This window comes from Passer domesticus, chromosome Z (genome assembly GCF_036417665.1).
Source record: "Passer domesticus isolate bPasDom1 chromosome Z, bPasDom1.hap1, whole genome shotgun sequence".
NCBI classification, from domain to species: Eukaryota; Metazoa; Chordata; class Aves; order Passeriformes; family Passeridae; genus Passer; species Passer domesticus.
The window spans coordinates 25,950,702-26,094,880 of record NC_087512.1 but is presented as its reverse complement, the minus strand read 5'-3'; the positions used below and the strand labels follow the sequence as shown (position 1 = coordinate 26,094,880).

The following is a 144,179-nucleotide window of genomic DNA, read 5'->3' as shown; positions in this document are numbered from 1 at the left end:
AGGCTTAGGATACAACCCAGTTGATGGGCTTCCCAGCCCACCCTGAATCTCAAGGTTTTTGTGCAATAGACAATAGACTACTAATACATAAATGAGTCAAGAACATAACTATTTAGGGTCAGATTCTGACTTTATTATTCTAGTAACATTGCTCTGCAAACCATCCTATTGACTGCAAAAAGACTGACTAATGTTTTGGGTATAAATTCAGTCACTTGAAACCTAAATCAAAGTGGCCTGATACACTTCAAAGTGATAAGCCTCTGTATCCTGCATACTTCCACATTTTTATGTTCCCCAAAACTTTAAAAAGTTTGTGGACTTGTTTTTAAGCAAACAACCTTTTGTAACTTCTCTTTCACAAAAATCCACATGAACACTCAGTGCAGAGTTTTTTCTACACCTCAGCCAAAACCAACCTGGTTGGAGCAAAGCAGAAGGGAAGCTCAAGGTGTCTTATCCAAATACCTCTGTTCACCTAAACAAATTCTGAATTGAATTTACTCACAACAGAGAGGGACATAGAATTCCCTTACTTAAAATACATCTCTTCTTCATTTAAGCAGAATTCTGTTTAATTTCTTTTTAAACAGCAATATACCATCCACCAAAAAAATCCATCCTAGAGTCCTTTATAAAATCAATTATTCAATGACAGACTCAGCCTTTGGATGCTGAGATTGTGCAGCTTTTTCATTATGAAGTTGTATCAAAATTCCAGCTCCCAAACTATCATCAGTTCATCACAATAATTTCTGACAGCACTGCTAGAATTTTAGAAGGCAAATCCTACTTCATTACAATGCAAATGAGCTCTAGTGCACTCACAGATCCTTTGAACACACCACATCTCTCTCAGGCTGTGATGTCTAAGAACAACAGAGAACATTCACAGGAAACAACCCAGCCTACATAACAGTCCACAGTGTTTTTGCAAGTGTGGGCTATTTTTTTTAATGTCTAAAAAAACGGGTCCACTCAGTGTTGATTAGTCTTTTCTAGGCATTCCTCAGTATAGCATGACACTCTTCCCATCAAAACAGACTAGGAACACTGAAGTCAAAACAGTGTTTCTTGTCATGGGATGAACTTTAAAAAAAGCTATAAATAATTCCAAAACAGGGAAAAAACCCAACCCAAAACTCCCAAGTTTGAGGAACAAGACAAAGCAGACTGAAGTCTTCCTAAAAACTGTCAGATTGGGGCCACACAGCACCATGAAAACAGTGTAATCACAAGTAATTTCCTTTTTGGCCCTCCCACCCACTGACAAAGCAGCAGGAGTCAGTAGGGAAAAAAAACAACCTACTTACTGGATGAGCACACAGCACTGGAGAGATTTCAGACTACAGCTACATTCAGTTATCTTGTGTGCTAGTTAATCCAGATATCTTGTGTGTTAGTGAAGATAAAATAATGGCTTTTAACAAGATACTGCAGAGTAAAGCAAAGCTTTTTGCACCGTTATATTCAGAGAACACTTTTTCAAAATAAAACACTCCCTCATGTACTGTAAACTTCAGAACAATTAAGTGAGACTCAGAAGAGTAAGTCAATATTTTTCTTGGCACAGACCTGAGTCCGGGCATTCAATACTGCTGTTCTGATAACACTGAGAACTGCATAAAGTCAGTAATAATACAAATTAACTGAAGATATCGAGATGTAGTTCCCAGCCAGGGAGGAAGCAGACACACAGAAATGAGGGCTTCCATTTGCTGTTGGGGGGCAATTACAGCCAGTAAACGAGACCTGGTAAGTTTCTAGAGTTTTCTCTGCTTTTCAAAGACAAGTCTGGAAAAACAAAGTGGGGAGAGGGCAGAGAGCAGAATGTTTTCAAGGCAAATAACCACCTGAGAGCAGAGCATCATGGCACAACACTGCCCAATTTCACAGCAGATTTCAAAGCTGAGCTGCTGCTTTGCATGGGCCCAACCTTGTATTCTTTACTCAATCAATACTCCCAGTCAACTGAAAGACAACTACAGGAGTAACTGTCTGCCCTATCTACACTGATATCCTATTTTAGGATCAAGGACATCACTATATTTAACAGTTACAATTAATGGCAGTAACTGATTTTGTACTAAAGGCACAAGGAGGAAATGGGGAATAAAAGCAACACGACACAAATGGGAATCTACCACGTTTGTTGCAAAATACACAGATGAATAGCAAAAATCCTCCCCCCTCCTCCCAAAAATAAGAAATGGACAACAACCCACCAAGCAAGACCAAATTCAGACTTGCTTGTGAGAAGATACAATGTTGAAGTTGCATCTGGTAAGAACCTGGCTGATTATGTATAATTAAATTGTTTTGGAACAGTGTGTGCAATAGACTAGTAATTATTTCAGGCTGCAATATTAATTACATATCTTCCTGACACTACACCTAGTTCAACATATATAAGCATAAGTATTTTGAAAAGTCTGTATTCTAAAGTGTTACAATGGAGAAGACGCAACCACACTGTCTAGTAGAGATTGAAAACTAAACCTGAACTCCCTGTAAAATACCTATCATAACAGCAGCTTTCTCTAAAGGCTGTCTGCATGAAAATTCAAGTGATTTCACTATCAGGCTTCAGATACAAAATGTAATGTATCTTTTTTGGGTACTGCTACTACTAGGTCACAGAGTGACCTATTCTCAGTCATCAGACAAATGGCAGGGGAACCTTTGTTTAGCATGTATTTAGTACTTAAGAGCCAGAGTCAATTTTCAAAATATTATCTGCATTTCCACATAAGTTGAAAATGTTATTTTTGCTCAGTCCCTTACATCTAAATCACACAGGAAAAGGCTTGTAAAGGCGGGTGCATGCTACATAGCGAACTACTTCCAGGATCTGCTGTTGTCACAGACGCAGTGCCTGGCTTACAAGAGCCTGTGAACATGTGTCTCATGTGGTCCAGATCTAAAATTGCATCCGACATCCTCACCCCTCCTCAGAGCTGCTGCTGGTAAGTTTTTTGAAAAGCATTACTACAGTGAAATTCAAAGGTGTTATTTCTTACCTGATAACTTGTAATTGCCAACATATACACAATTAGGAGGGGAGGTGCTTCCATGTGCTGACAAATGCTGTGGGAATTAATGAATAGGGCACAGTTGTTATGCTGTTCCACACATCTAACGTGGGATCATAGCAGTCCAATGTCTTGCACCTCTGAATGCCAAAGTAGCCTCCAACCACATACAATTTGTTTCCAGATGCCACTGCATGGCAGCTCATTCGCTTCGCTGTCACATCTCCCACCTTAGTCCACTGGTATGCCTCACTGTTGAATTTATAAGCAGAGCATGCAGAGAATTCAGTATCTCCACCCATAATGAAAATCTGGTTTCCCAGAACAGCTGCAGCCGTGTAGCGCCAGGGCTGGGGGCAGGTGGCTGGTACAGTCCATCTGTTTTCACACTGATCATAGCACTGGACTTTGGGCAGCTTGTCATGGCTAACACTGGTACCACCAAAAGCAAACAGCTTCAGCTTCGCACTGACTACAGCTGCATTGCTTACTCCCTCTCGCAGTGGGGCAACCATGGTCCATTTGTTGGTCACGGGGTCATACTGTTCTACTTGCTTTAGTGATACTGAAGGGGAAGCTGGAAGGCAACCAGTTGCTGCAGTGTGCCCTCCTACTACATACAGACAGTGCTTAAGTTCGGCAGAGCCATGGCCAAACCTAGCTACCAGCATAGGAGCGGCCTTCGACCACTCCTCATGAAGGGTGTCATACACCCAAACATCTTTGGAGACTCCATTTTCTGATCCTCGTCCCCCAGTGATATACACTTTGCAGCCTATGGCACAAGCACTGAACTCTTTCCGTGGGCTTGGAATGTCAGCCTTTGGAATGATCTCCTTTGCCTTTTGATCCACCAAATACAGCTTGTCACACATAAAGGTCTGGCCACCCAAAAGAAATAGTGAATGGCCAGTTTTTCGGGGTCTGGCACACAAGCTGGTGACCACTCCATCATTCTGTAAGATCTTCAACTTGCATCTTATTGACTCTTCTACAATCTCCTTGCTTTTCCTTTGCTTGGTGATAAGTTCTTCCATGGCCACATTCTCCATAAGGTATATGGCTGGCAGGAGGGCCAGTCTCACTGTCTGCAGTAGCTCTGGCAGGTAACAGTGACGCTTACTCAGGTCATAGCTGACCCAGCTGATAGCGGATTCATATACCAGCCTTTCATCTTCAGTTTCTAATTCTTCACTGGAAAGGAGCTGCACTACCATGTCTTTTGGCAGCTGCAGGAAGTCTTCGCTTTTACTGATACTCTGGAAGTTGCTAAGGCACATCCTCCAAGAGAGCTCATACAGCTTGGTACACTGATGAGCATCTGACAGCAGCAGCATACCAAGACAGTTGGTGGGATGAAGGTTTTTCTCCAGAAACTCTGCACAAGCATCCCGAATGTCCTGGAACTCCAGCATGTCACCAGCCTCCAGCAGTGACTCTGCATTTTCCTCATTGATGATAACTCTGGAGGAATATGCATAGTCCAGAAGAAGCTCCAGGACTTCTGGGTGAATAGAATTGTGAAAGTTGACTTCACTGTCCTGGCTCTCTTTCAGTCCTCCGCTGAACATTGCTTCAAAATAGCGGCTACAAGCAGCTAGAACTGCTCTGTGGCAGGGGAAAGACCTGTTTCCAGCATGGAGAAGTACATCTGTAAAGAGACGCTGCTGACGCAGGAGGTTTAGGTGAGTAAGGACACTATCAGCATAGGATGACTTGTGGAACAAGTATATGTTTATTGAGCCAGTACTGGCCCTGGACTTGCGATTTTCATGCATGCTGACTGACATTTTCTTTCACACCTATAAGCAAAGAAAAAATTTAAAATAAATAAAAGTCAAGATCATTATTAGTTTTACATATCAAAAAGTGTGTATATTATTCACTACAGGATGGGGGAGAAAAAACCTTAATTTGCAGCTGAGTGGACAGAGAATTACATCTCCCTTTGGCATGCATTTATTTTTTTGTAAGCTGAGATTCATAAATGACATAGTCTAAATTTGTTGCCCAAGAGCAGGTTTGTCTTGGGAAACCTGATCTCCAACTTTCATAGCAATACAGTAAGCAAGTAAGTTGGAGAAAGAAAATGAACCTGGACTGATTTTCTCACCCTTCCCCAACCTAGACCAGCTGATTCATTACATACATACACATGCACATGCTTGAAACATTCTCCTGAACTGAATCATAGCAGGAAGAGCTACCAGACAGAATACCTAAGGAATGTCAAAATCTGCATAGAGAACAAAAGCCTACTAATCCCATTAGGAAGCTTCCCTTTGGTATAGTGATTCCATATGCAACAACACAAAATGAAAAAAAAAAAAAGCCAACCCCAAACTTTAAAATAAAATTCTGGTATCATACATTTAGACTTGTATAACTGTAAAAAAAATATGATTAGTAAATTCTACAGATTCCACCCTTATTCCACAGAATTCAGTGTCTGCTTGTTATATATATAACATATACCTGGGCAAGGTCAGCAGAAAAACATGTTTTGACCACCAGCTGAAATCACTGAGACACTGCCTCTGAAGCCACCTGGACAGTGAAGTTCTCAGGGCTTAAGCCATTGTTCGTTCTGAACTTTTGAAGAGGCATAAAACGATCCTATCCTATCCTGCCCTACTCCTAACAAACAAAACCCTACTCAGATCTTGTTTAGAGGTGAACATTACTGTTACCTGCCATAATATGCAGGTCTAAGTTAAATCTGGAAACCTGCTCTAATTATACAAAGAGTCAAGTCAGAATAGTATGGAGTATAGGGTAAGGGAGGAATATTGGCAGTGATATAAAGCTAATGGCCAAAAAGCCACAGTGCAAACAGTAGGAGATGAAACACAAAGAACTCAGTGCAAGCTATGGCTGTGACTGGTACTGAAATAATCTCACTTCTCTCTCTTCAACCTCTTTTCTCTTCACAGAGAAAACAGTGAAAGCCGAGAACCAAACTTGACTAATTACGATGCTATTTGCATGTCCAGAGTACCTTTTGCTGCACTGGCCAAAAGCTCTATCTGGAAAGCATGCAATGTCCTAAGTCAGAGCACCTGGGGCCACTTGTGAAGGTTTTTAATGTGGATTTACTTTGCTCTCACACAGACATTTCTGTATACTTAAGCATCTTTAAGCAATTGTGAATTGTAGAATTTCATTTCCACACTGCAAGCTTCAAGATAATACAAGAGCTTTACAAGCCTCAAAATCAGCATTTTTAATATATGTATTTTTCTAGATTCATATGACCAGGAACATTTCTTGTTCAGAAATGGAGTCTGCTCCATTAAACATGTGGTTTTGATTTACTCAATCTCTGTATATGGAACGTGCAACACCTGCAGTCTAACTGCAGCACAGCCAGTACCATCCTCTACACTCTCTGGGCTAATATAATTGATTCACCATATTGAACAACAGCAAGTCTATGTTTCACCTTTCCCTTCAGTTACAGCAAAAAAAGCCCTTAAACCCAACTTAAAGAATAGAGAAACACCTTACTGTAAGACTACCATAGCCCACTTCCTTTAATATGAAACACAATTTGTCATATGAAACTTAACTGGGATTGAAAACAGCAAGCAACACTGCCCAATATACAGTGCACTATCCAAAGTCCTCCAAAACAGAGAGCAGTCCTGCGCATCAGAGCTACAAAGCAGAGTATCTGTCTCACTCTACCATTTTCTAAGCAAAAACTTAGAAAGGGATCATACCAGTGCTCCGCAGGCCAACCTATTAGCTGTGCTAAGCATAGAACAACTTAAGTCAGCTGGTATGTCTTCAAAACACAAACTCTTTTACCATGAAAATTAAATGACCTTTAATGAAGTTGTATCGCCTGGCAAAAAAACTACCCAGATGGCATTTGAGTCTTGAGCACTAATCTCAGACTAAAATAACCCACTTAACCTATAGCCAAAAATAAGATACTGACCATTTACAGATTGAAATCTCCTGGAACTGAAGGATTACAGAAACGTCATGGCCTGAAATACTAGTATACAAGCAGATTGATGACACAATAAGAAGCTGAACACTTTACTGTCAAATTTTTCAAATTTTTCCAGCCTCTTTACTGCCTTAAATGCTGTTATGATGGAAGGCACAGTATTCAATGGATCTCTACAGATAGGTTTTCCTCATACTGAGGACTTACTCTTTCAAGGTTCCTCACCAGGGAGCAGGATGGGAGCTCAACACGCCAGTGATCAGAGACAACAGAATAACAGTATCTGAATATGCTCACTGCTCCCCACACTCCATTCCAGTTAACTGAATGTGAGTGTAGACATCACAGTCTTGGCATGTCAGGATCTCTATGAAAACACAGGTTCTGTTCTTTGCCCCCGCATATTGGGGGAATTCAGAGTTTACTGAAAACTTTCTTTCATCACACACACAGGGTTCAGGAATAAGGCAGGTAAAGTTCGTATCAGAGGCTGCCGATGCAGGGATTTAGATCTTTCACCAGGCTCTGCACTCCCATGAGCAACGCTTGTTCAGCACCATTCAGAACGAGCCCATAACCACAACAAAACAGAGGCAAACGTAAGAAAACCACCCTGCAGTTATATATACAGTGGAGGCTAGTGAACTACAGACCACATGCAGAGGGGAGGAACAGATCACTGTCTGTTACCCAAAGCCCACCCACAGCCATGGTAACAAATACCACTGTAAAAAAAAAAAATCAAAAATTTGTATAAAAACCCCTCCCAAACAGCTACTGAATACAGCACTCAGTATTTCACCCTACTATAACAGAAGACTTAGTCTCTTGGTGTGAAGTAGATTTCACATATGCTGGTCTTGAACTGTTCCTGTAAGATTGCCTGTATTATCACAATGTCATCTGTTGAGAGGAATTCAAAATATGCCAATTCACATTTAAGATAAGCTAACGTATTTCCCCAAACAGAACAAAGATATATATCTATACGCATCTTTTTCCTCCAGTGTGGTGCTGAGATGAGTTTGCACGTGGACTAGCTGAACAAATATCCTTAGAAGCAAGTATCATCATTCACTAACAGGCAGTGCTTCTCTAAATTGCCTGAGTCTCAGTAAATTAGGTCAATCCAGAATCTTGGAAGAATACTAAAATGCAAAAATGGCATCTCCAATTTCTCTGCTTGGTGTTGGAAATCATGCAAACCTCAAATACTTCAGCAGAGGTAATTTACTGTCAGTGATCAAGTGTTCATCTTGAATAATATTAGCCAATTCCCTTCAGGCATTTCTTTCCTTAGAAATAGTATTTGTATGTAAAGGACAAGAAGCGGTCAGTAAATTACAGATATAGATTTTATCTAGGAACAGAGGTTGAACCAAGACTTTGAGTTATAATTATACTTCAACAGGCTACTTGTCACAGCAGCCCAGTAGTAAACACTACTTTAAACAACAGGCTCCTTCCCCTTAACAGTTCTACAGTATGCAGGTCTCACCGTAAATCAAATGAAAAATTAAGTATTTTCAAATTATTGATACATCCCTGATGCACGCTCATTTTAATATGACTGTGTAATTACCCAGTGATGACTGCGTTTTTCTTTAGGATCAGTGAAACAGCTGAAAGAGAGGAAATCTACTAATCATCCCACCGACGTAACTAACACCGCTTTCAATTGCTAAATCTGCACCGATGCTATCAGTGTGACAGAGGCAAACCCTGACACTGCCTAAAGTCTTCAAACTCAGTGGCTGCCTAGGACCTTCAGCGAGACAGAAAGCAGAACACGCTGCTCCTGCTAGGAATGCACTACAGCTCACCACATGCAAACAAAGAAACGCAACTCTAAATTCCCTTCAGTTCGCCCCATCAAAACGCCTAAATAACTCCATGTCTGAGAAGAAACTTAATGAGCTTCTTCCCAGACTGATATAAAAACCAGTGCGAGAAGCTAAAATGCATTTCGTTTGCTTTATAGATCAAAAACCACGTGCAAAAGTTTCTGTACCGGCGCAGGGAGAGCAGCGCCGCAGCCAGCTCAAGGAGCGGCGAGGCGCTCGCTCATTCCCTGCCCTGCTGAGGGATGCTCCGGGGCCCCAAGCGGGAAGCTGAAGCCCAGCGGGGAGGCTAGCAGCCTCCGTAACAGGAGCCCACGCTTTCCAAGGGCAGCCGAGTACAGGAGACAGCAAACCACCGCGAACGCCTACCCACCAGTGCCCCGCTGGTACCCGGCGTTCCGGACAGGGCGGAGGGGGACCGGCCTCCGTCTGTGCCGGGGACGAACAAGGCAGCCCAGCTCCAGCCGGAGCAGCACAGCCGGCAGCGCGGCGGCAGCTCTGCCACCCCAGCTCTGTCCCCTCCAGCTCTGTCCCCTCCAGCTCTGTCCCCTCCAGCTCTGTCCCCTCCGTGCCGGGCGGGCAGCACCAACTTACAGCAGCGGCTCCGGGGCGAGCGCGGAGGTCCCTGGGCGACGCAGCGCCGCGCATGGGAGAGGAGCTGGGCTGTGCCGGCTCGGCGGTGCCGCGGAGACGCGGAGGGCGAGCAGCAGCGCCGGGCGGAGCCGGTGCCGCTGGCGGGAGGCGGGTCGCGGAAGGAGGGCGGGAGGTAGGGAAGAGGGACGGAAGAAAGGGAAAGAGCGGCTGCTGCTGCTGGCACGGCGGCCGCAGCTCTGCCCCCGCGGCGGAGCGGAGAAGGAGTATATGGGCTGGGGGGGGGGGCGGGGGGAGGCTTTATGCAAAGCCTGTGAGTGACAGGCAGGGGAGGGGCGGCAGGACGAGGGCAGCGCGCTCGCAGTTGCGGTCCCGGCCAGCGGCGGGGAGGCTGTTCTGGGTGTGTGGTGTCGCCCCGGACGGCCTCTGCTTCCTGCCCTGCCTCCCCTGCCTCGCACCCGACCGGGGCGGCGTGGGGGCCGCGCGGAGCGGCGGAGCAGTACGAGCTCCTGCACCGCGCTCCGGGGGAGCAGGGGGTGCGAGACTGCTGCCGGCGTGGGGAGAGCCGTGCGCACGGGAGCGGTGCCGCTCCTCGTGGCGTGTTCCCTGGGGTGGCCAAGACCGAGCAAGGCAGACGGTGGGAAACTCCTGCTGGGCGCCCGGGGAGCGGGCGGCAGGGCGCGGAGGAGGCCGGGCACGGCGGGCCTGAGCTGCCGTTCACAGCTGCCCCGTGGAGCGCTCCCGCGGCACAAAGGGAAGCCTGGCTTTAATTTTTCCCCAGTTAACAAAAGTGTGTGAAAAACGCATTTGTACAAAAGGCCGATTTCAACAATAAACATCTAAACGTAACAGTATTCACATAATGGTGTTGTGTGGCTCTGTACAAGAAAACAATAAGGTACCATGCTAAAGATTGCACATATTGCTAGTTTACTATTTGCTGATATCGCTTAAAGCAATGGTATTAGTCTAAAGAGGCTTTATGGAAGATAAGAACAATTACACCAGCAGGAAGCTTCTTTTTGAATATAATAGTTTGGAGAATTTGATCATTCTTCATAGTAAAATGTCACCCAAACTCCTCCTGTTGAAAAAAAGAATGCCCTGCAAGCAATTTGCTAACATGCAGAGCATTATTTATATTTGTGTTGCTGGACTCCAGAGTCTGCAGATTAGCACACACTTAGTGTACAGCAGGACACATCTGTAATTCTAGACATCCTGTGGACATATGCAAGCCTGGAGAGCGTAGCTGAACGGGGAGCAGATTAAAAAGTAATTTGTTTCATAGATTATTTCTTTTTACAATATTGTTTTGTTACAACATGAAGGTTGCAGGTTGCATGGTCTAAAAATGTTGCACATCTGTATGTAATAAAGAATATTTCAGAGTTGCTTAGGTGTGAGGAGCTGTTGTAAATCGTAAATAACCTTGCACAAGCAGTATTCACAGATACCAATGTTCACTTGAGTCATGTACCTGTAGAGTATTTTGGATTAGACTGAATGTTCAACCTTTGTTGCACATTGTATTGTCCATGTTATGAGTCCAGGTTTTTTCTTTCATCGTAACATAACTATAAAATGCCTTGATCCTATTTTACCATATTTCCCCCCAAGTAAACCTGTAGAGATTCCACCCAAATCCTGTCCATTATGGTGAATCTTCCACAGTCTGGTGTCAGAAAGTGAGATTATCTCAATGTCCTGGGTGACTTCATGATGCTCGTATCCCCATTCATCTGTTTAGCCCCGAAATAAGTTTTGCACTTTTAAGAGTGGTTCCAAGATCCAAGGTGGGGAGAGAAGAAGTGCAGTTTGTTATCAGAACCTGCACTTGCTCCTCCGCATCCTGCTCCCGGCCTGTGTTGTCTGCAGGCAGACAGACAGCAGGACAGAGCTCGCCTCTGCTTTTTAGTTAGGTTTTAGCTAGCTGAGGCAGGAAAGTTCCCTAGAGTGTGGTTTCTCTTTTTCTTGGAACTGTTCAACCCTGCTCTGGACTGAACACCCAGCAGATCACCAGCATCTCCACCTGTGGCAGCCAGGCCAGGCCTGGGCTGCGGCATTTCCAGCACCAGAGGTTCTGATCAGAGACTGGGTGAGCCAAGCTACAGCCCACCAAGGGGACTTTCTGAGTTTGTCATCTCTTCAGATTGGAAGGAGGTTTTATTGGTTAATATTGTTCATTTTTTTGTGCTGGTGAATGCTTTGCCTGTTAAATAAACAGTTTTTTTCCACTTTTCTCCAAGGAAATCTTATCCCAAACTGGTTGGGGGAGGGGCCACTTGGATTTGCTTTCTAGAGGGATCCCAATTAAGAGGTTTCCTCCAAAATTTGCCCTAAACTAGGATACTCATTCTGTGCAACTAAAAACACAGGGACACACTACTTCATACAGTTTTAGGACAAATGTTGAACAGGCATAGTGACCACTATGGGTGATTAACTAACTAACTAACTAACTAACTAACTAACTAACTAACTAACTAACTAACTAACTAAAATGGTAGAATAATGTTACTTATGCATTGCTTAGCAACATCTGAACTACAGCTGTAAGGAATGGTCAGTGAAAAATGAGATTCACATAGAGGACAACATACAGGATTTATGTGGATGCCCACAGCATGCGGATTTGGGCAGTATCCTCCATGAAAAAAAAATGGGGCAATAATCCTATAAGCGAATGACCAGATGAAGTACTGATCTTTCTTTTTTCACAAAAGGAGGAACCTGTTGAAGTTAATCAGGGCAGAATGATTGGATGAAGCTTTAAGTCATCTGTTGGGGAAGCAAGTACGTACACAGCCAAACAGATCCTTGTGTGTGTGTAAAGCAGTGGTACTGGTGAGAGCAGGGAGAGAATGAGGAGAAAAGAAACTCCACAGTCCATGCTTACAAACCACAGCAGTTGTTCTTTTGGAGGTGCTAAAATGAGGTCTTATCTATGTTAAAGTGACAAAACACCTGAAATGTTTCTTCTCCTTTCTGCACAGATTTGTCTGAATACAGCTTATAGCATATTTAGAATAAAAATGCTTGTTTTGCTAGCATGGAAAAAGCACTCAAGAAATTATCTTGGTCCAAGCGAATCTTTGGCCTGGTTTATGTTGGTCTGAGAACTAAGTCAGATCACAGTTAAGCACTATTCTGGTTCAGCCAGTTTTGTAGATGGGCCAATCTGTATTTTGACATTGCCAAAAACAAAGCTGGCCTAGCCTATTCCAGGACGTAGTTTAACATGCCCGCTGAACTAGTTGAAACATGTTTCTCCTAGTATTAGTATGCCAGGATAGATAGGATCTTTTCAGTGTTGCTAAATATCATGATTTTATCACAAATCAAAAGATAATTAGCTCTTTTCTCAAAGCTTCAGATTCTAGAGTCATGTGACATTGATAATCTTTTAGGGTTGGTTTTGTTTTTGTTTGTTTGTTTGCTTGCTTTTAATAAGAACTCTGAAAGAATGAGTGTGTCAATATAAACCCCTATATATTTTCATTTTAATCTCAAGTATTAAGTGCCACATTTGACTCTGAAAACACCGGGGAAGGAAAATCTTCATTCAACTCAAATCCAGCTTGCTTGCTATGCAAAGAACTTCAACTGTTTTAACTAAATTATTTCACCTTGCTCTTCATTTAAATTGGTTTGGCTTCTGTGTTGGGACAAGTTCTTGGAACCTTGAAAGTATAGCAAACTTCATCATATGGCTTTATTGACACTTAAGTGTTTTTCAGGCATAACTATATATCTAAATTATCTAAACAATTACCCTAGTAGCACCAGCAAGAGTTCTAACACTGGCAGAGCCGTACTGGTAAAATAATCCATTTACCAGAGCAGCTTATTTCACTTAGAAGTTGGAAATATGTATTTTGTTTTGTTTTGTTAGTATCAGCTGCATCTAAACTAGCAGGGTTTGCCAGTACAGCTATCTTGGCAAGCCTTTTAAATGCAAGCAGGCAGTATGTGCCTGCAGCACAGTCTGAGATCTCATTTTTAATGCTATTAAACAGCTGTGTCTTGGGCTTTTGCCTTGTTAGATTCTTTTTAACCACATTATTTTGTTCAACTGCTAAATAAACAGCATGGGGTTAAATGTATTAGTGTAATTTATCTTCTTTCCTTACTAATTTACACTTTGAATGAATTAATTAGAATGATTTAATTAACAATGTACAATAGCAGTACCAGTGCCAGAGCTCTCCCAGGGGGATGGAGCCTGGAATACCCCTCAGTGACCCACACCTGCTTTTCTTATCATTTGCCTTTGATGTGATTCTCCAGGCTGGTCTGCAAACAGAGATTTGTGTGCATACGGCACAATGCGTTATAGTGCTTGTTTAGTCCTAGAGACATACTCAAAGTGTTTGGGGAGGTCAACATTCAGTATTTCTTAGCAATTACACCAGTTTGTCCACCAGTTCCAGGGGTGAGAAATCTCTCTTGCCCAGTTCTGCCTTTCTCATCTGTGTGTGCATTTGTTTTCAAAAGGATTACATTCAGTCAGACTGGCCCTTAGATGTCATTCCTTCATGTCATGACAACTCCAACCAAAAAGAAGAGAAAATATCCACTGCTATCTAAACCAGCAGTATGATGGGGCAAATATTGTTGTGTGTAACACATAACTGCTTCTCTCCAAAATATCAGTGTGATAAATTGTTATGAGGTGTGAGTCCCTTGTCACTTTTAAAGTATGTGCGCACTAAACAGTTTGAAATCATTGAGTTATGCCATCATATTATAGGAAAGAGACAGGAAAAGTCAGGCCTTGGTTTTTATTCCATAAACATGTTTTGTACAAAAGATTTTCAGAAGGATCAATTTGGGTGTAAATAACTTAGTAAAAATAAATAATGTCTGGAGTGAGAAAGATTTCCTTTTGAAATGTCTTGATTCTTAGGAGAAATATTTGTAAGGCCTAGTCTATGTATTCTAGTCCAGAAACTATACTTCAGCAATAGGTACTTGCAAAAGATAAGTAGTATTTTATCAAAAAAAGACAAAAAAAGTCTCAAGACTCTTCTAGGGAGAAGCCACTCACTTCTCTTTTGTATGTAATTCCTCTGCCCATCTTATCCTTTGCATTTTGTCTTGCTCTCTAATTGCTGCTCAGAGTCTCTGCCATAAAAACATTTTTACCTAATCCATAATCTGTTCTCCTTCTTAACAAGAAAAGTGATCCTTGTTCATAGAAGACAATGACAATGATGACCCATTTTTGATCAGGTTTGGTTAGTAAGGGGTCCCAATTATTACTGATATGCAAGCCCTTCCCAAAGATATGTGGATCAGCACAGGACTGGGAATACCACTGCAAAAGGTGAGTGGTTGCTGCCACTTCTGCCGTCACTCATGATGACATTTGGCAAAAGTCATACGTTCATTGCCAGGAGATTTCAGTTCCCTGTGCATATCTTTGCTGGCTATTCCCCTCTCTTAAGTGACTCCATACTGGGTCCTTTTCTTGCCTCTCTACAGGAGCTACTTCCACTAGTGCAAACTCCAGGCCACAAGGCAGCTTGCTTTTCCTTCTCTCTTGCTAAGTAGCAGTGGCCCCCAGTGGTGACAGCTGAGCTGGCTCCTTATTTCATGTTTTACTAGGTTGCACTGAAAGGCCTCCGTACTGTAACAACCTTGGCATAAAAAATTAGAGTTTCCCACATCTTTCACTTCTGCAGGGACCACGGGCCAGTTTCTTCTGATTACCCTTTCACCCCCACCCTGAACTGACCAACACTGATGAGGCTTTGAGAAAGGGGTATGTATTGCATTATTCTCTAAGATATTTAGTCTTTAAGAAGGAGCTATATCATTTAAATGGAACAGCATGTCATCTAGAGAGACCTGTAAATGATGGAGGCATTTTTCTTGTGTTCATCTTTTATGTTAGTATTAAAAGCAGGAAGACAAAAATGTATTAATTCAAACAATTGCTTTGGCATTTTAAGGACAGTAATGCACCTCTAAATAGCTATTTTTACATTGCTGACTAGCATTACACTTTGAAATACAAGATATTTAAGGACTTAATAACAAGATACTTAAGGACTATTTAAGGACTCCATTGAATGTATTTAAGAACAAGGATTTCTGACAGGGATTTTAGATGGAAATACATATACTCCTTTGGAGGCGCAACTTTCAGTCACTGAAGTCTGCAAACGCAGACATGTATGTCTCAAAACACAAAAACCCCCAAAATATTTTACCTAGGGGACTTGTTTCACTGTTCTACTCATTAGATGATATTTTACCTTTAAATATCATTACCTCAGAATGGAGCAAGCTTTTTCACTTCTTCAGGCCTGCTGAAGAAGACAAGCCATACACAGAAAAATGCCAGAGAAAAAGAAGGCAATGCATAGGGACTGAAATGCCCTCACTCTGTCTCATACTTAGCTGAGAGAGCTTATCAGATTTATTCAGGTGAGGAAGAGTAAACATGAGAGAAAAACTTTTTTTGCTCCTTCTGTTTTTCAGCACCCAGCAGACTTTGAGTTAATTTGTCCTTATGGATATATATATAGGTAGATCAGGATCTTAGGTATAAGTCCAGATTGTTGCTCACCTCAATAGTCTCAATTGTCTATTCCTCAATGCTATTATCATCCACTGTACCAAACTAAAATGAGAGCAAACAAATCTCCTGCAGTCATGCTTTCCATTATCATATAACTAGGTCTAAGTTTTCAGGCCATGAGGTTATGGGAAGTAGTCCACAGAACCAAAGAAAACTCTAAAGTGTATATAGTTTCCAATTTGATAAGTTTGATGATAAGAACACATAAGAAATTAGGAAGCTTAACATGATTTGTTGGAGACCACTGGCTTAGGGAGAAGGAGAGTACAGAATGTTCTGATTTTAGTGTGTTTAGGACAGATCCAGACAAGTATTTTAAAGCAAGCTTGTTTGTGTAAAAGTATGACTTTATTAATTTTCCTGCTCAGCAATTCACCACAAACATCTGGAGCAGCATTATTAGTAGTTTTGAGGCCACATTAATTCTGGATGTTCTTAAATAGCATTTTTACAGATACTTCACAACGCTTAAGAAAGGAACACTTTAGAAGGCTCTTGGCAGAACATGAGAAGGTTAAAACAGTCTCACTCACCTAGTTTTAATCTGGGAAGTTTGATGGTTGTGAGGACTAAGTAATCTGATTCCAAACTCTTTAACAAAACGAAATATGTGCTATGAAGTTGGTATTTCTGTGGCTTAGATCAAACTTTTGAACATGTTGCTTTCAGCAGAGGTTGTTTCTCAGGCACCAAATGCACAAATAGCCTCAGTATCCTCATCAGGCTGTGCCTGTTTAATGAGAAGGCTTAAAAGGACACATTTGTTTCTTTTAAAAGATTTGTTTATGTACTTTGACACTTTATTGTTCTTGTGTACAAAGGAAACCAGTGAATTTGATTCTGCCATAGAGCCCATATGTTATGAAAAGGTTTAAAATCCTTCATAGTTGTGATTTGAATTATCTTATTTTTTTAAATGATGAAGGCTTTGTAGAAGATTAATACACTGTTGGTGCAGTGTGAAGAATTTAGGTCTGCAGCAAAACCTTTTCCTAAAAATAAAGGGGAGCTTTTCAGTGAAGAAATGTCACATTATAACAGGCAAAGCCTTGCAAGTTACACGTTCAACAGCATGAAAAAAACAGATTTCTTAGGTGAACTGTATTCCAAAAAGGCCCATTACTCCTCTGCTCTAAATGTTATTTTGGACGATTCAGCTATGGCCAAGTTAAATCAGAGGGCTTAAATTTGGAAGAATGTGTAGTGTGGGCAAGGCTTCAAAAGTTTCTTAACACAGTCAGTGTGGCATTTACTCTGGTTATTGATTTGTGTCTTCAAAGCTCTGCCTTATTTTTGGCTAATGGAATTTAATTATACATCTGATTGCTGCTGAAAATAGTAAAAATGAAGCTGATGACGCTTTATTTGAGCTAAACATTTTCTGGCATTTTTCCCAATCTACAAGACATGTCTGAACATGTTTTTACTCTCCTACCTGAAGAGCCACTTGGCACGTCAACATGTGTATATTTTGGCTTAAAGAAAAGACAGTAGTTTGGAAATACAAAAGACAGCTTCTGTCTTCTGTAACAAGTCTTGTGTGTTAAGATGTAAAAGAGGTAATACTTTAAATTAGAAAGAACTTGAAGTGCATAGTTGGAAGATAGCTGACTGATCACTTGTGCTTTCTTAAAGAAAACTATTTAAGGTTTCAGTTAACAAGCAATTTCCTTTTCAGAGTCTGCTTTCATCTATTCGTGAACTTAGAATTTTGCTCAAATAGAATAACAAAGCCTAGTGACTCACCACATCAAAATAATTGATTGGGAGAATCTCGGATTTTCCTCAAAGGCCTAATGTAGATTAAACTACATTAGCTTAATCTGGAAGCAATCTTATCCTGATGGCTAAAATAATAGATTTCCACTCATACATTCTCTAGACATCTCTGAAATTCATTGCTTATTGTGATAAACTGCACGTATCATAAGTATTCTGGATAGAAAAATATGTGGAAGCTTTGTTATATCACAATAAACAGATGGGAGTAGAGGCTGACAAACTTGAAACTGTGGTACACACACAGCAGTGGCCAAATATGTGTAAATTGATTTAGTAGTTCAAAACTAATAGTTAACTAAAATATCTAGGCAGATATCTCTAGTGCTTAGTAGCTATCTCAGTAGCTTGTGTCACATGCCAGTACATTTATGGTACATGTGCACACACACATAAAGCCTATTGTACGCACAAGCCCAGCCAGAACTTGTGTTTGGACATGTGTAGTCACATTTTCTTATTTAGAAACGAACAAACAAAAAGAAAAGGAATCGATGGATTACAAATTATATGAAAATACAAGAGATTTAGAAATCTAACATCAAAATTATCTCAAATTCTACATGATCATTGCTCAAATGAAGATTGAAAATAACTGAAAAACTCAATAAGCATTAATAGAACTACCAGATGTTAATGCAAATAAAAGTTGCATTCATATGCAGACAGAATCCTAAGATTTAGCTAGAGTATCACCTGAGCTCCTATGACTAAGATAGTTCAGAAAAAGCCTCTATTTCTCTTCTGCTCAAGCAGAAGCTTCTGAAGAAGCTTTCTGTTTGCTGGGGGTCTTTGAGGTTCCATTCTGTTAAATGGGGAAAAATTTTAGAGGCACAAAATGTCCGACAAAAATCTGAAATTGTTTCATTAGATGCCTTTGTTCACCCCAGATCATAGGCAGATCAAAAGAAAAAAAATAAATTAAAAAAACCAAAAACCAAACAAAAACAAAAAAAAAAAAAAAAAAAAAAAAAAAAAAAAACAAAAAAAACTTCCAACAACTTAGAAGTCTCCTTTATGATTGACACAGCATTTAGTTTCTAATAAAATTAAAAAATATAATTATTTTATGTTGCTTCTCTGAGCAGTGTAGTGAAGATGTGTTTCTGCAAAAGAGCTGTGTTGCCTGAGAGCAAAACTGTTTTAAATTTTGTAGACTTCCTGCATCTCATTTCCCACCAAACAACATTAACATGTGAACTTCTAGAACATGCAGTAAGTAATGTGACATGGTTTAGCTTTTTCATGCTAATGCACCACAATAAACAGACTTTAGAAATGAAAATACATTTAATACACAGGACTCCCAGCCCATCTAAATACAAAGCATAAAATTTTGTCCATGATCTTTAGAATAAATTTAAACAAGGAGCAATCTTTAGACATCTTGTCAAATTTTTCCTTTCACTACAGTCTAAACATTTTTATATTTCAACCTATCCCAATATATTCCTGTCTGAGAAAATCACTAAAAAAAAAGAATCCATTGTTTAAGGAGCTAAAAGATACTTTAATCATTTATTACTTCAACAAGGCTTATAAGAAGAGGAAATCTCTTTAATCCTTCATTCTTCTTCCACTGTGAGTTACAGCACCTACTACTGTGTAATTAACATCATCCGCAACTGTGTACTTGTTAGGTATAATGATTTTAGGTATAATGATTTAGATGCCACTTTTTAAACTGCGATAGTTGTGAAATCTGGGCTGAGTTCTGCAGCCATCTCTCCCCTCTCTCTCCCTGTGGTGAGATGGGCTGCCCAAGTCAGTACCTCTGCAGGCAGGGCAGGACAGGAACGTCCTCCCTGCCTGATCAGGAGACGACAACCATATGGCACCAGGCAAGGCAAGAGACTGCCCAAAGCTCATGAGAAAGGATGTTAAACTCACTATTTAGTCAATCCATTATCGTGAACAAACTTAGACATCTGAAAAAGGAATGAGTACATCCTGGCTTTGTTGAAGATAGTAGATGGATGATTGGAGATGTCGTTATGTCTCCCTAATTATTATAGAGTTAGGTAATAACACTTAGTGAAACAGACATGCATTTATATTACTTAGGCTCACTAATATAAAACAATCTCCACCCTTCCCTTTTTAAATACATTCCTTTCCCCTTTTTTATTACTTATGGTAGAATTACTTATTCTTTATAGATAAACATATTCCTAAGGAACTCATTACTATGGCATTTTTCTTTCTTTTCTGCATATATTCCTCTTTGCACAGTTCCTGTTTTGCTTCATCTTTGCAGAGTGCAATCATGTGCCTTAGCTGTTAAAAATATACATTTCTGTTAGCTGCCCTCCTAGCTTAGCAATATTTGTCCATAAAGGTAAAAGGAGCTGCCGAGAGAGAAGCCTGCCAATTGCACAGCCAAAATATACTCAGTCACACCCTGGGAATGAACGGATTCTGGAAGGATTGCACAGATTCCACCCTGATAGGTTTTGGTACCACACGCCCTATCTGATCCACTTATTTCAGTAAATACCACAACCATGAAAAGATAGGTCAGACCTGTTAATTCCTGCAGGCATAGTTATCCACTCTACCCTGATCTGAACCAACAGATTTACACAAAGTTTCTGAAGCACATTTTTTCATCATTATTTATTTAAGACTCAAACCCAGCTCCTGTGAAGTCAGAGGGAATTTGCCAGTGAATGTCAACACCTCTGCTATTTTATTCTTTGGCTTCCTAAGCAGGAACTGCCAATCATACCGTATTACTCAGTAATTTTATTAGGCATCCAACCATGCTTTCATGAAGTAGAGACAAGTTACCGTTTGCATTTGTCGGCTACAGAATCGGGCGCCTTCAGCAAACCATCACATTCTCTACGTGTTTCTTTTCTTGGAAGACACAACTCTAAACTTCAGCTGCTCTGCCTTATGAACAGAAAAAACCCCAAAGCATTATACTATCGTGTATATATAATATCAAACTTCTATCTGCAAGCCTATTTTCTGACATTGTCCCTCTCTTTCAGAACCTAAGTGTTTTTCTATTTCTTTCTGAATACTAAAGGCTGTAAAATAGACATTGGAAGATTCAAAGTTATGTAGTTTTACAGAACTAGAACAAAGAGTCAAGGAAACATAATATATAGATCTAAATCTCGTTTTTCATCAGACAATCAACTTGACCTTTATAAAAATGTGTAATTATGACTTCAGATTCTTTGTCTAGAGGATTTTTGACTGAATTATTTTTTGTATGATTATTCTTAAAAACAGTAAGTCTACATATAACAAAATGTATGCCTAATAATATTAGGCAATCTTCTTAAAATATTGGCATGTTAACATAGCAGCTCTTGGCAGAACTGAAAGCAGCAGACAGATATGGCTTAAACTGTCTTCCTTTCTTTGTTTCCTTTTCTCCAGTTCCGGCTACAGCCAAGGCAATAAGCCACCTCCAAGCTTCTTTTAGCATTCAATAGCCCTTGGGGAGGGAAAGCAGAAATATGGCAGTACACATGCACTACTTCAGGAACACAAAATGGGAGTAACACAAGACTTCTCCACCCAGGGGGTTGCTTTGAAGCCATTTTGCACTGTTAGCATCAGTAGCAGCAGCTCTAAGCACCATGTGCCATTTGACTGCACATTCCCCCTATTTACACTGTTGTCTTGAACAAAGCTGGCTTTCTAAGCACTCTTCAGCTGACCAAACAAAGTGCTGAAATAAATAATAAAAGACATTTGAGATTAGTACAGTCCAGTTTTGATACCGCTTATTCATAGCAGTCCTATGAGGAACATTTACACAAAGCATCCAGGTCACACAAATACTAAGGACTAAAAGAAGCAGGAGATAAATAACATGATATGACCACTTCTGACAAATTAAACTGCAAACACAATACGCAAGCCTTAGAGCTCATTGAACAAAAGAGATTACTTACAGATTGCCAAAAAAAAAGCAACATCTGTTACTGGGGTCTATACAAAGAAAATATTACTGTTTAACTGCAATCAAAACCATTCTGTACCTCTTAAAATCCACAGTTCAATTTAAATGTATTGTTTGGGGGTTTTTTTGAAACTTGATACTTTGAAGGTATTTTTATCACTTTAAAAAATGCTTTTCTGCAAAATATTTCCTAATAAATCTTGAAATTCTTTTCAACAGGTCTAAGTATACGGAGCAATACTGCTTACAAAAGCAGTAGTTACATTTTAGTTACATTGTGGTAGCTCTTTGGATTGTGAATCAGTGTTTAGATATATTTTCTTTGAGACTTTCAGGCTCTACACTGTACTTTTAAAATGTTATCATAATAAATTAAATATTCACTGCAAAGATAAGGGGCTTGGGAAGGTGTGCATATAAGTAACTATATTGATCATATATTAAAGGATCAATTATATGTAGAAAGTTTAAAATATTTCAAATCAAAAGTCTTTCTTATAAACAAAGCACTTAAATATAAACTCCATAAATTCCATCAAATTTACTTTGTACTTACCCATTAAGTGCTTAATTAATTTTGAGAGCTGAGATTCCTGTGATGACTAAAGTATCAGTATTATTTTCTCTATTATGGCAAAATCATAAATTATTGGCTGGAAAGGGTCTTCGAGGTCTCTAGTCTAACCTCTTGCTCAAAGGAGGGCTATTTTTGCAGTTAAATCAGGTTGCCTATGGCCCTTTTGAAAATCTCCAAATTTTGAAAAATCTTCAAGAATAGAGATATTTACTTCCCTTCACTCCCTGGTAGTGTTGCTTATACCACCCAGGATGCCATTCACCATCATTGCTGTGAGGTCATGCTGCTGATCAGGTTCAACCTGCTGTTCACCAAGAGGCCATGTCCTTTTCTGCAAAGTTGCTCTTGTGACAGCCAGTGCCCATATTGTACCAGTGCATGGGGGTTTTCTGCCTCAGGTGCAGGCCTTTACACTTGTTGAACTCGTTTCTGCTTATTCCATGATTGCAAAGTTCCACAGGTTCGTATAGCTCCAGCTCATTTAACTATATTCTAATTTGACCCTCCTCTGAGCTATTAAAATAGTATACAACAGAACAATGTAGAATAGCCCAGTTCTGTTGAAAGGCACCTACAATGATCATCCAGTCCAACTGCCTGACGCCAACCAGAAGTGAAACTATATTATTAAGGGCATTGTTCAAATGCATCTTAAACACTGTGACAGGCTCAGGGCATTGACCACCTCTCTAGGAAGCCCATTCTAGTGTTTGATTGCCCTGTCCATTAAGAAATGCTTCCTAATGTCCAATTTGACCCTCGGCTGGCACACTTTTGTACCATCCCCACACATTTCTTCACTGGGTCCCAGGGAGAAGAGATGGACATCTCCTCTCACTCCCTGTGCTCAGGAATCTGTGCAGAGCAATGAGGTCACCCCTCAGCCTCCTTTTCTCCAAACTGGAGAGCACAGTCCTTAGTGACATCTCCCAGAAATCTCACCAGCTTTGTTACCCTCCTCGGGATACATTCAAGAACTGTCACATCCTTCTTCTCTGATTCTATGTTTTTTTAAATCACAGGGCGCAGAACTGCGCCCAACATTCCAGAAGAGGCTGCACCAATGTTGATTACAGTGATAATCACCTCTCTTGCACTCAGTGCAGTGTTTGATATGTACTGGGATGCTGTTAGCCTGCCAGGCTGTCGGGCTCACTGCTGACTCGCACCAAGCTGCTGCTGACCCGCACCCCACATCCCTCTCTGCAGGACTGCGTTCCTGCCGCTCCTTTTCCAATTTGTACTTGTGCCCAGTCTTATCCTGTTCCAGATACAGAAGCCAGCATTTGTTCCTGAATTTCATGCCCTTGATGATTGCTTAATGCTCTATTTGGATCCCTCTGAAAGGCCTCTCATCCCTCAAGAGAGTCAAAAGCACCTCCCAGTTTAGTATCATCAACATAATAATGGTGCATTAATCTCCTGCATCCTGAGGAAAAGATCAAACAGAAATGGCAGAACCTGGAAGGCTTAGCAGGAGATCCTGCCAGTAAAAACTGAAATAAGTAAAACATTAGGTACATCAGCATCTTTCATTCCCTTCACTAGTAGATCACCTACCTGATTCTCCACCAGGTCTGTGATTTCCCTGGTATTCTTTTTGCATCAGTATAACTGCAGAAGCCCTTCTTGTCACATGCGTTGTATGTTTCAATACCAGCCAAACTCTGGTATTGCTAATTTCATCCTTGTATCCCCATATGGTGTTTCTATCCTTCCTAGTATATCCCATCTTCTCCCATCCCACTCCTTACTTGTGTTTGAGCTCAGCCACATGGTCTCTGTTTGACCACACTGTTTTCCTGTGGTGCCCGCTGTATGTCTTGAATATTGGAGTGATATCAGTGGCCAATAGAGATTGAGTCAAAGCAGGTTGTGTCTACAGGCATTTTAAAAAAAATTATTCCGATTTGGACTTTGAAGCATTCTAATATTTTGTCTTAGAATTATTTTTTCCTGGTGAAACCACTTCATGTCCCTCATATCTGAGCTATACATTAAGGCTGAGACATGCTATCCCTCTCTGTAAGGGCTTTAGACTATGAATAAATCTATATGTGACAGTTTATTTGTTACTGTAATGAAAGGGTTGACAACAACACTGGATCTTGAACTTGAATGTCAGGCCTTTTTCTCTACACCATGGTTTTCTTTCGCCTTCATCAATCTTGTTACTGAATGAAGCACGTATACCCATTCTGTTCATCACAGACTCAAAAGTGGAAAATGAGATACAAATCCAGTGAGAATTCTAAAAAGCAGGAGCTTATGAACTTGAATTCAAGGATGCTTGACTGGAGGGATAGATGGAGAGTATACATGAAAAAGGAAACTAAACACAGAATTCTGTGTCTCTTGAAGCCTAAAACTATAGGGATTTAGAAGAACTATAAAAAAAAGAAGAGCTGGAAAAAGTTGAGAGAGGAAATTATTAAAGAATAAATAAGAATTTCAGTAGAGCCAGAGCTGAATCAAGGAAGAAGTCTGGCAGTGCTGTAGGGATTGGGAAAGGTCAGTACACACAAGCAAACTGTAAGGAGGATAGAAGGTTTAGAAATCATGTCAGACTCAAGGATGGCTTAAAGATTTCTTGTCTTCACCGCTGCAGAAGATAATTAAGCAAATTATTTGAATAGTTGCAGTCCTCTGACAAAGATTAAAAAAAACCAAAACATATTTCACAGCTGCCAAACCAGCATCCCTACAGACTTTTGTTCCCTTTCAATAAAAGTTAGTGGAAGTAGGGATGCACTAGTGGGGTTCTGGTACTGACACCTGTCAAAGCTGGCCTTAATGCACTTGCTTTTAAACACCCTATAACATATCTGGAAATACACATGTAGGGGATTTGTTTGAGGAGATTTTGTGGAGTAAAAAGAAAAAAACCAAAACCAAAAAACCTCAAAGAAACTAAAAAAACTGTAAGAGATTGACCTGGACATCTTTTGTACACATAATAAACATAAAAAGTCATGGATCAAAGGATCATAGGAAATGCAGAATGCCACGTAAACAAAGCTCAGTGTGCTCAACAGAAATGGCAATGGTAAATGAAAGAAAGTTCAAAGTAGCATTTTGAAAAAGCAGTGATATTTCAAGGTGCAAATGGTAAAACCTTAGAAAAAGAAAATGTGTAGAGGAGAGAACAGCTCAGTTACCTGCTTTTCAGAGTTGTTTGGCAATTAACAATAGCAAAAGCAAGGCGGGCATGATTCAGTGGAATCCCTTTTCCATTTGATAGGAGTTCAGTTCACCTTACTTGAAAATGTCATGCAAGACTGTAAAAGTGGAAACTTTCCAGCTGGCTTTTATGCAAAGCTGTTGTCCTAATGAGAAAATGTGAAAGTCTGAAGAACAATAATTTCATAGACCTGCAAATCTAACAGAACACAGTTCTAGAGAAGAAATAAACAACTCTTAGATCAAAGGCTTAATAGATCACCTTCACTGGAGGAATAAGTAGAAATTTATTAGTTGCTTTTTTTTCTTTTTTTTTTTTTTAAGCCAGCTCGCAATAAGTATACAGTTTAATGTCAACTTAAATTACATCTACATTTTTCTGACAGATTCATTTGCTTTTGGGGGTTTATGTCTAACACACTGACAGTTTCTAATCAATAGGAGACAATTCCCTTTGAGAGTTATTAAAATATACCTTGCATTTAAATGCAATAAAAAGCATGACTGAACATGCCTCTGTTCCTCATAACACATAAATACCACATCTGGCCCATAAAAAACATGCATTATACAAAGGTTGTATGAATGCCAGATACATATTATTACATGGAACTGTTTTATCCATCTAGCCTAATTTCCAGATGTTTTATTACTTGTAGACAAGAGTATTGTCAAAACTGTTGTTGGAAGTCCATTTATTTCAAGAGGGCAAGGGACAGCGATAGCAAGTTAAGCTACAGGAAATGTTTGTGATACAGTTAATGGCAAATCATGTGACTGAATCATCAGTGCTATCATGTTTAAAGAAATGCACTTAAAAATTCAATTTCAGACTAAGATTTCACTTGACTGCATCTTAAATATGCACTTACTTATTCTTCCAGCAGTAAATGGCACATAATTGTAGGTAATATTTACAAAAAACAGAGCAAGCAACTAATGAAAATTAAATGGAAACCATTAGTACAAAAATTGCTGGTAACTGTAACCATATCCAACAACATATCCAGCAGTTAGATAAAAATACTGAAGACATTGAAAATTAATATCCTTTAATTCCTCCAATTTGGAATTGGACTGTGGGATTCTTCTTGGGTGGGGGGGGTGCTGTTGGTTTGTGGGGGTTTTTTTTAATCTCTAAGGGACAGAAATATATTATCAAATATATTTGAAATTAGAGTGACAGTTCTCAGAGAACCATATGGCATCTGAAAGGCTTGTTTGAGTCCCTCACAAAAGCCAGGTTTCTAGTGCAATAGTTAAAGTATGAGGTAGAGAAGGGGATGAAAAGGCATGTAGGTGAGAACATAAAGGAAAAGCAGCAGACACTATGTCATAAAAATTGTGTTTGACCAAGATGTCTGAAGAGACAGGACACAGAATACTTTAAGCACAGCGAAATAGAAATGAAGAATTGTAAGAATGCCACTAAAACAGCAGTAGTAACATTGGAGTTGTGCAGTAACCACTAGTTTCTTTGTAATGAAAGTACATTTTATTAAATGCAGGGTCTGGTTAAAGGAAATACAAGATATACAGAGATGTGAAGGTTACCAAGTGAAAACACACATTTTTAGAATAATTGATGGATCAGTGTCACACTTCTGATTTTATCCTTGAAAATAAACAAACAAAAAAGCAACAATCTTAGAATGACTACAGCAAGTATAATTCACAATCCTATTCAAAGTGGTATCATAACATGATCTCCTAACTTCTGTTTCTAAAAAGTAACATTAACCCCAGGGTCTTTTATGTTCTGTAATATTTCCTATACTGGCACTGAAAACCTGAAAGTTCCTCTGCTCAATTCATTTTGAGTCCTGTTTCAAATTACGTACTACTACTCACATCATGCCTTCTTTTTTTTAAAAAAAGTCCTAAGCAGGAGCGCAGCCGTTAAAAAAAAATCAAAAACCTCAGGCATTTCAGGTGAAGGGATGCAGACCTAATAGGGTCTCAGAGAAACCTGGAGGCTACAGTCTAGGGTTGACTTCACAGTTAATGATTAATTTGTTTACCTCTCTTCAAATTTATTAAACACCAATATTTAAAACAGGGTTACACCATATCCACTAAAAACATTAAAAATCCCTAGCTTTTTGAAATACATAATGGCTGGAAGGGTATAATTCATTTCAGTCCTATGAATACCCTGACCCTGTAACTTGTATTTTCCTGAAACTACAAAAATATCCCAAGGTTTTAGACAGTACTCAAAAGATGGGAAAACATTCATCATTCTGCCCATTAAAAATAGGATGGTTGATCCACCATCACTGATAATTCCTCACAAGTTGAGCTAAAATGATGATCAATAATTTTCCCCTACTTCTCAAGCTAAGACCTGTCTTGCTGCAGCTCTTTCCTAAAGACAGCTCCAATGACTTTCTGATTGGTTAGCATTTCAGCAGGCCCTCTAAACCAGTCAGAAAACGGGGCTTATTGTACTGCCAACTACAAGACAAGGACATTTGAAGTTACAGTTTGAGTAGCATAGCACATCAGATTATTCTTGATAAACACAAAGCTGGCTATTTACTTGCCTTGCTGTGAATAGCCAGCTGAATGGGTTTTCAAGGTGGTTTCAGACCAAAGCCAGAAGACTCCTTATTCCATGTCTAAAGGTTTGTGTATAATGATTGAGATAGTGGTGACAAAACTAAGAAGGTAATTAATATTTCTCACTGTATGTATTAGCCTAATTGCCATTACATTTCTCTTAGAAACTCTTTGTTCCTTTATTGTAAAGGAACCAAAAGCATACCTGATATTGCTTGTACAGTGGATTGCTGAAGGAAGACAGAGTACACAGAAATATTCTGTGCACGAACACCAGCAAGAAGAGAGAAACCATGCACTTGTGCAATGCTGGAAAGAAAATAACCTGTATATTTCCTGTAATGTTTCTGAGTTGGAAACATAAATGAATTATTCCTTTCTGGATCCTACAAAGAAGTCCTGGTTAAATCAATCTTGAGACTCTGTGTAACTCCCGCTATTGAAAATAAAAACTACTCAGACTATCTGCACAATTAAATATCCTGACAGGGATCAAACCTGTCACTTACAATATGTCTATAATGTATCCAACAGAATGAAATTAAAATTGACTGATTACAGCAGTATAAACACACAAAAAAAATTTAAAACAAATAGCTTGTTACACACATCACAAGACTTATACATTTATGCTCCAATTATTTTTTCTCCAAAGCTAATAGATAATACAAAGATAATAAATACTATTAGTACTATCTATTTTATGAGGTCTCCAAACAATTTGCAAAGGAGACACTGCTTTCTAAATGTACCATGCTAGCCAAAACCACTCTAACCAAGTTAGAGACAGAACAACCACAAGATAAATTAGAACAGATGCAAATTAGATGGCAGGTAGAACTGGCCTCATCCTCCCCCTTTAGAGTAATGCGTTCACCTGTGTTCTACTATCAGTTTTTATTGAAAGCATCTGCAAGCTCTCACTGCAACACTATTGTCCAGGAGAAAAACAAGTGTTGTTAAAAACAAACTAGTATCCTCAAAGTGTTCCTCTCTGGAGATTTTTTAATATAGTGTTACCTATATTACTGTCTAAAACATAGGGTATTCCTTTCACAGTTCTCATGAAGTCCAAGAAAAAAAGGATATACATATATCTTTGATTTTCTGGTCTAGAAAATGTATCTGCCTTGTATGTACTCTGGGTCCTGTTTGCATACATGCTGTAATCCTAACACATGTTCTTGTTTCATTTTATAAGGACCAGTGGAAGAGTTTGTATGCACTGGCTTCTTTACTGCTCCATAAAGCATTACTCTTCTGTAATCAAACTTCATGTTAAAAATTAAATAAGCCTACGGAGGATAATTTATATCTCCTTCCTCCATATTCCCCCAGCCATGCCATCTGCACCAAGAATAGTGTATTTGACGCTGAAAAAAAAAAAAGGATTGGATTATTTTCTTCTTAGCAGACTGCATGCAGCTTGTTGCTCTTGGGGATCATAATGCTGCATGAAAACAGTAAAAAAAAATAAAATTTAAAAATCAGTAACAAGTTGCCAGCAGTGAACAATGCACCAGATGTAGTTTGGCAATACACTAGAACACACTACTGGTCAGCAACACTATCTGACCTTCTGGACATAAAGATCCCAAACCACAGGATCGTAAAATAGTTTGGGCTGGAAGGGGCCTCAAAGACCATCTAGTTCCACCCCCCCTGCCACAGGCAGGGACATCTACAACTAGACCAGGCTGACCCAGAGCTCCATCCAACCTGGCCTTGAACACTTCCAGGGATGGGGCATCCACAACTTGTCCAGGCAACCTGTTCTAGCGTCTCAGCACCCTTATAGTGACTGATTTATCTCTAATGTCTAATCTAAACCTAGCCTCTGTCATCTTACAGCTATTCCCTCATGTTCTATCACTACATGCCCTCATAAAAAGTCCCTCTCTATATCTCTTGTCGGCAGGCTTTCCAATAACCTTTTTTCCAGCCTGAACCACCCCAACTCTCTCCGTTTGTCTGCATAGGAGAGGTGTTGCAGCCTTGTGATCATCTCCATGACCGTCATCTGAAGTAACTCCAACAAGGCCATGCCTTTGTTATGCTGGAGGCCCCAGTGCTCCAGGTGGGGTCTCACCAGAGCACAGCAGAGCAGGGCAGAGGGGCAGAATCCCCTCCCTGGCCCTGCTGCCCACCCTGCTCTGGATGCAGCCCAGCACACGTGTGGCTCTCTGGGCTGGGAGTGCCCATGGCTGGCTCATGTCCAGCCTCTCAGGCACCAGCACCCCCAGGTCTTTTGACTCAAATCTATTATCAATCCATTCTCTACATTGTCTACCATTCTGCACCCCCACCCCCTGCTAACTTGTGTTTGGGATTACGAGATGTAGGACCTTGTATTTGACCCTGTTGAACTTTGTAAGATTTACATGGACCCAGCTCCAAGGTCTAACAAGGTCTTAGACTAACAAGGTCTCTCTGGATAGCATCCCTGCCCTGCAATACATTAACTGAATCACACAGCTTGGTGTTGTTGGCAGCCTTGCTGAGATTGCACTCAATCCCACTCTCTGTGTCACCAACAAATATTTTAAACAGGGAGAGTCACAATAGTAACCCCTGAGGAATTCCACACATCACTGGTCTGCACTTGGACATTGAACCATAGGCTGCAACCCTTTGAGTCTGACCATCCAGCCAATTCTTTATCCACCAAGTGACCTACCCATCCAATCCATGTCTCCCCAGTTTAGAGAAAAAGGTCATGTTGGACAGAGTCCTTTACAACAGAAAGAACTACAGAAGCACCTCATTTTTGGAGCACCTCTTCCTTTTATCTTTTACTAACCCTTTTCTTGTTAGGTGATCTTAGTGCCCTCGAGCAAGAACTTGATGTATGGGACTTATTCTCAATAGAAACACTGGAGCACTGAGTGACACAAACACTCTCTTTTGTTCTTCTCTTTTGCTGTCCTACAAAACTTACTTCTCTTCCAGGAAAACATAAGTGCAGCCATAGCTTCATTCCATGTCCAGATCGGCTTTAATAAATCCTACCTACTTCAGCATACAACACTGAAGATGTAGGGTCCCCCTGTTCAGCTGCAGCAGAGAGAGACACAGCATGGCCAGGTGACACAGAGCAGATGAACCTCACTTAGGGTATCCAAGGTGAACAGAAGACAATATCTAGATTACCGTTCCCAGAAATGTTTATGTCATACAATTTCCCACATTAAACAGTGAATATTCTTAATTTACGTATTGTGTGTAACATTGATCTGCAGCTGGCACTAAGCCAAAGTAACACAGTTGAAGCGGTACTAGCAGGAAAGGACTTCTGCACAAAATGGATTAACAGTGACACCAGATGAGGTCAGTTTCAGCCTTACCTGGCCAAGCTCAAACGTCCTATGGATGAAACTCCACAGCCTCTCCAGAGAGCTTGTTTCAGTGCTGCACTGAAGAAGTTACCAACCAGCCTGTTCTGATGCGCAGGGCACTGAAGTTAATGAGTTTTCTGTTAATCCAATCCTTAAGTTTCTCAAAGTCTCTGAAGTTGTTCCTGTGGGCATGTTGCCCTTTCTGTCTAAATTGTACTGTCCATAAGTTGGATATTTCATCACAGCAGACCAATGGGTCTCCATTTGAAAACACTGTCTATGTTTGTTTAGTGGGGACTTAGTTTTCCAAGTAAAATTAGGAGAAAAAGATGAAAACCTTCCAAGGCCACAGCAATTTAATTCATCCTAAGTTTAACATTTTCAATGACAGCAAATAAGGAGGCAGAAACAAAACAAGATCTGCTCAGGTCCTGAGAAATAATAATTTTATTGCTTGTCTCTCTAAACATAGCCAATTTCACCTTTTTTTGCCACTGGAAAGTTCTTCTAGTGTCCCTAAAGAGGGGACACACTTACCCCTGTACACTGGGGTTCCTATTTTCCTGTAATCTGTAATCACTATATTTGAATGTTAAATACACAGAATACAAATAGTCATTAATTAGGCATCTGATTTGCATGGATTTCTTCAGTGACAAAATGCAGTAATATTTATTTTGCTGTATAAGCACAGCGTGAAGAAACTCAGCAAAAAACTATGCGCATGGAATCCTGGGATGGTTTGTAATCAGCCAACAAGATACACGGACGACAGTAATAGTTGTTGCCATCACTTTCAGGGTGCAGGCCCCAGGAATGAGAGACGCTGGTGCAGTGAGAGCATTGCACCACCTGCTGGTGAACACGTGGCTTCAGAAGGGAGGAAAAGATTTCGTCATTTTTCCCCATAATAGTTAGATACAAATTAATCAATCAAACCTCTCTGTATAGACTTTGTCCTCTTTGATTATTAAAGAAATCTCCAACATATAAAACTTGCAAGGGCCCTGCACCTCAGATATTTTGTGGACACTCCTAGTGTTCCGTTATTAAAAAAAAAAAATTTTAAAAAAAATCATAGTCTATATTAGAGAGGGGAATAAAGTAGATTTCAGGTAGTCTGTATCTTCCAAGTACCTCAGCCAATGGGGAAAGAGAGTGATGTGACCAGGAAGTCAGCATAAATAGGGGGCTATTCCCCTGGGATCTCTCATGGGACATTCCCCTGAGAGATCCCAGGGGAATGTCCCATGGCCTCTCCCTTTACATGAATTTCTACAAAGTGAATTTCATCTCCCTCCAATATCTCATTGCAATTGATGCAGACCAAAGAACCAGTGCTGATGAAACCAAAGACTCCAGAGCAACCTATTTGCAAGCAGCATATCTCTATCAGAAGAGGAGGCTCCATGAGTCTGAAGTCCCCAAGTCCAGAGGCAGCACTGCTCTAGACCTTATTTTCACAGAATTCCCACACAGCTGCGAAACAAAAAAGAAAAATCAACAAAAGACCGTGAGGAGTTTTATAGCCACCCAGTAGCCTAGAACTTTCTGTATCTGGCATATGTTAGCACTCTCTCAGCATGTTTTTCATACTTTCTAGGCACTTAGGCATTGAAGCCACAGACCTGACCCAGTACTAGAATCATTCAGATTTCTTTCTGTCCAAACAATGTAACAAAGACTACAAGTAGTCAGACAGTAGCATACGATGAGGCTGGCAGCTTAAACCACAATTCCCTTTACAAAAAAATGTGTGTGTATTGTATATATGTGTCCACAGTTTGCTTTCTAGATGGTTCACCTACTTACACTAATCATGCATCTGCAATGTGCATACATTCACAAACTGTCCTTGCTATTGTTTGAAATATTTTCAGCCTGTGAGTTTCCTTGAAGTTACATCATTTAAACATCCTGTTTTCATTAGTTCTTATCCCTAATTATGTATGTCAACATCAATACCAACATTCCCAGCATGTAGCTCACAGACAGCCCATGTATTATCTTCCATTTGGAAATTCTCTTCAGCCAACACACATACTTAAAGTCAGACAGATCTAAACCCATCTTTCAAGGACTCATTGGTCACACACATGATCTCTAGGCTGTCAGCGTTTCTAGCCTTCTAGATGTAATTATTGCCTGGATACTCCTAATATTATAAAAGACATCCATGAAAAGATATCTATACAAAGTGGCCAGGATGAAAAAGAACATATATTTGGGAAAACGTGGACATACAATAACCATACAGAAAACTGTGTGCAAGCTAGATTAGGAACTTACAGTGCTGCAAGTGACTCCCTTCTAGAAGTTTATTACATTTCCAAACTGCAGCCCCCGACAGAAGTTTCTTTCATTTCCAAACTGCAGAATCTTTACAATCTTCCCCTATACAAAATTATTGTCAGCAGCTATATGTAATATGAAATTATCATCCTGCTTTATTCAGTCACAACACCCACTTGTAGGTAAGACCTTCATCTGAGGTACCCTATGTTATGTACCTAGCAAGTAATCAACTGCATGGAAAGATTCAGTCCCATCTGTGAAAGATATGTACTACTCATATGTTCCACTATTCAGACAGTGGAACAGCAGAACTTACTACAACCATGGTAAAAAACACTTACTTGTGATCTGTCAGTTTCAGGTAACTTAAGAATTTAGCTTAGCTTGGCAATGCAGCAAATAAAATACCACCTGATTTCCAAAAAATGGGTAAGTCATAATTTTCACTATCGGTGTGAATGTATTTTAAAATTTAATAGATGAACCTTTAACATACTCCAAAAATGTCTTCATGAGACACTGTTGTGCAATTCCCAGTCAGGTCTCAATTCACACCCTAGTCTATTGGCAGTAACATTCCCATATGTTGACCAGACTACAGTGGCCACAAAATATTACTCAGTGGTGGTAAGTCACTGTTTCCTCTATGCTGCCTTGTTATTTCTCAAATAAGAAATCAACAGCAGAGACTATATGGTACATTTCTTTAGCAGAGTCAACAGCAGAAAATATATGGAACATTTCTTGGAATTTCTTGATGCAACAGGAAACACTGCTGAGAGATCTCCTACCACTTTGAAGTGATTGCTATAGCCACAGAATAACTGCAAGAACTGAGCTACATAAATGGAAGACCTTCATCCTGTAAAAGTTACTGGTGTGCAGCCCAATTCCACCATTTTGGTTAGCAAGGTGAACTTTTGAAGTCCAAAACTGCCTTTTTTTTTTTTTTTTTTTTTTTTTTTTTTTTTTTTTTTTAAATTTCTATTTAACACAGGAATGTGTGTGAAGGAATCTGTACAATTCTGTTGCAGGAGTCAAGCTCAGCTACATTTACCATGTTTTTTTTACTGTAGCAATTTTCTTCCCCTTTTCAGAAAGGATTAGTCTGCAACTAAATGACACATAACTTTTACCTTGGGGAATGGAAAACACATCTCTGGTAGAATTATGGGGTTAAAGCTCATGATCGGAATAACTCAGGACTGCACTTTTCAATTTTTCCACAAAAATGCAAAATAGTACTCATTCAATGGGTATATATAACCTGTAAAACCATGTAAGTCTTTACAAGCCTAGATAAGAGTACATTTCCATTCTAACACAGTTTACAATATAGGCAAACATCAACACTAAAGAAAGATCAAAATTTATTCCTCTCAAAAGCACATCTAACTTACAGAACAGGCTAAGAATAAACTATGGTGGATTTTCAACTTCAGGATTTTGAGTTGGTACTGGAGCTCTTTTTTTTAAGAGCATGAAGCACACTGATGTCTTCTTTGATTGTGCGCACTGCTGGAAACAATTACAGTCCTAGCTCTGCAGTTTCATCATTCTGCTGTGTTCAGTGGAAATCACTCTGAAATCACCTGGTCCCTGAAGAGAACAACTATAGCCTGAAGTTCAATACTCTTCAATTCCTTGCATCCTGCTTATCCTCTACTGTGAGCTTAGAACCAGTCCTAAGATGCAACATAAAACTGGGTTACATCATAACACTTCAAACCTAAGTGTCTGAAAATGCCAATGCAGACTTAGCTTGTTTGTGGTAACCAAAGACTCTACAGCAAGGTTTCCTCAGAAAATGAGAATAGCATGTTTATGTCTGAGTATTCCACAATTGTTAAATCCCAGAGGCCAAGTTTTTAAAATTTTGTGCAGTATACTAGTGGGTAAAAGAAAGAAACTATATTAATGGACTTACTCAATGAAAGACTACCAGATCTCTTTATTCATCATCAGAATATCTACCCAGAGCAGACAAAAAAGCAAACTTCATTTAATTATTATTTTGTGCGCAGAATAAGTATTTTAAAGTGTGATTATAATAAATTCTTAGGTGAATATTTATCAGATGACTAATGAATAGGCGCACTTCATTGGTATAAAACAGACTTGCTCCACAGCAGATACAGCCACTGAAAACAACTGAAAGAGAAAATTCTCAGTGTGTCTGAGAATTACCTTAGCAGTGGCCAAGGTGGTTAACACTTTCCAGTAAACAGAAGATTTAGTTCAGTATCTTACAGGCCCCCTTCACTGCAGCTAATTATCGTTAACCCTTCCTTCCCTGAAAGCTTACTGATCAAGATATGTCAAAGGAAACTATGAAATAACCCATAATTTCTAAGTATGTCTAAAAAGATGAACAGAGGTAGACAGCTGTAACAGATGAATCAACACAGTTGAGGAGACAATCACACCAGGCAAAGGAAAGATATATAGGGTATATTTAACAGGCAGCTGGAAACTCCTGCCACTACTCGAAGAGTACAGTGTTACAATTGCCTTTGAGAGCAGCAGAAAAGACAGCACTGTCATTTCCATTTCCATCTCCTGACATGCAGGAGCAGGAGGGTAGGCTTGCAGGTATCATGTCCTGTTGTGCCTCTTTGAAATCACCAAATAAAGAATTCCTTTTATTCATAGCATTACATGATTAAATAACATTCTGCTATGGATAGCCTGCATCAAACACTTTCCACTAAGCCTTCCCACTCCATTTGCATGGTTGGGGCAGCAAATGGCAAAACTAGCATGTTTTGTGATCCAACCCCTTGAGGATGGTTGACCAACTCCTCAGTTCCTCTGCAATAGCAGACTACAGGTGTCAGCTCCCCCCATCATTGCTGTGGGTTTAACTGGTGCCTCAGCCAAAGCAACAATGATGGCATTTCAGTTCAATTAGAAGTGGTGTGAAGCCTGAATTCCTCCCCACTGTGACTTCAAGTCTTGAAATGCTTGAATTGCCATCTTCACAAACTTCAGAACAACTTCCCCACTGAGATCGGTCAAAACACTGGGTTTGTTTGTTTAAAGGCTAAAACACTTCATAGCAACTCAATCTCTTGCTTGTTCACCATATAGCTTGTAATACATTCTGTAGAAAGCCTGTGAAAAAGTAGTTTCTGCTGAGACTGAAATTGTTGTGTAGCAGTACGAGAGATGCAGAATCTTTGCTTTGTAAAAGTGTGGCCTGTATCACACCCTTTCCATACAGAAATTAAGCTGGCCCTGCCACGCTCTCTTATTCTGTAGAGCAGTGTCATGTGCAGCATCTCATGGTGCTGGCTGATGGAAAGTCATGGAATATACTGAGCTGGAAGGGACCCATCCGGATCATTGAAGTCCAACTCATAGCTCTGAACAGGATAGTCCCATGAATCACACCATCTGCCTGAAAGCATTGTTCAAATGCCTCTTGAACTCTGTCATGCTGGTGCTGTGACCACTTCCTTGGGGAGCCAGCCTTCCAGTGCCCAGCCACCCTCTGTGTGAAAAACCTTTTCCTGATAATAACGTGAACGTCTTGTAATTCAGCTGCATACTGTTACCTCAAATCCTGTCACCTGCCCCTCTGTTTCCCCTCTCGAGAGTGTTGAAAACTACAATGAGTTCTTCCCTCAGTCTCCTCCAGATGGAACCAAGCGACCTCAGCCGGTCTTCATACCTCTCACCCAGACCCTTCACCACCCTCGTGGCTCTCCTTTGGACGCTAATAGTTAATGGTTTTTTAAGTGAGAAGGCCCCTCAGAGGACCATGAACGACGCACCAGGCCCAGCGAAGCGGCCCTCGGGCCCCTGGCCGGCGGCGCTCCCGCCGAGGGGCCGCCGGGCGGGCGGGCGGTGCCGCGGGCGGGCACTGAGGCTCCCGAGCCCGCCCCGACCGCCCCGTGGCGCCGGAGGCGGAGTCGGGCTGCCCTGCCAGTGGAACAGGCGGGCTGAGGCAGCTGCCTCAGTATGGGCAGAGCCATGGGGCTGGCTGGGCTCCTGCTGGGGCTCGTCGTGGTCCCCGCCGTGCTGGTGAGCACCAACCTCCGCCACGGCGCCCCGCGGACCGGGGCCGAGCCGGAGCCGTCCGGCTGGGAGCTGGCGGCAGACGCCGTCCCCGAGGACTCGCTGTGGCCGCTGCCGCAGTGGGTCCGCACGTATCCTCGCCAGCTGCAGCTAGCGCCCAGCCGCTTCCAGCTGGTGCATGGCGCCGGCTCCTCGGCGGGGCCGGGCTGCGGGCTGCTGCAGGACGCCTTCCGCAGGTGAGCAGCGGCGGGGCCGGGGTGCTGCAGCGGCGGCCCGGGACGGGAGCAGCCGCCTCAGGGCCCGCCGGCTCCTCTGCTTCCCCGGCAGGTACTATGAGTACATGTTCGGGCATTCCTGGCGGCGGACGTGGGGCCGCAGGCCGCTGGCTGCCCGAGCGGAGCCCGAGCTGTTCCAGCTGCAGGTGGTGATCGAGGCGGGGGACCCGGGCTGTGACAGGCACCCGCAGCCCGCCTCCAGCGAGGCCTGTGAGTACCGCTCACCGCGCCCCTCCTTCCCCGGCCCGGGCAGCACCGTTACGCGCCTTGTTCCTATCACGTGCCCGGTGCAGAAGTCAGCAGGTTTTGGGGTGGTTTCTTTGGGGAACTGGAAAGCACGGGCTCTCGGAAGCCCACAAAAACATTTCATGACAGTGGCGACCAGAAGATAATGCTTGCTCTTGTTACTGTGAGAAATCTCAGCTCACCGTGAATCATGAAGCTTATCACGTGTCGCCTATGATTTTTGTAGTTGGGCTATCGTACAGCTCACTTATCTGCTACCAACGTTTCCAGCAGCTGGCATTGGGAATCAGAGATACCATAGTGTGCAGTAGCAAGTTATCTTTGCCCAGAGATCTGTGCATAGTCAGGAGGTGATCCCTTTCAGTACAGAGTATTTATTGAGTGAAGTCTGTTGCTGCTTACCGTCTCCTAAGAAGTGACTGCATTTAAATTGATCTACTTACACTGAGATATGTACATGGTATTTCCTGTTTTTCCAGGAAAACCAGAAAGTGTTAGTTGAACTTGTTATTTGTCTTGCAGTCCTATAAATCTAGTTCCTTTCTCTCTGCAGAAACAAAAAAGTATTTAAAAACATGATTTGTATTGGACTTATTTTTCTATGTTTCTTTAGTTCTGTGACTAAAGTCCAGAGTGGAGAAGTACTCTTAAGTATTGTAGTACTAATCGCCAGAGAATTTCCTTAACAGAAATAAGACTGTGCAATTATATTGCTTTTTGTCTGGGCAGGATAACACAAAAATCTACATATTCAGTTAGTGTAGACCTGTTTTGAGATAATCTTCTGTTGTTTGGTATCCAGGATACAGATCCTTAGAAAAAAGATCCCTTTAATCTCAAGTCACACATCTGCAGCAGGATTAATTCCACCTGACTTGTGACAGAATGTACTGATATTAAATTCACTCAATCCTTTTGGGACTTATAGCCATTTGATTTTTATGCACAAGCTTATAATACATTTCAATGCAAATGAAATATTACAGTAAAAATGCTAATGCTCTTGACATTGTTCTGCCAGTCAGGTTTTTGTGTTGCTTTATTACTATTTGAACTTTGAGCTTATTTGTGAACTTAAGATTTTAACAAAAGCTGGTTCTTGTCTTATGTCATGGAATCTTTCAGACCATGTGATTTTTAGGTTGCATTCTTTAGAGCAGGAAGTTTTTTCCTTCTGCTTTAAGAAATAAGTTTTCTGTTACAAATAACATGTTTTCTTAATGTAATCAGCTGAGCATTCCCGGCTTCAGCAGTTTTAATTTTCTGGTTTTTAATGAGCTGTGGTTTTAAGGGTTCAGATTCTGAAAAATGCTGTTAGTGGTGACTTGCGGTTTGGGTGGTCTGGCTTGTTGATAAAGATAGTATGGACCAGTCATGACTGTCTTGTGGCAAGAGTATTGGATATGTAATCAAAGTACAAGTTATCTGCCCTCCTGCCTGCTGACTTGTTACCTGTTTGTGTAAAGTGTTTCAAGCAGCTTATTATAAAACTTTCCAAGTTCATTTAAGGTATCAGAAAAAAAAAAACCAAACCAAAACCCAAATAAACCTGCTGTGTTGGAAATAAATCCTTGACAATTTATCACCTTTTCCCTACAGTTTACCTGTGGAGATTGCAGTAATCTTCTAAATTTTCTTTCTTACTCCAAACACCCAGTATGTGTCATCAGTTCTTAGGTTAACATGGACGCTTGAGGTACTTTCTCCATGTCACTAAATGGCTTTTCTCTGGTAGTTTAGATAAATGTTTGAACTGTGTAAATTGTAGCCAACCATTCTTTCATACTGACACAGATCACATAAGTCATTATATGGCAATTCAACCTTTTGATTTTTTTCTCTGCTCTTTCAGATGTGCAATTATTGCTTTGATGTTTGAAAAATAATATAAATCTAGAGGTGTTGTATATTTTTATGCATATATATGTATGTGATTTTAAAAAAAATACTTAAAATATATTTGTTTGTTCTCTAAAATTTACTGAATCACCTTAAATTCAAAATTATTTTAGCTTTTTTTTTTTTTGCTACTACTGTACTGTACTCCAGTACTTAAGGGAGCATTGTTACAGATTCCTTCAGGTACCATCCTTCATTTTACTTACCATACTTCATCTTACTGCCCCCATAGTGGTGCTCAGGTCAGGAGGGTGACCTGGCATCCTGTAGGTGCATCAGGGACAGCATCACCAGCTGGGCAAGGGAGGGGATTGTCCTGCTCTGCTCTGCACTGGGGTGACCTCACCTCGAGTGCTGGGGGCAGTTCTGGGAGCCACAGTGTAAGATACACAACTATTGGAGAGTGTCCAAAGGACTGCCATGAGGATGGTGAAGGGCCTTGAGGGGAAGCTGTGTGAGGAGCAGCTGAGGTCACCTGGTCTGTTCAGCCTGGAGGACACTGAGGGACCACTCCCTGTGGTCCTCACAAGGGGAAGCTGAGAGGCAGGTTGTCATCTCTTCACTTTCATGACCAGTGACAGGACTTGAGGTAGCAGCACAAAGCTGAGTAGGGGAGGTTTAGGCTAGTTACCAGGAAAAAGTTTCTTCACCTAGGCTGTGGCTGGAGATTGGAACAGGCTCCCCAGAGAAGTGATCACAGCACCAAGCCTGAGAGATTTTAGGAGATATTTGAACAATGCTTTTAGGCACATGGTGTGGTTCCTGAGGGTGTCCTGTGGACAGCCAGAAGTTGGACTTAATGATCCTTATGTATCCCTTCCAACTTAGCATATTCTGTGATTCTGTATTTTGATTAGTAATTTTTTTAATAAGACTTTAATAGTAAGCACCTGACAATATTATATGACAACTTACATCTTTACAAAAAATATGTAACCATAAACTGTATAAAAAGAAGGTAAAAGAAAAAGTAAACTTTTCATAATCATGAAAAGTTTGGCTTAGCCACCCAACCTTTATCACTTATGTCTTAAATGCAAAAATATAGTTTGTTATGTTTTCAGTCAGTTGGGTTAAACTTTGCTGGAATTTTGGCTCATGTACAATATTTTAGCATTGCCCTTACTAAGCACCTTACTTCTTTTATCTTCTTTCTGATGAGGTGTTCACTCTCTGAACAGTTGTTTGCTTTATATGGGAAAACACAGATGGAAAATAATTGCATGCTATCATCACTAAAATCAGCATTGGTTGGAACTTAATACACAAAGGGAGATGTGACACTTGAAGAATCTTTATAATGCCTTTTGGCATGTTCTTGGAATTAATTCTTTTTTAAAGAGTAAGCATTTTCTTTTTTTTTTTTCTTTAGACCATTTAACTATAACTGAACCTGTGGCTATACTGAAAGCTTCTGAGGTATGGGGTGCTTTAAGAGGTAAGCTGATGCTTTTCACATTTTTTTAGGGTTTAACAAACTTCATGGCAGACCAAGAACCAGCTGACCACAGAGCCTTGTCCTCATTCAGTACTCCATTGGAAGTAAGCTTAGTCAGACCAGAAGGATATGCAGATGTTTATCAGTTAGATCCTTGGTCCAGATACTCAGCATCTCAGATCCAGTGGTGGTACTCCAGATCCACTGTGAGTACATGCTTGCTGTGCCTGAAATGAGCCAGGCCAAGCAAAAAGCTTTCTAAACTACAGTGTGAACTGATTATTTTCTGACTGCACCTAGGAAGTGGACATGCTGAACACATCACAAAGAATAATAATCCTGACATTTCAGTCTGCCATTCTTACTGAATGTTAAGCCTATATATTAGTTACCTATAAATCAACAGATTTTTCATGCTGAATTAGAAATTTCACAGTTCCAGATGTTACAGGAATAGATGTACAACAAGACCAGAAATTTCCAACTTGCTCTCAGTGACTTTCTTACTGTTTGGGGATTAATCTGCTACATCTGACCAGCAGTACAGGTATTCAGTATCTGTGCATAATAGAGAATTTGAATGGTTCTCTCCAGAATTTTTTAAATGGTGATGCTTGAGCAATTAGGGGAACTGTGCTGATGAGAAAGAAATTCAGCTACAAAGCATTCTTCCTAGCTACACAAATGTCTGTAAATAGTTGTGGTGCTGTTCATAACTAAAATTTTAAGGGCAAGTACTGGGCTATAATTGAGATCCCTTTCTTGGATATTTTTCCAGGTTTGGAAACCTTCAGCCAGTTGGTTCATGAAGATGACTATGGAAGTGTAAGTATGGCTATTAATTAAATCCACTGTCCTGGTACTGGGTGCCTCTCTAGACAGAGCAGATCTACCAGTTTCATTCAGCAACATTTCAGTTTGTTACATATTTCCAGGAATCATTTTCTGAAAAAGAAAAAGTACTTTCTGTTTGAAATTATGAATATGAAATTAATATGAAATTCTAATTTTTAAATTTTGTTCTTATAGTTTCTTGTCAATGAATCTGAAATCAGTGACTTCCCAAGATTTGCTCATAGAGGAGTCTTATTAGATACTTCAAGGCATTATTTACCATTGAAATCTATTCTTACAAACCTGGTAAGTAGGCAGTTTAATATCATTGATAATGAAGGCTTTTTGTTGTGTTTTGGCTCCTGAAGCAGGTAGCAACTGGAGATGGTATGAAAGAAGAACCCATCTCCTTTATCTGACTTTAAAAGGTCAGAGTGAACTTTGCTAAGCAAAAGTCTGAACATAGACTGGAGAGGAGTCAAGTGGGCAGACACAGTGATTATTGAATCTCCAAAGGGGACTGGTGTTTGTGGTACCTCGGATTCTCTGTTTTTTCTGAAGCCTAAATCAGTTTATGCACTATTTCTTGGAGGCATGTTTTGAGACATCTGACTGTCATCAAGCAATACAAGGGATACCTTGTAAATTCTAGCTTCAGTGCCAGTGATTTCAGGAGAACGCCAGTCTTTTGGAGCAGACTTTGGTAGTCCAGCAGCAGGCTTAGGTTCTTCCTTAGGCTGCCAAGTGCAAGCCAGTAATTAAGTATTACAGAGCAAGGGAGGAAATTCAAAATGTTAATGGGAAGCTACTGAATAATAAGCCCAGACTAACCAATAAAACCAATCAAAACTTCCTCCAAAAAGCGCAAGCAAGCACATTAAAAATTAATGTGCTCCATTCCTGATGGAAAGGTGATGTATTTGTATAAGCTTAGCAGCCAAAGATGGGGTTTTTACTGTTTTGCACTCCCTGTTTTTTTGGTTTTTTTGTTTAAGTCCTTGTAGGAGGGATTATTTAGTTGGTTGAAGTGGAGGAACAGGCTGTTTCCTGTCTTGTCTCTGACTTGCTTCTTCAAGGTGAAATAATATCTGAAATTGCCCCTCCAAGTTGCAAAACTTTGACAAATAGGTATAGGATAGGCAGAAAGAGTGCAGGTAAGCAGTCTTTAATTTCTGAGGTCATCCCTGAACTATGTTCAGAACTTGTCCTTTAGGTATTTACCACTTGTTTGAACATTCAAGGTCAATGCTTGTTCAGCAAGTAATGCTTGTGTAGTGTTACATTTGCGACAGAGTGCTTCAAAGCCTCAAATATTTGTGTCAATATTTTTTGTCTTGTCTAAAAGATATCCAAAGAGACTTGCATTTCTAACTATTTTTGTGTTTCTGTAACTGCTGCTTTTCTGCTTTCTTTCCTTAAATTGCATGTCCGTCTCTTATACATTATCAGAGCTACATTTAATGATGTTTTCTGGTTTAAGAACAAGTATGCTTTTCTTCCCACCTCTGTGCCTTCTTGAATCCCAACTAATAAAAAGGATCTGTAATCTCTGACATGTGGCGATTAGGGCAGCAGTTCAGGTAGATTTCTTGTTTGTGTTCAACTACTGTCTGTATTTCCAGCATTGTTCTTGAGGAAGGAGTAGGTGAAATGAAGGTCGAGATGTAGTTTTCTGTGTTGAAGGATGGCATTGGTTAGAAGTGCATGAAGACATGGCAATTAAAACTTCTGCAGTGTAATGAAAGAGATTAAATAAATCTAGGAAATGGACAAGATATAAACCTTCCTTTGTATTTGGTGGGAGTTCCTGAAGAGATTTTGTCACCTCTTTAAATACACCTAGGTGAAAAAATAATGGGAGGAATGGGTGGGAAAAACAATTGTATTGTGGCAAGGGATTGGGAGCAGCTGTGTGGCTGTCAATCTTGAACGATGTAAACACTTACTTGGTCTGCTCACAGCACACCCTTCTAGTGACTAACAAACCAGCATAACTCAAGGTATGTGTGTAACTGTCCAACTGGAGTCATAATTCTAAAATAAGTGTGTTAATACTGATCTTGATCATCTTCAAGATGAAAAAAGGGAAGTACTGACACTGTTAAGAATGAAAACATAAAAGAAACACTGTCTTTTGCAGGGGAAACAGTTTATTTTGCATGCATTTTAAATGGATTCTGCAGAAGTCACTAGTGAGGAGGGATGTACTATGTAGTAGGAAACTCTCATGCTGTTCTGTTTTCAAGTCCAAGGTATTTAGTTGTAAAAGTATAAGCTTTTCTGTAAGCTGAAAATAGTTGATGGTACATAGAGAATTACCCACAGAACCATCTGTGTTGGAAGGGACCCAGAAGGATCATCAAGTCCAACTTCTGAATGAATGGTCCATATGGGGATCAAGCCTGCAACCTTGGTGTTAGTAGTGCTTGAGCTAATCTCAGCATACGTATTCTGAAGTGGAATAAATTCATAAGTGTTCATAACAGTTCATATTACATTGGCTGGTAGAGTGGGGGTCAAATGAAGAGTTTGTTAACAGCAGTGGTGAAAATAGATTGCAGAGGGGTGGAGCAGTAGGTGCATGTGCTTCTAGGATTTAGTGAAACAATGCTTTTTTGGTTTGTTGTGGGAGGTTGTTGGGTTTTGGTTGGTTTTTTGGGTGGTTTGGTTTGGTTGAGGTTTTTTTCTTTTTTAGTTGTTGCTCTAGGCATCTGGGATATGCTGGGACAAGACCACTTTTTTGCATAGATTTTTAATGAGAATGAAGTGTTTAACTAGACTCTATTGCATTATTTGTTACAGGATGCCATGGCTTTTAATAAGTTCAATGTTCTCCACTGGCATATAGTAGATGATCAGTCCTTCCCTTACCAGAGCATTTATTTCCCTGAATTAAGTGATAAGGTGAGTGAATATCATTGTAGCAGGGTAGAAGGGCAGAAATCTGGCACATATATAATGAAAATAACATGCAGAGTTAACCAGTGCTTGAGGACATCTGCTTTGGCTGATTGTGAAACAGTACCATGGGACCAGTAACCAGCAAGTCCATATTTAGGATCCTGCGTGAGTTCCTATGTAGACCATTTTTAAGTCTTCTTTTGGATACATGGTAAATGACCACCTTTACTCTTCTGTGCAACCTTTCTGAATAATCCTTAGTGTTTACAGGCCTTCAAACACTAATGGTATGCAGATAAGTAGTGAACACTGCTTGGATTTCTGTTGATGGGTTTCTTTAACTGGTTAACTTCTGCCACTCAAACAAATGTAAGAGATTTTCCTGCCAGCTCTAAGCACCTCTGCAATAGTAATATTATCCTTATAAAACACATCTGTAAGAGATCCAAAAGTGCAACGTTGTTTACTGAAGCAAGTACAGTGGAATGTGTCTCTTTATTTCAGACACATGGTAGGCTTTGTTATGTTACTGAGAGCCACTATGAGGTTCTTGCTCACTCACGGTACAGTAGGAGCCAAATCAAATGTAGTAAAGAATAATTAAGTAACTAAGCCTAAGTACAAGATTTGTGATTCTGTTTTAAAATGCTTGCTAGAATCTGATCCTCATGAAAATTCTGTTGGCCGTGATAGAGCAGATGCTGTGAAAAATTTTATAATTCAAAAATTGTAGATGTTACATAGTGCAATCAGATTATTTTTTGTGGTAAAAGCAAACTCTAGTAGAGTTCTGTCATATATCCCACTGACAACTAGAGAGGGGGAGATGGTCTTTGTCTCAACAAGCTTCTCTTTGAAAGGCTTCTTGTCTGCTGTTTCCTTTTTTGAGTAACTTAGCTGTGGAAACCATTTTAGGATAAGCAGAAGCTTAAGGTGCTATTTATCATGAAGAACATCTTTGGCAAGCATCTGTTTCACCAAACTTTAGTAACCTGGGTCATTGTCACATTTGTTGGCTGTGTGGGAGTGGAATTACACTCAAATTTAGTGTCACAAAAGAAGCACGTCCTGATACTAGCTAAATTAGTCACACACAAAACTGAGAAGCTGAGATGCTGGAAGTTCTTTCTGACTTGGCAGAATTTTTCCATTAGTCTTGTGTGTTATGCAGTGAGTGCCCTATATTTCAGAGCTAATGGGCAAAAATAACTTGCCTCTGTACAGAAGGATTGAAAACCATGTCTTTCAAAATTCTGAAGGAAAAGAAACTAGCTTTTCTGGTTCTTCAGTAACTGCAAGCTAAGGAGGAAAGGAAGGTCTCCTTAAGCTGATCAGTCTCAGTATTGTGAGTTTGTTGTTTTGGTGGGGTTTTTTCCTTCTCCACAAGTTAAGTGAAAAGTTATGTCTGTGCAGTTGCTAAACCACAGCCAACTTGTAAAACTGCTCTCCAATCTAAGTTAAAATACTTCCATCTGAATTTAGTGCTGGTATAGTGTGTTGTCTCTAAATGTGAATATTTTACAGGGGGCATATTCCTCTAATCTCATCTACACTCCTGCTGATGTCCGTCTGGTGATTGAGTATGCCCGGTTAAGAGGCATCAGAGTTATCCCAGAGTTTGATACACCAGGACACACACAGTCTTGGGGAAAAGGTATGTCCAAGAAAGTATTAATTGTTAAGAAATTGTGGTAAGTAGTAGCAAACAAATTAATTTTTAAAGAACTAACCAATAAAGTACTTTGGAAGGCCCTTGATAAGAGGTAAGGAAGAGGCATTAAGTGATGTAATGACCTTTACAGATTACAGGAAATAAAATGAAGAAACATGTTCTGTTGACATGTTCCATGCTAGGTGTGTGTGCAAGGGTACAGATACATTCTGCTTTAGACATCATTTTACCTTGAGCTATGTACCCCACACACACACGGAGTAATAAAAAGAAAAAGATAACCATCTGAAGCATACTCGTTACGTTTGGCTTTCTTCTAACTGGCTTCCTTCTGATATTCATTAAAGCTTTTTCTTTTGTTCAAGTAGTTATCCAAATGCTGTTTTCCAAGTATTGTGACATGTTACATATGTTAAGTTGTATTAAATCATAGATGTGAAAGTCAGAGTCCTGATTGCCAGTTAGAGGGTTCTTCAACCTTTTACAAGTTGTGTTATTTCATCCTGCCTCTATTTGATTATATTTAAAATAGGTGAACACTTAGGTCATGAATATTTACCTTTTTAATATAGCTAACTGCTTCTTCCTGCTAGCAAAGTTAGCATAGCAACATGAAACTGAGTATCATCTATTAATTGTTTTTATTAGGTCAAAAAGATCTTCTCACTCCTTGTTACAATGGAGGACAGCCAACTGGGTCCTTTGGACCTGTAAATCCTGTTTGGAATACAACTTACGACTTCATGACTAAGTTCTTTAAGGAGATCAGCAGTGTATTTCCAGATGAATTCATTCATTTGGGAGGAGATGAAGTGGACTTCAGTTGTTGGTATGGTGACAATTCCAGGAACAAATGCCTAGTGCTTCATAAACCTGCCCACCTGCATCAGTTATGGAACTCAGTTGCATAAAATAGTTTTCACTGCGTAACCAAAAGATCTCCACTCCTACCTCTGTAACAATTTACAGGCAGATCATTTGTGATCCTCAAAAAGCAACTGATATGCAGAATTTTGCTTTGACTTGTAGTTTCATAAATATTCAGATATTCTAAAGGATTTCTTTATGAAAATTACCCTGGCAGGACAGAAGACTAGTATGTTAGAAAAGTACTAGATAAGAAAATTAACATTTAAATGGTTTGTGTTAAAGTAGATATTTACAGCCCACCAGAAAACCAGGTAACAGTAAGAATTACCAAACAGATTAATTAAGAACACTATTAATACATACTGTATTAGAAGTACAGTATGTATTAATAGTGTTCTTAATTCAGTTGTGGATGTTAAATATTTTGGAGTCTTTCTTCTGAAGAGACTAATTAATAATAGAGGATTTGGAACATTTTGATGAGTATTCAAATTGATCTAGTTAGTATTTCTACATTCTCTTTAAAGATCAAATCCAAACACTCAGGACATGATTTAATTTTTATAGAGGGAAAAACTTCTGACAAATGCTATAGCACAGAAATGTTGGTTTGCTTTTTGTGGTAGAAACCAAAATTGTTGAGGTCTCAGACTGTTGATGACCTTGGCACAAAGTGGCTGAGATGCTAAGGAACCCCAAAGCTCTTAGGAGGCAGCCTGCCAGAGACTTGTTTCAGAACAGGGACTCCATCAGATTTACCACAGATTAGGTCTGTTGGCTTTATTTCAAATCAGGATGAAACTCTTTCAAAATATCTAAGTCATGTTAACCTGCTGCTTCTGCTCTGCAATGTGTTCCAGGCTGTGGCATGCTAAGGCATCAGTTACTTTGCTGTGCATAGGTAGAAATTATTGAGAAATCTGGTTTAAAACATAACTGAAATAATCTTTTTTTAAACTTGTTCTCTTGTTATTATTTAAGGAAATCTAACCCTGAGGTGAAAGAGTTCATGAAGAAGCAAGGTTTTGGTACTGACTATGCTAAACTGGAATCTTACTACGTTCAGAAGTATGTTGATTTTTTTTAATTCTTGCTGTTTTTCACCATTATTTGAAAGTGGCATTGAGGTGCTGATATGGAAGCTGACTTAGTATATACATTATTTTGAAAAATTGCCACATATTTGGAACTATCCACTTTATTTTAAAATATCAGGTCTGAAGTCCGTGGCTTTAAAATGTTGGACGCAGCACGGATGTGTAAGCTAGTTCTACACACGCTGTGAATGTATTGGGTATCTTAAACTAACATCTGCAGTAGTGTCAGCACAAGCGTGGGGAGGAAATTTTTGCAGACATTTCTTTCTCTCCTGAGAAACATGGACTTAGTCACGCTGTATGAGTTGCTGGGTTGTATTAATGCACGTGCCCATTATTCTACGTGGTTGAACATGCTCTGCAAGCATGGTTCTGAAACCAGAACAACCTGCTTTTTCTTGGTGCCCTCTACAGTGGTGGGAAAGGTCTGATATGCCTAGGGGTAGAAAATGTTGCTGCTTTGGGTGCTTGTACTTATCTCATTGAAGTTCACAAACCTGATCTTATTTCTAAATTCTAGCATTTTAGACATTGTTTCCTCCTACAACAAAGGACAAATGGTCTGGCAAGAAGTGTTTGATCACAAAGCGCAAGTAAGACGGGAAAATTAGTAAGGTACTCTTGCATAACACCACAATATTGTGTGAGGCTTCCAGAGCAGACTATTAAGTAAATCTGGCTTTGTCTCTTAAGAGTTAAAGCAAAGTCTGCTGATGTTAGTAAATCTCTCCAGCTGTGGGTAATTTCAATGCCTTGAAATTATCATTTGTTGAATATGTAATAGGTGAAACAGGAACACCAGCATTGAAATGCTTTTTATAGGTGAACAGAGTTAATATAATAACTTCAAAACATAAGATTAAAGGGTAGAGAATTTTCTGTGAGTTTTCTGAGGGTTTTTTTGTCTTACTTAACTATGTGTCCAGTAACACCAAATGATCAGCATTTAAGAGCTGGTAAGATACGGGGTGCATGTAGGAATCCTCTTAAAGCATTAACTGTCTATAGCATAACCTAGGCTTCACTGTAGCTGAGTGTTTAAAACCCGCAAAAAGCTAATCAGCTTTAGACTGTGGAGGGGGGAGGGGAGAGATGACAAAAGGTAGTTTCCTAAATATTCCTTTTCAAAACAAAATAGAGAGTTTTGAAATTCATGATCCTTTTCCTTGATAACAGCAACTAGGACTGCCATTAGTAATTTTGGGTTAAGTTGGTTAGTTTGTTTGTCTTTTCCTCTTTTAGCTGAAACCGGACACCATAGTTCAAGTGTGGATGGCAAATAACTATGCTCGTGAACTGAGCAGAGTCACAGGAGCTGGGTTCACTGCTGTCTTGTCAGCACCTTGGTACCTAGACTACATTAGTTATGGGCAAGACTGGAAGAAATACTACAGTGTTGAACCACTTAACTTCCCTGGTTTGTTACCTTTTTTTATATATGTGTTCTGTGCATGAAACTCCTTGGTTTGTAGTACAGTGTAAATGGAAAGAATAGGGCTGTTTAGAGTGGCCATACCATCATTGTGATTATAGTATCATCAAAGGAATTATGGTCAGCTAGAACTCTGAAAAGCTCTTTAAAAAAAAGGAACTTTTCACTTCCCACAGGGAAAGGTGTTACCTTCCTCAAGAGTCTGATACTGGTGTTTGTGTTGAGATAGAATGCTGGACTAGGTGGGCAGATGCTTTAGGAGCAGAGCTGTGCAAAATGGCTGTTTCTGGAAAGACACTGTTACCAAGCTCCTTGATTGTTAAACTAGCCTAGAAAAATACATGTTCTCTCCCTATATCTAAAGTTGATACAAACATCTTATGCTTTCCATGGGGCTTTCATTTTCTGTGAGGAACCTCTCAGAGCTCATTAAGAATACCTGACTAAGTAATTTTTTCAAGGAATGTTCTGCATGTGATAGAATGAAAGTTTCCATGAGGTTTTAAATCTCTGAGGAATGTCAAAAAGCTGAGGAATCTCTTCAGAGTATAAAAGGCAAAATGCTTTCTGACAGAGCAGAGGAATAACTTCCCTGGGCAAATGCCTTGGTGGCTCTCCCATTCAGTAACAAGACTACCAAAATGTAATTTAATACTCAGGATAGGTCAGGTATTTTATATGAAAATAACTGAACATCAGTCTTATATAATTGTTGATATATGCCCATCTTCTGGACAGAGAAGAATGCTGACTTTCTGGTTTGAATTCAGGATCTGACAAACAGAAGAAACTTTTAATAGGTGGAGAAGCTTGCTTGTGGGGGGAATTCGTGGATGCAACTAACCTGACACCAAGATTATGGTATGGACTGCTTTATAATTAGATTTTAAAAAGCCAGCTATAAGAAGCATTAATTATTCCCACAGGAATATGCTATTGCTAACAGTGCTTTGTGCTGAACCTAAGCAGCTATGAAATTAATGCTTCTGGGTATTGAAGTGTTGTATTAGACCTGGTATTAAAAAAAAAATAAAAATCCATTCTTGGTTATAGACCATACCTACTCTAAAACTTAGTATACCTTTATAGGCCTCGAGCAAGTGCTGTTGGAGAAAGACTCTGGAGCAGCAGCAATGTGACCAACTTGCAGGACGCCTACAAAAGGCTGACTAATCATCGATGCCGCATGCTCCGGTAAGATTTCGTAGCTACAGTGTATCTTGGTCCTCAGTTTTAAAATTAATGGAATAAAGGTGCAGGCATAAACTGCTGGCCTGGAGATGAAAGGAAGAGAGATAGTAGTTTAACCTGACTGTAAATACAATCCCATTTGATTTCATATCCACAGAAGAGGAAGACAGACACATTAAGACAGAAGCTCTGGACAGTTTTGCAACCAAAATTTTCAGAACTCACTTTTTTCAGTGAAATACTAGGACTCTGCTGTGTTTCTGTTTCCTGTAAAGGAAAAATGAACACCATGATTGACTTATTTCAGACAAAATTTATATTAAAGGGTACGTGAGAAGAGTACACTGACAGAAGGAAGAGCAGGCTTCTAAAAAAAAAAGGTGGTGTTATTTGTTTATTATGAGTAATAATTAAAGACCTGCAGCAGGTAATCAGTTGGAGCTGTTTGCATGAGAGTTGAGCTTGGGCAAGCTATTCTTTATTGCCTTACTTTAGGGGCTGAAAGGGGTGGATAAGCAGTCTGTGACAAATTTTAATTCATTTATGTACTGACTAAGTTTACAGTAGTCAGAACACATTCTTCTCCCTGTTCTTTCCTAAAAAGTACCTAGACAAATTACTGGTTGTTTAATGCTAATGTTATCTTTTGTACATTCACAGTTGCTGATATGAGTGATTTCTAGGTTTTAAGTCCAAGTTTGACTTCACTTTTGAAGTATACAGTCAGAGAGCTGAATAGTTGAACTACAGCAAGCATGAAACATAACATTTTATTCCTCTACAGAAGTTTATGACAACTCATTGAAAACTTCAACTCTGTGGTAGTAGTTCAAGGCAGATACAAATCAAATTTTTAAAGAACAGGATACAACAGCAGTTATAGTCAGCACTTGAAACTGAAGCTCTCTGCTCATGTTCATGAAGATGTCTTAGCATGATTATCTGTTGGAATTGCTTTAGTTTCGAGTGTATGTTTAGCTTACTGTTACTCTTTAATCAAGAGTGACTGAAGGACTGAAAAGTTTTGACTTGGCTGAGTTACTTTAAGCTGGCTTCAAATAATAATGTAGGAAAATAGCTGTATGTAAGTTGTGCTATCTCCCTTTGTCATGAGAAAAACATTAAGATACATTAAGAGTAAGTTGATAAACACATGTTAAAAACAATATTAAAGTGATTTTAAAACGTGTCCTGTTACTTAGCAGGGTGGTGCATCTCTTGGTGGGGCTTAGGAAAAAACTGCTACAACTGAGCAGTTAAGTGTACAGTGGCAGTACCACTAGGATTAGGGTTTTGCAGTGAACTAAGCTATGCTGTTCCTGGACCTTGTTGACTCCACTGCATCTGCATCTTCTCACATAACACTGGTAGTTGTATTGCTGTACAGGGAGCTGGTCCAGATAACAGCAGCTGCTCTGGTAATGCTGGCATGAGAGATGCAGAATGCAGGGGCAGACTAAGGACTATTCCCTGTACTTGTTGCACATATTTAGCAACAGAGTAGTCTAAGGACAAACTGTTTTGCTGACTTATGATGAACAGTTCCTGTTAGAAAGTAACTACCTTAGTAAAATGATATGTTGTCCTGAAAATTACTCTTTTTTATACTGAACCAGAAAAAACACTAGAGAAACCATTTCCTTTCCACTGATGAAATGAAAATTCCCTGGGGCTGCAGCTGTTGTGTTTCGTGTATATGAAATACACAATAGCCTTCCTCAAAGAGCATTGTATCAGGCTGTTGTAGTCTTAGCATGTACACAAGGACTATGTCCCTACTAATGTTTTTATTGATTGCATATGCACAGACTGTGGCAGTTGTAGGAGGACAGGGGCCTTTTCCAAGAGAACAAAGATCTCTGGCTTGCTCTGCCGCTGGGTACCAGTGAGCAAGGGGAATGGGTAGGTAGCACATTGTAACAGCTAGATCCTGGTCACTGGAAGAACTCTGCCTACTGAAGATCAAGGCCACTGCTCTTGAAATAGTACTGTGAATGCAGTAGGTACTAGGCAGCTCCAAACTCAGCTTCTTCTAGGATACAAGAACCCAGATTGCAGAGAAATGGTGATGGGAGGAAACAAACAAGAAGACAGGCATATATTCCAGAGACCCAGACACCAAGCCTTGTCTTTGCTAAGAGTGTGTCTTGCTTAGGGGCAGCAGTCCTTAAGCTGAGCTGTTACTCAGTTTCTTCCACTGCACCACTAAACATTAGTAGCAGCAGTAGCTATATTTTAAACATTTGAGAAATAGGATATTGTTTACAACTCTTTTAATTCTGAAACATGTCTTTTGTACTATCTTACTGCACCATCATAAGCCACAGGGGTTGGTTTGTTTTTAATGCCACATGAGAACAAAATTATGATTGTGTAAGCTGAAAGAAATTGACTCCTTCCCCCAAAATAATGAAAATCATGGAAATAGAGCTGCATATGAAGGAAACATTGAGGTTGGGAGAGGGAAGAATGTGTAAATGTCAGTTGACTTATATTTGCCTTTCTTAGGACTTCCTTTCAATAAAAGCAATAGATTTTGCGGAACATCAAAAGAACTAGCCCCTGAATTTAAGCTTTTCAACGTGTCTGCTAATAGCCTGGTACCTCTGATTGAAACAGAGGTTCAATCAAAAGTACAATCAAAGTAAAATAGGGCCCTTTTTCACTCCCTAAATAGGCCATCTGTTGTTTCTTGGGAGTAGTTTTGTTTATATAGTTATTAAAATAGATTGCCAGTATCTCTCTTCCTGCCTACACAAGCAGCCAGTTGTTTGATTATAGTCATACCCATTCCACTTTATTTTAACAGCCGTGGCATAGCGGCCGAACCGGTGTTTGTTGGATACTGTGCGCATGAAGCAAGAGGGCCATAACTACTGCAAAGACTTCTTGTCAACAGCCTGAAGTGCCTCTGGGATATGAATACGTATGTGTGGTTTCGTATCTGAATCAAGACTTGAAATTTTTACTTTTAAAATAAAATTATTTGACAGCCTTGTTGGAGTAAAAATTATCATTTTTAACCTTTCAAAAGTAGGGATTCTTCACTGTGAAATCATGAAACTTGATACCACAGAGTTACAAGTTCCATACACACTAAGGTTGAAGAAAATAAAGCTAAGACATTATTTAAATTCAGAGCAAACTACCTTTTTTATTTCCAAGTATCACTTGCCCCTTTTCTAGGTAACCAGATAATTGCAACCCATAGCAAATCAGAACCATTACAGCTTAATGCACTAATTCCAAAAGGTAAACAAACAAATCCGTTTTCAACATACTGCAGGGTGGTAGGTAGGAATTAGTCCTGGAAAAACTACCTTTCTTGTATTTTGTTTGCACAAATCTTACTTGATTTGCAAAAGTATCCATGTCACTTACTTGCTAAACTCCGGTAGAAATTACACCCAGTCCTGAACTCTGCTTCATAACTGTTTTTTACCAGTAGAAGTAATACTTGTAAGTTGTACAATGTAAAGTGCTTATTAACCATATCCTTTTGTACAGCTGAAAATAAATCAAGATACAGAGTGCCAAAACTGTAAAGTTATTTCAGTGATAAATAAAACTTCCACAAACTTTATTTATTAGATTAGTAAATACAGTCCCAGTGGCACATTAAGGTGGACTTAGTACTCATTTCTGTGAAGATGATTTGCATCACTTCTCATTACAAATGTCCGCAAGATAAGGATTTGCAAAGCACAATTTGTGATTGCATTCCTGCTTTGCAATGAGGTTGTGCCAGCAGAGCAGAGTCTCTTGAACCTTCCTCGCTGGACAGTTAAAAGCATTCTGTTTAGCACAACTGCTAACTCATTATTTGCCATCACCAGCTGGTCCCAGACGAACACACTGGCGTACATACAAAAATATTTAACAGGAGGATAGAAAACACTGTTCCTAGAGAGTAAAGATCACACCAACCCCATCCTCCTCTGAAGAAGTGCACTTTGCTCTTGACTGCTCAGGGCTTGATAACTGGCAAGCTCCAATGTGAAGGTTGCTGAGCCCGATGTTAGAGAACGCAAAACTGTTGAGTAGCCCTGGACAAAATGGAGAATACACATAATTCAAGTTAGGCTTACACATCATTCAAGTTAGGATAAGAGAAAGGTAAGTTAGCATAGGAAGCTGCTTAGACCACAGAGAGAGAAAAAAAGTGTCAGAAGTATACTGCAGAGTACTAGTAAGTTAACTTTCCAATATTACTGTATCAGAATTGTGACACATGCATGAGTCAACAATAATCTTTTTTAAAAACTGTTCTCCACAAAACCTATTTTAGTAGAATTTACTAGTTCTCTACCTTACAGCTCAATACATATTTGTTTAGCAATCTTGGCATGAAAAAGCTACTCAATTTGTGGACACTTCTTCTGACCTTCAATAATTAAAATACAATTTTAAAAATCCATTCTAAATTTACTTTTCCTTAGTTATGGATAAGTAAACTGAAGCCCAATATATTAAAGCATATAAAAAAGACCCATTTTATCATTGGTAAGGTAATCACATACCATCATTTCTGCTAGTGGAACAGCAGCGACCACAACTCTGTTATCTTGACGAGACTGGATTTCCTGAATATTACCTCTCCGCTGTGCAAGATCAGCAAGTGCTGCACTAAGATGATCTTCACTTACTGTGATTTCTAGGTTCATCAGGGGCTCCAGTATTTGTATACCAGCTTTTTTCAAAGCCTACGTGGAAAGGAAGAAGGTTACACTGATGTACTCTTCTATGGGCTTTTTAAAATAAAATTGACATAAGTACTTGTATCACTGAAGCTGACTCAAACTCTCTACTTGCAAATACTGTAAATTCCCCAGCAAGGGCATTATGAGGGCATGCAAAGAGAAACAATGATGAGATATTGATACACATGTATTTCCCAGCAGCAGATCATGCTACTGTGTTTACAGCAGCTTACAGTTTCAGTGTACCTTTTGCAAGCAACGGGAGACACAGGCTGATACCATTGTGTGCGAGGTGTCTGGGTGCACTGTCAGTGATTGCACTGTCACATCTATGTCTTGAACTGGGAATCCAAGCAGAGGTCCTGGGTAGGCCCATGAAGAAGAGATGAAAGGAAAAAAAAAAACCAAGCTCATTTGTTTTCGGAATATTAAGACACATGCAAAACTTTTTCAGAATTAGCTTTAAGTTTCTCATTTCCCTCGTTGCTCTTTCCTTTCCTGTCCTCTCCCCACGACAGGAGTAATGTTACTGCGGCTACTAGTAATGTTCCTCATTGAAAGGTTTTGTCATTACCTAACTTTACCAAAAGAGACAAAGGAATGCAGACTCCTACTTTCTTACTCTCTTTATCAAAAGCACAAACAATTTGTAGAATCAGAAGCTCTTGAATATACTAATCCAGACAAACATTATAAAAAAGTTATTTTAAATACATTATATTATCTAAAATGGGTCACTTGAACAAGACATCATTTGGAAAAAGTAGAGAAAATTTTTGTTTAACCAGAAGACAGAATATTTTCTGTATTTTCCTTTTGAACACAATATAATCACAGCAATGCCTGATACTAACACATAACCAAAACTCTAGGGGTAATTCAGTTCCATAAAGGATAGTGTCCCAGGCAGATTACCTCTAACCCAGGACTGTCAACTAGACCAAACTGTATTAGACTAGATATGAGGCCTGAACCACATCTAAGAAAAGAAACGTAACTTTTTCTTAACAGAGAACATGGCCAGATATTTTTATTTTTTTTTAAAGCACATAATGGCATCAATTTGAGGCTCGAGACAGCACGGTTCTGAAGCTTCTTCATGAAGCATAAAGAAAGCACATGGTTACGACATTCCACAGCCAAAGATGGGAGATGCTTTCAAATTCCACAGAACATTTGAAAAATCATTTCATGCTGGTTCTTAAATTCACCTTTGTTAATCCACAACCTACTGATTTTATTGTAAGGCAGTTTTTGCCCACAAGTTACTAAAAACTTCTATTTTTAATTAAAAGTCAAGGACACTTTTAATTTATTCAAGGGCACTTTAATCCTTTAGAAAACACAGACTTTCCAATTAGGTAAAGCTTTTTACTGAAAACTCATGGATTTAGCATACTGGAAAATCAAAAAAATGCATTAGTAACAGTAATAGAAGTGTAATACATGGTGGCCTATGAAACCATTTCTGTTGTATCACTATGGTTTACATGATGTCATGAAGTAAATGCCTTATCTCTTATACCACATAAAAAAATAAACCAAAAGGACTCTAAGCTTATTGTTGAGTAACTGAGAAGACAACAACCTTAAAAGCAAACCAAAGGCATGCTGACTTCCTTTCCAGGCATGGAGAAAAAGATGCTTGGCAATTTTTGTAGTAGAATTTTTTGTAGTTTTTGTAATTTTCTTTTGTACCTTACATTAGTCATACATAAAGGTACTATCTTTTTTTCAAGCTAACAAGCAGTTTTTCCTTCCAGAAAATTGCTTCTTACAAAAATATTAGACCAGTACAGCTGACATAATGTTTTCTTTACCTTGAATGCATGAATTTGTGATTCCGTTTTCTATAGCTCCTTGGAGTTCTTTGGGCAGTACTTCACTGACATTCTCAGCATAGCTGATGATGGGTTTTGTTGTTGCTCCTTCTCCTGAGGCGGGCCTCACCTCTATCTCTGCAGTTACACAGTGTCGTTTATCACCTACTGTTTTGTCCAATATATCTGCAGGGGGAGGGAAAAAATAGTACATAAAATTCATCTGAAAGCTAGTCATGTATTGTTTAAAGTAAATCAAGCTACAAAACCAGAAACAAGATGTTCCTTGCATTCACTCATTTTACCTGTAGCTTGGGCAGCATTTAAGATGGTTTCTCGGTATGCTATTTGAAGAGGTCCTAAGTAAGTCTCAATTCCATATTCACGTTTGATTCGGTCATGAATAATTTCTATGTGTAGCTCTCCCATGCCACAGAGGATAGTCTGGTGAGAAGATAATTAAGAGAGAAGTGGAAAAACATGCAAAACTCAGGTTTTAATACAAAATCTTTAAGCAATGACTTGCATGCTTCAAACTGTCTCTTAAAAATGCTTCTAATTATAACGGCCACAATACTTCAAATTCTAAGGACCCTAGACATTGCTCTAAGTCATCTAACATAAACACCATTTAAGTGAGAGTGTTGTTACCAGTACTGTGCTCATTGCAAAAAAGATAATCTTACCTAACCTTAAAGACTATGTTATTCAAACCTTTTTAAATACAGAATTGTCAAAAACATGCAGAGCATGGGGTGACTTCCTCTGTTCTGTAAAGCATAAGTACCCAAGACTCCATTTTAGTTTCATACATGTATCACAGGAACATTCAGAGAGTCCTTTTTAATCAAGAAAAACTCAATATGCAAATGAACTAACTAAAGTGTGGTCTTAATGTTCTAAAATAATGTTATGAGTAATAGATGGTTCCTCTTACTTGTCCTGTGTCAGGATCTGGCTTCACTTTTAAACTTGGATCTTCACGCTGAAGGCAGCTCAATGCATTATCCAAGTCTGTACAGAAATATCAAACATTTTATCTGAAGTGAATTCAGTAATCTGAAGATCAGAGTAAATGACTAAATATCACTTTCCTCAAAACAAGCAATAGAATCCTAGAGGAGCATAGATTTTGGAAAAAAAAAGTCAGGTCAAATTCCAAGTAACCAGCAACTTCTGATTTTATCCCGCAATTAACTGTGCTACAAGAGTGCTTGAATTTAATTATTATACATACTATTTTCAAAGTGATATTTTGTGTTTCTATTAAGACAGACTGGAACCTACAAATTATTCATGAAGCCAGTAAATAACTGATAACAAAAATGTCAACTTTTACATGATTTACTTAAGTACTTCAAGATGAGTTTGACACTAAATGGTCCAAACAAAAATGTACATCTTTTTTTTACAGGGTTTTGGAGTTTTTTTCTGATTCCCCATTATCTTAACTGCTGAGGAAAGCAGCACAATAATGAACCAAGAGCCAAGATTGCGTTCATCATACCTTACAGTCTTTGGGGGGAAAAAGCAACAAAAGCAAACAAACAAAAGCAAACTAAAACATCCAAACACCACAAAATCAGTAACACTTTATAACCCAGTGGCTCAGCCTGCAGACTTGTTGCTCCAGATCTGTTTTCTACCTTACTCCATTCTGTCACAGTACACTGGTACTTATCCTCCTCTTCTTCACCCCAAAACAAGCTCAGCTTTGTTAGAACAAAAATACAGAATTTAAAGGACATTTCCAAAAAGAGTCATATTACCATGCTGTCTGGTACAGGTACTGTTGGGAAAGACAGTAAGATTACAGGACTGTAAGGATACAAGGATCAATCCTAACTAGACACAGAGAATTCTTGGTATATAAGAGTAAAACTGAGAATGCCAGCTGAAAAAAACCCCACATTTCAAGGTTATTTGCACTTGGGACACTATGTACAGCCCACGACTGTAACTGCAGCAAAACTCAGAATAAGTACCTCTACCCTTCTATTTCTAACTGAAGAACTACCACTTTTCTAGACACAAAAACTAGAAAAGTAGTAGTACCACTACTGCTTGACACAGTAATAGCAAAGAATATGGACAATCATGATCTGAAGTATACCCTCAATATAAAAAACCAACCAGAAATAAGATCACTGGCTGTTAAGTTTGTTCAACTCACTCATCCAATTAGGTGGCTGCATTGTACCTTGTTGTCTGGCCATTGAAGGTGGTTCAATGGTACAGAAGAAAACAGGCTCAGGGATCTCAACACCTGCCAGCAGAAGACTGTCTACACCACTCACAGACCTCTTCTTTTCCCCAGCATCCCTTCCAGCTCGGCGTGCTGCAGCAACAGCTGAAGCCTTTGATGACACTATGGTGTCTCCAGTGCCACTCTACAGATCAACACAGGAAGTGATGTGAAAAAAAACAAACCCCAAACTCAAAGTGTATGCCAAAGCTGGTTACATTTTAGAAAATCTGTGTAAATGAGATTCATGCAGCCTATTCAGACAGTAAGAAATTATTAAACAGAAGCAAGCACAAAACACACTTATTTGAATTTGAAACTGTTGCTTTTGGGTAACTGATTGGACCATCATTCCCCTTCCCCACAGGAGGTCTCTTCATGACATTACACTGTATTTTAAGAATTATAGTATTAATATGCACCCAACCGTAACAAAATACACCCTCAGCTTTCAGTCCTTTCCAATGAGCACTCCAGTTTCCAGGTCAGTTACTGATATTTGTAGACTGGTATTTAATTTTAGGAGGAAGTATATCTAAATGTACTTCAAATAAAGAAAGTTTACATATGTCAACATAATCAAGAATATCAGAGATACAGTATCATAGAAATAGAAAGCACACTAGTGAAACAAGCTCCTTTACAGTATCCATATTTTTCATTACCTGTTTTAACCCAACAGTCAGAGCAATGTTGCCAGGCATTAGTGATGGTATTTCAATCTGCTGATCAGCAAAAGGCAGGAGCAGCCGGCTCATTCTCTCCCTGAAAATTAAATTCTCTGTTACTCAGGAGTTTAACAGGCATTCCATTACTAGGTGAACCACACCTCCATCTTACTCACGTGCAACTTTTGTTAATATTATATACAGCTGACTGAGGTTTCAATGAACCTGAATAAACACGAACAAAAACTAGTGGTCCACGACATTTATCATGAAGAACTTTGAATGCCAGGGCACACAGGTCATCCTTGTACCACTGTCTGCAAAATAAAAAGCACAACAAAAAGCATACTTGTAGGATTAATCCACTCATACTCACATTTACCTAAATTTTCACTCATTTAAGAGGTGGTATGCTTCTTACTGCAATGTTAATGGAGGCAGATTTTCAAAAACCGTAATTTGTACTGAAAAACAATAATCTAAGCATTACACCTCCAATAGGACATGCTATGTAAGAGGTTATATGATTCAGACGATGCTAAACAGGATTCCTAGATCACATTTTTGTAAAATGAAAATGTCCTCAGATTAAAAAAAGACTTAAGAACTCCAAAGTGCAAGTTTGACAGTTGGAGATAAATGCATCTAATTCCAGTAGAACTGACCAAAGCAAGTTCAGTACTCAAGTGTATTTTTCTGTCCACACATCTGTACTATTATTTTATACCTAAAGAGGGTAAATATTTTTTTAAATATGAATGCTTTGTTAATATGTTTAATTTTCTCCTTTTGTGTTTTCCTACTGTCGTGGTTTGGCCCAGAAGTGTGTTTCTGGAAGAGTCTAAGTCAGACCAATCAGTGGCCAAATTCGAAAATGGCATCTAATGCTGGCCACTGAGGTTTGGATATGCCTCTGAGAACACACAGGGTTAAAAGCAGGAGATTCCCAGAGAACTTCCTCTTTGGGAATCCCGTTGGTGAGTCTGGGTGGGGGAGGTGGAGGCCATGCGGCCTGTGGGGAGGGAGGCTGGAGCCCTGCAAGATGCAGGGGTGGAGGAGAACATGCAGGGGTTGATGAGACTTGAGATGTCTGGGCAGCCCCTCCCCGGAGAGAGAGACAGAGACTGTGCTGGCAGCTCAGCCAGCCAGAAGCGGGGGATGCGTGCCCGGCAGCTGTGGGAGTCCTGGACAGGCAAAAGCGAAGATTTTAACCCCTTTGTAGACTAATGGAAACCTTACAAATACTGAATCCTCCTGAATCAGAATGAGGAGAGAGAGATGAGAGATGAAATGGGTAAGCTGGAAGGAAAGCTGGAGGAGAAGAATCCTAGGTGGAAGAGATGATGGAGTGGCCTTGGGCTGGACTCTTTCTTGTATAGCCATGGACAGACCCGTGTTTTTTCCCTGTGACCCAGAGACTGTATTTAGGGGGAGGCAACACCTGGGAGTCAAGAGTGAAGCAGCGGTGTGAACAGAAACGGCTGAGGAGGGTGTGGGATGCCCTGTCTCCACGGAGAGAAAGATCTCTGTTCATGAGGCCCCTCGGCCCCAGGGGGTGAAATTTGGGGGGGACTGGTGTCCCAAAGTTGAGAGACTGCTGTTTCTGGAAGTGAGTGGAGCATCTTTAAACGGGGAGCCCTAAAAGCAGTCCTGGTCCATGTCCAGTGGTGAGAGCACTGGACGTGGAGGGAGAGAAGTCACGAGGGTCGATGTTCTCTGGGTGGGGCCATGGGTGACACAGAAGCACAGGAGGTTTTAATTGTGCTTCCAGGGGAAGCCCATGAGGCAAGGGAGGACTTCTCTCTCTCCGTGATGGATTTGAGAGTTGATTTGAGGGGTGGTGAATCTGTGGAGAAAAGGGAGGGGGGAGGAGGAATGTATTTGGAAGGTTTACATTCTTAGCTTTGTATATGTTCCTTTCTAGATTTGTAATGAATAAAGTGTTGTGTTTTTCCCTCCATCCCCGAATGGGAGCCTGCTTTGTTCTGTTCCCAGGTCACATCTCACAGCAACCATTTTGGAAATATAACCTTCATGGGGGCCCTGGCATTGTGCCAGGGTCAATCCATGACACCTACTTAGTTTTCCTTCATTTTTTCTGAATCTCTTTTTATACCTGTACTTACAGAAACTCATATGAACGCTCATTAGGTGCAGGCAAGTACAGAGTAATAGCATCCAGTAATGGCTGCACCCCTTTGTTCTTCAGTGCACTGCCACAGAGCACAGGGACAGCCTTCTGAGCTAGCGTGATTCTGCGGATAGCAGACTGCAACTGCAAAAGAATTATTTTCTGTTAATACATGATCTACAATTTAGTTGTACTTCAGCTATTAGATACTGCTAACTAATCTCCAAAAAGCTAAAAAGTATGTTGGTAAATACAACATCACTCATCCAAAATCCTTTCACTGCATTTAGCAAGCTCCAAAACATAAACCCAAACATTTAGATGCTACAAGAGACAGAAGACACTGGTTTTAAGATTTCTAAACTTTTCACACAAATCTGCTGCTCTTCTTGTTATAACGGTCCTTTGAATTCAGTATGTTGTAACTCACTGCTTTCAACATGCAGTGTCTAAATATCCAACTATTTCAAAGTAGCTAAGATGCTGTTTTTGTTAGTGAGAATCAGCAGCTCAGTCACAAACTGCACTGAATCTACCTGAAACTTCCATTCACCTGTCCCTAAACTCTTTTGTAGCAGTCTTCCAAAAAAAATGAAAGCCCCACCTTCCTGAATAAAGGTACCTGACTTTTAAAATAATGCCTATCATGAGTAAGAATCATAGCATATCTTTATAAAATTTCTACCTCTGAATATATTGTTCTAAATTCCCACTACCGTTAATTTACTGCGTAAGATGATGTGATCTCATTTTATTGAAAAGTCTGCAAAATAATTATTTGCATGTGTCAAAGGAAGAATAACCCAAACCCTTGCAATAAGAGCTAGTAAACACTTGTAAATGTAAAAAATACCTTGTCAGCCGGTATTAAGTCAAAATTGTCACTATTTTCTCCTAGAATCAGTTCAGCAAATTCATCATCCAGATCTGCAACCTTCAAAAGAATAGTTCCTTATTATTTGGCATACAGCAGTTTCACAGAAAAGCACATACCTTACTTAGAATATATAGCTAAACAGAGCAGAAACAAAGCCTTTAAAGACATCAGCAATTATAAATTCAGATCATATAAAATTATGGAAATGAAGGCTTCAAGAAAGGATGGAGGGGAAACCCACTTATAAAGCTGCTGTTGAGCAAAACATCAATGGGACAGAAAATGCTTGTACTTCTCCATGAAATGGAGAAAAACCTTCAGCCATACAGCGACAGCCATGAAGGGTTTAACTGATGTACTTCAGTCCTGCAAACACAGGGAAGCCTGAAGTAAGCAGCAAGCAACCTTTACAATCCAACAGTTACTACGCTGGGAAAGACAGACAAGCATGGCATTTTGGCCTTCTTCATGTCAAGGGTTTGTAGGTCAAAGAGCATGTCTCTGTTTTCAAATTGTACCAGTTAGCTTGACATATAACTTAACTCCTTAAACGTCTAACATACATCCCTGCACTATCACAGACTCAGGACACCCAAGCACAAGAAAGCTCTTTGCCCTCTTTATTGGCTACACCACCAATTGGCCAAATTCTGAAATAAATCCTTGATAAGCAATTAGAAGTCTTATCAAGTTAATAGTTAAAACATGAGACATAAAGGAAGTAGTTCATTTAATTAAATAAAAGTAATATATGCAAAATGGCCAGTATTCAAAATGCTACATTTTACAGGGTTTTGATAAGGAATATTAACAGCACAGAAAGCATTTAAAAAAATATTTTACAAACACAAGGTTACCTCAATTATCACACTACTGGTCCACCCCTTCCTCCTTCAGGAAGGGCCCAGAAAACAAAGGGGAAAAAACCAACACTGTTCTTGCAAACCTTTCTATCTGACAACATAGTTCTTAAGAAAAAAGGCTGGGTATTAACACTGCCATTTTAAAACCTACTAAGTTTGAAAACCAGATTGTGTGTATATTCTACTGAACACAGAGCATTATAAAATAGATCTCTCCAATTTCAAAGGAACTGAGAGCTACCATCATCTGTTTATACCCTTGCACAACATTATTCAAAGCTGTGTGGAAGGCAGCCTTTCCAACAAAAAGGATCAGTTTATTATTGATTGAGCTGCTTCTGACATAGCATTTTGACCAGGCTGCATACATCCCATTCAGCTTTTAGCTGTCACTTCAGAAGAGTATGGATACCCTGCAGGTTTCAAGTCATATCTGTCATGTTTCATGTGAATGTACCAAATATATTTTGGCATCTAAGACAGTATAAACACTGTCTGCTTTTAGCTTCCCCAGCACAAAAGAGACTGACAAATTGTAGGCACTCCACTGGAAAATCACTAATGGGGCTGCAGCGTGGCTGGAGACCCAGAGAGATGGGTTTGCCTGGCTTGGAGAAGCTTATGTAGGATGCAAATACTGTCTCTTACTATTTGAACTAGTGGTAGTGTTCAAATAGTACTGCTTCAGGGGAAACAGAACCAGATTCTCCTCAGAGGTACACAAGGAAAGCACCAGCATGGCAATCTCAGCTTGCACCACAGTAAAATCCCACTGGACACAAGGATATTATGGTCAAGCACTGGGACAGGCTGCCTACACAGAATCACCATCCTTTGACTTGAAAACTCAACCGAACAAGCCTGAACAATTCAACCTAATGCTTTAAGCAGATCACTTAACCAGACACCTCCAGAGGTCCCTTTCAGCCTATTTTTCCTGCTGCTCTGAGTAATGGTTTTAAATATATTACATATTTACTTTAGAACTTTACTTGTTCTATTAAGGTATTTCTTGCATCCTGGACTTCTTGGAACAGGTTTGGATCATCAGTCTCTAGCAGCAGCTTTCTCTCAAAATTTTTTCCATCATCCATATCAGAAGTAGGTTTCCAAATTATTTGCTCCTTAGTCACAACATCAACCAGTCCCCTGAAGGTCTTGGCTTCCCCAATAGGCAACTGCAAATCAAACAGAGACTTTAGACAGATGCAAAAAAAATTAAGAAAGCAGTTCCATTCAAAAGAAATGAAACAAGCATATAATTTCTAAGCTTACCTGTAACAGTAACGGTTTTGTCTTCAACTTTTGTTTGATGCTCTCGACAGCATATGTAAAACTACAGAAAAAGAATAGATACTAAGTTAAACAAGACGTTATGATATTAGTATGACAGGCTCACAATTCCCTATTTACTGCAAAAATTACTCCTAGAATTACACAAAAATATGCATTTCCATAACCAAAGAAGTGTATAGTATTATATAAGTATTAACATAATTGTGTTGCTCTATGCTTAACAGAAAATGCTAGGCATTTTCTTGTAAGCTTCTTAACAAGGATTAAAATAATTGCCTGAATACCTTGCCCTGTTTTTGTCCATCTTGTTTAAAAAGCAAATTCGTGGTATTTGATGTTTGTCCGCTTGTCTCCAGACTGTCAGAGTTTGTGCCTAAAGCAAAACACAAAATGGAAAGATTAGTGTCAACAGCTGAGCTTCTCCCCAACACCACTGAAGGTCTGAGTTCAGAGTACAGAAGGGAACTGTGCTGTGTATTGTGACAATCCCGTATCTAACATCACAGATGAACTCCACAAGCAGCTTTGTCTTATCTTGTCTCTCAGCTGTTGTCATTTCCTTTCTTGCACTAAGGGCATGCAGGCATAGTGGCAAGGGAATGTGAAGAGAAACTAAGCATTATGGGAGTCATATATGGGGAAAACTGCAATGTAGTGACTTTATGCTTTATTGCCAAATTACTTAGGCACACACAGACAAGCATTTCTGTGGCTACACATACAACACTAAAAACTACTGTGGTTTTAACAGTAATGTGTGCACTGCTGAGCCATTTATCATATGTATTTTTATTTGAAAATTAAAGCAAGTATATAGAAAAATCAGTTCAGATTCAGTAATAGTCTCTTACCACTACATGAAATAATGCAAGAATTTGCTACAGAGTTTTAGAAAAAAACACACAGATCTAATTGTTTTGTTTTTGAGGGTGGAGGCTATTACTCAGTTCAGGTTCATATTTAATAGCACCTAAATATTTTCCAGTAAGTTTCCAGCAAGTTAAATAATGTGACTGACAGTGATTAAGAGTTCGCTCATCCCTCATTCAGGAAAAACGTATGTCTCATGCAAGAGGGATTTCACACATAACTTTTCTACAGGACTGAACTACTGAAACATCTCATGCTATAAAAAGTCCAATTCTAGCTTGCCTCCACCTTTTCTGCACTCTGTTAAAAAGGCCACTGGAAAAGGAGAAAACCTGCCTGAAAATTACCTATTTTTTACATGAAAATAAGAAATTGACCTATATTAATTTCGTTCAATTTGTGGAACTAGTCAGAAGCGTTCACCTCAATCAACATTTGTAAAAGACAGCAACAAAACAACAAAACCACCCCAAACTTATAATGGTAATCACACTTACTTGGTGCTTATTACCATGAAAATTCCTGTGCACTACAGGACTTAAAATTAAATGTTCAGCTTCCTGAAGCTGAATTTTTATAAAAGCGTTGAGATAATACAGAGAAAAATCTCTGTACATTATTTCAGCCTGATTAAAGTCATTAAACACTGGGAAAAATAACTGAGTGACTGGAGGAAAAATCAGAGAAAACTGGGAAGGCGCAATCAACCTCTAACAGAATTTTTAACTGTGGAAATTACAAGGTGAGATGCAGTTGCTATTCTCCAAATAGGATGTGGTCAGCATGCCCGAGTTCCCACACACAATATGTGCTGAGCAGAGTGAAGACACTGCAGAGTGTCCAGGTTTAAACCTTGCAAGAGGGGGAACTAAGTCGTACCATGTAGCTCGTAAGCCACATAGCAGCTGTCAACCAACCGAGAAAAAATAAGATTTTTTGCTGTTGAACCAGGAAGCATGGCAAGATCACAGACATATACCTCCATCTTAAAGGTGACGTTAGATGTAAAACTGGTATTACCCACTAGAAGATACAACCACCCTCACTGAACATGATGCATGACTACAGTCACTGAAGCTCCACCTAAACACAAAAATAGCGCTGAAGTAAATTAAAAATGGGGAGAAGTTAGTCCCCTGAGAAGTTCTGGGATCGGACAACAGGCTGAACTTGTCTTCACGCCCACAGCGACATCTATTGGGTAAGAACTGTACTCTATCCATGCTGAATGACTACCTCAAGCTAGCTTTGGTTAGGGATTAGAGCTGGTTAGCATATTGCTTTGAAGACATTTTTGCAGCCAAATGCTATCACCAGAAGTCTTTAAACCTTAATCTGTCATAGTTTTCAATTACATTAATGAGAAGTGGTATTCCATAAACTGTTAAGTCTGAGTCTTTAAGGGTGTAATAGTTGCTAGCAGCAGGTAACATACTGCACTGTGAAGGCCCAGGGTCTCTCTTAACCTGTTGGCATGTCTCTCTGCATCTTTCCTGAGGCACCAACAGATGAATTAAGGACCCCTTAGGAGGGTGTCTTTCTGTTTGCATATGACCCTAAACAAGGTAGTTGAACCACGCTCCGATCCAGGGGACTGTTAGTGAAGGGTCCCTGGGTCCCCATAATGGAACACTGACAGAGTGAATTGGGCACAAGGATTTCATCTTTCCTGGGGAACTGAAGGATTAATCAAACACAAAGGGTTTGAGAAAATCTCTCCCCTTTACCATGACAGATTGCACACACCCACACACAAAAAAAAATCTAAGTTGATTTTACCTCAACACCAGCTGAAGCATCAAATACTGCTACTGCTCCATCCAGGACCCTCAAACAACGCTCAACTTCCACTGTAAAGTCCACATGGCCTAAAAAACAATCTTCCTTTTATACCATCATAATTCAAACAGGCACCATCAATAGGTCATTCCACATTTAAACAATTTTTTTTCTTTCAAATAAAGTCAAAACAACTTTTTCTTTACTTGCAGGGAAATATACCTACCAGTCTTTGAAATAAACAAGATTATTATAATGCAATTCTAGAACTGAGAACAATTTAATGTGGAAACATCTGAGCTCACTTTATATAAGCTTAGATTTGGAATCAGCATGCAATAATTATCCAAAGCTGAACAGAGCTTAGTATAGGCGTTTTTATGATGCAATTAAACCAATTAAATTTTGCACCATATTTAAGACAAAGACATTCTGTGACACTCCACCTCACCCTCTCTCCCTTAATAATATGAGTGCAACTAAAGAACAGTACCTGGGGTGTCAATCAGATTGATTCTGTAGTCTTTCCAGTCAAATGTAACAGCAGCAGACTGAATGGTAATACCACGTTCTCGCTCTTGTGCCATAAAATCTGTCACCGTGTCTCCATCATCAACATCTGCAAAGAGAAACCAGGATTGGGTAGGTAATCAATTCAAAATCTGAAATTGTCTTTGAATACAGATGTCAAGAGAGAGCTGGAAATAGCCCCTTTTACATATATATATATATATGTATGTGTAAGCTATGAAAATTAGCCTTTTTGAAAACATTACAATGCCAGGTTATTTCCTAGGAATAAATGTCCTACAAGTGAAAGACAAGCAATTCCAACAAGATTTTTGTTGTTCTTAATCCCATGAGCATCTTAAAAACTAAACAAAGTCCAAAATCATGAACAAACTACAACTTCAAAAAACCTGCCTACGCTCATTGTATGGAATGTGACTGACATTTTGAAATTTGGTAATCAAAAAGTAATTAAATCAAAAGTAAAGTACAAACAAACGACCAAGTAAGAGGTTGGACTTTGCTTACTTTTTAATAACAAGAGAAGCAGTTCACATTTTTAAATTAGCAGGATTCCAAGTTCAACTGCTTCACAAGCTGAACATCTTTCTATCAGTCACATACAGTTGAGAACAAGGTATAAAACTTAAAATGTCAAAACGAAACACAAACAGAGGCTGCTGTGACCATTTCAATCTTGAAGAATTCAATTAAACTTGCTGTAGCAAAGAAGTCTTTCTGTGTCATGGCTTTCAAAAGAAAGGGATATTTTTTCTTACTCTGCCCTCCTCACAGGTCAAAAGAGAACTCAATAAACTGCTTTACCAGAATGGCCAATTAGCAACCATCAAAATAAGGACATTCTCTAATTAAATGCTGAATAGAACATAACATGCTGAAAGTAAAAGAAAAATATCAACCTATGATATCTGAAAGCAAAACTACCTTAGTGCAAAAATGATCATGCATTAAAATTCAATTAAACTGCAGCACAACTTTGGAACAACTACCCCCTACATGAGGTATTCCACCAGCAACTGTATTGCATGTAATTGTACACTATTAAATCTCTTAAACCTACTGAAATACAAAAAGCATTTCTAACCTCCAAGTGTTCTTATATATCCAGAATAATACAGCATTCTCTCTGTTGTTGTAGTTTTGCCTGCATCAATGTGGGCCATAATGCCAATGTTTCGGATTCTGCATAAAGTGAAAACATTGCGGTTAGTGCAGCAATTTTTTAAGCTTGTAATAATTCTTATTTGCATAGTTAATATTCCCCAAGAACAGCACACCAGATTAATAGCATTGTTTCTCTGCTGCATATCTGGTACAGTGCACACTCTAACACTGAAAAATGTCAGTATTGACATGATTTTCTTCAAATCAATGGTTTCCAAAAGGTTTCCAAGCTCCACTTCATGGAAAGCCCCTTCTTAGGCTCATGCTCACCCATCTGTCCTCCCAACAAACAGAAAGAGCCCCTCCCCTCTCTTGCCCATCCCAATCCCTGACACCTGGTGCTCTAAACAACCTACTGCATATACACCCTTTATACCCCAAATACAGCACACCCAAGTTCCTGTGAAGCTATCCTTGATTCAGTTCAGCCTCTTCCTTCCTGAAGTACCTCACCAGTAGCTTCCAGAACTGCTTCGCTGGCTTTGCCCAGCACAGGCTTGTGATCAGCCCCCACGTTCACCAATAATGCTGGCTTGACCTCGCCCCCAGGTACACACTACCCTTCCAAGGGAATCTCAGCCCTAAGGCACTGCTTTGGCAGCTTAGCCCCTCATTGCCTTGCCCTCATCAAACCATGCCATGAAAACAAAGCATACGGCTCTGCCCACCACAGCAGCTTTGTTGCCAAGACATCCTTCCCACTTCTTCACCTCCCTACAATACCATGGATTCAGAGTTTCCCTAACAGCCTGGGTTTGGTTACGATGGTGCAAGCACAGGACCTCTGTGCCACCAGCAAGCATTCTCTATTGAAATGTCACAAAGGTAAAGGTAAGCACACACTAACTTTATATTAAACATGCACATCAGACAGGCATGGCAACAACCGACAATTTCTTTATCACATCAACTGCTCTGACTGAAGTTACATTCCAACAATAAACTAGCTTGACATACCTGGATATATGAGGATTAATGACAGAATGCAGAGACTTAACATCTCCTGGAAACAAACAAAAAAAAACAAAACAAAACAAAAAAAAAACCAAACAACTTTTCAGACAGAACCCAATGCAGAAATATATTTAAGAAGACTTATAAAAACCTTATTTTAAAGAAAGATTCAGAGCCACAAGTAATGACAATCTGTAATCTCTACTACCTCAAATTTTTAAAGATATGAACTTAGTAATAAATAAACCTCTCCCCACCTCAAAAAAAGAGAAATGCTTGAGAAAACAGCTGTAATTCAGAAAGAACAGAAAAAAGGCAACACAGGAAAGTATCATCATCTTACTCTGCAGAAGCATGTCTCAGTTCAAGACAACTGTAATACTGACATTCATCTAAACTGGTGATTAGATAATCAATTTGAGAATTTATTTCTTCTTTAAGCCTTAAAGCTGTACAGCATAATTCTCAGGGATAAAAGGCAAGCTGACCTGTGTTGAGAAAATATGGGACTGGGAAGTTTTAAAAGCTATTTTCTTGCAAGATACATTCTTTCTCACACAGCTCAGCTAGAAAATAAGTTGTCAAGGTAATTTTTTATGAAACTAACCCAAATTCAGTTATTCAGCTATTGAAGTTGTGTTTCAGGAAAAAAGTAGTATAGTTCATCTTTGATAGGCCACAAAGAATTAAAAAATACTTATGCTAACATTCCTTCACCACCTACAGACCATCTGTCTCATCAGAGACACATTACAGTAGCATCTCACAGGAACCCTTAATGAGGGGTTCCAGCACACTTCACAACTGACCTGACTTCTTATAACATGTACCTTTGCTTATTATTTTCTAAAGGCTTTATACTGTGAATCTACTGAGAAAAGAGCAGCAACACCAAACTCTTCAAACTCCTTGAGCCATCTAAGTGCTCTATTTATGTTTCAGGCATTAAATTCTACAAAGAATGACCAAAAGAATACAATAAAACAGAAAGTGTACAGAAATAGAAAGAACTTTTTATTTTCATTTGCTTTTAAATTAATCTTTACTATAAAGAAAACATAAATTTATACCTGGTGGAGAACTGTAGTTTCTCAGACTGCAGTTTTGCTGTGTCAGACCCGTGACTCTCATTTTTGTATTTCTGAGATACATGTACTTGGAAAAAAAAAAGAATCATGTAGAATGTTTATTGTTACCACTACCTACTTTGCAGCCACATTTTTGGCAGCTGCAGAGAAATAAACAAAAAAAAATCTACAGGAACAGATACTGTTGCTACATATTCATATAAGGTCAAAACACCAACTATTTAAAAGCAGATGCTTGAAGTTGATGTTCACATTGAGGTTTAAACCAAATTGATCCAAATAATATTTGGAATATTCAGTAAAAATTTATGGCAGGATCAAAATATTTTTCAATAGCCAAAAATTTTTAAATACATCTAATTACTTGTGTAAATAATTTAACAATGACAAGAGTTAAGCAGTCAAAAAATTTACATAAAATTTACAAACTCAATTCCCCGTTCTGAAGTCCCATTCTAGAATGAAAGTATGCATTGTCCAGAGGCCAACGCTAAAAACCCAAACAAAAACCAACACACCAATTAAAACAAGCTTACTCAGAATAACACAAGTGCTTCCCTTGCTCACAGAGGAAGTATCAGAACTGGGGGAAAGCTTACCTTATTGCACAAACTTGATGACTTCAGTGCATTCACTGAAAATCTCCCCATAATTCTCAACATTCTGCCTCTCGTCTCTAAAGCTGTTCCCTGACAAAGTAAGTAAACATTGCACAAAATGTTTATGACAGGAAATAGGCTAACCATGTTCCTCTGACATAACTCAATCACAAAACTTCATTCTTTTTCATGGGAAATCAGGTTAATATTTTTCAGGTTATTGCTTTGCAAATTAAATCACTGTCAGACCTGTAATAACATTATGAAGCCTTAACAATGCAGCATAAATGCATGCCCACAAACATTAAATATATTTCTCATGGAAATAATATATTTCTCCACAAAACATTAAAGCAGAATAATGATAATTAGAGTTTACACTCACTCTCAGAGAAGCTCCAGAGCACCGATTACTGGTGAGCAAAGTGCAAATAGCTTTTCTAGTCCTGAAGAACGAAGGATGGCAGAGCAGAGTACCTATTTAGGTCAGACACAATAGCAAATATTAAGTACTATAACCTTTTAAGCATAGCTATAAACCATTGCAACAAATAGCCCAAGTGCAGCAGCGCCAAAGGCATTCCTAGATGGCTACCGGTTATTTGAGGAGACAGTGTCCAGCTCACTGCTTCGCAGTAGTTTCACAATGAAGAGTAAGCGGCTCAGGACACACGCTCACCTCCACTCCCTCATCTTGCGAGCCGCAGTCTCCCGGCGGGGCGGCGCAGTGTGCTGACGGGCGGAGCGGGAAGGGCGCGCTGCCTTCACGCCGCCCGCGACGAGCCCCCAAGCCGAGCCCCGCCAGAAGCCGATCCCCGGAGGCTCTCCGCAAAGCGACACCCTTGCTCGCCGCGCTGCGAAGCGCCGGGGCGTTCCGTGCGCCGGCTCCGGGTCACCTTCTGCTCCGGGACCTCGCCCTCGGCCAGCGCGGACCGCGCGGCACCGGCCCCGCCCGGCACAGCCGCCGGAAGGCAGCCTGCTTCTCCCTTCCCCCGCCACCTCACCTCCCTCCCGCGTTCCGCTCTCCCGCCACAACCTGACGGACCAGGCAGCAAAAAGCGCCTCTTGGGCCGCTTCCGCTCCGTTTCTCCCCCTCTCTCCGGCCTCGTCAAGCCCGACGCGAAGCCCTCGGGGAGCGCGGACCGCCGCCTGTCCGCCGGGAGGAACCAAAGCGGCGTGCGGAAGAGTTTCCATTCGGGCCACTCCCCAAGGGCCGTCCTTTCCGCCGCGGAGGAGGCCGCGGGGTTGCCGACATGGTGGGAGCCGGGGCTGTGGGATACGGCAGCCGGGGGCACGGGACGCGGGGTCGGGGCGGCGGGATGCCAGCGGCGGTGCAGGGGAGGGGCGGGGAGGCTGCGGGAGGCCGGGTGGGCCCCGCAGTGAAGGCACCGCCGTCGGGCCGCCGCCTCCCCGCGTGTGGCGGAGGAGCCGGCCCCGGCCCGTGGGCGCCCGGGCCCGCTGACCGCGCTGCCTTTGTGCCCACAGCCGCAGAACGAGCACATCGAGCTCCACCGCAAGCGCTATGGCTACCGGCTGGACTACCACGAGAAGCGGAGGAAGAAGGAGGGCCGGGAGGCCCACGAGCGGTCCCGCAAGGCCAAGAAGATGATCGGGCTGAAGGCGAAGCTGTACCATAAGCAGCGGCATGCCGAGAAGATACAGATGAAAAAGACGTGAGTGTCCGCCTCCTCTCTGATACCATCCCGTCATCTTGACGCTTGAAGGATGAGATGGCGTTGGTATTGTTTCAAAAAGCTCACTGTTACTTGAGTCACATGTTGTGGTCTTAAATAGCGGTCAGGCTGTAGAAGGAAGGGGGGCTTTGCCCCAGCAAACACATTTCAGAGTCCCTCTCTTTTAAATTAATGTTAACAGTTCCGCTGCTAGAAGTACTTCCTTAGACAAGTGTTGATGAGCAGTAACCGTGACTAATGTAATAGTGACAAAAAAAGTGAATGCATTTCTTTGGAACTTATGTATTAGCTGCTCTGTTAGTGTAGCAAGAGGCAGTATTTTCTAATGGTTAATAGCAAATATACAGTAGCATAGGAAGTATTTAAGCAGAAGGTGAGGCTGTCTTCAAGGATAAACAGCAGTGTCAAGCATATACAATGAAATCGTTTTTCTGTAAATTTTATCTGTTATCCGGAACTTGAAATCAAAGCTGTTAATGATGCCTGAAAACTGGGAAAGAAAACTACTCCATAGCATAAGACCTGTAGAGCAGGTATTTGTTTATTCAACGCTGGGAGTGAGTGGGATAGCTGCACCACAAACTCATTTGTCCGTTCTTTTCACAGCACTAGCGTTTTTACTTTTCTTACTTAATGTGCACATTACATTTTCCTAGCCTTAATGTTGCAACATATTTTTTAATTCCATGACTGTGTAAGCCCTTGTAGCACGTGCATGGTTTCCACATGAGGTGGTCGTGATCCTCCTGGTGGTTGTTTTTGGTGAAGGCTCTTAAGTCTTCCTCAGGCCTGAACTTTTCATCCCTTGTTCCTGTACGTGCTCTGCAAGATTGTCTGCTCAAGTAGCCAGTGGTTAGCTTTCTGCAATTAGCTTGTTCTGCTAAATTTGTGGGTTATTAAAATGTGCATCATTCACATACCCTGTTACAAAGTTACTACTTTTTTCTGCATAGCTTCAGCTTTTTGCATAGCTCAAGCATTATCATATTGTTGCCTAGGCATTATTAACAATCTCATTAATTGCTGATGAACTTCATACCTATCCACCATGTAGTTTTTGCTGGTTTCAAAGTGTAGACAGCTGTTTTCCTCTGCTACTTTTAAAGATAATGGGTTTATTAACCCATTATTAGTTTCTGGGTCTTTTCTTCCCCCCAGTAAACAACCTCAAAATTAACAAAACTTGGTTCCTCTTTCAAACACACATTCCTCATATATATAAGCATTGCCATCAAATCTCAGAAGAGGAATAGAATGGGTTTTTTTTTTTGTTCAGCAGAGAGGAAGGCTACCTTCTCTCAGAGTTCTTGGCTGTTTGCTTTAGGTCACACAGAAATTCCTTAATGAGGTGCATGTCTTTCTTGTGTTCCTGTCCTGGTAGAAAGTAACAGGATTAAGTGAAATTAGTAGTTTACCTTGAAAATTATTTAGTATTATTCCTTAAATATAAATACATAGTACTGTACAAATACATCTTAAAGAACAATTTGTGCAGGCGCCGGCTAAGTTAAAATTCTATATCTAAAAATAAGTTCTTTTCTTGTGCTGTTAATATCGGTTTTCTTTCTTTGCAGCATTAAAATGCATGAGAAGAGAAATACAAAACAGAAGAATGATGAAAAAACACCCAAAGGAGCTGTACCAGCATACCTGCTGGACAGAGAGGGCCAGTCCCGGGCCAAGGTCCTCTCTAACATGATCAAACAAAAAAGAAAAGAAAAAGCTGTAAGTAAATGTATCAAAGTTCAGATACCTAAAATTATAACAACAACCACTTTATATTGCTGATGCTAAGGTTATGTAACAGCCTTCAAGCAAAGACTAATTAAAACATGAAACCTTGAGTAACTTAGGACAGTGTGAACATATGCAGAATCTTGATTTTTGGAACTTTCAAGTGCTAATTAAAACAAGTGTCTATGAGTTGCATAACAACTATGGTCTACCCCTTTGCATTCCAGAAATATGATTTTATGCTTTGGTTTTTCCCCTTCCATTTCAATATGTGACAGGTAAGAATATTGACTTTTTTTTTTTTTTTTTGTTTTACCCTCCTTCCAGGGAAAGTGGGAGGTTCCTGTGCCAAAGGTTCGTGCACAAGGAGAAACAGAAGTTTTAAAGGTGATTCGTACAGGAAAGAGAAAGAAGAAGGCATGGAAGAGGATGGTTACAAAAGTTTGTTTTGTTGGAGATGGCTTTACTAGGAAGCCTCCTAAGTACGAGCGATTCATTCGACCAATGGTAATGTTTTAGAGCCTTAAAGAACATTTAAGTAATAATAATTTTGATTTACTGCTTTGATTTTCTGTGTTAAAGAAACTTTCTTGTATGATTATGCGCGTGATCATTACTCATGTAGAACATTGCTGTTAGTTTCCTTGTCAAAATATAATAGCACAGGGTTGGGGAGATGCCTCTACAGTCCCAGTCTATGTTGAAATTCCTGCTTTTATTTCTGTAACTCAGATTATGCCAGTAAGTTAAAGCTATGAGCTTTTAAATTAGCATGGGGAAATCTTTATCAAAAGCACCTCTATAAAGTACAGGTCACTAGATAAAAAGTGCTATAGGAGATGGATATTTCATACTTTGCCATACTTCTTCATGGAACAGAAATTGTCCAAGGTAACAAGTATTATTGTTGGGCTACTACTAAAAATTGACATTGTGAAGACGTACATGGAAAGCTTTATCTTTTCATTAACAGATTTTAAAATAAGTCTGTCAAGGCAGATGGCATTCTGTATTCCAAGTTGTTTAATTCTTCCTAGTCTCTCTAAACATATAAAGATGAGGACATAATTTCCCAAGTGTTTAACTAGATCAGTTGTGAGAGTTTAAAGCAAATATTAACTCATTCTAACGCTTTTTGTGCAACAGGGCTTACGTTTCAAGAAGGCCCATGTGACACACCCTGAACTTAAGGCTACTTTTTGCCTACCTATCCTTGGTGTAAAAAAGAATCCGTCATCTCCTCTGTATACGCAGCTGGGAGTAATTACTAAGGGTACCGTCATTGAGGTGAACGTGAGTGAGCTTGGCCTTGTGACACAAGGGGGCAAAGTTATCTGGGGTAAGTAAATTTAACTAGTTATACTGCAGAACTACTTTTTAAAGATTTTCATCTTCATTGCATCAAGACCTCATTATCTAGTTATAATCAATTCATTGTTAAAAGTTAGGTTTGGGCTGTAGCAGAAGCAACTTATAGCAACTCTAAAAATACAAGTTTTAAGTGTTAATCTTATACTTTCCATTCACACTTGCAAAATCAAATTAGATAAAGTTCAGAACAAAGACTAAGCTTGCTTGCTTGCGTATCATATTGAGCAATGCCACAAATCTGTAACCATGTGAACCATGACAAATGAATTAAATTTGCAGTGGAAGTTCTTTGTAGGATCCTCATTAGCAGATTCTGCACTGGGGATGGGGCAGCCGTGGTTGTATGTATGGACTGGGGAACAGTAGGCTGGAAAGCAGTGCCATGGAAAGGAACCTGGAGGCCCTGGTCGATGGCAAGTTGAATGTGGTCAGCAGTGCCCTGGCAGTCAGCAGGGCCAACTGTGTTCTGTGGGGCATCAGGGACAGCATCACCAGCCACACAAGAGAGGGGATTGTCCTGCTCTGCTCTGCTCTGGGGCAGCCTCACCTCGAGTGCTGGGGGCAGTTCTGGGTGCCACAGTGTAAGATACACAACTATCGGAGAGTGTCCAAAGGCGGGCCACAAAGATGTCAGGGTCTGGAGGGGAAGCTGTTTGAGGAGAGGCTGAGATCATTTGGTTTGTTCAGCCTGAAGCAGAAGAGACTGAGGGAAGATGTCACGCACAAGAGGAAGTTGAGGGGCAGGTCCTGATCTCTTCACTCTCATGACCAGTGACAGGACTTGAGGTAACAGCACTAAACTGAATCAAGGGACCTTTAAGTTGGTATCAGGGAAAAGTTTCTTCACCTTGGCTGTGGCTGAGCAGTGGAACAGGCTCCCAAGGGAAGTGATCACAGCACCAAGCCTGAGAGATTTCAGGAGGCATTTGAGCAATGCTTTCAGGCACATGGTGTAATTCTTGGGGGTGTCCTGGTCACAGCCAGAAGTTGGACTCAATGATCCTTATGTATCCCTTCCAGCTTAGCATATTCTGTGATTCTGTGATCTTCATAGGATCAGACTGACTTCATTTAACAGAGGAGTTCACTTGGACAGTAGGAAACCTAAGATTTTTTTTTCATCTTCTCGCAACTCTTAAGTGATCCATTTGTTAAAAAAAAGCCTTAATATAATGCTTTGAGAACATAAGTTTACAGCTCTGTGGAAGGTAGTTTTAGACTTCGAAATGTGTTTGGGTCCCTGTGCTTTAGACAGTTGTTGTTTGAATTTGCAAACATAGAAAGATCTAATCTATATGAACTGCTTCCAGATTTTATACATATGTAATTCCCTTTTCTCTCTAGGGAAATACGCCCAAGTAACTAACAATCCAGAAAATGATGGCTGTATTAATGCTATTCTACTTGTTTGAATTGGATACCAAGCATTGAATGTGGGCACCTACAAAATAAGTGGACTTTACCCAAATTTACAAAATCTTTGGAACCTTCAGCCATTCCAGAAGAGTGACCCCACAAGCCGATGAGGAACTTCAGCCAGAAACAACTGCTCACATTTTTATATTTATGTTTGCTCAGCTGAACATTGTCCAAATAAAGAGATTTAATTTTTATTTGCTGATGTGGTATGGATTTCATCTAAACCTTCTTGGTGTTTTTACAACAGCAGTTTCCTTGCTTAGGTATGTTGTACTAATTCAGGTCATACTCCTATAGGGGAAGTTTCCCGTATGGGAAATACAGCCACTGTCTCACACAATGTCCTGCAGTAACAACTAAAGGTACAGAAGAGCGTGCTAATTTGTATTTGACTTCCAGGAAAGCAGAAGACCTGGGAGACTGCAGCTGGAATCTTACTGCGGACTGACATTAGAAACTAAGCACCAAGTTTGATACTTGCCCTTGCAGAATCATGGGCCTGGGAACATGTGAGCAGCAATGGGGGTGTGTGTTACGAATGAGTGTTTGAGATTGCTTAAAAAATCACTGGCAAGGGCACCAGAAGGAAACAGATTTAATATTCAGCAATAGCACAACCAAGTTCATTGGCAAGATTGGCTCCACTTCTATGAGGCAGTTAAGGCACACTAAGGAGAAAGCGATGCAACAAACCAAAAAACCAAAATCCAGTAAATCAAAACAGAAATGAACCAAGAACTATCAAGGGCGTGTGTGTCTGTGTGTGTGTGTGTAAGTGTGTGTTACAAAAGAATAGAAAGGGCAAGGATAAAAAAGCCCAACAGGACTCAAACGTAACCATGCTTAACTTATATCTTATCTTCACTCATAACTTAACTTATAACTTAGCTGTAACAATTTAACAGAGGAATAACATTTAACAGGACTTAACTTGTAACTTAACTTAGCAAAAGAGCAACACTTGCCAACATTTAATTTGGCTTATGTTTTTACCTTACAGGCCTAACTTAGTTAGACACCTAAGATACTTAAACGTGTAAGAAAGCAGAATTTCTCCTAGATTTTCTGTAGCATATCTGCGCATGCATGCACACAGAATTAGTGCAAGGTACCTGTGAAACATTCCCCTCAAAGGTAGTGAAATGCTCACTCCGGATGCTTTTGTCCTCAGCAGCAGGAGGGTTGGGCCTCAAGGAGCAAGGATATAGTTGTTCAGCAGTCCTTTGTGTACAGCAAACAAGGGTTAGCTGGCTCTGAGAGGCTCCCGCTCAGAAATTTCTAGTTGCAGCCTGCTGCAGCTCAGGAGAGCTCAGGTGGTGTTATTTTTTACCTCGGTTTATGGGCCCGAGAGTGTGGGCTTCAGTCATAACAATGTTTCATCCTGCCCATAGTTTGGGTCAACCACTTTATTTGACAGTGTTGGATCAACGATGTCAGACAAGAGAAACAGTTTCCAGATATGAAAACAGGAGCTTGTAATCAGCTGTGTCTGGGAGCAGGCAGTGTTTCTCATGAGCCCCAGAGGAGCTGAGGCCCAGCAAGCATTTGTCAGATCACAGCGCTGCCTGGAAAAGGAGCAGGGTATTCCACAGAGCAGGGTGAAAGATAACCAGAAGGGCAGCTAGTCTCCACCTGCCCCCTTACCACATGCCTTTCTCCTCTTGTTTCCACGACTGGAATGAATTAATCTAGGAGAGTGTAGCACCTTAGTTTCAAGCAAGAGAACAATTTCACAAGTTAAAATGTATGAATTTAAAAGGGCTTAAAGCTGTGAACTTTGAAAATGGTATGACAGTCTTGATACTACAACTATTTGTAACAATTTCAGTGACTTTAAGAAATACTGAAGAGAAGCTAGAGGTCACAAGCTTTAGCTGATCAATATATATTTAGCTTGCATTCTTGAAATAAAAGAATCAAAGGCTACTTCTAAATTGGAAACTTTCAGCAATGTTGCAACTGAATGGGTAATCTGCCAGTCATGGATTTAGTGGTGAACAGAAATATTTCATCACTATAAATATCCACACTCACCACTTTATATTCTTCCTCTTAATTAGTACTTCACTTCTAGCCAAAGAGTTTTTCGCACAAATTGCAAGTCAAACCCTAATACATTTCCTCCAGTTTATGCAGACAATAGTCACCTAGAGCAGATATGAGTATATCCAGATGGGGAGATTCCACCACCTCTTTGAGCAACCTGATCCAGCATTTGACCACTTCTAATTTAAACTGGTTTTTGTTTAAATAGAATTTCCTATATTCCAGTTTTTCCCCATTTGGGCACCACTGAGTCTTAATCCATCTTTATATCCTGCAGTGATACATAGCTTCTGCCTTCTCTCCAGATCTCTTAGGTTTTTGCCTTGATTAATGATTCCTGCACAGTTAAATTCCCCATGAGCTTACCAGAAACACTGAATAAACAGGAACTTCTGATGCCTAAGCAAGGGGGGGCACACCATTTTCGATGATCACCCATTTTCGAACATTACTTACCTGAACCATAGCCAGGGGAACAGTATTCTTATTATTGCACTTTTGAAGAATTCCAGTAGTTATTTACAACCAGGATGATGATTAATTGATGTCTTAAGTCAATCAACTTGCAATCCTATAAACAATGATCCTGAGGCCCTTTTAACCCTCCTGGGTCACAGGGGGCTCCTCTGAGTGGAGCACTTCCCACAGCTCACCAAACTTAAGAGTTTGCAATACTCAGAGGACCCGTGCCAAAAGCTAATGATGAACTGATAGCACCCCTTACTGCTTAAGGCTCAACCCTCACTCCTTCAGAAATGCAAAGGCATTCAATATGAGTATTTCACTGAACTTAAGGGGAACTTTAGTAGGTATCTTTATCTTTGTACATATGCACATACATCTGTGAGTTAAACACACTGTAGCAAGTACAGTATAAGTATTGCCATTTCATATCTATAATTATGTTATATTGTTGAGTAAATCCTATTGAATCTCTTCATAAATAATAAACTAGTCAATGATTGAGTGTTGCCAAGTCCTTTACAGATAAACCACTGATGAAGTCCAGAACTAAGATTGTACTCAATCATGCTCTATCATTAGTTTGGAAACCTGTGGCATCCTATCTGCAGGAAGAAGGAAGCATCCAAAATTCATGTGCCTGTGGCTGAACAGGATGATAAAAGTCAGAGGGTCTTCAAAATTCCATACTTAGGGTAGAAGTTGGTATGTTAGTCGCTGATCTCCTAGACTCACCAGTGGAGTTTGGATAAAGGGTGAAAAGGAAGAGAGCTAAGGGAGGGGGGAAAGGAAAAGAAGAAAATCCAGCTGATGAGAAGTTCAGGTCCTGGGGCACATGAACCTCATGGAGTCATAGGGATACCTCAATCCCATTCCTGTGCCTGCTCTGTACTGTGTTATGCTTTACGTCCAGAAGACAGAACAAGGATGTTTCTGGAAAAATGCTGCCCTAGCTTTGTATGTCTGCATCTCAATCCATGTCCTACTCTTGCTCACTGAGTAATTACCAACAAAAAGTAAGGGCATCCTCTTTGAACCTCATGACTTAGCAGGTCTCCCTAACTTTTCTGCATTCTCTGTCTCTGTGAATAAATTCAGATTGATTCTAATTTAATTTTCCTTTGTATGCTTCATTTCTCTAGTGAGTAATAGAGTGACTCTTGCCATCAAACTTTTCAAAGTCATGATTTGCAAATTTATATTAAACCTGCTTTTGCTATTACCTTTGAAAGTGATTAATTAAGCAACCTAAACTACTTGTGACATACACATTCCTTCCACCAGGTATGTGTACACAAGGTTAAGACCCTCCCAAGCTTCCTCTTCTCCAGCAAGAACAATTGCAGATCCAGCTCTTCTATCACAGATGCTTCTCCAATCAGGTTTCAGATCTAGAATTCAGGTAGGAAGTCAAACTAGTTGCTTTTGTACAATCTTTATAATTTCTCTTATAGGATCATACAGACACAGTAACTGTAACCTGTGTCATAATCTGTTACAACTATTTTATTAGTTCACCACACTGGCCCACTCTAGACTTAGTAACTTACAAGTATTTGAAAGTAAGAGAGGGTAACAAACCAGAAAGTTATTTGCTTGGAGAGAGGGTATTATGTCACAATAGATAAACCTCCATTTATTTTTATAAAGCAAAGGACTTGTTGCTTTAGTCTTTGCTGGACATTAACATGAAGAGAGTACTTTAATTTCCTATAGCTGTCTTGAAAAGCTTTACTATATTTAGTGTTATAAATACATAACTTGTTGGCTGAATATCACAACTGCACTTAAGACATTTTAATGTACCACACTGTGGGGAGAGTGTTACAGCATTTCTAGTTGACTTGTCTATAGCAAACTGCGTTAACAACTCCTAAATTTACATCATGTTGCACAACTGATACAAACAGCAGAATGCATGCCGTAATGCTCAGAAGTGCCTATTTTGCTGCTTTTAAAAAATAAAATCTGATTCATACACTAAAGAGAATTATTTTAACTGATACAAGGCTTTTTAATATTTTTTTATAATTTTAATAATTTTAAAAATAATTTTTAATTTCTTAAAGACTCCTTTGTAGAAGACAGGTTGTAAAATTATTGTTCCAGTGCATTGAACTACTTTATAATGTGCTTCCTATATAGCAGAAAAGGACTCAAATATTAAAAACCAAGCAAAAAATAATCACAAAATAAAAGTTTATTACTACTTCAAAACATTTCAAAAGCAGCTAAGACAGTACTAAAAAAAGGAAAAATTAACACAGTAACAAGACTAAGGTACAATACTATGCAATAGCAATACATCTTTCATAAGATTTATAAACAGGGTATCACTAGTTTAGAAAACATCTAACACCACATTTGTGGAAATAAATTTAAAGTGTATCCCCATAGTAATATTTTAGAACAGTCACTTAGAAGCAAGGAAGCTGAAACGTAGGCCAATTTGTTGCTAATAGTGTCAATGACATTGTAAATGGTCAATTTGATTATTGACATTTACAAAAGAAATGGTACAAAAAAGCAGCAAGGTCAGACATAATTTGAAATCAGTTAAAGCGCTTTTGAAATAAGATGTATACATTTTCATGCAAAGGACTGTGAAACAGGAAAATAGCAAACAAGAATTCTGCATTAAATTAAAATGGACTAAGCGAGAATATGGGAGAAGCAGTACAAGACAGACATTTGAACAAATATTGGATTCAAGTACAAAACCATTTACCATTTAAGTGCAAGGCTGAAGTCACAAATTAATGTTCTTTAAACTCTATTCCTAGACTAAATAAAGCTCAAAAATAATACTGCCTGCTTTTCACTGTACACACATAGTTCCACAGCATGTTGTAGTAACATTTGGTACAAACTTGTATAAAGTTGATCTTTTAATCTTTCGTTGCTGGTGCAATAGGACCTTTAAAATTGTTTAAGAGTTTGATGTTGATAAGACAGTTAATAGTCCCCAAGGTAAAGCACTCCAGTCAATATAGCTGTCAAACACATTCCCTTACATAAGTGCAACACAATTAATAAGGTATTGAACTACTCTTCTTGTGCGACAATCAGTACAGCAATAAAAACTATTACTTAAAGTCTGTATTTTGATTTTGCTACTTTGCATTTCCTGGAGAGATTGATGCCAAAGAAGTTGTTGTAGAAATAAAATGTGTCCTTTGGTGCAAAGTACTGCTGTGATCACTGTTGGAACAGTGTCCATCTTTCATGACTGTACTGGTTATTGGAATTACTAATTCCTCCACAACTGCACACATTGTGTTTGTAAAAGTCTACTCATCAGCTATTATCCCAAGCACCCCAGGTTTATAAAGATAACTATTCAAGGCTACACTTTTAACGTGTGAATTTAAGTTCAGTATTTAAAACTGACTCACTGAAAGGAGATCAGAGATTTTGTTGTTCTCAATAGAAACCAAAACTATCCTAATATCATAGTGTCATAATATTTATGTATTTACTCACAAATGTCTCAAAAGAAAAGTACTAAGTGAAATCATTCCAATTTAGCCATTAAAAGTAAAAAGTGAGTGAGTGAAATTAACTTCTCATGAACAGTTTTCCAACCTCACCAGGAATATAAGTGATAAACATACATATCAAAAATCCACCTAGAAGTAATTGAAATTACTGGGGCTCATAAGTAAAAGAATCCTTAACTTTTTCAAATACATTTGAAATACATTTGTATCAACTGAAGGACTCAGAAGATGAATCTTCAGTAAAGCTTGCTGTAAAAATGGAAGATGAGTTGCAGTATACTGTGTACAACCAACTCTATTTTAGGCCACCAGTCCTCAAAAATCCCCAATTCTTAGCAATGCAATAGATGTGTTTTCTAGACACTTCTTTTTTAAAAGCAATTATCTCAGCAGTAAAAGAGAAACCATATAGAAAATATCAAAAGTTTTGTCTTATATGCTTTATATAAAAAGCTTTATGAGTTTTAGAAATGCTTAAGGTTCACTTGAATAAGTTTACAAACAATCAGGAAATATCTTGAATATTTATCAATCATGGGGTTCATAATGAGTATCTGCATGTGAACATACAGATATGATACTGTACATTGATATGATACTATAGTTACATGCATTAGTTCAAGAAACCTATATTTTATATCCGTAATCTCACACACCCTGAATCTAAATTTAAGGTAACACACATTTTTTTAAAACTGCCTTTTTTTTCCTGTAAGTTGCTTTTAACAAATTAAAAAGGAACATAGTACTTCATCACCTGAAAAAAAAAATGTATGAACGTATCTTAAATAGTTAAAACAGCTTATAAATAGATTTAAATTTTATAAGCATAAAAATCCAAAACCAGATTCTTACATTAACTTCATAAAGGGATAAAAGTTAAGACAGCATTTGCAACTATTCAAGTGAACCTTGTACCTCTCTTTTTGAGACACTGCAAAAGACTAGTTCACAGATCTGGAAAAGGCATATGCAGGACAAAAGGTAATGTAATCTTCTGTTCTCAGAATCATTGTTCTTTTATTTCTGAGTTTTTAGCCCATTACAAAAGGATCTGTATTTATTTGAAAGAAACACACAGCAAACTAAGGCCAATGTAGGTATGTGTGACAAGTTAAATACACAGTTTGCCAAGAGAACCTCAGAAGGGAAATGAGCATGACAAGTCTGGGTTTATTCCTGTTGGCATACAGTGAATTTTGGTTGCTGCTTTTAAGAAAAGTCATCAACTAGGAAGCTATCATCCCAGAAATTACACTCAAGTTAGAAAACAAAAGTGGGAATCAGAAGTATTCGCAAAGTATCACCCACTAACTCCTAAAGGCATAGAAGTTTGGCAAGCAAGCATTTGCTGAAATATCCACTAATACCCTAAAGAATATCACAACCACCTGAAATGTCAGTGCCCACTGGAGTCACACACCTGGAAGACACAACATTTCAGTAGTTACTCCACAAGACCAGCCAAGTATTTGGAAAACACAAAGAACTGCTTCCATTCAGACCAAAACAAGATCAAGATTTGTCATATCCTTTTCCTGTAATGCAACAAGGAAGCAGCTATCCACACATGCAAGTAGTTAGGAAGGCCGTTCAAATGATTCCATATAGAGGCTCCATTCTGTATACTCTGGAAAAACTTGGGCTTACCAAAATGCTTGCTTTGGAAACTACAAATAGTTTACTGTGTAGGCATCTCTTGATCTTTGCTCAAGAAATCCATTAGGAAGTGCTGTGGCAGACACTGCACTGCATTCTATTGACTCAGCTGTTTCAAGTGATTCTCATGAAAGACAAGTGCTGCTCATGTTGCATTGATCTAATGAGCTACACCTTCTTGTACATTTTGAGACCTAGAAATGAAGAATTTTACATTCTCTTAAGCCTGTGGGAAGGGAACAAGAAACAATGAGGGAATTTTTCTTGTTCTGCTTTTCTTCACAGTAGAGAACACAAAGTTATTTAAAAAAATTATCTTGAGTCATGTCCAGTGACAAGGAAGTCTATAGCAATTTAAGGGACCTTGACAGGGCCAGGAATTCTCACTGCATTTTTCTTCCATGACTACCACCTCAAATATACAAACTATTCCCTTTGATAGCACAACTGTATTTATTCATCATGTATCCTTTCTGAAGGGAGAAGTCTGGCTACTTACTTTCATATTACATAGAAGTTCAATTTCTAGTGGTTAAATTTAAAAAATAAACAAATCAAAACTTAAGGAAAGGGGATGAACCCAAGAGGAAATCCAACCCAGAATTTTAAGCATGTGTGTCCTCTGCCAGATAAGGTGCAGTTACACCTTAATGTTTTACACAAAATAGCCTTATTATAAATAGATAAATTATCACTATTTGATTTTTAAGCTGGCTTTCCTTTTTTCTTGGGTGGACCTTTGTAGCCTTTAGCCTTTCTTCGCAAGTTTCTTCGATCTACAACAGGTACCTCAACTTCTGCTTCCTCAGAGCTGCTGTCAGCAGCCCGCTCTGCCACTGTCTGCGTGTAGTGATCTGGCTGCTCTGTAGACTCTTCTGAGGGCTCTTCCAACTGGTTCTTCTGTGCTTCCTGTCCAGAAGGCTGCTGAAAAGAAACACCCTCAAGTTCAACCATTACCAAGGAGCTCTGACTCAAGGCAGATGGGGCCTCCTGCGAGGGGTGCCCTGCTTCCTCATTTTGATCTTCTAAAGAGGAAGGTAGGTTTTCAGAAACAGATTCTTCTGCTGCTTCAGTTACCACAGAATTGGGCAGGCCATTGTCAGATGGCTCTTCCTTTGATGCCAAAGCAGCTGCATTTTCAGTGCTGGCCTTTTCGGACTCTTGGTGTTCTTCAGTGCTCTCCTTCTCTACTGATGTAACTTCTTCAGTCAGCATTTCTGAATCATTTTCATTTAAAACCTATGGGTGGAAGAAAACAATCGAAAGCAACAATTAGTTGAAGGTAAAAGACACTGAACAACTACTGCCTCTAGCTATTTTAACATCAGAGGATAGTTTGGCATTCAGCATGTACACGTAACTTGACAAAACAGTCCTCCTTTTTGCACAAGACACTTTTGTGACCTGCATTTCATATCCAGAGTTCCTCTCTGATTTTTAAATTGTTCAAAAGAATTGAATAATTTGAGGTACAGAAAAGGCATTCTGACATTAATCCTAAGGGAGAAAAAATAATTTAGACAAATACAATTAGTGTTTTGCTAGCATATAATAATCTGCTTTTGCACTATAAACAAGAAAACAGTAAAACCTGTGTTCTGAAAACAAAGACATTTTAGCAATAGTTAATTATTTGTACATTGCATCAGGCAAAAATTGCTAGACAGAACAAGTATGTGGCTTTTTCCTGTTACTGAACCAGTATTTTAGTGAGAAACAGCAGTTTCATAACTGTCAAGGCAAACTGCTGCAAACATATCTTTCTTTTGGGTATCACATGCATATAGGTCCCACTTCTGCACATTGAAACAAATGTTAGTGTATTCTCCTTATGGATTTACATAATCTGGCGTAATAATTTCTTGTCCCAATAATTTCATAAAATGTTAGGGGTTATTTTCTGTTACTTAACAAAAGAAAAAGCTCTGTGTAAGATAAATAGACTTTGAAGTAAAAATTACTTAACATTTTGTTTCAATTCTCTCACCTTCTCTGATTCAGTGTCTTCTGGGGGTTTTGCTGGAGCATCAAGGGTTAATGGAACAAACGGTGTTACAAGTTCTTTTCCTTGATTCTCAGACAGCAATTTTGATTCGACACTTGGAACCTCATTTACCATCTCCCCTTCAGCCATGAGTGAGATCTTAGCAGTTTCTTCTGCTACCTCACCATTAAAAGGTTCTGATGCCATTTCCTAAAAAAAAAAAAAACAAAACCCACATATTTGTAAGTCAAAATTATGCCTAGCTATTGTTCCCCAGCAGATTAGCTAATTTAGCCAGAGTATTAGTTTGTTATTGTCACCTAGACTAAATATATGACCACAGCTTACAGTTAGGAGCCAAGACAAGGAGTTTTTAATGCTTCTCTCATGCCTCGTGCAATCATTCTTTTAACCCAACATTTTCATCCATCAGTAAGAACATAAAACCCTGAGGGCATTGTTAGGCACAAAGAATATTCAGAAATTTAAATTGTAGTTGTTACTAAGGTGAAGCTAAAAGCTGGATTTAAAGTTGATGTTTAAATCCAACAGGCAAGTTTCAAGTAGAGAAGTAAAAAGAACCAACAGAAGTCACTGAAGCAGACCATAGTGATGTCTCCAAAAAACTCTTTTTTAAAATTAGAGATACTGGATCAGATCTTGACCTTATCCCAGTTCTCTGGAATTTCTTATTAGGAGAAATCAATGAAGAAAACAAGCTAGAAATTCATCTTACTGAAGATCCTATAAACTCTACTGTTCAAAATATGTACATTTAAATATTTCCTGAAACTAATTCTGTACTAGTCTTAACTTCTCAGATACACTTCTTAATGAAGCACTGGTGCAAAAAATCAAAGAGGTGAAAATCACATGGAGCAAGGAAACAAGGACCATATTTAACACAAACTGCAGCTGTATTCCAAAATTATCTGCTACTGTTATCCCATCCAGCTCACCTCCATCTCACTTTGTTTCTCAGAGGGTGATACGTGCATTTCTGCTTCTAATACGGACTGATCATCATTTTCAACAATTATTTCCTCATCCTTCTCAACAGTATCCACCTTAGGCACTTCTACTAAGTCTTCAGAGCTTTCAGATGTGTGGGCAAGAAGTTCCGGCCTGTAGCAGGTATTGAGATATATCTTTTAGATTAATGCATAATTTTGGTGATCTCAGCAGGGAAATTCTTTCATGACCAATTATGTAGTGCATGTTTACCACAGGAAATACAAATCAAGAAAACTGAATGCATCTAAAAATGGCTAACTCTTCATTAGGAAAAAAAACCCAACAACTAGGAAAACTACTTTGGCAATTATAAAATTATATCTGTCTCACTGCCATTTTATGGGAAAGAAATCTGAAATTTTTCCAAGTTTGTTATTTTAGATTTAGAAAGTAGTGATGCATGACATATTTGAAAGCTACAAAGGGTTAAGAAAAGCAGCAACTTTTTTTTCCCTCCATCTCCACTGTAAAAAACATTTTCAAATAATGGAATTATGAAAACAGCTGTATTCGTATAATCACTGAAAATACAGGTATCACAAAGACCATGACTGGAAAATAACTCAAGGCAATAAACACATCAAGAGTGAATAAGCTGCCATCAGCTAGAGGTTACATTAGCAAATATCTAAAGGTGAAGTGCTGATGCACTGCCACTACTTCAGGGTAGTAACAGTAAATCAAATATTCAGTTCTCATTTTTGAGATGATAAAGTTTAGATGAACTGAAACTATTACATATGAGCAAAGAAAAATGTGCATGCAATAGATTCACAGGAGTCTACTTTGTGATCTCATAGTAAAGGCAGTACTGGAGGGTTTTATCCTATATGCCAGTCTTGAGATGAAAGCAGGACTCAATAGGAAAGTGCACAGCAGAAGACCCTGTTTTATTTGTTGTGTGCATGAACGGAACATACCAAGCTTATATGCTGTTCTGATGCCTCCATTTCAGCACTCCTCTTAGCTCTGCTTAAAAACACCATGTAACGCATCTTGTGAAACAGCAACACCTCATTGCCTTAATTTTGCAAGGCCCAAAATTTGACATTCAAATTAGGTTAGTTTAGTAACCAATCATATCAGGTTAGTCCTCTCACATACAAACTAGCCAATTATTAGAAGTAACAGCACTTCTTAAGCTGTGGCAGCATTAAGTGTACCACTTGACCTGTTGAACCAGCTTAGAGCAGTGCACTGACAGTGCAGCACAGCAATACATATCTGTAATTCCACAGAGCAATTTAAACACAAAAAATAGCCACTAGCTAGTGTAAGGTCTCAACTGCACAAAGAGAATCCCAACTAATTCTGTTTAAAGAAGCCTCATGTCGCAAGTTTGAGTGACTTCCTAGAAAATAATCAGGTTATCTTCAGTTTGTTGAAAGAGGCTTTAGGGGTTGAAGTGGGTTTCTTTGGAAGAGAATGAGAGGGAGACATACACATGGAGCAGGGTGGGGTGGGCATAGTGTGTCTGTGAGGAAGGAAGGGGCTATTTATTGACTAAAAATAGAAATTCTGAATGGAAAGCAGTACAAATTATTACTCCAAGCCCTGTCCTGTAAGAACTGTTATGGCACAAAAGTCACACTACTCTTCACATCCATATCTATGATGTTACACAGGTTAACATTAAACTGGAAATGGTTTTGGGTTCTTTTCAGGATGTTAGATCAGATATGATGGTTTGAAATATTGTCTGAGCAAAGGGCTTTCCTTTGAAGACATGGCTCCCTATAACACTTATTAGCTGACAAGCAGTGACCAGCTCCCCAGCTGAACAGTCAGACCATATTTTATTGCAATACATCAACTGTAACAAGAAGTGGGGAAGGGATACCTCCTCAAAGACCACACAGAGTGTTATGGATGTAAGTCCAGATATATTATCTCAAGAAACTGTGCTGTGAATACAAATATTTTTACCATTGTACAGATTCAGTTACAACAGGACACACTCAACCTTCGCTATTTTCCTATTATTTCTATTATCTACTGAGCTTTCACAGGTACAACATTGTGGTGCAATCACTCTTCAAATGATGTCTCATTGTTCTCTCTTCCTATCTTGCATTAGACTTTACTTTTAGTAATTTTAAAATTAAGCAAGTGAAGTGGGGAGAAAGGAGAAGAAATACCAGTTGCACACCCTGAGACACTAATGTAGTTTATGGCTGCCTAAGCAACAAAATAAGAAATCAGTAAAAATGGGCTCCTGGTACCTGCTTTTGGACATTTGAAGAGCATTTTCCTCATCTTGTTGGGAAGTTTCAAGTCCAGGTTCCTGTCTATTTTTATTTAGCCTCTGACGTTTTAAATGACTGCTTCGTGTCCAGATGGAAACAGGAGTTGCATTAGGATCTTAGGAGAATAACACAAAAAAAAATTCCAGTGAACAAATTTAGACTAAGATCTGCATATGACTTCCCCATCCAAAATAGTTCATGAAAGAAACTGAGTGCCACTAAAAAGCATTTCATTGTGTTACTTTCTTTTGTACTTTCTTTCTGAATAGGGTCTTTACCAAGACTCATAACAATTTTATCTGAATTCCTCTAAAAGATATAAGAGTTGAATCTCAGCACCTTACAGGAAAGCATGTTTTCATATCCATTTTACAGATGAATGAAGCAAAATGGAAAGCTATAAAACAGCCTGCAAAACTATCTATCTAGAGTATCCACCTAGATAATATACTAGATAATCAAGGTTATTTTTACCTTCAGATGTGCTTGCATCTGTTGATTCTTTACCTTTTTGAGAGTCAGCCTGTGGAGCAAAAGCAAAGCTAGTGTTATTCTAAAATTTTCTGAATTTACTAAAATAGCTTCATCATCCTACCTATGGTTGCACCTTTCTAAAGCACTATTTCATAGTAATGATCCTATAAAACAGCAGTTAAAATAATTCTTAATTTATAACTAAGTCTTCTGTCTCATCTCAACAAATTTAACATTTTTTAAAAGTTGTCTTTATGTAATGGATTACTAGTTTTTCTTTGTTTTACTTCTGGCTTCAATATAGAGATAAGATTTCAAGCTGACCTGTCACTATTAACTAATACTATCAAGATTTTTTCCTAACAGTTCTGCTTATAGTAAGTGTCCACACAAGTCAATTATAGGACTCTCTTTCTGTTTTTCTCCCTTCTGTATAAATCCAAGGGACTACACTGCAGATGTTGGCAAAATTTATTTGTAAAGTCTTATTTTTATACTTGTATACTATTCTATAGCTTTATTTTTGTCATGACAGCCAACAGAATAGGGCAACTCATGTAAAAAATAAAAAAAGCCAGAACTTGGTGATTCATCAGTAAGGCAGCTTACATGCACAGTCAGCACAAGAGGCTGCTTAGCTTCCTCTCCCTAGAGCTTTTTTTGTCCCCTGTTTCTCCACACCATCCCAATACCTTAATTTTTTTTGCAAATTAGCTGAGGATTCGGCACTTGACACAGTGAGTACAAGCTGTACACATTAAAATAAAATTATGTACATTGTTTGTTCTTAGCTGCTAGTAATAATCTGAAACAGCAATTGCCAGCATCCTGGTCCACCTTTTCAGTCTCACTTCCAGTATTGTGGAAGAAGACTGGCAAAAAGTGGTCATATCTACATTCTGCTACTTGAAGTAGTGTCCTAGATTGCAAGGCAATGTGTATTCTATTTACCACCTGTTAGAGGTGTGGCAGTTATCTTCTGTTAACTGGGCAGTTTTCTTTATCTCTTCCATAATCAATCCTCCCTCCAGGGAAACATCTGCTATGAATGGGATATTGAGTGTCACTGCATGACTGATAAAAATTACAGCATCCCACTGTGAGATGCTCCAGCCAGAGGGAGGAGCCAAGCATCCTAACTGGATATAATCTGAGATTTTGGGCCACCAGAACAGCCTTTTCCCACTGGATTCCCAGAGGAACAGCTGCCTTTTCCACTGGATCTTCAGAGGAAGACTACCACTTCTACAGGATCACTGCTCCAACAGAGCCACACCTGACACTCCAGGAGGACTGCAGCCACCATTTAATGGGACTGCTACCAACACCCTGACCAGACTGTGTTCTGACTCTGTTGGTGTTGTTTTGTATTACTGCATTGTTTATTTATTTTTTTTTCCCTAATAAAGAACTGTTATTCCTGCTCCTATATCTTCGCCTGAGAGCCCCACTTAATTTCAAATTTGTAACAATTTGAAGGGAGGGGGTTTACACTTTCCAGTTCAGGGGAGGCTCCTGGCTTCCTTAGCAGACGCCTGTATTTTCAAACCAAGACAAGTAGTTTCAAGTGAGTACTAAGTACATAAGAATTTGCAAACTTACAACAAATTATTCTAGAATCAAAATGCACAAAATGGGGAGTGCTAACAGAAAGGTAAAAATTAAAGTTGGGAAATGTTTTTTCATGGTTTGGGGGCAGGTAGGATATTTTACTTTCTTAGGTGGTGCAACAATTTTCAAACCATTGCAGAACTGCTTATAGATACTGCAGAAGCCAATTTTAGAGCTGCCAGCAGTTTTACCAAGTTATGAGGATTTGGAGCACTTTGGTATCTACTGTCTTTTCCTCTACAAAAGGGAAAGAGACAGGGCTTCTTAACTCACAGCAACAAAAATCAAAACAATTGCTATCACTCTCCTGTTTTCTACGGGTATATCCATATAGCTCCATAACCAAAATGTGTAAGTTTTTAGATCATTTTGCTGATGTGATCATTTTTGGAATCTACCTAAAACTCAGAGATGAGGCTAGAGACACTGCTGCAAATGAAAGACAACTAAGAGTTATTGCTTCCAGTCACTGAGAGATTTAAAAAATCACTATTTTTCTGTCAATTTTGCTTTGGGAAATAATTTTTCTCAACTGGGAAAACTTTACTTAAAGTTTAAATATTAACATCTGAGAGTATTGATTTAGCCATTATTTCCCATTTTTAATTAAAGCACTGACTTCTATGAAAGCATGGTCATGTCAATAACACAGACATTCCTTAAAGCATGCGAATCTATGCTCATGGTATTTGGAGCTATGAATGATTGTCAAGCACATTCTGTGTGGCTTCAGAACACAAATGAAATAAAAGAAGAGATTCATAATATTTAATGACCCAAATATATTCATAACCACATGTCCATGAGCAGCTGCAATCTGGCTGCTGTATCAAATACATGCAAAGAAAGCTGCGGTCTTTTTGTACAGACAATGTCTATCTCTCCACGCAAACTTAACATCAGCCATTGTACTGAACTGTTACATGGATATTTACCTCTAAAAACTCTCTAAACAGTTTAATCTCAGAGACAGTTGAAATACTCTCCTTTATGCAATCTGGTGGTAAAAGACCCAAATTGCAGACCCTGATATCTGCAGCACACACTCTCTACATGCATAGGGAAACCCCACCTGTCCACAAAGAAAAAAAAAACAACAAAAAAGCCAAAACCAAGAGCCAAAGCAAAATCAAACACAGCAAAAAACAAACAAAACAAAACCAAAACAAAAAACCACCAACCCATCTCCAACATTAGCATTACATCAATGGGAAGCATTACATCCATACAGAAAGTAACAAGTAAGCAAAAATAATTTCTCATAACTGTTTTTCCAGTAACAATACATTCAAAAAAAAAAAAAAAGAAGTAATAAACTGTGTACCTACACTTAGTTGTGTTTCTGCCTCAGTCCTTGGTCCACCTCCTTCAGATACTGCAGACTGACAAAAACTGTCCTCTGCTTCCAAACTCTTATTCTCCTTCTTTGAGGTCTCTCCTGTGAAGATTTAAAGGAGTAAACAGAGCAAGAGAAAATGAGTACCTTTATATAACAACCATTTGTCCTGCTTGCAGCTGGGATAGAGTTACTTTTCTTTCTTATAGCTCATACAATGCTCTGTCTTGAATTTAGTGTGAGATAACACATTGATGTTTTAGTTGTGCTAAATAGGGGGTGACCCTTATTCAAGGACTTTTCACTTTGTTATGCTGAGTGAGCAGGTGCAAAAGAAGCTGGGGACAAGACACAGCCAGGACCAAAGAAATATTCCATACCACATTGTTAATCCCAGTAAATAAACTGGGAGGGGCTAGTCACTGCAACTGCATTGTGTATCAGTTCTCTCTCTTGCGTGTCCTTTTTCTGGTTTTGTTGTCTCCCTTCTCATTATGGTTATTGTCACATTATGCTTCTGTTAAATTTTATTTCAGTTATTAAAATGTTCTTGCCTCAATCCAGAGGTTTTGCATTTTTTTCAGATTCTCCTCCCCACCCCACTAAGGGGGGAACAAGCAGATGTGTTGCAGTTAGTTGCTTGTCAAGTGTGAAGGAAAGACCTTCAAGGAAGACATTCCATGTCACCCAGGCAAGTGGACCACCATGGAGAGGGAGGTGTCTAGGACCTGAGGGAGGTAGCTGTGATAGAGATGATTTATTACGAGCCAAAGAAGGTGCAGTCACCTACTGATCTTGACAAAGCCCAATGCACATAACCCACGTGGTAGATATTTGTATATGTAGCACACCATCATCTGAACTCATTGGCATAAATGACCTAGAGAGATAAAGAAGCACCCACAGTGGTTTAAGTGGTTTGCTAACTCTGGGAATACAAAGAAAATCTCTCTCCCTACCTATGGACTTGCCTCTCAGTTGTGAAAAAATCTGTTCAAAAAGTATGAAAAACAGCTCCAGGAGTTAGAGCAACAAAAAGAAGTTCTACTCCCCACCTGTACAGACAAGTATCTCAGCTATTAAGAGATTCTTTTGCTCAAAAAAGAGGGTAAAGGCTACACACCATGGTTTTTAAAATCCTGTGGGACCACAGAAAGGATATGAAAAAATTATATGGAAATCCACCTCCACCCTAGAGGCATGAACTGCAAGGAAAAACAATCACAAATGTGGATTCTTCCAGGAAAATTGGTGCTCCAGTCTCCAGCAGGCAATTCCCCAGACAGAATGGAATGGCTAATCTTACTCCTGATTCTATGGTAAAGAATTCTAATCCTTTTTCACAAGAAGTGGGTGGAGAATGCTATATCTTGTACTAAGAGGGCCCTGCCTCCCACCAATGGGAGACGACAATCAGTTAAGTTCACTGGAATGTGAGGATCCAGTAGCCTAGAATGTCAAACCCACAAGAGTATAAGGGTCTAATAGACATTAGTGCACAGTGTCCCATAATGCCATCATGCTATAGAAGGCAATAACCCATTTGTAGCTCTGGAGTGACAGGGAGGTCCCAACAGTGGACTGTAAGGGAGGCTGAGACTCGCCTGAGTGGGAATGAGTGGCAAAAGCATGTCACCATGACTGCCCAGAGACTCTGTGCGTCTTTGTCACAGACCATTTCAGAAGAGAATATTTCAGGGACCCAAAAGGCTTTCATTGGGCTTTCATTACAGATGCCTTGGAGACAGGGGAAATTAAGCATCAGTCTGCCTGGCATTTTCTCTCAGAGCATCCTTCTGTTGTGGGGCTGTTGAAGAAAAACAGGTGCCAGTCACTAACACAATGGTGAACCACCAGAAATACTGCACCAACTAGACCGTCCAGGAATCTTGAAAGTGATCAAGGACTGGCCTGAAAAGATTTTGGAATATCACTAGAAGAAGTGACCCATACTCAAGAGAACTCACTGTGTAATAAATTACCAGAAAAAGAGAAGAAATATGCCTTATTTACTTATTGTTCTGATACATTGTAGGAAAGAGAGATTGAGTGTCCTACAACAAGCTGCTGAAGGAGAAGGTGAATCAAGTGAATTTGCAGAGGTGAAGGCCATCCAGCTGGCTTTAGACACTGCTGAATGAGCAAAACTACCAATATTTTAGTTCTACACTGACTTGTGTAGTGACAAATACTCTGTGGGGTGGTTGCAATGATAGAAGCAGAGTAACTGGCAGCAAAAATGTAAGGCCATCTGAGCTGCCATATTGCAGTATCTTGCATATGCCATATGTTGTAGGTTAAGAAGAAAGTGAGTTTTTTGGCAGGTTGTGGTCAAACCAATCAGTGCTTGGATTTGAATATTGGCACCTGGTTTGGCCACTGAAGGTATGGACCGCCTCTGAGGGGGCTAAAATCTGAGAACTCCTGGGAACTCTCTCCCTTGGTCCAGGTCAGTGAAGGAGGTCAGAGCTCCCCTGCCCAGCCGGGGCTGGCTGGGAGAGGGAAGCCATGCGGCCGGGTGAGGTAGGCCGGAGCCTCGGGCAGAGGAGAGGGGTGAAGGCCTTGCAAGATGGAAGGGTGGAGGAGTCCTGAGAAGCATTGGGCCCCCCAAGAATGAGATAGAGAGAGCCAGTGCCTGTGCTGCCTTGGAATGTGATATCATGGACTGGCAGCACAGCCGGCCAGAAGGAGAGGTGGGGGATGCAGCACAGAGAACCAGCCTCTGTGGGAGTTCCAGGCAGACAGAGGTGAAAATTTTAACCCTTTTCTTGAACAGTGGAAACCTTACAAATACTGATCCTCCTGAATCTGAATGAGGAGAGAGAGAAAGATGAAGCAGGAGGAAATGGGCAAGTGTGAGGAAAGTTGGTGCAAGTGAGAGATGTCCAGAGAGGTGGGAAGAATCCTAGCTGGGAAGAGATGATGGAGTGGCCTTGGGCTGGACTCTTTCTTGTATAGCCATGGACAGACCCATGTATTTCCTGTGAGCCAGAGACTGCATTTAGGGGGAGGCAATGCCTTGAAGCCAAGAGAGTGGAGTGAAGCAGTGGCGTGAACAGAGACAACTGAGGAGGGTGTGGGATGCCCTCTGTCTTCAGAGAAGAGGAAGATCTCTGTTCACGAGGCCCCTCGGCCCCAGTGGGTGAAATCTGGGGGGGACTGGTGTCCCGAAGCTGAGAGACTGCTGCTTTTGTTAGAACTGGGCAGGGCATCCTTAAATGGGGAACCCTAAAGGCAGCCCCTGGTCCATGTGCAGTGATGAGAGCACTGGACATGGAGGGAAGAAGTCACAAGGGCCGATGTTCTCTGGGCGGTGCCACGAGTGACATGGAAACACAAGAGGTTTCAATTGTGTTTCTAGGGGAAGCCTATGGTGCAAGGGAGGACTCCTCTCCCTGATGGACTTGAGAGTCGATTATCTAAGGGGTGGTGATGAACTGAAAGTTGATTTTCTGAGAGATGGTGACGTGGTGGAAATCTGTGGTGTCATTTCATGCTGTGGAGGAGATGGGGGGAGGAGAAGGAATGTGTTTGGAGGGTTTTCATTCTTAGTTCTGTGTCTGTTCCTTTTTAGATGTTGTAGTTAATAAAGTTTGTTTCCTTTACTCCTAAGTTAGAACCTGCTTTGCTCTGTTCCTGATCACATCTCACAGAAGCCACTAAGAAAAGTATATTTTCATGGGGGCACTGGCATTGCATCAGCCTCAAACCATGACACCATATCATATGCCATAGACAAGATACTGCTGTCTAGGTGGAGAACCTGGTTGTGAAAGTACCTGATGCAGAGACTGATGCACCCACTAAATGGGCCACAGAGGAACATCAGTACAAACAGAAAGTGCATCAGGCTGCTAAGATTGAAGCGACTCAGGTGGATCAGAATTGTCAATAAAAGAGAAAATTATTGCAAAATGAGATAGTGCGACTAATTTTCCAAACAACATCCTAGACAATTGGGCCAAAGACCATGGCATTGAGTGGGAATATCACATTCTCTGTCATGTACCAGCCTCCCCAAAATTGAAATTATACAACAGGCTGTTATCCATTATCCTGGAGCAGTGGGTGGAAATCTTCAAACATTGGGCAGAAGCCACCTGTTAAATAAACACTAGGGAATCTGACAGTCAGTCTGACACAGCATAGTCCAAACTTCTACACATTGTAGAAAGGAAAATAAATTTCCTGTAGTGTGCATAAACATGCAGAAAGAAACAGTCTGGGTTATTCCTGCTTCAGGAAAAAGCAAAATAATTTGTGGAACTGAGTTTGCACAAGCACGTGGCTCCACTTAGCAGGTAAATACAGGAAGATAGGGGAAGTCCATTGCATTGCTTATGGGGATTTGATTTTGGGTGCAAGTAGCCAATAAATTAAATTGCATTATATTAATTGCCATATAACACTTTATACTGTCTCTTTCATGGTTATATGCCTACCACTCAACTGGGGACCTCACAGCACCTGTTTTCACCATTCTGAATTTGGGAATCAGAACCTGATTCCATATTAAGGCTATTACAGTAAAAACCACCCAGACCAATGAACAATTAACTTTGAGAAAGCAAACAAGTGCAGTGGTGACAGAAGGCAGAACTGGCTCCAGCATGCAACAATCCATCTTGATGCAGTATCTTTTCAGCCCTGAAAGATCGTTACAACAGATGGAACTCAAAGTCATGGACTAAAAGAATTCAACAGACATTTTAGAGGGAAGGCCCATAGACTAAGACAATGATACATGTATGTGAGGTCTGTGTATACCAGAAGATAGGAAATGTAATGATGTCAGAATGACTGGCAACTGCAAAGAACAGAACCTGGGTATGACATAGAAGATACAGAATATAAGGAGTGGATATCATCCCACTTCCAGAAGGGATAGAATTAATTTTTTCCATAGTAGTGACATAGTGCTGCATTTTGAATTCAGTATGAAAATAATGTTGATACCACACTATTTTCATTGCTGCTGAGTAGTGTTTACCCTTTGTGAAGGATTTTTCAGCTTTCCACACTTTGCCAGTGAGCGGGTGCACAAGAAGATGGGAGGGACCATAGCTAGAACAGCTGACCTGAACTGGCCACAGGGATATTCCACAGCACAGAATATCCTGTTCAGTATATAGACTGGGCATAGTTGGCTAGAAGGGGCTGTTTGGCAATTGCCTCAGCATCTGTCAGCAGGTAGTGAGCAACTGCACTGTGCATCACTTCTCTCTCTTGGGTTTATTTATGTGGTTTTGTCTCCCTTTTCATTATTATATTTTATCTTATTTTAATTATTAAGCTGTTCTTATCTCAAGACAGAGGTTTTACTTTTTTTTTTTCCCCTCAGACTCTCCTTCCCATTCTACCAGGGTGAACAAGCAACTGCATGATACTTAGCTGCCAGCTGGGGTTAAAATATGACACCATTCCAAATATGATCTCAAAGGTCTCAGGACAAATAGAAATCTTTCTGCTAGTTTCTACATAGTGTTCACAGAAGTCACTCTTGAATAGTATTTTTTCAACTTTCACAAAGTGTCAGAAAAGAACAAAACAAAGCATCCATACCTGCAATTTTGAGATTTTCCTGTTGCACTATAGACATAATAGACTTTCTCTGGAACCAATCTCCTCCTCCCTCCACTTGCCACAAAAGGTTTTTATCCCCAGGATACTTCTCAAGGTACTGCTTACAAGCTGAGCAAACACAAAAAAAACCCCACCATATTATAGATACTATATACTCAGCTATATCTCAGATTTAAAGTTTATCGAAAACAAATTATTTGAAATCTACCATCATACAAAAACAACAACAGAAAGAAATGTTTAACAAAATAGTCGAGTCTGAAATAAACTTTGCTTTACCCTACACATCTGTGTTAATTAAACCCTTCTTAATATAGCTTTAAATATTTTCTGTTATTATCTTAAACTGCAAGCAAAGATGAATGGGATTTTCTTCTTTTCCTATTACTCGAGATTTTTGCAACTTCACTAGTTACTGTTCCTGCCAACTACAAAGCCAAACTCAGGACAGAAGGGCTCTTAAGCAGAGGATGTCATCGAGTGCTTTTTGTCCCCTCACACTCTGGTAGGAGCCTGTGACAAGCACTCTCTGGAAGTGTTAATGGTACCATTGAATGGTTAATCACTGTTCACTTCCAGAATATTTTCTGCGCTTCTGTCCTTCCATCTTTTTTCTCTCTAAACCTGTATCAAACATACAGATGAAGAGGTATGCATGCTTTGACACTATTCTTTGGGCTTTGCTAGAAAAAGCTTCCATTTTTCACCAGGTTTAATATTGATACACAATTTCAGAGCACAAGATCCCCACTGTGTAGTTTCTTAACTACAAAAATGAATCAGTCATTAAATTCTGCTCAAGTAATTTTCCTCATTGAAGCTTAACAAATTAGGTCTTATCAGATCTAGTGACAGACTGTGATGCTTCAAAAAGCAGAAAATTTCTACTGGTTAAGAAGGCCAGATAAAAATGTTCATAGAAGGAATCCTGGGAAATGGCCTAAGAAGGAACAAGCTTTGAGAAACAGGGCAAAAGAAACATGCTTCTTGTCTGAACACAGTCCCAAGAACATAGTTTACAGAATCCATGTAACTTCCTACATGACAGAGTCCTCTTAGGTTGCTAATGGAAACCTTGTGTTTTAGAACTGTGCCTTCTGATATGCAAGTTAAAGCAGAGCCTAGTCCTCTTCACCAGAAGTTCAGAGAAAGCATGAATTAAACAATCTTGTGAGGTTTAGGTGTGAGCAAGAAAAAGGGGCTACAAGGCAGACAGACATTAGATTCCCACACAGAAACACCTCAGCCCATGCTACAGGCTTGGTGGGGAAAACAGGACAGTGGTGAACTTCACCGCAGCTAAACTCAGAGTTCAAATAATCTACTTTTACATAGAGGATTAAAAATTGAATTAGGAACTACTTCATCTTACACAAATCAGGACTTTTAGCCTCCACCAAAGGGCAGAAAATTTAATGTGGAACCTGAGGATAAGGCCACAAACATAGAGGTTTAATGACAATACTCATTTGGACATGAAAAGAAACCACAAAGAAGATCAGAAGAAAAAATTAAAGAGCTTGCCTGTATACATGAAAGATGACAGTGGATATCGTAGGCCAAGGGACTCTTCAGTAAAGGAATCCACAAAGTCTTCCAACATGATTAACCCAGCCTCTTTCCCACGATGTTTCTTTCTAACGAACATTGTGTCTAGCACTGGCAACATATACTTCTGATGAGCAAGAGAGCTACAAACACTTCCTGAAATAATGAGAGGGAAAAAATATCTATCAGTATGGATGGCGTAACTGCATGCTGACTGACATGCTGCAGCATGGATTTTAGCATATTTAAATAAAGACTTTTATAATTTATAAAAATTCCAAACCATATAAAAGTAAGTAAAATTAAGTAAAGTTATAAAATAAGTTATAACTTTATTAAAAATAAATAATTCCTATTAGTCATTTAATAACTTGTTTGAGCAAGCTTCATAAGGTTTCCAAGACACATCAATAGAATAATGTAACAGAAAAAGTCTGTAGCACCAGAAAAGAATAGACAAGACAGAGAGGAAAGGCTCACTTTGAAATCCCACTATACAGTTCTATATGAAAACCAGTAAAAATGGAACTGAAAGATGGAGGAGAGAATAGGAGAAAACAAAATTAATTAATTACACTTTTATGCTGATTACATGACTTCTCAGAACAAATTTGAAAAGTAATTCAGTTCTTGCTTAAAGACTGAAACAATGATTCAAATTTTTTAAATGAAGACACAAAAAATGCTAGGACATTTTACACTGAAATTCTCCCTTAAACAATATATTATCCTAAATTAATCAAACATGGAACAGATGGTGACAACACATAGGTACTTCAATATCAGAGGATTCCAAGGACAGCTATGAATTCAGCAGTGAGAAAAGGATGTCATTATAATGGCATTAAGGCAGTCCTTTAATTGCCAATAGCCAATTCACTTTCAGGCCCTTCAGTGAATCTGTGAACTATGGCAAAGAGTTGCCCTCTTCTCTGACAAGGACAATGAGAAACAAAGTTGTCTATACAACCCAGTTAGTCTTTGCAAGCTTCTATTTTTAGGACCCATGAACATACTTATTTTTGGGCCATGAAAACAATCAGAGGGCTAGAGCACTGCTCGGGTTGTTCGGCCTGGAGAAGAGAAGGCTCTGGGGTGACCTAAATGTGGCCTTTCAGCACCTGAAAGGAGCCTACAAGAGAGCTGGAAAGGGACGTTTTAAAAGGTCACATAGTCACAGGATAATAGGCAGTGGCCTTAAGTCACAGGAGGGTAGATTTAGATTGGATATTAGGAAGAAACGTTTTACTGAGAGGGTGGTGAGGCTCTGGGACAGGTTGCTGAAAGAAGGTGTGAATATCCCTGAAAGGGGATGTTCAAACTGTGTTCAAACTGTGAAGCTGTGAATGCCCCATCCCATGTTCATGCCAGGCTGGATGGGGTCCTGGTCTAGTGGAAGGTGTCTCTGCCCATGGCAGCAGGGGTTGAAACTAGATGGTCTTTAATAGTCCATTCCCACCAAAATCATTCTATGATTCTATTATTATTTTGATTTTTGAAGCAAGGGAAACTTGAGCAGAGTGGTTATATTACTTGAGTACACTTTGGGATGCTTGAAGAGCTCCACCACTCCTCAAAGCATCTGTTTACAGAGTGGCCTTTTCCACATAGGCTGCTCATTTGGAGAGCACAACACACTCAAACATGGGTGAAATTTTGAAAATTTTTTGAAAGAAAAACCTTCCATTTTTGCTAACTCAAGACAAGCACAGTCCAATCCAAGTGTAAACAATTGCTCTAGAGAAGAAAAAAATGCTGTCAGGTATATCAAATTTCTTAGTTTTAATACATTTTGTAATTATGAAGTAACCTAAGAACTTACATTGCTAAAGCATGTAATTATTTCAGCCAGAGATTTTAACAGCCATCTGGTCTCTTATGACTGCAGGAAAACACCAACTCAATTAGCCCTGCAAGGCTTATAAAGCCTACTAATACAATTGTCTTCAAACAAACTATCTCTTCCCTTTTAATTCCCAAATCCCACAATCCTCAAATGTTCTACCTGTAGGTTTAACAGAATAGAACCCAATAGCCTCTCCTTTTTTCCACATGATCTTAGCATAATGGCTGCTACCATGACAGAGAAATGGGATCTCATTTCTTTCAATTTCTTGTGTTCGATAGATAATTCGATTTAGAACATAGAGAACAACTCGCTCTCCAACAGACTTCACCTAAGGGAACACAGAAAAAACATTTCAGAAGATTGGTCAGAATAGTTAATACCCATACATGACAGAACTTATTTAACATAGCTGCAGACAGATTTCAAGGGAAGGCTGTAAGTGCTAAAGCAGAGTGACTCTCTGAGGTTTGTTACAAGGCAAGAAGATACTCAGTAGCCATTGCAATAGGTTAAGTACAAATCACAACGACAGAGGATATTTCATGTCTTCAATGTCACTCCCAATCCGATGTGTAAAATCTGGGAGAAGGGCAGTGGAATGAGAATATTATGATCTAACTCAAACCTACACTTGTACTTAAACATTCACCACACACAACAGCAGTACATCAGCCTCAGAATTCCCAGGCTAGCAGGTAACTGACGTCTTACAAAGGAGAAATGATGAGGCTCAGTGTGGCAGGACTTGGCACACTCAATCACTCCTGATAGAGTGGCAGGCAACAGGATGTGATGCAGTGAAAAAACTTGTTACAACAGTTTCTGTGGCATGAAATAAGCAATTAAATTTTTTTTTTTTTCTATCCTACAGGGTTCCTTTTATAGATGACATTTGAGTTCATCACTATGCTACTTATTGTGAAGGAAGGAGGAACCATGACCTATTCTAACGTTTAGTCTCAGCTATCTCCCTTGTGAAAGATTTGGCTTTCCTGATTTTCCTACCATTAAGAATTATGTGGAAAGCCAGACTACATGCCAAACTCTCAAGAGAAAATTTTAAAAATTGCAAAAATCAAAGACAAATGCCCAGATTCCTTGAGCAGATATAAATTACACCCCTGGAAAAACACAGATTTCCAGTTTTGGAAAATTCCATGCTACACAGGTTAAATAATGGTAACAAAGGTCAATGATGGGCAGCAATAAAGCAGATACCAGGCAACTTTCTTTTCCGAACTTCATGTATTGCCACTGCAAGCCACCAGCTTCAGCTTGCTTCTATCAACACATTCCTGACAGTATTTTTGGGTTGCTAGTCTCCTGATAAGATCAATAGGTATTGCTATGATACAATGCACTATTCTACCAAGATGTTTCAACACAACGAGATCAAAATATTCTAAAGAATTTAAAAAAATTGTAATGCAGCTAACATCACATGAAGCTGCTGTACAAAGGCCGTTCTTGATCAAGACTCCATCTTCACATTGAGGTTCCTTTTCCCCTTGTACCTATTCCTTTATTCCTTTGCAACAGCCCTCTCATTTCCAAATTAAATTAAAACATCTTGCACACTAAATTAAATTAAAATCTTGCACACTATCTATTTGCCATTATCTTGGAGCATAGGATTAAGTGCTAGGTGAATGTTGGAGTGCTTTACCTGATGAAGTCCCTGTCTAGCAGGGACAGATGTTCTCACAATGTCATCAATTGACCACCACTGATCAGCAAGATACAGGGCTACAGCTTGAAAGAAACAAGGGAAATAAAAAGTTAGTGATTCTAACCATTCCAAAAGAAACATATTCATTAAGTTGCTAAATACTCAGGAATAACAATGTAGTAATCACATTAGTAGTAATCACATCTTCTAGATGGCACTACATTAATGCAGCTCCTACTACCCTAGCACAACCAACGGGGCACTGTACACTCTACCCATATAAATGCTCCGTAGCCCAAAACTTTTTTTGATAACTGAGACTAAAAAACACTAGGGGTGCTTTGTTTGTTTGGGTTTCTTTTTTGTGGTATGGTATACAGGAACTACTTTTCAGACATAAGTTCTATCCTTCAACACTGTGCTCTAACATCTCCTTCCACTAAAAACTGTCAAGATAAGTCTCCCTCATACATGTATTTTACTACTGGGTGGCTAACAGATATTAATATTGAAACTGTACAAGTTTGAGGGAGTTAGATGAATGTAAAAAGGCTGATAGAAATTTGAGCAGCAGTTAGGAAGAGTATGATATATAGGCATTTGTGGCATACTTGGTAATCATATACATGGCATTAAATGGAAGAAGAAATGTGGAGAACAGGAAGGGGAAGAAGACGGGAGGAAGAACAGGAGGAGAAAACCCACAAAAACCATCATCTCAGCCAGAGCTATGCTAGGACTTCTAGCTAAAGACTAATTTACACATGATGCTGATCAATCATTATTAATAAAGAACATTTAAATTCATGTGTAAATTAATGAATTTTAAGAATGTTCAATAAATACTTTTTGGAAAGGTGAAGCACACATAAAGAGATCAAGAGATACATGTTGTACTATGGTCCAGACAAGCACCACATTATTTTGCTACATATCTTTTGAATTCAATAGGTCTAGTTCTGATCTGATTAGCGTGCAAAGTTCTAGCACTTGTGTATATAAATACACAACAAGAAATAATAGTATGTGAACAAAAAGACGGGGAACAACAAATGTACAATGGAAAAGTTATGGCCTACAGCAGCATGAAATGAGCAAGGGCCTGGTTACATGCATTTTCCACAAAAAAAAAAGTCAATACAGAGATAAAAAACTTAAAATGAAACCTGTGAGTGAGTCCCATGGTGCAAACAGTGCAAGAACTTTGTGTGTTTGCTCTACACCATAAAGAGGAACAAAGCCCACGGATGTCAAGGTAATAGGAACCTGCAAGAAGAATGCACAGTAATTCAGTAGACTTTTGCTAAAACAACAGTAGTAAAATACAGAGAATGTTTATCAAGGTAAAAAAGAAGAATATTAAAAATCAAGTCCTTAACAGCTACCTGTAAAAGACAAGCCTTTCTTTCAGTCCTTTCTTTAGACACATCTTCCTAGAGACAAACTACATCTAAAGAGCTCTGACTCTCAGGCTCTGGCAGATTTAGCTACAGTAATTTGTACAGCTCTTTTCTGCTGACAGTTTGCATTTGTGTGCACAACTGAAGTAAGGTGTGCAAGAAGCCAGCATTATGTTCACTTCAACAGTCCCAACTGTGCAAGCTGTCAAAGCCAATAGAAGAACGAGGCAGTCAGTCAAGCACTGAAACAAGATGACACAGCAAAACTGTGTTTGTTAGCAGGTTCTAATGTGCTACAGTGGGAAGGCAAATTCAAAAGGGTTTTGTTCCCCGAAGTTACACACATGTTAGAAATTCTGAATTGTCTACTTGATATTCCTCAGAAAAAAATATGGGAAGGGTCAAAAAATCTTCTTTTCAGGAATCAAGTAACTTTGTGGAAATGCATTTTGATATTTAAATTCCCATGCTTTCATTATTAAATTAATGTATAAAAAACTTGACAGATGTGAATGGTGTGGTAGACAGACTTGCTTAACAAATTTAAGAAGATTATGACATGCTATTGTCACAAATGAGGACGTTAATACAAGCAATCATTTAGGCATACAGCATTTACATAAATGCAGGAAAGTAGTCAAGACTCTGATTCTGCCAAGGAATCTGTGGCACTGACCTTTAGATCCCACAGAAAATCCTCTCAACTGACTTACTTTTCATTAAAGCTATACGCTGCTGGTTTTATTGGTACTATTTCTAATACAAGCATTCATCTGGACAGAACCAACACTGACCAACTCATCACACAAGTTGGTTTAAAACATAAAAGTGTCATAGCTATTCTCTGCTAGAGATTAATAACAGCACAGAATATTTCAGATAAAGAAAGAAGAACCACTTTTGAAATTAGTGAAGTTATTAATCAAAACTTGAACCCAAACATGAAGAACACTGAAGAACTGAGATGAAAAAAAGAGCCAGTTAGCTTAAATAAACCATGAACCCCTTAGTGATGATACGCTTTTGAGAATGCATGAAGTTTGATTCATAAGTTGAAAATTTAAGGTTATAGTGAGGTTGGGTTTTGTTTGTCCTTTTTTTAAAATTGCTTATTATATACAGGTCCATTGCCTAGAAGCAGGACACAGTAACTGAAACCCAAATTTAAACCCAATTACAGAGTGAAGAAAGTAGAGTTTAACACACAAATTCTGAATTTGGAAAATATGAAAGCTTTGATAAAACAGTTCTGAAATTCAAAAGGACTGGATATCTTAAATTTTAGATCTATAAGGATTTTAAGAACACCAGTACTACAGTATTTGTTGGTTTTTACCTTGCGGTGGTCTGGCAGAGAAAAGAATTCAGGAGAGTTTGGATTCCCCCACCGAAGATCAAAGAGGTAGTCCTCTGCTGAGTTCTCCAAGTCCTCATGACTGTAATTGTTCAATATATCCACAGGGAATGACATGCTCTTGAGAAATAAAGCAACATTATTAATGTAGATACTTACATACAATGCAGATGTAAACAAGACTGTTGAACACCCACACTCTGCTGTTGAACACCGACATTCTGCTGTTGACTCCATATCCATGACAGCAAAGAGAAATGCTCCAGCATTTACAATTAATTAGGATGGTGACCAATAACCCAGTCTGTAAAAGAATCAAGTCTGTGCTCATAAGCAAAAAAGGATTATATTAGCCTATAGATCCCCCTAGACCTCAGTTGTGGCAGATTTCCAAAATACAAGCCCCTTGTTTGCTGCACAAGTACATGCTACTTTGAGGTGGCAGACTTAGTTCTATCTCCCTCTCAGATGATGTTTTTGATATCACTAGTCACGTTATAACTAGGTGGCAAAAAAAAGAGTAAACCACCCAGATGATAACAAGATGGAGTTAATTTGAGACTTTGCATTTAAATCCATCTCTGAAGAAACCAAAACATTGCTCAGGATTTTTCTCATCCACTGGCCAGTTAGTGTTCTTAACAGATGGTTGTTTCCAAAAGCATTTCAGCTGTGAACAGAAACTTACACAAGCTCATTAAAAACAAGAGCCCACAATAGACTGAAAAGAGACACTTTTAGGAGGTGACAAGACTATAACTCTGAAGCCAAACCATAGTGGAAATAACTCCTTAAAAGCTCTTAGATTCAAATTTTGCTTGTCAAAGCAGTGTGAATATAAAATGAGGAAGAGCTCCTGGAATCCACTATGCGGTCTTCAGGTAAGGCTCTTCCAGTTCTATAAAACTATACACAAAAATATACCCCTCAGCTGCTTTAAAGCTATGACTCAAACTCTCAGAAGCATGAACAAACACAAGTTCATAACAACCTACTCCAGTGTTCTGGAGGAACACAGGGATCTGACTCTTTCTCAGCTCCCATGAACCCATCAGACAAGTTTCTGAACGCAAAAGTTTTCATGTAAGTTTTATGATTCCTAGTCTTCACTATGGAGGCTTATTTTTCAGTATTATTTTAAATCTTAGTATACAATGATTTTTTTTTTCCTCTTTACTTTCAGTCCCCCTATTTAATCCACCATTCATTATTCTACTGACACAGGTAAATCAAGGCAAGACATCTTATTCTGACTCAATCAGTAGAAATTAAAAGTCTACATTTTGAAGGCTTTTAAACAGCAATAATATGCTACTACTAGGTTGAATGGAGAGAAGAGGCTGCTCCTTCTACAGAAGAGGTTTTTCTCCTCTTTAAAATGGAACTTGGACATGACTTCATTGGCTTCTACAACTGCTGCCTTTAACACTGTTGCTGATTAAAACACTAATGTTTTCCATGAATGCTATGGTTCAGATATACGCATGCATTCCTCAGAGCCATTTCCTTTCAAATTCAGGTAATTCCTTCCCCTCAACTGTTATTTGCATTTTCTCCTTCCTTCCTCTCCAGTCTCTCACATTCCTTCTACTATTGCCCACCGACCCCTATCAGATGGGTGCATCTCGAAATCCTCCACCTGTTTCTTCCCACATTTCAGGGTTGCACTTGCCGTTGCTAACAATCAACTCATTTGGCTCCTTCTCTTTGCAAACAAACCGATTTCCAGACCCAAAGGTGAGGTGTGCATGCTTTTGAATGCAGCAGCAATGCACAGCAGATGGAGGAGCTGCTGTCAGGGGTGAAATTCATCCACCACCAGCCTCCTTATCTCTAGCAGATATGGCTTGCCTGCACATATTACAGTTCCAAAATACACCGGCAATACTACACAGGCTATGCTGATAAGCATGTTACAAGACAAAGCAAGGAGAAGCATAAGAGATCACATGACACTACTTCTACACGAGGATGATGCTTGCCCACCATGTTAACAGCAGCAGGCAAGGTAAATTCAGCTGTAAAGGAATACAGGTATGTGAAAAACACAAAATTTAATTTTCGGTATGCTGGCAGAAAGGGTAACCCCCCCCTATTATTAAACAAATATCTAAGTGCTTAGATAACTCTGCTATTAACAAAGAAATTGAGCTGAGGTTTCATTATTGCATCACAAACAGACAAACAAGCCACAAGCTATAACTTTAAGCCTTTAGGTAATAATTCCTGGCATTTTTTGGAATAAAATAATGAAGGACCAAAGCAGAAAACATGCAATACAAAATCCAACAGATTATCTGAGTTCCAACCACTACATCACTATAAAAATAAAAGCAGCAACCATATCTTTCCTAAAAGCAAAAACGGCTGATTATTGCATTCATTAAATTACCCTCAAAATCACTTGCAGACCTCTTTTCTGTTGGCTATTTGGGCTACCTAATTTCTCATGGCACACTTGGATTTTATTTGCTCTCAACTCCCAGTAGTCACTTTTGACTTTTCCATTCACAGCAGTTACAGAGAACATGTTATGCAAAAGAAAACAATACAGAGAAATTTTCAAGATTAAACTACAGAAAAACCTACTCAGCACCCCTTCTAAATAAACATCAATCTTTTTTAGCATGCAGCAGGTTAGACATGTAAAGTCCAAGATTTCATACACTTGTGTATTTTGTCTCTGTGCCGAAGAGGTCAGAAATAGTTCACATTTAAGTTCACTACATCCCTGAAGAAATCAGTAACTGTTCACAAAGGTATCAAGTTATAATAAAAGCATTAAACAAGTGATGAAAGAAGAATGTTCCATGCCAGTCTACAGCAGAGCATAAGGAAGTAGATCACAATATAAAATGCAAGCATCTCAAATTTGAAATGCAAAAGAACCTACCAAAGATAAATGAAATGTCTTCCAACAGTAATGAATTAATATTAGTCCCTCATTAAAACACAGTTGGTTTGACAGTATGTTAAACAACGTAAAAATGCAGATGGCTCCACATCTAGCCAGTCTCAAGTAAAACAGGAGAGGGAAAAAGGTCTCCAGAAAAATGCTTTTCAGGTTTTTTTTTGACTAGAGCATTAACACATTTTTGCTGCAGAGGCAGCAGGAAGTCTCTTCCATGCAGTTTCTCATGCCCCTTTTTGTTACTCTAAACCTCTATGCACCGCACAACTGTAACACTGTCAGGTTGAATCTTTGTCACACGTTGCACGACCACATTCTGCTCATGGGGTACCATTCCAATTGGTTAGCACACAGTCAGGCTGACCGAGCACATGCAGCGTAGCCCTAAGCAACCAACTCATCATGAGTACATAATATGCTTTTATGTACATTTGTACACAAAAGCATATTAGAAGAATGTGTTTGGAAGGGAGGGAAGCAAATTGATTTTATTTTTTAAATTAGACAACTGAAGCATTTGATTTTTCAAGTGAAAGGAAATAAATCTTACACTTTTCAAAAACTTATTTCTCAAAATAATATTAATGGTTTTGTGTCATAAACTCACATGAATAATATCTGCTTTAATGTGGAATCATATAACTTTCTCCCTTTCAGTATTAGGCAAGCTATTACATGAGAAATGGCACGTCCTTTTTTAGGAACAGCTGCAGCACCAGAGGGTAACAGATCAATTCATGGAATGCCAACAAAAAACACATTTAACAGGATGAGTGAACACATTCCTGTGTAACACAGACACTTCTTTATTCAAAAAATCTTTATTACTATTAGCACTAAGGTTAAGAAAAGCCATGGAATAAGTGAGCAACACTGGAAATTGGTTTAATTATAAATTATATCTACAACTCCCATTTTATCTCAGAGTTAATGAAAGAGAGATGCACAGTACACACAGCTTCCAGCTTACATGTGGATTTGAGCAGGAATCAAGAGATGTATTCATTCTCTTGCAGTTCCTCAACAATGAATGACACAAAATTGCAGAAGGATAATAACCCAATATGTTATTTCTTACAGTATGTCAGAAGGCTTAAATACAGCTTAAAACTGGGTTTGGGTGCCTTTATCTCAGGGGAAGTGGAGTCTAACTGGTTAGGCTAACAGATAGGGATTTAGAGAAATTTCCAGCTGTAGCATAGACTTCATGTGAACTCAGACATGTTATGTCATGTGCCTGAACTCCTCTACAAAACACAAATCATTACCTCAGAGGGACCAGTGTGAGAAATACTTTACTGAGATTATGGGATACTTGAACATTGTATCAAAACTTGAAAAGTACTGGAAATACACAGTTACTTAAGCTGCACAGTGTACCTGAACAACTCATCCTCCTTAAAAAAATAAAATAGTAAAAAAAAAAATCCAAGGCCTTTCAAATAATCATGCAGATAAACAATATTCAGATTTAAATTTGTTTTTAATAATAAAGAATTATAATTTAAGTAGTTGTTTGGATTTTTTTTTTAATAGTGATTTAAAAAAGTTTAGAGAACAGGTACCAGGGTGCTCAAGCCATGACCTGCAAAACTTTTCTGCTAAACCAGGAAAACCAACTCAGACCCAGCCTGCAGGATACAAATACAAGTCCAGTCCTGTGATGAAGCACTGGCCTACTCAGACAAAAAGTAAACTGCAGCAATGTCTGACCCAAGCTTTGATTGATTTCAATGAGTGCAGAAGTATTGGATGACCAAACCCCTCAACTACTGCCATGCATTTGCTATGAATCACCACACACCTTAAACAAAGTTCTGTTTTAAAAATATAATCCAAGATCCTACCACAACCTCCCAGACTAGTGTGAGCTACACCTGGGCTCACATCATGAGAAGAGACATAAAAACCAAACTAAATATGTATGTCCACACATAGACCAGTTCCAGAGAAAGCCAAGACACGACTGCAGAAGTCCCAGGCAAGGCCCCGGCCCAGACTGACAATGCACCAAAGCAGCAAAGACCTTGATCAGAGCGTCAGAAGCAACATTTCCATTTTGCTGTTTGTTTCCCATCTTGCAGTATCCAGTTGCTGGTCTGGTGAAAGCTGTGAAACTACATAAAGGTTGTAACAAAACTTAAAATTTTTAAAGTCTTTTCAGTCTTCTGGCTTCAACTACAAAACAAAACCGTCACACCTGCTACATAGCATTGTTAAGCTCTCTTACCAGTTATTCAATTAACAGACAAATTACATAAATATTTCTTTGCTTTTACTACCAGCTGTTACATACACACTGCATTTTCATTTTGTTTCTTCTCTATACAACAACAAATACTTTAAACTGAGATAAATTGTTTTTAAAGTATTTACTTATTTCTATAGAGTTTGATAAAAAGTTCATAATTTTCTATTATGAAAATAAGTACATTTTAAACCTGTGCGGAGATAATTAGTCATTTAAGTATGTTTAAGAGAGTACGTACTTGGTTTTTCATGAGTCAACATATTTGAAATACATAGAGAAAACCTGTCCCATAATTACCTATTTAGACCACTATTGTAACAAAGCTTTTGAGTTTTATAAATATCCCCACCTCTTAAAACTCTATTAATTTTAATCTGTAATGTTACATACATTGGCTGTAGGAAGAGGAACACATTTTAGGAAAGAGCTGTTAAAATTTTAAACAATAGGATGTTCATTAGGATTTCTTGAAAACTGCACCAGTTTGAAGCAGCAACATTAATACACTGATCTTCCACATTGAATAGATAAGTCTTTTTCACACAAATCTTTCACTTATTTAAAGGTAGGTTTTCTTGGGGTTTAAATCACAAATTTGGGAGTTGGACAGCAAGTCTTCAAACCACGATCATCACATTAGCACTAAGGCATATTTCCCTGCAGTATAGCTTTTGTTCACATTTTTTGAGAATATAAACTAATAAATATAAGTTCTTGATAGCTGAAATAGATTTGCACTGGTTTCTTTTTTTTTTTTCTTAAAAAGCAAATGAGATTTTTTTTGTTTGGTTGGTTTATAGTAACATAAACCCCAAACAATATCTATTAATATCCTGCAAAATTGCAAATTGAAAGTTCTTAAGGAAAGACACGGCAGTATCTAGAAATTGCTGTTAACATCAACCAACATCTCTGGATTAATATGCCAGCCACATTACCCATAATCTCCTTGAAGCAGCTTATGCAACTCTGGTTTTCTATCAGACACACAAATCAAAGCTGTTAATTTGAACACAAATAAACAAACAAAACCAGCAAATCCTTTCTATTCATCAATTAGCCACACAATGTAACTTACATGTATAGCACAGAATTATGGAATCTACATACAGGATTCAATTCCCCAGCAAGAATCACGGTCAGAAGTTCTAAATGCTGGGTTTGAGCACTCTCTTATCAGATGAAACATGAACAAGGACACAAAGAGGAAGAGTCCTCCACATTTAAAGAGACAAAAACCAAAACCAACAAAAAAACACCAAAAAATCTTGCAACTGATTTCTTTAATTAAAGGTGACAGGGTAGTATTATGAGAAGGCATGCAACTTCTCTGTCAAAGCCACCTTAGGCAGGTGTGATTCTTACTCATATGCCCAATTAGCCACCTGTGTAACACCACTGGCATTTTACTCAAATGATTTAAATTAGATATTATATTAGATAGTTTATTTAATCAACAACTAAGTTCTTAGGTATACAAACTACTAACCTGTTATTTACATTTTTTACAGGCTCATATATTAGTGAAATTATCATCTTTTTTTTTTCAATAATATTTCCTTCAGTAGGGAGTTTTGGAAACTAATGAGCACAAGTGTTTCCTACAATGAGAATGTGCCAGACATATGCTAAATTGAAATTCTGTGTTTGAGACTGATCAAAATAAACACAATTAATAAATTTGGAAAATTGGTTTTTCTTAAAGAAACCTTTCATGTCTCCCCTTTCAGCTACTCCAATTCAAGCTGACTATATTCATATATAAAATGAAAACCATTCTAGTTGTGTTTGAAAGTAATTAACATGTATATTAACAAGATGGAAAGATACAGCCAGGTGGGATTATTACTTCATAAATCTGCCTCTCTCTGACATGTATCTGATCTTTCCACTGCTCAGCACTCACTCTTCTTTCTAATTTCTCATTTTTCTCTAACTTCCCTTCACTACATGACAAACCTGTTTAGGGGCTAGGAAAACAACACCAAAGCAGATACCACTAATGACCCACCTTTCCTCTCTGGTCACTACTCTTTCTCCCTTCCATGCCTTAGCAGTTTGAAGCTGTTGGTGTGCAATTCTCCAGCTCCATCCTCAGTACCCTCTAATTTTGCTTCTGCAGTTTAGGCCTTACACCATCTGCTCCTAAAGACCTTAATGACCTTCTAATAGCACTGAGCACGTAGAGCCCCCACAGCCTCTCTTCACAGGTGGCTGATGGGCCACCTGGAACATACACAGCCACACTATCTTACCCCTGCTCGTCTTCTGCAATTTCCATAGGTTTACCTCCTGCTTCTCCAGGCATCTATCAAGGCAATATTCTGAAGCTTAATTTGCTGCTTAATATCAGAAGATCATCTCTTACTCCCACTTGACACCCACACTTTTTGGCAACTCCTTCAATTTACAAACTTTCATATCCTCCTCTAACATTATCCTACTGGTTTGCAAGGGCCACCTCATAAATACATCTAATGATTTCAGAGATAAGGACAAAAAAGAAAGCTGTTCTTTTTACCACATTTAGAAAAAAAAAATCAAAGGGACAACAAAACCCACCCAATCTGGGTAGACAGCTGGTGGACTATCAAGCCTAATATAACTAATCTAACACCACAGTGAGACTAGAGTTGCAGTAACCCTATGTACACATTTGCATCTACTTTTAAAATGCTTGGCTGCACTGTTCTATCCCCTATCCCCACAACTGGGGCAGACGTCAAAGCTGCACAGATTAGATTAGCAATCACAGCTACATGTTAGCAAAGTCTAATGAATTACTTCTCATCAGCCAAAGAACAGCAACTGTCTCTGGCTGTTTCAAAGATATTCCACGTAGAAATTCAAGTGATGGTATCTGTGGCTACCAACAATGAGGAGCAGGTGATTAATCTTTGCAATCACAGTCTCCAAACCCAAGTTGTTACTAAAACAGTTGTCTGAACTACAACTATGCCACATGAAACCCGGCTTTCAGCAGACAAGCTGTAGGAAAATTTAACAATTAAGCAGTATGCAATCTCTTTTTTCTCATTTAAATTATCTGTAGGTGGTTTTGCTCTCTTTTCAACGTCATTTGCAGCAGGAGACCTACAACTAAGAAAACAGCATACAACTAAGAAAGCAGCAGCTGCCTTGGTTTTGTGGGTGATTCAAATGAATATACAGAAAGAGGAATAAGAATTAACATGAGATGTTCCTGGACACAGGATTGCAAATAAACAAGGCTGCAACAAGAGATCCTTGTCAGCCAGCCATAAAACTTCCTTGCAAACCAAGGACAACACAGAATTGAAATGTTCCACTCTCATTGTATGGCCCTATAGGCCATTTACAACTGCCTGAGGATCAGAATTCTGAAAGCAGTTGGATGGTAAATATAACACATTTGGAGCAGTGAGTATCTAAACCACATCACAGATTAAAAATTTCTATTTTTCCCAGAAAGAGAATAGGCAGCTATCTCCAAATTCTCGATCCAACTGTAGTATCTTGAAGATACTACAGTTATCTTCAGAAGATAATAGATGCCTAAAAAAACAGTGTTTAACATGAGGAAATTCTGAATTTTACCTGCTACTTGTGTTCAGTGTCCCAACATAGCAAGTTCTTTTAGCTTCTTTGCACAACAAACAATGAACTACAACAAGATGATGAACTTCACAGGCATACTCACAAAGTAGTTTGTGGACTTACCAAATAGTGTGGGATCAGTCCAAAAGAACTAGAGACACAGATAATTAGAAAGAATTTTACCTTGCCTTTCTCAAAGGAAAGCTAAGGGGAAAATCATATGTCAAAGACTATCACACACATCAAAAACATTTTTATCTAAAACCAAAGGCTTTTAGACTACATGCTCGGGCCACAGACTGGATAAGGAGTCATTACCAAGTCATTACCAAGCCTGAGCCCAGTTATGTTAGGAAGAGATATTACAAGTTATCATCCCAGGTGACAGAGACCATTCTCACAAAAACAGAAAGTGCCCCCATATGTCCACACACAAGAGCACCTTTACTTCCTCAGCTTTACAAAGGCCACAAAAACTGACTACATCTGTCTAGCTCTGTCAGTTGCAGTCAGCAGCAACTATGTTTATCTTCCTCATCCTATCTTCAGAAGGATGGGAAAAAAGGCAATATGGACCAAAAGTAGAAAATTAGAAGTAAACCCTATCCTCTGAAAAAGTATGTAACAAAATAATATACATGCCTCGTATCAATACAATTAAAAGCTAGCAAAGAGTCAGACATCTTGTAAGCTGCTCCAGCTAGTACGAGAAAAAAAAGTTAGGAAGGTCTGGTATTTATCTGTGTAGAAATCCTGCCCCCACAACAAAGGTGGAACAAATCATCAAAAAGAATATTACATTGCCCAGGATCAGAATCAAGAATCTGTTTTGACTGACAGAATCAACTGACTTATGTCTCTCTTCCTCAAAATGAACCTCTTCTCCCCAGTGTTCATACTTCCTTGTCATCCAAACAAATATTTAACAAAATCCTTACCAGACTGATTCCTGAGCAGCTCTGTGTTTGCCTTTTAATTCAGTAGTCTTATACCTGTGGACAGTTAATTTTGTTTCCCACAATTGTCTGGGTATAGCCACTGCTGGTTTTATTCGACCCATGACAACCATGTTATAAAAACCCTTCTATTAATGTGACTCCACAAGGTATCAGTAAACATGTTACTGCAAGACTCAAGATCTGCAAACTTTAGCAAGAATGTCTCTAATAGCTGAAAGGAATTCACACACAACCTCCTCCCTCGTGTCATCTGTCCTTGGCTCCATCAGCAATCATCCTGACATTCCAAGAACTCACAAGCTTCTGTCAGCACACTGCACTTCCCCTGCTTCTCACTGCAATACACATTTGTAAAATTTGAACTTTTAAGCTACATCTCCTAGTACTAGGCTATCCTGTTACAGGTGTACGTGAATTTTTGAAAAAAACAAACTAATAAACAAACTGCTTTAAAAGCTTCAATTACTTGTCTTCTCTAGAAATGCAGACATTGTTTGATCTTTAGTGGTGGGTTTGGACAATGTAAGTAAGCTACTCATACTTCTGAACATACCACCTTACTGTACTTTGTTAAAAAACAAACAAAACCCCCAACGCAACAAGCAAAAAAACCCCAACAACACAACATACTAGTATCAGTAGAACAAAGTAGCATTGCTGACTCATTATACTACCTTAAATCAGAGCTCGGCCTAAGAAGGAGTTGCCAGGAATCAGCTTGTTATCTCATGTTCCTTCAAAAAACTCCTTTCTGCAGCTTCAGAATAAATGTTGACAACATAAATTCCCAGTGCTGAGGTATCAAAAGAAATAAATTATTCCAACATTTTAAAATCCTATAAAATTGTCTGTGCTGCACTGTAGTAGCATTTACATTGCTATTGTTAAAATCCCCCACTATTTTATCATTATCAACTCACTACTTATTCAAATTCCCCAGTTATGGTTATTGTTGGCTAACTCTACAACAGCTGTGAGAAGTATTATTCAACCTAGAAAACATTTCTATTTGCAGAATATGCTGACTGCAAAAGAGCTAGATAAAAGACTAGTCTTACAGCAATGCACTTGCTAACTTAAGCACACTTCACATTTTTACACCTGGTGTCTTAGAAGCATGAAGCCAGTTAGGGTGAACACAGCATTTCATACCATTCGAAGTTCACTGATTCTCTGTGCTGGGGAAAGCTTGGTGCAGCTGCAGGCTCACAGCCTCTGCCACACCAGAACTTCTGAACTAGGTGTATTCTTCTAGCTCTGCCTCAGGGGCTACTGATTCGACAGAAAACACACCTTCACTCATTATTCTTTCTCTTCAGTAATCCACAGAATTAAAGAAAGCTATTTAACCACCTTTATTTTACATGTTTTGATGAGCCTAGAAGAAAGGGTAACAGTGAATTCAATGCATCCTGGACCATAAACAATTTCTAATCATAAGCAACAGCAAAGATGTCAGCCCTGTGAAGATGGAGGTGCCCTGTCCTACAGTATTCTGACATAAAAGGTTAATGTACACCAAAAAAAAAGTATAAAACAAAGAGAGAGACAACACAGATTTCAAAACAAACAAACAAAAAAATCAAAACTATTACTTTGAATAGTTGTACAACACGCAGTTCAGTACACAATTCGGAGAAATGGATTTTCCTAGATTTTCATTTCAATGAATCATTTAGAAATTATAATCATTCAAAACAGTAGTAGGTTTTCCAGTTCACTTTGAAAGCAAAGAAACAGGTATGTTAGTCCTGACAATTCTCACTAATTTTACTGGGATTTTCATAAAGATTTGAAAGCTCATGACTCTTTTGGGACAGGATTCTTTTACATATTTTAGCAAGCTACTTAAAAGCTTCTCTGAAATCTCAGACTCACTGGAGAACACCAACTAAATTTATAATGATTAAATAAATATATGCTGTCACATCCCATTGTTCAGGAAAAAAAAATCAGCAACAGCAGACAAAACTGCAGGAGTATGAGAGAATAGCTACAAAGGCACTTCATATGCCATTTTAATTATGTTTAAAACAATGCAGGCGAGGAAATATATTAGAGCAGGCTTTTCCACTCAGACTTGTTTAATCTACACAACACTTGGAAGCATAAGTTTGAGAGGACGGTTGAATTTTGACTGAATTTTTTTTTAATCCGTTTCCATGATGAGAAAATTTTTTTTTTGTTTTTCAACAGGTTACAAAATGATTACCTGAGAGACATTCATTTACAAGAGCAGTTCCAAAGGGTAGTGCACACCTCTACCACTGCTGCCCCAAACATTCACAGACAAAAGGATGACAGCGCCTTTCTGGAATGTATAGTTGATAAAATGTGATGAATAAGTTACAAACTTGAGAGTCAGGAGTAAAGCATTTATCTGCAAGAAAAGAAGAAGCTAGTATCTTGCATATAGAAAAATATTTAAGGAATGCCAGTGTGAAAACATGGCTAAGTAGACATCAGTTCTAGTGCCACATTTGTACTTGCAGTTTAGAAACATAATTGGCAACAGCTTTAAATGGTCACGCTACTTGATATTCACTGATTGGTAGAAAATAGAGATTGATATCAATAGTCTTATCATATCTAAGAATGTAAAGCAATTGAAGGGCTCTTCTACTCTGATGCATTTCTCCAGCACCATCAAATCCTATGTTTGTCTTTTAGTGATTTTGTATCAAACATGAGGAAAAAAACCAAAAACGCGTTAATAAGTGTTAGCCTTAGTACAGAAATGAAGTTCCTCTGTCTTTCACTGGCAAAGACTCTGCACTGGACTAGATATGTACGTACAACTACTTAAAACAAATTGTGCTTATACGATGTGTGGATAAGAAGAGCTTTAAGTTAATTTTGAGTAGTACTATCTTTACAACACTAACAGACATTAGAAAAGGAAAAACCTCCACCCTTTTGATTATTAAATCAAAGAAATATTATCTACCTTGATATGCATACTGAAGAAATTAAGAGTATTTTTCAATTCATCTTGTAAAGTGTCTAGTTATGCAACACTCCAAAAGGAGTTCTGGATCACGCATTGCTAGAGAGATATTATAAACATACAGCAGAATCCCATCTTAATTACCCATCCTGCACAAAAATAAAGAAAGACTCTGTAAAACACTTGATTCTGCATAAAGAAAATTATAACGAACATCAAACTGGAGAAGGAGAAACAAGAAAAGGACTTAAAAACCTGCCTATATAAGAGCTCAAAAAAACCAGTGTTGAAATTGAGATGCTCGCTGACATTAATAATACTTGAATACGAACATTATTTTTATTAACCACTCTCTGCCCTAACATTTTTCCACTATGGAACAGGTGATTAAATGTTTTTTTAACTAGCCACCAAGAGAAAAATTAAGTTCTTTGGTACCTAAATCAAGCGGAGGTCAATTAAAAAGAAAGGTACCAATGTGGCTGAGGAAACGGAGAGAAGATGCACCCAGTTCCTATAGAGTTTGATGGAGGAGGAAAACCATGGCCACTCTATTCTGCAGCAATCTTTTATAGGTCCTCCAGTGAGGCAGCACTAATTTTATTATAATGATCACTCTGATACAATACTTATTCCCCATACAAACTGGTGGGCTCCATAGTAGGCTATGATCAATGGTACAGCCCAATGCATTAAATGAGTAAATGCAGTTATGCAGAACAAGAAAAGAGTTCCCTCCTCCTGCGTGCCCGTACACAAAAAAGCAAGTATCAGCTGAATGTGTCTCTATACCAAAGGTTAAGTTTCTAAATTTCTGATTATCAATAACTGAAAATTCCGCAGCTCAGAAGGGCTTAAAGAGAATTCTTTCTTTCCTCTAAATAGAGCATTAATACACATATTAAATTGGTGAGTTAACATATTTTGTTTTCCATTAATGCTAGTAAAACCTTTTGCCCTAGCTCTCAGTGCAATCCACTTTCTCAGGCTGCATTTAACACTCATAAGCAGGATGGCAGTGCTACGTCAATGGATATCTTAGGCAAGATGCTTCCCTGTTTTAAGGGATGAACCAACCCTACCTCAAAGTAAAATTGCAAAAGACTTACACACCATATGTAGGAAAACAGAAGAGTGTGTGTGCGTGTGCAACTGCGTGTGCATTCGCACACGTACACACAGCCATCTTTGTGAGAGATAGCAACTAGCACTGCAATTACTATTTTCATATATGCGTAGAGGTGTATAGATGTATAAATGGCTCTCACACATGTGTGTGGCCATAAAACGTAAATTCCAACGCTACAATAGAAGACCCCCACAAAAGATGGCTGATCCTGGCCAGCACGGAGTGGCCTGGGCCAGAACTCACACCGAACTCGGCGTGCCGCAAGCTCCGCCAAGGCCGGAGTAAGCTCAGGGGGTCGAGCTCGGCCGGGCCGACGCCGCAGTGGGGGAGCCCGGCCGGTCCCACCGCCCGGCCGAGCCGCCTCCGCCCACCGCCCGCGACCCCGGCGCGGCCCTGCCCGCACCGCGATGGCAGCGGCGGGGTCGGGCAGTGCCCCCGGGCGGGAGAGCGGCGCCGGGGGCGGCGGCTGCGGCGCGGGCGGGGATGCGGCCGCATACCTGGCGCCCGCGGCGGCAGCGGCCGGCCCAGCCCGCCCACTCACCGCCCGCCGGGCTGCGCGCCCCGGGCGGCCGCCGAGCGCTCCCCCCGTCCTGCCCGGCCGGGCCCGGCTACGCTGCGGAGATGCGGGACGCCTGGGCAGGTTACCCGCGACACCCCGCCGCGCCTCACCTCAGCCGGCCGGGCAGCCTGCCCCGGCGGCGCGGCGATAAACGGAGAAGAAGGAGGCGGAGGCGGCCGGGCTCCCTAACAGCGTTCACGGCACAACCCCGCTCACCTCCGGCTTCGCCCGGTCCTGCTGCCCGGCTCCTGATATCATCTCCCCCGGCGGCCTCCCCGCCCCTCGCCGCTGACGCACTCCCGCTGATACGCCTCGAGCCGCCGCCGCTCGCCCCGCCATGACGGCGGCGGGACCCCGCACCGCCCCCGGCTGTGGCACCGCGCCGCGGCCGCAGCCCGGCACCTGTGCGCGGCCAGCCTCACGGGCAGGCGTGCCACCCACGCCATCGCTCTCCACCGCTGGGCTGCTGGCACCTCTCCTGTGGCCCTGGCATACAGTGGGAGCCCGGAGCTGCCTCAGATGTCTGTGGTACTCGCAAGGAGGAAGGAACAAGGCCGCGCATCGTCTCCTAGTGTTGGGTAGCTCACCACAAAGCTAGGGTGAAATATCCCCTTTGCAAAAAAGGTTACCTCACGGACCTGGGCAGTAAGGATTGCTTTCCCATTTCCAGCAACTCACCATGGACCAGCCCGAGGCGTCACCACTCCTCCTGTTACAAGTTAGGGAGCTGATTGAACTCATTTACTGGCAGAAGCCTGTTTTCCAAACAGAAACATTAATCCCTGTTCCCCACCACTGACCACCGCCGGCCACAGCACCTGAGTATCCACCCCCAAGAAGGTCTGTATGCCAGGAAGCTGAAGCACGCCAAAATCAAATGAAGAGATTGTGAGAGCACTTGGTCTTGACTCTGGCTGTAAAATACACCGTTGTTTTATGGCTATGATGCTTTGTTCTGAGAGTGGGAAGTAGTAGGTGCACATTTGTGATGACATTCATGGAACTAAGGAGGCTGGGTGCAAACTGGGGTCACTGCCCAGTGGCAGCAGTCATTTCAAGGGCTTCACAGTGTTATTTGCCAAGGACAGCTTGTAACACCAGGGACCAGAGGAGCATCTATTCGGTGTATTTATAATGATTATATGTATGTCCAAATGTATTGGGTTGGTGTTGCCAGGTTTTGGTCATGGGGAGGCTGCAGGAGTGAGCTCTCTGAGAAGCTGCCAGGAACTTCCCCTGTGTCTGACAGAGCCAGATGACTCCAAGTTGGACTTGCCACTGGCCAATGTCGTGCACATCAGTGATTACAGTAGCACCTCTGGGGTCATTTATTTGAGAAGGGAGAAAACAACCTGGACACCTCCAGCCCAAGACAGGAGTGAAAACATGGGAGAGAAGAAGACTAAAGCTATTAGACAGCATCCAAAGGAGGGCAACTAAGATGCTGAAGGGCCTTTAGGGGAAGCATTATAAGTAACACCTGACATCACTTGGTCTGTTCATCCTGGAGAAGAAGAGACTGAAGTGAGACCTCATTGCAGTTATCAACTATCTTGTGAGGGCAAGAGGAGGGGCAGGCACTGCTTTCTTCTCTGTGGTGAAGAGTGACAGGACGTGAGGGAATGGCCTGGAGTTGTGTCAGGGTAGGTTTAGGTTGGGTATTAGAAATGGGTTCTTCACCCAGGGTTGGTTGGTCACTGGAAGAGGTTCCCCAGGGCAGTGGTCATATCATGAAACTGACAGAGCTCAAGGGGGGTTTGGACAATGCTCTCAGGCACATGGTGTGACTCTTGGGTATGGTCCTGTGCGGAGCCAGGAGCTGGACTCCGTGGTCCTTGTGGGCCCCTTCCAACTCAGCGTATTCTGTGATTCTGTGAGAAACAGCTCTGCAGACATTGGGGAGTGTGAAAAAGGGGGTGGAGGAAGTGCCACAGGCACCAGAGCAGATGTTCCCCTGCCACCCATGGTGAAGACCTGCAGGGGCTGTGTCCCTGCAGCCCATGGTGGAACATGAGATCCACTTGAAGCCTGTGGTGGATCTCACTCACACTGGAGCAGGTGAATGCCCAAAGAAGGCCTGTGACCCCATGGGAAACCCATGTTGGAGCAAGTTTTCTGCCAGGACTTGTGATCCTGGGGCAACACAGCCTGGGGCAGTCTACTCCTGAAGGACTGTGCTCCGTGGGAGGAACCCAGACTGGAGCAGTTTGTGAAGAACAGCAACCCGTGGGAAGAGTTTATACTAGAGAACAGGGAGGAGTGTTTTCCTTAAGAGGGACCCAATGCAGGAGCAGGGAAAAGTGCAAGGAGTCCTTCCCCTGAGGACACAGCAGTAGAGACAGCATAGAGTGAACTGGCCACAACCCCATTCCTGTGCTGCTTGGGTGGAGGAGATAGAGAAAATCAGGAGTGAAGCTGACTCTGGGAAGAAGGAATGGGTTGTGCCCAAAGTGCTTCTAAAATTTGGGGTTATTTCTCATTATCCTACTCTGACAGGATTGGTAATAAATTAAATTAATTTTCCCCAACTTGAATCTGTTTGGCCCATAGCAGCAATAAGTGAGTGATCTCTCCCTGCCCTTATGTTGAACCTGAAACCTTTTTGTTACACTTTTTCTCCCCTGTCCAGATGAGAAAGGAAGAGACAGAGCAGCTTTGGTGGGCAGCTGGCATCCAGGCACGGTGAAGCCATCATGCTAAAATAATGTAACTTTGCTGAAACAGATTACAAGTCAGGGGCTGGCATGAAGCATCAACAGAACTTTTTTTGAATGAGCGGTCATCTTAAAACTCCATTTATGACAAGCTTAGACAAAGTTCTCTTGGCTAGAGAAAAAGGGTCAATGTTTATACTCTCCTAATTTTTTCTTGTAGTTAGAGTAATACTGATGATATTTTACATTGCATTTAAAGGAAAACTTTTTTAGTGCAGTGTTATATAGTGAAAATTGTTCTGCAATATGCAGTATGCAAAATAAGATATCTTAAAGGAGTAAGACTACAAACTAAACCTGGCAGAAAATTCCTAAAATAAGTACCTCTACTTCCTGTATTTTTTCCTTTCACAACAAATGAATGAAAGAACCTAGAAACTTGTGGTAGTTTTCTACCTGCATTGTTGCTAACAGTTTCATGAAAGAACCAAGAACCTTTGGCCTTTTTTGGTGATAAACTTTTTGGCCATGGTCATTTACTAGACATTTTAAAGGAGATAAGGAGATTTAAACATGAACAGTGTAATTTACTAAAAGTATTTACCTTCTCAGTTGCTTGGGATATGGACATGCTATTAAAATACTCTCATAAAATCTTTTAGGAGAGGAAATAAAAGGCAGAAAATTAATTCATGCAGAAATCCTCCAATAAATTACTGCCTTTGCAGGTCATCTCCAATATTGCTTAGAAACAGATTTGCATGTTAAATTTGTTTTTAAACTATTACTGTTTCTACCTCTTGTATCTGGAAGAATCTTCATGCAAACCCCACAAATAAATATGTATTTTCTACTGTTGTGAGAGTTACAGAGATCTTAACAAAATGTTTTTGTTTAAGACTAGTAACTTTTCTGGTAATCATATTAATCTCACTGTGGGTTTGTGTATTCTCTTCTCTTCTCTTCTCTTCTCTTCTCTTCTCTTCTCTTCTCTTCTCTTCTCTTCTCTTCTCTTCTCTTCTCTTCTCTTCTCTTCTCTTCTCTTCTCTTCTCTTCTCTTCTCTCCTCTCCTCTCCTCTCCTCTCCTCTCCTCTCCTCTCCTCTCCTCTCCTCTCCTCTCCTCTCCTCTCCTCTCCTCTCCTCTCCTCTCCTCTCCTCTCCTCTCCTCTCCTCTCCTCTCCTCTCCTCTCCTCTCCTCTCCTCTCCTCTCCTCTCCTCTCCTCTCCTCTCCTCTCCTCTCCTCTTCTCTCATGCTTATATTGTAAATTTTTGAAGCATGTTCAGCCTTGCTAGTACAAGTACCCATACCAATAACATTAATTAAGTGGAGTGGGAGACCTTATAGATTACAGTACATAGTGGTAGGATGATCCTCTGAATATATGTGCTGTAGATCACAAACACACACACACACTCACACATGCTTTCCCATCTGCCACAAGGAGACTTTGGACATTTTGTATTCCCATGGTAATTTTTACCTGGAAGACCATATGCCATGACATTCGTAGTAATATATTAAAGAAGGTTATGCCCCTACAACTAAATAATTTGTCAAACCTTTGCATTAAAGGGAGAATGTAGACATGGAAGGTCTGACATCTTACCCTGTATTTTCACATCTGTCTCTGGTATCTTAGCACAATTGATACCTTCCAAGAAATGTCAGACTGGAAAATACCCCAGTAAATTGTCTGGCACATCTCACTGTCAGATGTTTTTCTAGGCTAATTTTTCTTAAACCTCTTGTGACAAAGATGCCTGCAGCTTGTCTAGGGAGACTTCGAGATTTAAGGTTTTTTCCAGTAAAAACAACTAAAAGGAAAGGTAGCAAGTTCTAATTATGCCATAGTCATGAATAGCATATGCTAAATGGCAAGCACATTGTGCAGCATGCTCAATATAAGCATGCCAATGTAGCTACAAGACATGCATCTGAACATGCATCTATCGTAACTCCTGTGACTTGTACTCCAAACATTCCTTCAAGTGATACAGGTGTTTGGAAATACAGAATCATAATTTTTTTGGGTTGGAAAGGAGCTTTAAAGATCAACTAGTTCAACTGCCCCTGCTTTGAACAGGGACATCTTCCACTAGACCAGATTGACCAGAGCTGTCTGCCTTGACCTTGAGCATTTTGAAGATGGGGCATCAATAACTTCCCTGGGCAGCCTGGCCCAGTGTCTCACTTCCCTCACAAAAACCAAAACCAAACCAACCAACCAACCAAAAAACCACCCCCTCCCCCCGCCCCCAAACAAACAAACAAAAAAAAAACAAAACACAAAAAAAGCCCCACAAACAACAACAAAAAAATATATTAAATAATAGACATTCGAGCTAATGATAATGAGATTTCTCAATAGAGAAAATCAAGAATTTAACATGCAAAATACTGGGTCAGGCAAGAATTGTTGGCAGATATTGCTGGGCAGCTCTGATGTCGATACTCCTGCTGAAGGGCACAGGTAGGGCTAGCAGGATTTGGCAGCCAAGTCATTTATTGCTAATGACTCAGGAGTGCCTAACCCATGTAGAAAAAGGACAACCCTGCTCTTGGCAAGATTTATGTAATAGACCAAAGCGTAACAAAACAAGCATACAAGGCATGCAAAATCATAACTTCTGATCACTTGTATTTCTTTTCTTTCATCCACAGAAAATGGCAATCCTAGGGATATTAATAAATTCTGTGGAAAGAAAGAAAAGTTTAAAGAAAGAAGCATGCATCTGCGACTTCCTTTTACTAAAAAGTTCTTTGAGAGCACATCAAGCAGCTATGTCAGATCCAACTAACCTCCTTTCTCTTCCTTATCCTCACCCACCACCCTCCACAGCAAGAACAAATGCAGCCTTGGCATCCTGTGCACAGATGTATTCATTCCAGAAGGAGAGATGTTCCCTCCTCATCTTTATTGGTGATTTATTTCCACCCAGATGATTTATTAGCAAAAGTCTGTATGTTCCACTGTGGTGGGTTGATCTTGGCTGCTGTCACATTCTCAGCAAGCACTCTAACACTCCTCCTTCTTCCTTCTTATTTGTACAGGGAAAAGAGAATATAATGAAAGACTTGTGGGTTGAGATAAGGACAGGGAGGGATCACTCACCAATCACTGTCAAAGGACAAATGGGCTCCCATTGGGGTATTTAATTTAGTTGATTGCCAAGCAAATCAGAGGTGAATAACAGGAAATAAGAACAAATCTTAAAAACATCTTTCCCCTTCTCCTCCCTTCTTCCCAAGCTCGTCTTCATTCACAATTTCTCTACCCTTTCTCCTAGAGTCTCACAGGGGAATGTGGAACCGGAGTTGCAATCAGTCTATCACGTATTTTCTCTGCTGCTCCTTCCTCCTCCCACTCTTCCTTTGCTCCAATGTGGAGTCCCACACTTGGGAGAACAGTCCTCCACAAATTTGTCCACTGTCAGTCCTTCCCATGAACTGCGGTTCTTCACTAACTGCTTCAGCATGTTCTGTTCTAGGGTTCTCTGATGGCTGCTAGTCTACATGTGCTGTGCCTGGGACCTCCATGGGCTACCCCACCACTGTCTTCATCACAGGCTGCAGGGGTATCTCAGCTCCAGCATGTGAAGCATCTTCTCCCCCTGCTTCTTCACCATCCTCCATGTCAGCAGAGCCTCTGACATTTTCCCACTCCTCTCTCATAGATGCTGTTACTCTTTCTTAAATACACTATCACAGAGGCACTGTGGTAACAGCTAAACACTGCTGAGGTTTAGCTCAGCTTTGGCCGTTGGTGGGTGCATCTTGGAGCCAACTAGAACTGCCTCAGCTGGACATGAGGGAAGCTTTTGTTAGCTTCCTAAAGAAGCAACATCCTGCTACCAAACCCTTGCCACACAAACCCAGTAGAATTACTATCACACTACAAAGTTTGTCTCTCTCTCTTCTTACATTCCTGTAGGAAGGCTAGAAACATCACCCTTTCTGGTCAGCTTATTTCATACATGAAAGGATTTTTATGTCTCTTTGGAAGCTTCATTATACCTTTTCCATCCAGTACTATAGAAGCTTTGCTTTCCCAGTCTGACCTTATTTTGCCTAGCCCCTATTGTCTCAAAGACTCATATTCTGCCTTCTGGTGTGAGAACATTTTTGAGTGATTATAACAAGTTTTACCAGGAGGTGAAATTTTTGGAGCATTTTTAATTATTTCATAAAATTTTGTCTGCATTTTCCATTTCTTGACAAAAGCTTCTTATTCCCCAAGTACAGAATGGACATTTATAGGTGAACCAAAGGTTCTCTAAATGAGCCAAATAGAAAGCTTTCTCCTGTAAAAAAACTGTGAAGGTGAGAATAAAATCTGGATAGCTCTTCCTTACCTTGTGTTGAGGAGTCACTTCATACATTTGGAGGTCTTCTGACCTCACACAAGTGGAACTGCATTGCCAATCACCAACAGAGACTCCCTCTTGCACCATGTTGATGTTGCAGTCAGAGGTGTGGCTGCCACACAGGCAAGCACATTAATGTGCACCATATGCAGGCCTTTAACCAGGTCAGCTCTTTTAGTCATAGCAAGAGGGCATTAATAATGCAAAAACCTGTGACTGTTTTGAAAGATGCCACATAGAATTGTCAGTGTAGCAAACCTCTAGGGGAGATCCATCATAGAGCAATCCTAGAGAACATGCTTCACAAAGCCTTTAAAACATCTTTGCTATTCTAAGACTGGTCAAATTTTTTTTACTCAAACATGTAGGTTCATTTTTTTCTCTTCATCCTCCACATCTTCCAATTAGAGCTGCCTGCGATCAGCAGCCTGACTTCTGCAGAATTTATATGCCTTACTCCCCCACTCTCCCAGTACAAAGGTCTTATTATGCACCTAATTTGAAACCTGGCCTTGTGGCTCCTGCCCTCTTGCTGGCCCCATGACTTACTGTTCCTTCTGTCTGCAAGACTTATGGCCCCTACAGCTTTCCTCGTGTGAAATGAAATATGGCAGCAGTCCCATCTGCTCTGTGCAAGAGAAAGTCAACAAGTCATTCAGTAGTGACAGTCCTTGGGAGTTAGAGAGGCGCTTAGCAGGGCACACATGGGAAGAATGAGGGAAAAGACACAAAATGAAAAAATTAAAGTGAGCTGAAAAAACTTGCATCTAATTTGCAATACGTTATTTAAATGGTAAAGAGCAGAAAGTATTAAAGTAAGCAAGGTCAGCCTATCTCACTATGTAGTGACAAATTCAGATTAGCTCAGAGGGTTAGAGCAGGATGTTAATAACACTAAGGTTCAATCCCTGTATGGGCCATTAATTTAAGACCTGTACTCAATGACCCTTGTGGGCACCTTCCAACTCAAAATATTCTGTGACTATGACAGAAGCAAGCTGGTCTGAAACAATTCTTCATGTGGGTTTAAATAATCTATAGCAACTACCTGTCCTGGTTTAGGTGAAATTTGGGAGAAAACCTTTAAAGGTGTTATTCTAGAAAGTAGATTTATGTGGCTCTTTCCCCAGCTGGTTTGGGAAAATATTTATTTGGAGAAAAGTGGAAAAAATCTGTTTATTTAACAGGCAAAGCATTCACCAGCACAAAAAATGAACAATATTAACCAATAAAACCTCCTGCCAATCTGAAGAGATGACAAACTCAGAAAGTCCCCTTGGTGGGCTGTAGCTTGGCTCACCCAGTCTCTGATCAGAACCTCTGGTGCTGGAAATGCCGCAGCCCAGGCCTGGCCCGGCTGCCACAGGTGGAGATGCTGCTGATCTGCTGGGTGTTCAGTCCAGAGCAGGGTTGAACAGTTCCAAGAAAAAGAGAAACCACACTCTAGGGAACTTTCCTGCCTCAGCTAGCTAAAACCTAACTAAAAAGCAGAGGCGAGCTCTGTCCTGCTGTCTGTCTGCCTGCAGACAACACAGGCCGGGAGCAGGATGCGGAGGAGCAAGTGCAGGTTCTGATAACAAACTGCACTTCTTCTCTCCCCACCTTGGATCTTGGAACCACTCTTAAAAGTGCAAAACTTATTTCGGGGCTAAACAGATGAATGGGGATACGAGCATCATGAAGTCACCCCAGAGCACTACTTTTATCCAGGTTTGAATAAGGTGACTGTAAGTGAGTTACCCTTTTCATAAAAAAACCTCAAACCAAGCTGCTGTGCTGTTACCCTAACTTCTGCAGAAATATACACACTTTCCTTGCACTCACATGATTTTTTCGTAAATACCAAAGCAGTTCTCCATGGCTCCCTTCAAATCCTTTCTTAATGCATCTTTTGTTTGTGGTAGCTGCAAACACCTGATAGAAGATAGGTAAGACAGACAACACATAGCCTTGGCCACTCCTTGTCAGACTGGTCACTGTTGTGTCCCTGTTGCCTCATGCTTCTTCTGTCAGCCCATAAAACCCCATTATTTCCTTCCCTATCATGAGACTGTCAATTCTTTAAACACAAGCCATCTTCTTGTCACTTATGACTAACATTCTATGGTAGAGAAGAAAAAATTAAGGATGGCCTTTGCCCTAAAATACCACACACATTACCACAGTCAAATGGTAACCCTGAAGCCAGGATTTATCTGTAGCTTCAATAGAACCAGAAGAACCATAGATGGTTGTGCCTGTAACAGGAATGTGGCTTACATTGTGTTTTTGAAGATAAAAATGTCTCACTACATCCTCTCTTCACTCATCTAAGATGGTGAGTTTTAACATTAATAAGTTTGTGTGTGGGTTTTGGAAAATTTTTTAAAGAATATTGAAATATAATTAATTAAAGGCAAGTTGCTATTGTTATACCTAATTCAACCATACAGAAGTAGGCATTGCAATGTAGAAGTCTGCAACATGGGAAAGAATGAAAATGATTGCTCTAACTGAGCATACTTTTGATATAAAAGAGCTGGAAAACAGCAAACTCTTTGTTTCACACTCAGGTTATCTATGTATATTTATTACTACAAAACACAAATTTGCTTACTTCTTAGCACTTCAGTGACCTTACCTACTTTATCAGGAAAAAAATTTAGTTTTTTACTCCCCAAATTCACAGAAAAAATTGATTTTAAAATTTTCTTGCAGCTCTCCCTGTGCACCATGTTTCTATACATTGGTTCCCTCATTGCTGCAGAGGGTGTGCCTGTTCATCCTGATGCACAGGACAATGGTGACATTGGCTCTCACTGCACTGTGGCTGTGCCTACACTCTCACACTCCAGAGAGAATGTCCATGTGAGAAGACACAGCTTCTGCTGTGTGTTTCTGAAGTGAATATATACAAATCTCAAGACTTAGTTCTTGCAGTCATTATCAACTAGCATTCTGTGTGAGGAAGAGGGATACTTCAGCGTCAGGTGTCCTGTGGAGTTTCCTGAGAAGCAGTCTTCACAGATAGGAGCTGCGGGCTCAGTGATCTAGGCTTGAAGGCAACACTTGAACTCCAGTCTCAAATGTACTTTCATGTTCCATTCTCTTCAAATTATGCACAGCCTTCAACATTTCCAAACACAAGCCTGAGATTTTCATCCTGCAAAATCAAGAGGGTGAGCAAATGTAAATGTAGAATAAAATGAAACTGTTGGCTAAGTGACTCTGACCATGTATTACCTTAAAATGCTACAATACCTGTAACCTTAATTCAGGTCTTCATTTTTAAAGGATAAACACTTGAGAAAATTTGAATAGAACCTCCTCACCTGGGAAAAGGCAGATCTCAACACCTGCTGAAGAAAACATTTCAAATCTCTGAAAGGAGTGATCTGCATGAACTGTTCTTCTTTGAAATTATGGTGATCAGGAGCCCTAAACCTCAATTTTTCTACAGACAAAGGAATTAAAGATTATTCCTAAAAACCAAGATAATATTTAGTCATATGTGTTATGTAGTCAACCTTCATAACAAAACAAAACAGAACAAAACAATCAAAACAAAACAAAACACCCGACTTCTTTCTTGAAGTAAAGGATTACTACCTATTCTTGTAGGTAGTGTTTAGCATTCTGCTTGATCAGCATTCTGCTTGTTCAGAGTGAATACTGTTAAGAAATTTAGTACTTGTGTATGGTCCTGCAGGACCATATACAGGAACTATATTTGTTTTCATTTTTGGTGTTATACTCTTTATATCAATGACAGAATGACAGCTACATTATCCAGACAGAAAAGTAAAGATTTCTTGTTTTGCTATATTGTACATACAGCTCTTGCTTTGCCTACTAAATTATCTTTATTTATATCCCTAAGTTTTCTCACTTGTGCCATTCTGAGTCTCCTGCATCAGAAGGAGAGGAGGAGAAGGATGGCATGCACGTGAGCAGCAGTATCAGGCTCATCTGCCTGCAGTAGATAAACCATAAACCTTACTGGGAATAGCATTTGGGGATTATTTAATACTTAATTAGGGTTGGTTAGGAGAGAAAACAAGAGATCAAGATGTTTTGGGGAGGAACAAGTATGGGGAATAGAAGGTCAAGGGGATAAAAGGTATAGTGACATTTAAACATGTTTATTGCTGCTGTGCTTGCTTCTCTGGCCATACCATGTGCCTGGCCACCACACTCAGGTGGTGTTGTTGTCCCATTAAAATCCATTCCTAAGTAATTTCCTGGGTGAAGGACTGTCTATTCTGCATGCATATGTGGGCATGGGTGTCTGAGTGCCAGCTGCACCAATGGCCTTGCACTGTTTCCTTCTCTGGCTCATCAGGATGGAGCAGGGACCATGTGTCACGGGAGTCCTTGCCACGGATAGTGCCAGGGACTGTCATGGGTGCAGCGGTGCAGGCTGGCTACTGTAGGCGTTGGGCCAGGCCAGAAAGTAAGGGTTGGGGTCAACAGAAAGACCTGTTTCTATGTGTATGTGTGTGTCTCTGTGAGACAGCTGGACACGAGAGGATCCAGGTGACACTTACTTGGGGAGCCGTAGTGTGCTTATGTCCATGAGTAAAGCTGCAGGCACTGGGAGCATGTGTGCAGACATGCCAGTAACCATGTAAACTAAGGATCCAGGACCATTTAGAGAGGGTTTCAGTTATTGGGGAAATCTATATTTTGTTTGAACATACAGATATGTTTCCCATTAATTGACCTTCATCCTGATGAGCCAGAGAAGGCAGCAGTACAAGGCCATTGGTGCAGTTTGTGTGAGTGGTGCATTTTTGTGTCTGACTCCATCAACGTGGCCAGCTATGTGAATATGTATATATATATATATATATATATATATATACTTGTATTGTATACAAGTATCTGAGTATATGACTATCATATGCATATAAGTGTGTAGTCCTGGAAGGGCCTGGCAGTGTGGAGCTGCAATGGCTCTCCCTCTGTTGGACTGCCCGATACACCCTCTCCATTACCAGGTTATGATGTCGTATGAACACAATGACATTGCAAAGAGTTTTTGTTTTGTTTATAACAATAAAATCTTGTCCCAACCTTAAATTGGAGAGAGATATTTTGGCTTATTGTTCCAAATTAAAAGAAGAAGAACCCCAAATACAAAATATTTAATGGGGAAAAATAATTCCTCATTATGTGCCTTTCTGAGAGCCTCAGGCATTTCCAGAAAGGGTAAAAAAAATTACTAGAAATTTTGCATTAGTATATACTTGTTAGGCTGCATTTGAAATTTAAAAAATAATTGCCACAGGTTGAACTGAGTAAACAATTCCATGGTACAGTTACCAAGTACTGGTATCTACATTGACAATAATTTCAAAAGCCCCAGGATGATCTGAGGAGAATACCCTCATTTTACCTCAATCAGTTATGTTGCAATTGAAAAGTTGTTGTCCTAGTTCCACTGCAATTAAAACTCTGCTCATTAGTCCCAGTGAAAATATCTTCTCTTACAACACCCCTTGTGAGCTACAATAAATGAGGAGCAGACTGCTCTGGTATTGTATTCCTGTTTAATGGGCACTGATACACAATGGGATGCCCAATATCCTTCTGGTGCTGCTGGAGTTGGAGGGTTAAGCCACTGGGAACACAAGCAGCAGTTTAGGACAAGAGTGTCTCCTGTCCTATCCTGTGTGCCAGAATTTAATAGGCAAAATCAGCCACCCAGACTGGTATTAGAGTGGACCAGAACAAAAAAATCCCAGCTTGTTTTTATTTTTTTTCTTTTTTCCCAGGGAAGATAAAAAGCTTTTGTAAAAGTTGTCAAAAAAAGTTGAACTTCTGCTTATAGAGTTTAGATTTTTCTGAGGATATCTTAGTTTTCTGAGGTACTGCACAGAATTTACAATTACTTCAGCCATAAACCACAAAAATCACATGTGATAAACAATTTTAGATTACCATTTAATGCTGCATCTAGAGCTCATCTTAAAGTCAAGGTAGGCTGTCTAAAGTGACTTATTCAAGAAGAGAATCATAATTTTATTAATTAAAGTATATTACAAATCAGATCTCTACAACCTGATAAGTGATAATTCTGTCATAAGCTTAAATTTAGCTTGGAAAATTCAATGTAGACCAAAATTAATACTCAAAATCAAAAAGTGAAAGTATTTTGTATTAATACAAAATACTGCCCTTGCGTAACTCCATGACTAAATATGATCTTTTTAAGTAGGTCCATATAATGTATATTGAAACTTTATGATTCATATTTATTTAAGATTGAATGTACTGTGTTCTCAACACTACAAATTGAGATCTAAACCTAGGCTTTCAAATTCATATGAATAAATCTGACATAATACCTGCATATAGATTTTGTTGAGTTCAGTATTTTGCTGATCATTCCATCTCCTTAGCGGTGCTCCCAAGAAATTCCCAGAGTTCCGGATTCAGCAGTGCCTGTAGTGTGATAATGTTATATGAAATTCCTGGGACACAGCTCACTGGTCCCTCTCTTCTTAAGAAGAGCAAACCTATCCAAGATTGTTTGCCTTTGTGCTGGAGCTCACACTGTGCACACTAGCCAGAGGCTGAGTTCTGCACCTCCCAGCTGACTCCTGCAATGACCTTCACTAAAGCAGTTTGGGTGGCAGAGGGGAAGGAGCATGAAATGTAAATCTGACCAGTTTGACAACTAAAATTGTTAATGTCTTGAAAATGCAGGGGTGGTCCATTATCATCATCATAAACCAAAATAAAACCACAGTGAGTTGTGAAAGCACTCCAGGTTTGCATAGGTCACTTCACACTGTATATAGAGAATTGTATAGGGAGGGAGAGAGACATTAGAGACATTAAAAGTGACACAGAAAGGAGGAAATTACATTTTCGCATTTCTCCTGCTCATTTCTTCCTCCTGTCTCCAGCAGAGGCTCTGGGTGGAGGTCTGTTGAACTCATGTTTCCCACCTGTCAGCCTTGTGGCTTCAGAGTCTGCAGATCAGCTACGCCACAGAAAGCACTGTTCCCCATTTACACCACCAGCTTCACCATTGTACCTGGGTATGTGTTTCATAGTGCTTTCCTCTGGGACTGCCTTTTACTACCCGAGAGACAAGCTGGGCTGTTTGCCATTTGATGGCAAGGGGATCATTTTTTGCACTGGTCTGAAAAGCAATCACCTTCCACCTCACTCCATTGTCTTAGGGCAGGAGGGAGCTCATGGAGAGGTCTTGACTATGTCTTGCTCAGTTTCTTTAGATAAACTTGCTAAGTGCATGCAAGAAGGAAGTAGCTGCAACCTTCGTTCTGCTTTTCCAACAGCTTCTCCTATTTCAGAGCAAGCCAGACATACATACCTTGTAATAGAAGCCAGACATCTTATCAGAATTGCTAATCACACTCTTCTACTTGCTTGTCTTCTAGGAATTTCTACTGTACTGCCCTGTACTCCGTGTACCATCACTCACACTGGAAGACCCCTAACTGTAAAAAGACAGCCTGAGTGGTTGATAATGGAAATCATGGAAGAAGTTACCAAGAAAAGGCAACACATTATAGTGGTTGTTATCTCCCTAAATATCTTGATGAATATTGATGGCACTAGTGCCCCCATTTCAGGTCTCTCTAAGCCTGACATGGGCACACTGCCATAAGGATGCTTGAGCAGGAGAATAACAAATTCATCACAGGAAGACATACAAAAGAGACACTGTCAGAGGGACCATTTTGTCATCTTGCTGCAGGGCAGAAGTCACACAGGTCACTTTCTGCTACTTAACAACTGCTCTCCTCTGCGGCCAGTGAGCCACTGCAATTACTCTCTTGCTTTTAATTAAAAAAAAATTATTTACTTAGTAACTATAAATCTAGCCACCTAAGAAAGGGCAATTATTTCTAGAAAATCTTTGGTTTGGGCATAGCAATTAGATATGATTCCTTCAAAATGTTTTTGCTTCACCTACAGCAAAACTGAGCTCCCTTCTCTTATTCTGTCTGAAGTCCGTGATGAATTCACTATGCGTTTGTATATTGTGAAATGTAAGATTATATTCCATCACCAGTGGAACATGAAGGGTGTTACTTTCTTAGGCAATCTATTTTTAATTCTGTAAGCCATGGTTTATTAGCTGAAGCAAGCATAACACACATGACTTACAGCAGTAAGTTAGTTGAAATCAGATTGACCCTGGGTTTAGTTTTAACCAGATTTAAAAAAGACAGATAGTTTAGACTGGAGATGGGGAGAAAAAAAAATAAAAGGGTGACACTGATTGGAGTATTAAACCAAACTGCTTCTTCTGTCCCTGAATGAAAACAAAAGCAAGTTTTGTTGCAAGTCCCTTGTTTGTCTTCAGTAATGTAACATTTTGTGGAAGAGATGCAAGAGAATGCACATAAAAGTCTTCTGTGAAAGGTCAGGCTGAGAGTCACAGACTCAGAAGAAAAACAGAAAGAAAGATGCAGCATTAAAGAACAGACTTGAAAGCTAGGTATGAGTATCAGCTGAGATTCTAAATGAGTTGATACACACAACAACCATGGTTTCTTTTCGGGGGGGGGGGAAAGAAGTTACACTATCTCCTCTCACTTGTAAAAGAAGTAAAGAGCTGGCAGTATTTAGTGATAGATGTTAAGATACAGAAGGATTATCTGTTTTTTTCAAGGTACTATTTTAAGGTGAAGCAAAGCCCACATGGAGATCTGTGTAGCTTAATTATTGAAACACAGCTTGGTTGATGAGTTAAAGCTAAGGAAGCAGAGCGTCTTGTCTTATCACTGTAGTCAGCTGCTTCATCTTCAGGCTAGCTTTCATCTGGAGAGAAAAGCAATTAGTCATGTCTCAAGCATTAAAAAATCTAGCAGGTAGTATAAGGAGAGATCTTCAAATTAGAGCATGGGAAAAAACAAATTAAATCAAAACAATTATATAAAAACATTAATGTAAGTAAAATAAAAGACTGCAGCAAATCGTTTTGCTACTAGGAAAATCACTTTAGCAGTGAGCAAATGTGCTTTAGCTAGCCCTGAATTAATGTGATATAAATACAAAAGGCAAAATGCAACACTTGACAAGAAAAGTATCGGCAAATTTAGATATTTATATTTATATTGAAATTCTACATAATACCAAATACAACATTTATAATTTCATTATTCAAATTATCCTCTCAGGTTTAATAATTAACTGGCTGTCAGCTAATTTTCAACAGGTTTGTGTGTGTTTAATTGATAATTTATATGTGATAACTCACTAACTCACTGGTGTGGCAAATTTTGTCAAAGGCTTAATCTAAATTATGTGACTATCTAGCTGCTATCTACTTGCATGTGCTCAAATGAGGTAAGTGTTCAAGTGCTGTTCTTAAGAGAAGGCTTACTGTGATACAAAGTGGGCATGTTCATGGAGCATATTCTCACTCCTCTCTTTGGCTGCAGTCGCTGCTGTCAGTAATGTTTTCCCACTCGTCAAATACATTACACCAGAGGTGCGACCACCATTGCTGATGGCCTCGACTTTGGACAGTGGCAAATTTACCTTGGAGCTGTCTGGAACTGGTTCTGTCAGATACAGGGGAAGCTTTTGGCAGCATCTCATGTAAGTCACCCTCACAACCCCCTGCTATAAAGTCTTGCCTTGCAAAAAAAATACATTTTTGTTTTTCTTTTATTTTCTTTGTTGGCTCTAAGAAAAATCAGGTTTCAGATGAAGGCTTCACAGAAAATGTAAAATTAGTTTAGTCTGGGTTGCAGGCTACTATCCCAGTGGGCCTTCAGAGGGGTCCCTGTGGTGAACATGGTGTACCCACAACTTCTACACTGACAAAACATCCCTATGCTGGTGTCATATTTGGTTCACAGTTAATGTGGAATACATGAAAAGACGTGCATGGGTGGTATTCAGTTATTGCTGAAGCAACACTTAGGTAGCGTAGGGAATACTTTAACTGCAGTACCAGTTAAATTATAGTCATTTCAGGAAAAAAGCGTATTCAGACATCTTTGAAAAGCCAAGCCATATGAGGTGTTTCCAGGAGATGGTGCTGTTCTCAATCCTTTTGCTTGAGCTTCTGCCTCTCAGGGAAGAGTCAGAGCATCACCATCATTTCCCTGCTAAGATCCGGGTTTGTATATTTTGTAATTAGAATAACGAATTTATCAATTATAAATTAATAAATTTATTTGATTCCTGAATTGCATTTGAATTGTCTACACTGCTGAAATCAACTCTAGAAATGCCCTGTGCCATCAGCTAGGGGATGGAGGAGGCTTCCTGCACCCACATGGAGGGAATCAGTCTCCACTAGAAAGGGAGGCTTCAGGGAATGAGCCTCTGGGGTTTTTTAGCTTTTCTTTTCCAGAATCAAACCCTTGGATCTTATTCTAAACAAGAAAGTTAAGCCCAGATCTGTAATGTGAGTCGGCCACTCAGTCTCACAGCATCACCTCTGCAGAGAGCTGCCTCCTCAGGTCCCCTTTCAGTTCCCAAACAAATGCCACTGGGAATAAATGGTTTCAAACTAGAAACCATAACAGACAGTAAAGAAAATGGAGTTGCTGAAAATAGCCTGAAAATGTGATGCCAATGCAAAAGAATGCCTCTCAAAACCTGCCCACATAAAGCCTTCAGCACCACACTGTGCTATAGGTCTTTCCTGTGCCTCCAACTTAGCTCCTGGGACCAGGATGCACCCCCCTTTTAATGCCAAGTGACTACTCCTCGGATAAGTTACAGGTTACAGTAGAGACAGCTCCTATTCTCACTTCTGCCAGACAGTGCTGAACTTCACATGTCTCCAGAAAGCGTTCTAGACACCTAATAATCTGTTTTGCAGGAGAAAAACTGGTTTTGTAAGCCAAGCAAGAGTTGTGAGAGAAACTAAAACGAAAGGTTAGGGAAATCAACTGGAAATTAGAAACTCAGTTATCAAAATTGCACAGGTAGGATTTAGAGCCTGGATGCTCATTCCCAAAGACCCAAAACATTTGGCTGTAATCCTACATCATTTGTCTTTTGCTAGCAGCATGGCTTCATGTGGAGACCTAGGTCATTTTTCCCAGTGTGTCCTTCACAGCAATGGAATCTGTGTCCTCATGGTTAGAGCAAATCTGCCAGGCTCATGGGAGAAGTGAGGTCAAGCTGTGAAGAATACAATCATCCATTGCTCTGGACAGAAGAACTTCTGTTTTACATGAAGGCCAGTGCAGCATGTCTCTGGACACACATGACAAGCAGTCCTTTAAAAAGGGTGGGTGGGGAATCAGCAGGTTTGTGAATCTTAACAGACTTAGTCTTCAGCTGCAAGATGATCCACGCAGCAGCAGGAAAAAAGAGCCTCTAATGTGCCTGGGAGAAGTCCTTCAGGCATCAAGGGAATTTCAATTTCAAAATTTCAGACACTGGGAGGCTCAGAGAGCAGACAAGGGGGCAGGTAGACTTTGGATAGTACTGCTTAAATCTTCTGATCTCTCAGAGGCTCGGTCTTTCAGCTGTAAAAAGGAAAGTAATGTTTATCTTATGGTTGCAAGACATGCTCAAATAATGTTCCAATTCTACCAAAGTCACTGCAATGCTCAAGTGAATGAGGTGGCAGAACTGGATCCAGATTCTGGGTTTGGTGGAGAACAGAGCCTCAGGAGTTCCACTTGCCAGCAGCATTCAAGTTCTGATGGGTGAACAGTATGTAGTCTCACCTAAAGATGAAAAGTTACAAGTATTAGTTTTGCTAAAAGAAAACTATAAATTCTAAATTCACAACTATCAAACACCAACAATTTCTTAATAATAAAATCTGAGAAGTTTCATTCATGATTGTATTTAAAACAGGTTAAATTGTAATTTTTTTTGGCTGAGATTTAACAAGGCCCAAGTATTAGAACAAAATTCTGAAATATGCACATGTAATTCATGGGCACTCATGGCTGATCATTTCTGGAGGAAATAAATAAACAGAAGGTCTGGTGTTCTCATGGTCAGTTTTTTCTTATATTCACTGCATTTTTTGCTACTGATTCTTTTGAATGTGTAAGAGAAATTCTTGGCTTTTCTTCACCTAATTATAGCACCACACCGAAGACTTAAATATATTTTAGTTAATTGTAATTGTAACTGTAATTTGTCTTCTTTTGGTTTCTAGACAAACCCTTCTGGTTTTGGTACAAGTATAGAAAAGCCTCTTTGGTCTGGGAAGATATACAAGCATACACTCCAGTTTTAAAATATATTTGAGGCTTCTTGGAGTATGGTCAAACACTTCCCTGATGATTTCAGTGAAAGAATTGGGATATTCAGTTGGTTTGTGTTTTACTTACCAGGAAAGTCTGCAACAAGAAGCTGTAAACTGAACAAGTGAATAAATATTTTAGACCAGGAAGCTGCTGCGAATTACATTTTTCAGTTTTGGAGTATTGAATTAAGCTCTGAAAATGAGTCATTGGGGAAAAAGAGTGGATCATAAGAATCCATTATGAATATATTAGCTACATTACGTTTTAGTCTTCCAGAAGAATATTTCCCCTGCTCAGCTGAAAGGCTTACTGAAAAAAAGGATACAGAAGCATATGTTATGTTGCTCCATGACTCCTTACACCATTTGTGCATGTGCAAACAAATGAAAAGCTTGTTTTGTGTAATTTGTTCAACATGCATAAATTTATCCACATAGTTGCTCCATTGACTTAAAAATAGGGACTGCATATGGCTGTGTATCAACAACAGAGAAGTGGGTAAATGAGCAGAGTTTTGGGGGTTTTTTTCCATGTTTGTAAGGAGTTTGTTGTTTATTATTGATGTAGTTAGCAGATGCAAAACATTATAGCCACTTTGCATGAAGTCTATTTATGGTACTAAGTAGTAAAAAAATTAATTAGTGTCTCTGTCAAAGAATCTCTACAAAAAAGAGAATTGTGTAAAAAAATAAGATTAGCAGCAGACAGACTTCTGTTAAATATTATATATAACATTCACATGCAAGCATTGCAGGTCCAGTGCTCTAATGCACAAGACTAAAGGAACAGCTGCACCTGCACAGACTTCTCAGGTCACTCTGCACCTGGATACTGTGGAGGTACAGGAAAGGCACAGTGCCTGTCCAGGTTATGGCTCCTACCTATTCCCTTGTGACTGGGAATTTTCTGCCAATTTCTGCCAATTTATATGTTGGTTTAATAACTAAATAGGACTTTTATTAAAATAAGAATATCCACTGATGTGGTAGATATCAAGACATCTCCCCTTTATGCCAGGTATTATTCTTTAGGCTAGAATATCTTTGCAAATCTGGCCCTGTTCTCACTGAAGATTCATAGAGATTCAGTTTCATCATCCATTGAACTTCAATATAATTAAGTTCCTTTGAAAGTTTCAGATTTTTCCACTGACAGTGGAAATAATTTGCTGAAATGCAGATTTGCATACAAGAAAATAGATACAAGAAAAAAGCTCCATTCAAAAAATCCACTACTCCGCTAACCCAAGGGTAAGCTGAATATTTGTGCGCCTGAATTAAATCAGAGCCAGCCAAGCTGTTAAAAAAAGTCTGAAAAGTCTGTATTTTTAATTATTAATCTCTATTAAGCCCTGACAGGATCGTGTTTATTAGCTCCGTTAGTCAGGTTTGCACATAGAGACCCAAAACCGAACACAGATATTCTGACTAGTGCGGCGTCTGAACTAACATTCTTTTCATGGCCTAGAAGGAAGTGTTCTCCCAAGGCACTCAAAGTCCTGTCAGTCTGCCTTGGCACAGGTCAGTGCTTGTCAAGGGGGAGCCACCCCTGCCCCTAAAC

At 39.7% G+C, this 144,179-nt stretch overlaps 5 protein-coding genes and 1 long non-coding RNA gene across 13 annotated transcripts in view; 3 read left to right on the top strand and 3 right to left on the bottom strand.

Moving 5' to 3' along the window:
• The window catches only part of ENC1 (ectodermal-neural cortex 1), a 12,874-nt gene extending 3,208 nt beyond the window's left edge, over window positions 1-9,666 (bottom strand). The window contains exons 1-2 of one of the 2 annotated variants that reach the window (XM_064403573.1): window positions 9,426-9,666; window positions 3,021-4,834 (exon numbers count right to left, since the gene is read on the bottom strand). In XM_064403573.1, the coding sequence (XP_064259643.1) occupies window positions 3,053-4,822 (1,770 nt within the window). In that variant the 5' untranslated portion in view covers window positions 4,823-4,834; window positions 9,426-9,666 and the 3' untranslated portion in view covers window positions 3,021-3,052. Of the gene's footprint in view, window positions 1-3,020; window positions 4,835-9,204; window positions 9,317-9,425 lie in introns of those variants that run through there. The other variant, XM_064403574.1, reaches the window with a different exon arrangement.
• A 27,907-nt stretch (window positions 9,667-37,573) lies between these two features.
• On the top strand, window positions 37,574-54,534 carry HEXB (hexosaminidase subunit beta). Of its 2 annotated transcripts, none has more exons than XM_064405611.1 (14): window positions 37,574-37,917; window positions 38,009-38,166; window positions 41,474-41,539; window positions 42,318-42,364; window positions 42,569-42,679; window positions 45,176-45,277; window positions 46,799-46,928; window positions 47,595-47,775; window positions 48,798-48,884; window positions 49,434-49,506; window positions 50,156-50,330; window positions 51,116-51,206; window positions 51,435-51,539; window positions 54,346-54,534. In XM_064405611.1, exons 1-14 carry the CDS (start codon window positions 37,625-37,627, stop codon window positions 54,407-54,409), a joined length of 1,683 nt encoding a protein of 560 aa, XP_064261681.1. In that variant the 5' UTR covers window positions 37,574-37,624; the 3' UTR covers window positions 54,410-54,534. The 2 variants fall into 2 exon arrangements, with proteins under 2 accessions (XP_064261681.1, XP_064261682.1); XM_064405612.1 differs by lacking the exon at window positions 54,346-54,534 and adding an exon at window positions 51,694-54,301.
• Window positions 54,535-54,670: 136 nt separating this feature from the next.
• On the bottom strand, window positions 54,671-74,298 carry GFM2 (GTP dependent ribosome recycling factor mitochondrial 2). 5 transcript variants are annotated; one of them, XM_064405610.1, is made up of 22 exons: window positions 74,167-74,298; window positions 73,507-73,598; window positions 73,122-73,211; window positions 72,505-72,589; window positions 71,438-71,483; window positions 70,401-70,498; window positions 69,279-69,404; window positions 68,786-68,874; window positions 66,421-66,509; window positions 66,116-66,176; window positions 65,833-66,018; window positions 63,954-64,034; window positions 63,096-63,244; window positions 61,146-61,286; window positions 60,967-61,066; window positions 60,257-60,446; window positions 58,994-59,070; window positions 58,362-58,500; window positions 58,057-58,242; window positions 56,483-56,598; window positions 56,057-56,239; window positions 54,671-55,582 (listed from the first exon to the last, which is right to left on the bottom strand). In XM_064405610.1, the coding sequence occupies exons 3-22, from the start codon at window positions 73,182-73,184 to the stop codon at window positions 55,454-55,456; spliced, it is 2,334 nt and encodes a 777-aa protein (XP_064261680.1). In that variant the 5' UTR covers window positions 73,185-73,211; window positions 73,507-73,598; window positions 74,167-74,298; the 3' UTR covers window positions 54,671-55,453. The 5 variants fall into 5 exon arrangements, with proteins under 5 accessions (XP_064261680.1, XP_064261679.1, XP_064261677.1 ...); XM_064405609.1 differs by having other exon boundaries at window positions 74,158-74,286; XM_064405607.1 differs by lacking the exon at window positions 74,167-74,298 and adding an exon at window positions 73,717-74,104.
• On the top strand, window positions 74,243-79,533 carry NSA2 (NSA2 ribosome biogenesis factor). The gene is made up of 6 exons (XM_064405613.1): window positions 74,243-74,377; window positions 74,607-74,794; window positions 76,390-76,540; window positions 76,877-77,056; window positions 77,696-77,888; window positions 79,265-79,533. Exons 1-6 carry the CDS (start codon window positions 74,375-74,377, stop codon window positions 79,330-79,332), a joined length of 783 nt encoding a protein of 260 aa, XP_064261683.1. The 5' UTR covers window positions 74,243-74,374; the 3' UTR covers window positions 79,333-79,533.
• Window positions 79,534-84,029: 4,496 nt separating this feature from the next.
• Window positions 84,030-123,772, bottom strand: FAM169A (family with sequence similarity 169 member A). Of its 2 annotated transcripts, none has more exons than XM_064402825.1 (13): window positions 123,623-123,772; window positions 109,057-109,194; window positions 107,487-107,586; window positions 106,318-106,403; window positions 104,808-104,979; window positions 102,779-102,958; window positions 101,234-101,362; window positions 95,664-95,773; window positions 92,725-92,773; window positions 92,227-92,365; window positions 89,950-90,115; window positions 88,994-89,200; window positions 84,030-88,245 (listed from the first exon to the last, which is right to left on the bottom strand). In XM_064402825.1, the coding sequence occupies exons 1-13, from the start codon at window positions 123,743-123,745 to the stop codon at window positions 87,712-87,714; spliced, it is 2,133 nt and encodes a 710-aa protein (XP_064258895.1). In that variant the 5' UTR covers window positions 123,746-123,772; the 3' UTR covers window positions 84,030-87,711. The 2 variants fall into 2 exon arrangements, with proteins under 2 accessions (XP_064258895.1, XP_064258896.1); XM_064402826.1 differs by having other exon boundaries at window positions 123,517-123,691.
• A 134-nt stretch (window positions 123,773-123,906) lies between these two features.
• LOC135289328 (uncharacterized) lies at window positions 123,907-142,717 on the top strand. The gene is made up of 5 exons (XR_010352102.1): window positions 123,907-125,049; window positions 137,319-137,453; window positions 137,817-138,883; window positions 139,830-139,989; window positions 142,529-142,717. It is a non-coding gene; the product is annotated as an uncharacterized LOC135289328 (long non-coding RNA).
• Window positions 142,718-144,179: the final 1,462 nt, after the last annotated feature.

What these genes read in the sequence shown, in the direction of transcription:
- NSA2 (XM_064405613.1), top strand. An exon ending in AAGATACAGATGAAAAAGAC is followed by an intron (nt 74,795 to 76,389) that starts GTGAGTGTCCGC and finishes CTTTCTTTGCAG; the next exon opens with CATTAAAATGCATGAGAAGA. An exon ending in AGCGATTCATTCGACCAATG is followed by an intron (nt 77,057 to 77,695) that starts GTAATGTTTTAG and finishes TTTGTGCAACAG; the next exon opens with GGCTTACGTTTCAAGAAGGC.
- GFM2 (XM_064405610.1), bottom strand. Translation starts at nt 73,184, where the DNA reads ATGTTGAGAATTATGGGGAGATTTTCAGTGAATGCACTGAAGTCATCA. An exon ending in CATCAAGTTTGTGCAATAAG is followed by an intron (nt 72,590 to 73,121) that starts GTAAGCTTTCCC and finishes TTTTTTTCCAAG; the next exon opens with TACATGTATCTCAGAAATAC. An exon ending in CACAAATTCATGCATTCAAG is followed by an intron (nt 56,599 to 58,056) that starts GTAAAGAAAACA and finishes GGGCCTACCCAG; the next exon opens with GACCTCTGCTTGGATTCCCA.
- FAM169A (XM_064402825.1), bottom strand. Translation starts at nt 123,745, where the DNA reads ATGGCGGGGCGAGCGGCGGCGGCTCGAGGCGTATCAGCGGGAGTGCGT. An exon ending in AGGCAGAAACACAACTAAGT is followed by an intron (nt 92,774 to 95,663) that starts GTAGGTACACAG and finishes TTTGCTCCACAG; the next exon opens with GCTGACTCTCAAAAAGGTAA. An exon ending in AGATGCAAGCACATCTGAAG is followed by an intron (nt 92,366 to 92,724) that starts GTAAAAATAACC and finishes TATTCTCCTAAG; the next exon opens with ATCCTAATGCAACTCCTGTT.
- HEXB (XM_064405611.1), top strand. Translation starts at nt 37,625, where the DNA reads ATGGGCAGAGCCATGGGGCTGGCTGGGCTCCTGCTGGGGCTCGTCGTG. An exon ending in GAAGTGGACTTCAGTTGTTG is followed by an intron (nt 47,776 to 48,797) that starts GTATGGTGACAA and finishes TTATTATTTAAG; the next exon opens with GAAATCTAACCCTGAGGTGA. An exon ending in CATCGATGCCGCATGCTCCG is followed by an intron (nt 51,540 to 54,345) that starts GTAAGATTTCGT and finishes TTATTTTAACAG; the next exon opens with CCGTGGCATAGCGGCCGAAC.